At 37.8% G+C, this 144179-nt stretch overlaps 1 protein-coding gene across 1 annotated transcript; it reads right to left on the bottom strand.

Annotated features, from left to right (window-relative positions):
- Positions 1 to 71870: 71870 nt before the first annotated feature.
- PRKX (protein kinase cAMP-dependent X-linked catalytic subunit) lies at positions 71871 to 126228 on the bottom strand. Its single transcript, XM_051640951.1, has 9 exons — positions 125826 to 126228; positions 97029 to 97197; positions 95544 to 95807; positions 89447 to 89566; positions 84886 to 84981; positions 81721 to 81778; positions 79151 to 79228; positions 76047 to 76195; positions 71871 to 75554 (listed from the first exon to the last, which is right to left on the bottom strand). The coding sequence occupies exons 1-8, from the start codon at positions 126010 to 126012 to the stop codon at positions 76070 to 76072; spliced, it is 1098 nt and encodes a 365-aa protein (XP_051496911.1). The 5' UTR covers positions 126013 to 126228; the 3' UTR covers positions 71871 to 75554; positions 76047 to 76069.
- Between the last annotated feature and the right edge of the window lie 17951 nt (positions 126229 to 144179).

Here is a 144179-nt window from a genome sequence, read left to right as displayed (position 1 = left end):
GAATGCAGATGTAAAAAAAAAAAAAATATTTGCCACACTTTAAATTAACTTCATACAAACTGGTCATGAACTGTCAAATTAGACACTAAAAACTTCATTCTTCTATGTATGCAGTCTCATAATACCAGATTTGTTTACAAAATGTATTCATAACTTAGTACAATAGAGATTTTAATAGAAATAATGGGAATGTTTTTATATGCATCTTGAGTTTATTGAGAGACTTGATGGGTGGCAGGATTTTCAGTTTCTGCCTGCAGACATGATAGGCATCAGTTTATGAAGGCATGGAAGCAGAAAAACTGAAATATGCAGCACTTCTCTTCCCCTCATGCATTTAGTTATGCATGCATCATACTCTGAGCATTACTACTACTCCTATAATATGGAGCTATGACAGCAGTGTTGAATCTGAAGGCAAAAAGAAATGGTTACTAGTTGCCAAGAGAACCTTCTTGGCATTCAGTACTTTTAAAAACTGCCTACACACTGACAGTACTGTGAGTTGAGGAGTCAAAGATCACTTGGATCAGACATTTCTTTCTTGCAAAGAAAATGAACACTTCTTAAGAAAGCAGGGGGGAAAAAAAGTGAGGAAGTATTGTTTTGCATATGGGAGAAGCTTTATGGAATATGTGTGTTATCACGAGCTTTCTTCTTGCATCTGTGCTGTGGTAGCAAACTTGTGATGATCTTGCTATTGTGTTTAAAATAAAAACCCTGAGCAGCTTTTGATTGTTGTGTTATGAAAGAAGAGCATAGAAATATGAGCAGCTATAGATTTCTAATGATGCTAATTGTTTTATGCATTGTTAACCAGAGGTTAGAGAGCAGTAGTAAACTCTGGAATTAATTTGTCAGGGCTTTGACTTCAATATGTGAAAAATATCCCCAACACTGCTGAAGGTTTACTTAATGGCTCAAGCCAAGTGTCTGAGTAGCTAGATGGAACCTTTTCCAGAAATGGGGTCAATAGATGGTGATAGGGAATTAGGGGTTGTGAACTAATCTTATTTTACTGTAAGGAATCAGCTTCCCATCCTTATCCACCCCTTACTCACATTCATGTCTGTTATTCACTGAAGATGCAGCTTTTGGGCATGAGTCAGAAGTTCAACAATTACTTTCATAGGTATGTGTAAATCATCACGTAATAAAAGGAAAAAAAGCAAAATTAAAGCATTTCTGGAGCAGTAGCTAAGAACCAAATACTAAAAGTGAAAACAGAAAATGCACACTTTTTAATATAAATAAAGTTAGGTAGAGGAATGAAATCACATTTTAGTGACAAGCTGAGAGAATCGGGGGTTTTCAGCCTAGAGAAGAGAAGGCTCTGGGGAGACCTTCTAGCAAATTTCCAGTATCTGAAAGAGCCTACAGGGAAGTTGGGGAGGGGCTTTTTATGAGGGCTTGTAGTGATGAGATGAGGGGGGATGATTTCAAACTGAAAGAGAGTGGATTTTGATCAGACATTAGGAAGAAATTCTTTGTTGGGAGGATGGTGAGCCACTGGAATAAGCTGTCCAGGCGAGTTGTGGATGTCCCATCCCTGCAAGTGTTTAAGGCCAGGTTGGATGGGCCTTGAAGAAAACTGGTGTAGTGAGAGGTGTCCTTGCTGCGGCAGGGGGGTTGAGACTAGATGATCTTTAAGACCCCTTGCAACCCAAACCATTCTATGGTTCTGTGATCTGATGAGAGCTGTGGATGGAGGCAATTTGTCACAAGAAGACATACTGGGAAAGTCACATACTTCTTGACAAGTAGATAGTAAGAAAAAATTATTTAGTTATTTGACATCTGTGCTGGCCAAAGAAAATCTGCTAGTTTAATAAGGAACTGTCAATTTGGTGCAGTCCCATTCTGGAATGACATAAAGGAGTTCAAAGACATTCAAGGTCACTTATTTGGTCTGGAATTTCAACAGAATCAACAAAAAAACTTCTCTTATAAAACTGTTCTTATCAGACAGCACCACAATTACTTTTTAAAATTCTTTAAACTATTGCAGGAGTAGTGCAAAGTGTGGTTTTAATTAAGTTGTTCTATCCAGATGCACTGCAGTGATCACAACCGAACTTCTCCAATAGTAAATTGCAGCTAGTGTAGACAAAATGAAACCAGCTCATGATGTTTTTAGTACTGTGGTTATGCTGGCACATAACGGTGCACCAAAACCACAAGGTGACTGCTGGAGCAAAAGCTGGTGAAATCTCCCAGACGGCCAACAGAGCTCACACCAGCCAGCTGAAATACGTGTTACTTGACTAGCCTGAGTGCTATAGCAACTATGAGACAGACCATCTATAATTTATTTGCAGTATAAATTTGAAGATAACCCACAGAGCTTTACACAGTATTGCCATGCTTCCCATTTCTCTCCTGTTTGTGTGCTAGTGTTCATTACATGCTGCCTAAATATTAATCTAAGCTCACATCACATACGCTTCCACAGAGAAAGGCTGGTAATGCTAGAAAGCAATTTTTGCACCCTAAAATAACTAGGATGAGTGGCAATGTCAATGAGACTAAGTGCCCTCTACAGAATTCACTTGAGAATGTCATCTCACTTGGTGAGATGACACCAAAGAGTGAGCTCAAGCTCTCGGATGTCCATCAGCTCTGTCCATCTGCCTTGCCACATGCAATTTTTCTTGGCTTAGGCACGAGAGCTTCATGAGTTTGCAGAAGCCCAGGCTCAGGTTGGCTGAGATGATGATTTGGGAGTAACAGTCTAAGAAACAGCATCTTTGCAAGGAGCAGATGGGACACGCAAGTGTGACTGTGATGCAGTTAAACACACTTTGTGTTCCCACCTGCTGTCAGCATGAACCTCAGTTATTCCTCTTTGCAGGACCCATGACCAAAACCTTGAGTTCACACAAGGAAAAGTGGACTCAAACAACGGTTCAGAGTTAAGCAGAATGAATGTTACCTAAACAACATTCAGGTAGGATTCATCTCATCTGGCATTGAAGGTCTACACAGTAGGTACTGGATTAGGTGTGTACCTGGAATGACAGGATGAGGTTAGTTTCTCTCTAGGCTTCAGGGGGATATTGACCATCATGTTAGTCTACATCTCTAGAATCTATTCTTTTTGGAGATTCAGCTATTTTATAATTGTGGGAACTACTTATAACCTAGTTTTGCAACTTTCAGACAATAACAACAACAAAGCTTCTAGACACCCAATATACAAGTAAAAATTTCTTTGTTTGCATGCTTAAATAATTTAATTTGACAGGCAAAAGGTACAAATATCCCACCTATTATCTATCTTGGTTTCTCTTAGGTCTGGCTAATGCCCAGCAGAATAAAAATTCATCATAAAATTCTTATAATAGCATTGAAAATCCTCAGAAAAATACAAGTGTGCAACATGAGTGACTGCCACAAAGGCTGAGCTTCTGTGTGCTCATAAGGATCCATATAATCATAATAAGATTGATCTGAGATATATGTCTACAACTGCAGAAATCAGAGCAGTATTTCAGCTGTGCTGCCCAAGATTTGTCTGTAAGTCAAATGTTATTAACAAGGAAATACACCAATTTGCAGAAATGTAGTTATAATCTTTCTGAATTCTATGAATTACACATTAAGATTTACATGAAGAATGAAACCAGTGTACAAAATCAGCTGAGCGAAGTTTGCTCCAAACTTTCCTAACTTTCATCTCCCTAAATCAGATGTGCCCCGTTTGAACATCTGGAAAACAGTTTATGTCTTTATGCTCCAATATTTTGTGGGATTATTTTCCAAAATGCATATTTGTAGGTTTTCAGAAAAGCAACCTTCTTTTACATGATTATTTACCTGAGGCAATGATTTGCAAAGTGACAGAAAATTCAGCCTTTATTAGAAAATTAGTTTCTTGCCTACTAAATCTTTTCAAATGTTATTTCTTGGTAACCAAAGTGGGGGGAAAAGGGACCAAAAAAAAAGGCAAAAAAAGTGCATTTTAAAATGAACACATTCTGAAGCAAAATGCTTAGAAGAAAACTCTATAGGACAATCATTTTTATTTTGTGAATTCAATACAGCATTTTCAAGTACTTAATCAAAACAAAATTCTCATAAATTGCATCTTAGCTACATTATTTTGCTCTCCTTTCAGGCCTAATGTTTCTAATGTGAAATACACACAGATAAAGTGGAAGGCTGCAGCTGAGGCCTACCATGAATCTCTGAGAAGATTTTGCCTAGAACCTCCTGTTTTATTTGCCCAATAGGTGTATAGTAACCTCTCATTCTGTTCTTTTCAAATATACACTGTTTCAAACTAATTCCCCATAAAAATGACATTACCTTATATAATTGTTGGCTTAGTCTCTACTGCATTAAAAATAAAATACTCTATATTTTCTTGGCAGAATTAATTATATTCTAGGCACAAGCCCAGTGCTGCACTTTGCTTAGGTTGTTTTTTCCTGTTTTATTTTTAAACAGTATTAATTAATAAGCTGTAATTATTGACATTATTTACAGATGAGCACAAAAGTAATTCATGACAAACAATTACAACAAAAAAACCCCAAAAATAATATTATGTTAGAAAAGTCGGAGTGGCATCAGGATTTCTATTACAGAAAGACAAAAGTTATGGAAAATCTGCAGGGCTGGGCACAAAAGCATTAACACATTTCAGTATTTGACTAACCAGCTCCAGAGAAGTGCACAGAAACAGAAAGATACCAATTTAAATATTAATGAGTGACCAGATCTATAGGCAAAGATGTCATTAGGCCACTATTAGTTTTGGGCCACTTTTAGAGATTCACATCAAGTGATTAGAGAGATCATTTAATATATTGGTATTACTTCCTTTGAGGGCTTCGCTACCTACTTTCTCTTCTTTTGAGGACAGCCACATGTGTCTAACTACAGTTGATCTTCCAGGAAGTCAGCAAACTGTGATCTCAGGTCTTAGAGAATCCACCAAATCAGTTAGAATAAGCTAGATGATATCCTACCAAAGGATATAGTATGATAAACTAGGTTTCTGAAGTGGCCCTCATTCCATCTGGGACTCATTCTCATATGAATGACCTCCCAGGGTATTATAGTCCTATTTTTGTTCCAATTAGAGATTCTCACCTGCTGTCTTATTTTGAACGAGAGCTCTTTTAAGGGGCTTTTTTACTGAGAAAGTGAGATTTCAATAGGAAAACAACAGAACAAGTGCTAGAGAAAGGAGCTTCTAAGGGATGAAAAGGGATCTAATACAGTCACCTTTTTAACAGTGATTACTCTGCACCAGAATACTTCAGAGAGCAAACTGAAAATAAAGCTTTAAAGCCCTGCAGGTTAGTGGTCTGAAAGGCAACCTCAGACACAACATTATAGAATCATCATAGAATCACAGAATGGTTTGGGTTGGAAGGGACCTTAAAGATCATCTAGATCCAACCCCCTTGAAACGGCAGTGACACCTCCCACTAGACCATGTTGCTCAAATCCCCATCCAACCTGGACTTGAACAGTTCCAGGGACTGGGCATCCACAACTGCCCTGGGCAACCTGTTCCAGTGTCTCACCACCCTCACAGTAAATAATTTCTTTCTTATGTCTAATCTAAAACTACTCTCTAATAAGGAAGCCTTGGCATCCTTGACAAGATGTAAAGAATGTAGCCCACATCTTCCAGCTGAACTTTTGCCATCTGTACATAGTGCAATCACTAAGCACACCAGTTCTAGCCAATAGCCAATGTTTTCTGCAGAAATCCTTTTGCTTATATAAAAAACTACAAAACTAACATGAAAGCATGACCTGGACAAGCTCAAGTATTGGGCCATTATGAGTGCCATGAGGTTCAACAAGGCCAAGTGAAAGATCCTGTATATGGGTCAGGGCAATCCCCAGTGCCAGTACAGGCTAGGGTTGAAGGGATTGAGAGCAGTCAGCAGAAAAGGACTGGGGGTACTGGTAGATGAAATCTCGTCATGAGCCAGCAATGTGTGTTCACAGCCCAAAAAGCCAACCATATCCTGGGATTCCTCAAAAACAGCCTAGCCAACAGGTCAAGGGAAGTGATTCTGCTCTTCTACTCTGCTTTTGTGAGACCTCACTTGCAGTACTGTATCCAGATCCAAAGTCCTCAGGACAAGAAAGACATGGACCTGCTGGAGCAGGTCCAGAAGAGGGCCACAAAAGCTATCAGAGGGCTGGAATACCTTTATTCTGGTGAAAGGCTGAGGTTACATACATTGGGTGAGAAACTGGCTGATGGGTCGAGCTCCAAGGGTAATAGGAAGCAGGGTCACCTCAGGCTGGTCACTAGCAGGGTTCCACAAGGATCCATCTTAGGGCCAGTACTGTTTAATATATTCAGGAATTACTTAGATGCAGGACTTGAAGGCCTACTTACTAAGTTTGCAGATTACACCAAACTGGGAGGAACAGTTGACACTTTTGAGGGCAGAAAGGACCTACAGAGGGATCTAGACAAATTAGAGAACTGGGCAATCACCAATACTATTAAATTTAACAAGAAGTGCCAGATTTTTCCCCTGGGACACAGTAACCCAGGATATACATGCAGTCTCGGGAGCCTGAGGCTGGAGGGCAGCCCTGCAGAGGCAGATCTGGGGGTTCTGGTTGACAGCAAGTTGAACATGGGCCAACAGTGTGCCCTGGCAGCCAGGAGGGCCATGAGGCTGGTGAAGGGTTTTTAGAGGAGATGCTGTATGAGGAGCAGCTGAAGGTACTTGATCTGTTCAGCCTGGAGAAGAGGAGACTGAGGGGAGATGTCATCACAGCTTCTGCTTCCTCATTAGAGAAGGAGAAGGAGTAGGTGCTGACCTCTTCTCTCTGGTGACCAATGATAGGACCCAAGGGAATGGTAGGAAGATGTGCAGAGGGAGGTTTAGGTTGAATATTAGGAAGAGATCCTTCACCCAGGGGGTTGTGGAGCACTGGAATAGGCTCCCCAGGGAAGCAGTACTGGCGCTGAGACTGACAGTATTCAAGAAACATTTGGACAATGCCCTCAAGGACATGGTGTGAACTTTGGGGTTGTCCTGTTCTGGGGCAGGAGTTGACTGGATGATCCAGGCTGTCTAAGGAGGAAGTTGAGCCATCATCCCTGGAGACATCTAAGAAGACAGATATGGTGACAGGGGACAGGGTTTAGTGGTGGACACTGCAGAGTTAGGGTAGTGTTTGGACTCAACAATCTTGTGAAGCTCTTCTCCAACCAGAATGATACCATGATACTGTGATACTGTTAGTCATACAGGAGAAGAGATTACTCCAGGGAGAACTTATTGCTGCCTAATATCCTTTAAAAAACCCTTCCAACCCAAACTATTTGATGATTTTGTTGTTCTAAGTCTAAAAAACCAACTAACTGGTAAATCTTATTATTTAATTAAAAAAGAATGTTAAACATATATCGCCCATTTCATATCTTGTATATTAAAAAAAACCACAAAGAAACAACATACAAAATTCCAGATATTCAGAGCAAACTGTCATCAAATAAACTTTTTAACTAATGAATACTCTTAACATTACAGAAGATAGAATTATCAGATGATATTTGGTGAAAAAATGACAAATAATGAATAGTTAATCTGAAAATGCAGCAAACTGTACCCATAAATTTCATCAACAGAAATAACTATATATATCTAACACATTTGTAATGTATTCCTTACCCTATAATTACCATCAGATCTATGTGAAGAGCTGAGTAGAAACATCTACATATGGTATGCAAATGAGAATCATAAGCTGTTAACTTCAGTACTATTTGCAGCAGTCATAAATCTAGTGCTTAATGTGTAGAACCAAGCAGAAAGAGAGTTCATGTGCTTACAGAAAAATGAATGAATAATTCAAATATTCATTAAGAAAAAAAAAATTATAAAGAAAATACTTAGAAGAACAACAAAGTAATAAATCAGATGGAACAGATCAAGTCTGAGGGAAGTTCTTGCACACTGAAAACGTACTTGATGTCAAGGCAGAAATCAGAAAATTCGGTAAGTTTTTAAACTGTGTCTGAATTTGAAATAATAAACAAATCACTGCTGTACATGCCATCCTTCTGTTAAACCAGTGCTGTTAGTCTCTTCACACACACCTGGAGGATTCTATTGATGAAGGTGTTCTGTACGTGATGACATACGAAGTTTCAAACTATACTTTTTCCTGAAAATTTTATTTAAATTACATATAATACATAAAATATTAAAATAACATAATTATGTATTTTTTCTGTAGACAGGACTACCACTTTCCTGTATCACAAAGTGACAGCAGTGGAAAACATTAGCTTCTCAAAAGTTCATACCACATTGGGTCTTTTTTTGAGGAGACCACCATGGTTCTACTCCACAAACTCAGTTTTTGGTTTTGCTGAAAAGAGCTGCCAAGTGAGAAAGATGCAGTCAGCACTCAATAAACTTTGCACTTCAAGTCTGATGCAAATCCAGAGAAGCTGACTTTAAGGGACTGGGATTATACTAAACTACAGATTTGGCTGACTCTCACTGAAAACCTTGGTGCTGTTGTGATACAGGGATCCTACCACAGCTCTAGCCAGATAACCTGACTGTTGCTGCTGGTGATTTGGAGTGCCCCAATATTCATCACCAGTCTATCCTCTCAAGTTGGTAAGTCTATGTTTGATCACTCTCTAACCTGCTTCTGAAGTGCAGTGGGGCTGTGTATCAGGTGGGAGGTTCAGGTAGCCTACACCCTAAAAGCATCAACCAATGGGATCTGAGGAAAACAACAAAAGACTCTGTCTTTTTTCTCTCATTTCTCCCCTCTCCATTTTCTCCCCTCTGAATCAGAAGATGTAAGGGGAAGAAGGATGGAGGCTGTCAGCATACCATGATTCAATACAAATCCCTTGGTCATACCAGATTCAAGGTCTGCAAAACATTCACATGGTCATGGGAAACTGAACTCACCTGGATAGATTCACAGGAAGCTGCATTTTCCACTGAATAAAAACCTTGGTGGCTTTTACTGATATTTCCATTGCAGACTGAGACTATTAGGAAAGCATATGCACACCTGAAAAAGAAAAATCATTCTGAAACTTCCAGCTGTGAGTTGCATTAAGGTTTTTACAGTTACTCATTTTCTAGTTGCCAATTTAAAATCATCTGGTTATTACATTCATCTCAAAATAAGGATCAAGTTATTTGAGGATTGAGAAAATGTGTTGATGGAGAGACCACCCTGTTGGGGCTGTATCTATTGCATAGTGCTCTGTGCACTAAGGCTTTAATTTGTTTTCATCCATACCAGACATTTCTAGTGAGATTCTTTACTTGATAACTATTGAACCTTCACAGGAAGTCCATGAGCCTCCATGGAGGTACATGTGAAGAGCTAAGCTTATTTTGGGAGACTGAAACAGTTGGAGAGAAAAAGTTCAAGCAGAGAGAGCTGGGACAGGAGGGTAGAAGAGTGCCAGGTTGTCTCTACTTGAAGAGAATAAACCTGGAAGTAGGAGTCAGAAATTGAAAGGTCTAAAGATGAATATGCTGAACAGAGAAGGAACTAGTTTTAAAACAACATATGTTTTTCTCTCTGATCACCAGTTATGATTACAACCTCCAATTAACAACCTAAACTAAGCATAAGTCACGATAAGTCACCTTGTTTCACTCTGTCCTTTAATGTTGGAATATGAATATGGATATTTATTTTCTTCGAGTCTTGTGAAAAAAAAGAAGATTAAAAACAGGGGCTAAAATAACAGTCCTTGTATTTTCCTACCTTACATGAAGATAAAATATATCTTAAAAAAAAAGTATGAAATGCTGTCCAGTGTCTGCAAGCTTTCTGCAGCATGGCTTTATTCTCTTACTGGCTCAGTGTTTGACTATAAACACTGCTAGAATGCTGAAAACCCGTGTAAGACTTCTGTTTAATAACACTGAAGATAAACTATAACATTGGTCTTATTAATATATATTTGCTAATTATATCAAAAGCAAGTTCTCTAGATGAATATAAAGTAAGTCTTTTTAAAAAAGGAAATTATATAACATATTGCATCTATATACTGTATCTGTAATAACATCCACCATTAACTTTCCTTCCTTCTACCCTTCCTACTTCTACATACTTGTCTACCTCTTTTTCTGTCTACCTGTTTGCACTCTCATATCCAAGAAGTCAGGCTGGATGATTCAGTTCCACCTTTTGCTTTGTAGATTATGAAAGAGTTTGGTCACCTCCCTGTAATAAAAGGCTAGCTATAGTAAATTGAAGGAGATAACAACAAACAGGTCTGAAACATCAACTGGAAATGAAACTGAAAATACAATGGAGTTTATTTGGATTTATTAATATGTAAATAACTGATAAAGGCAAACCTATGAGAAGAAGATATACCAGATCTGAGTAAGTTTTCTGGAGAAGGATGGGAATATATATTTCAAAAGTGTGATCTGGAAAATTCATTTAGCCTCACTTCAGCTCCACTTTCTGAAATGTAAACTGATGAAGCTTGTGGAAAAAAGTTTTCAGAACCCTCACTTGCTCAGGCACAAGGTAGTTACAACTGACTGACAATTGTTATGTGCTTGTGACAAGGGGATAATGAAGTTATGCAGTCCTGCAATCTACTGCGTGGGATCTCTCTGCGTGTTTGCAAGGTCATTTATCATGTACAAGTTTCCCTCCAACACACTGGATTTACTAACCTCATTGCCACTGCTGTTCTATGATGTCTTGGATAGGATTTCATATATTAAAGAGGAGCATATGGAAGAGTCTGTGTCAGAGATGATGTAATTTCAATGGGTAAATTAACTCTGTTGCTGCTTGCTGCTCTCTCAGCATGTTTTGAGATGCTTGTGTCAATAGGACCAAAGATCATGGGCGAAAATGTGTCTAACATCTTGTGAAGAAAAGAGAATAGAAAGATCTGAGGCAGCTTTCCTCTAGGACCCAAACACACATCCATACAAAGACAGAAGAAAACATTGAGGCATCCATAAAATCATCTATTCTGCAATCCAAACATCTGGAAGAGATGCTTTTTGCAATTCTTGAGGCTGACATAGTTTTTTGCTAAAAACTGTACTCAAAACTCCTGTGCCTGTCTTGCAATACTTGAAATCATTAGGCACTGTAGACTTTTGACCTTCATAAACTGTGACTAGGCAAGTATTTATAACTTATTTGATTAATGGATTTTGTTTTCTTCTTATGTTTTATGTTTTACAAATTTTCTTACTGCAGCACGTCCATTTTATATTTAATCGTCATAATTCCGCATTCTGATGGGATGAATTAATTTTGACTCTCGTTAAGATCTTGTGCTAAATGATTGATTTGACTAGGAACTCTGGAGCCTAAAACAAGACTTCAGGCGCTTTAGTTAGAGTCTTTATTTTGATCAAAGTACAAATAGCCCTAAGCATTTTAGCACGCACATTCAACTTAAAACTTACCAGAATCCAGAAAATAAATTACTACAATGTAAATCTTGAGGCCTGAGTCTTTATCTATGCTTTGCTTAGGGGGAGTTTTCTTGGAAATGGAAAATTGAGGTAGGAATGTCTGAAGAAAAATGGGAAATGGAGGTGAATACCTAAACTTCCAGAAGATTTATTTAGCACATCCTTTTTCTGCTACAACAGTTTTATTTAAAAAGGATGTCAACCTTATTTAATAAATCAAGTATAACAGATGGAAACATCCAATCCTGTGTGTAGTTCCAACCTACCCCACATCAGAGGAGGTGGCTGCAGTAACAGAAGTTCAGTAGCTTTCAGTGTTCAACAGCCACTCTTGATTAGCCTTCAGCAGAAATGGAGCTCTTCAAATTGCACTAATCACATCTCAAGTGCTGTTCTTGGAAACTAAACACCTAATTATCTGGCACAATCTGAGGACCAAGCAGTTAAAATGTTAGTCATGAAATTGTACAGCTTCTAGGATTTATATGTGTAGTTGGGATTAGCCCTTTTCTGCTGCAAGACCGGAAAATTAGGTTTTCTTCATTATTAAGCCTTGAGAAGATGCCTACTATACTGAAAAAGCTGGAAGTAATGGCATTTGCACTGATATTATAGTGTACACAAGGAGGGCGAGATATATGTCTTCTGCATCATTAATTCATTGATGGGGAACCTCTTTGACAATATTAATCACTTTTACTTAGGAACAAGTAGAGCCTCCAAGTTCTGTGTAGTCTGAAAAGCTTTACTTCAGAGAAAATGAAAAGAAGGTTTTATTATCGCTTTCAGGTAGCCCTTACCTAGAGCACATAGCCATATGCAAAAGAGTGGCAGGAACTACAGAGCAGCCACACAAAGTTTGTATTAAAATATAGATAAGGATCACATAGATGCTTATGACAGAAGCACTTTGTGTCCCACTTGAATAATGCTTCATTTTTATACACCTATGCTACCTATTTAAGTTTGGCCTTAATAAAAAAAGCTCTTTTTGTAAGTTACTGTAACAAAAAGACCATGCATGAACGAACTTCAAATAAAAGGCAAGGAAACAGCAGAAGTTAGCAAACAGCTGCTAAATTAAAACAAACAAACAAATAAACAAAACCAAAACTAAAAAAAATATCAAACAAAAACCTGTGACCAATCCCCCCGCAAAAAAACCCAACAAACAAAAACCAAAAAACCCACACAACCTCCCCCTCAAAACCCCCCAAAAATTTACCAAATCAGTGTTGCATCTGATTAATTAAGAAGTTTTAGCACATGACAAAAGTGGAAAGCTCTGATGAAATAATTATATCATAATTCTGTCACTTCCTGGATATAAACCCAAAGTAGATTATGTTTTGTAATTACAGATCCTGATGAGAACTTGACTCCTTCAATGTAAATACATTACTTCATTTTCACTGTAAATCAGTGTCTTTTTGTTCTCCTTTCTATTTATTCTGTCAGAGTTCAGAAGCATCAAATCATCTATCTGAGCAGTTTCCAACAGGAATCCCAGAGCTGAGGAATGATTTATACCAGAACCTCATGTATCAGCAGTGCTGTATTTTCCTCCAGAATTTTGTCATATCCTGTTTTGCATATCTTGAGTATAAACGTATTTTCCACAGGGTCAGGATATGGTTTGTTTTGATCCCCATCTGAAAAACACTCACAAGACAAATGAAGAAAAACAGACTCAAGCTTCTTTCTCTACAGAGTTTGATAAATCATTCTAATATGCAGAAATCTTACGACAGAGGTAGGGACAGTTCCAAACTGGAGCACTACCACCTCTCTTTATTTGGGAAAACCTGGATTTGAGCTTTGTATTGCACTCCTATTTCTGCTTAAAAGTATGATCTGAAAATTCCTGTTTGCATATCATAGCTAGATTGAGAGATTCCTCTTGCTGCTTTGGAAGGAATTGTTCATAACATGTCTGTCTTTCACACAAAAAAATGTTTTTCACTTATTATTGTTTTCCAGTATCTCCCCTCACCCATAGGATGGACTAGGTCCCTGATACAATTTTAAATTTAATTTCCTTATCTCAGTCACTTAGACACATGTGGCAAATTGCAGACTGTGCAGAGCCAGGTTGCCCATTCCTATATCCACAAGGAGTTTGCCTGCACAGCCCCTATGTTCTGGCTTCCTAGGCCCCTGGAGCAGGGCTCTCAGGGAATAGATTTTTTTCCTGCAGAATTAGATGTCTGTACCAAGGAGCCAGGGGAACACAGAGAGACAGTGCACACTAGGATCACCTCCTGACACACAGCTCTCAACACAAGGTCAGAATCGGGACTCAGCAGTTGCAGCTGCCAGGGACCAGTGGAGCACAGGCCCTCACCCTGCAAGCATTGGTTGGGTCTCTGCTTGCTGTTGTCTGCTCTTCCTAAACTGAGAAGAAGTGGAACACTATGAATAATACCACTGCTCTAGACTGGAGCTAGGTACACCAGAACTAAGCTCAGGTCTTTCTGTGCTGTACCCACACTACAAGTTAAGTCTGGTTTAACATGGGCTGGCAGAGGCTCGGCAAAGTTCAGTAGATTTCTTTCAGTGCTGTACTGTTTTGCCCATATGGTTATGCCTGATATAATCAATCTGGATAGACTTCGGCTAGTCATCATAGACATAGGGATAGATTATCTGAATCAAAAATATATTGTCCAAAGACAATGAAAAGCGGGTATGTTCAGGCTACATGATCTTTCATTGACTTCAGTGGGTGTCTAACTTCCAGTTAGACTTCAAAACACTTCAGTGAATCAGATCAAAAATACTTTTATCTCCCTCTCCTTCTATTCTGTTCACTTCTCCAGGAGTTCATTTCAGGTACAGACATAGAAGATGAGGATTCAGTTTTGAGCTCTCCCCTGGTGTAAAGGTACCAAAAAAGCTCAAATACTCTGTTCATAATCTGCATAAAAAATAAGGTCAAAAAATGAAACAATTTTAGTTTTTAAATTTTAACTACCTATTGATCAGAAGCCTTTAGAGATGCCTGAAAAGGGAGAAAAATAGAATTTGACACATTTGTGAATGTTTTTTCTCATCTGCGTAAACCGTCCACAACCAAACTGCTACTAGCACAATGACCTCTTGTGAATATCTCTTCTGCATACTTTCATAACACACTATGCAAGTTACGTGTCAGTTCTTAATCTCCCACTTTGAGATCCTCCTCTTACACAGTTCAGCTGCCAGGATTAAATGAGCTCTGTCAGTCCTGGCCTGGGACTAAAGCTTTTTCTCTGTGAAGTGTAGCTGGTTTATAGCATATTCTCCTGGATTATCCATTGTAGTTTCAACAAAGATATTTTTTTCTTTCTTTCAGTGAAAAGCTGCACCTTTCCACTATTGATTTTCAGCACCTAGTGGGAGATGATGAGCAAAGAATTAAGCAAGAATTAATTGTTTTTCATTTCTCCAGGTCTTCAGCAAAGTATGGCAACATTTATTTTTTAATAGTTCACAGGCAGTATTTGACCATATAAGGTTTTGAGGAATTGAGCCACAAGTCAACTCAGTAACCAAGTCAACACTGAAACACAGTGCCTGCAAGTTGCCAAATAGTGGTTGCTTTGACACAGATCTAAGTCATAACATTGCATGTACTGGTCCACAGCTCAGCTGACTGTGCAGATTTCTGGGTGGAGAGTTCTGGGAAATAGTTTTAAAAAAATCTGAGAAACTAAATACCTAGATTATCTAACAACTTGATGTGAAGCCCAAAGAAGCCAAAGGCAAAATTATTCCACTGGATCTCAGTTACCTATGAATAAGTATGTAAATAAGGTGAAATATGAATGTATGTAAACAATAACATTTTTTTCTTGTTTTACTACCAAAAAACATTTTAATCAAAACTAAATATTTTAATCCCTGATTTTTTTCAGTGAAATATTCAATATTTCCTTCATGAAACTGAAATTTTATCTGCAATATTCATTAATCCCAAAAGTCTTAGTTTCAGTAATGCAGAAGTATTCAGTGACCACAAACAGTGCTGTTTGACCTTGAATGCTATCATTCTAATAAATCCCCAGAAGTTACCATGTGTTTTTGCTCTTTAACTGCTGAACATTTGACAGGATAAAAATTTTGCAATAGGATCTACTCCAACATGTCTTGCCATTAATGGAGAAGTTTTCCTTGAAAGTATTTTCTCCTTTTTTGACATTTCTTCTAACGTCATGAAGCTTAAAGGATAAAAACAGAACACAAATGCAGATTAATGTTATAATTCAATATTATCTTTTACTATATTGCAGTGTAAAACTTGATTGTAGAATTGTTTAAGTACAAAGTCAATCTTCTTGAAGCAACTGTTGATTTTAACAGCATTTTATCTACAAGTGATTTAGAATTCTAAAATATTATCTAAATAATTTAATATTGCAGATCAGTAAAGACAGCATCAATTAACTTGTCTAAAAAATAAATCAAATTTCGATATTTCTCATGAAGTGAAAGAGGTAATTTCTTCACCACTTACACAAGCTGAAATTATATTTAAAAAGTAAGTAGAAAGTAACAGGAAAAAAAAAAACCCTGAAAAACAGCCCAGGTCTTTGGCTATACTTGTCAGCAATGCTAATTAAGATTAAGTCCCAAACAATACCATGTGACAACCATGATGTCCTCACTAGAGTGGAAAATAGAATACCTGTGTGGCTAATCGAGGTGTGGTGGAGTAATTAAGAGGCCAACTTGCTGTTTGACAGTGAGCTGCTAGAAAAGCATTAGCCACATGAATAGTTAATAAAAAACAAACTCACAGTATTCATTTTATGAACAAAATTACTAGACACAGAGAAGTTCAGTGCCTTTTGATGACAGTTGAAAGCTTATTTTGCTTGCTGTGATTAACAACTGGCATTTTTCCTTCATTTTTATGTATAAAATATTTATCAAACTTTTGTTTTCTTTCTTTTTGTGGCTGCTGCGCATATCCCATTTCCAATATATTATGCAGAAAATCATCTGGTAGCCCTGTAACTGATATTTGCAGTCACTTTGCAGCTGCAGATGAGCTGATGAAGCTCCTCAGGCTCCTATACCAGTGGGTTAAGTATGCCAAAAAGAAAAAACAAATTCCTACACACAAACACTTGCAGGCTGGTGACAAGCCACACCGGACATATCCGATTTGCCAATTTTGTGATAGGCTTTGGACTACATTTCCATTTGAGGAAAAGCAATAGTATGTATAAATCAGCATCTGGAAGGGAGAGATGAGTGGAAATGACCTCAAAGTCAGCTTTGAAGAAACTGCAGATGGAGAAGTCATCTCTCATTTCTACAAAGGCAAGCGAGTAAAACGTGTGCAGTCCTTACATGATCTCATTCTCCCCCATGTTAAAGCTTTCACACTGGTATTGTAGACTGGAACATTATGAGATGGAACATGATTGCACAGACATTTGTCCAGGAGGTAGTGACTACTTCTCAGCAGATTGCATGACACTGCTAAGCTCAGCCTGTGGCTTAATGGTCTGAGGATCCTCAATTAAAAATGGTTCAGAAGTATGAATCTGGATTCCCCAGATAGCTTCTATGTGGCATAACTAGAATATACACCTGTGCCAGGCTTTATTCCACTGTCCTGATGCACCACTGGCTTCTTTAGTCGTATGGATGTCAAACACTAAATATTAAGGATAAGTACTAGTGAAGAAAATCAGTCTTAATTCATACACATAATTAGTATTATTGCCACCAACCTAAATAATGATAATTTGATGAAGCATTTGAGTTTGATTCAAGTACTACTAATCACATTTAACAAGAAAGACCAGATGTTTTCAGCGATAAATTACAGCAAAGAGTTTTCTATTCATTATGCAATCTTTTCCATGCAAGTTCTATGAAATTTCAGTTGCTTTATCCCAGTTTCCAAGGAAACAAGGTCACTTCCATTCAGTCAGTTTTGAAGATTTTTTTTTCTCTAGTCAGTTTTTTCCTTATTCAGTCAAAATAAAGGTGGTCACTTTAAAGTTAGCTATATTTTCTGACAGAAGAGCTACTGTGATAAAGTATAATCAACTTTTGTAATGCTACAACTCTTCTACAAATGCTTGCATGTGCTTTCAAGTCCTGTAGGTCCAATGGAATATATAATTATTATTTTTTTTAATTCTAGGGCACATTCAGTGACCAGGTTAAAAACTCTTTTCCCAGGCATCCTCTGAAAAAGACTCTTTGCAGTTTGTATACTACTGTGGATAAGAAACACAGCAGTTACAGAACAGCTTAATTACTTAAGCATTTCAAGGTCTTTTCTATCACAATATTATAATCATAAAGCTGCAGAAGCAAACAAAATCACCCAAGTGGATTAATATTTTACATTTCAGGCTCTAGGGTAATATCAAAAATACACAACATATTTTACAAGTCCTACCCTTCCAAGAAAAAACAAACACTTTTCCATCAGAGCTGAATGAAAACTATAATAAGATTATTGAATTATATGATACTCATTAACATAGTGCCAAGCTAAGGTCAATAAACAGCACATTTTACTCCTTTATACAATTTGCAATTTAGCTTGTGATTGTTTTCTAAGATGTTAAGCTCATCTAGATATGTACGAACAATTAAAAAAAAAAAAAAAAAGAAGAAAGGAAAGAAAGGAAAGAAAGGAAAGAAAGAAAGGAAGGAAGGAAGGAAGGAAGGAAGGAAGGAAGGAAGGAAGGAAGGAAGGAAGGAAGGAAGGAAGGAAGGAAGGAAGGAAGGAAGGAAGGAAGGAAGGAAGGAAGGAAGGAAGGAAGGAAGGAAGGAAGGAAGGAAGGAAGAAAGAAAGAAAGAAAGAAAGAAAGAAAGAAAGAAAGAAAGAAAGAAAGAAAGAAAGAAAGAAAGAAAGAAAGAAAGAAAGAAAGAAAGAAAGAAAGAAAGAAAGAAAGAAAGAAAGAAAGAAAGAAAGAAAGAAAGAAAGAAAGAAAGAAAGAAAGAAAGAAAGAAAGAAAGAAAGAAAGAGAAAGAAAAGAAAGAAAGAAAGAGAAAGAAAGAAAGAAAGAAAGAAAGAAAGAAAGAAAGAAAGAAAGAAAGAAAGAAAGAAAGAAAGAAAGAAAGAAAGAAAGAAAGAAAGAAAGAAAGAAAGAAAGAAAGAAAGAAAGAAAGGAAAGAAAGAAAGAAAGAAAGAAAGAAAGAAAGAAAGAAAGAAAGAAAGAAAGAAAGAAAGAAAGAAAGAAAGAAAGAAAGAAAGAAAGAAAGAAAGAAAGAAAGAAAGAAAGAAAGAAAGAAAGAAAGAAAGAAAGAAAGAAAGAAAGAAAGAGAGAGTGTTCTACTTATTGCCCAGAGGCAAATATGATCCATGATGCAACAGTAAAACAGATTTTGGCTACATGACCTGCAGCATTGCACAAAGACTGGTTATGCCATTGATTCTCCTGTATGCTTATGCTGGAATTCATATGAGAGCTGTGAAGCCCTTGGGCAAACTGTATTTTCTCATCATCATAGGGCATTTTAGAGCAAAATTAATTTATATCCTAATTTCACTCTTCATTCACAGATCCTGCTAAATTTTGTACAACTTACTTTAACATCTTTTCCCTAAGCCTGTCCAACAGTCCACACTACATCTTATTAAACTGTTTATTCAAATGCACATAAAGCTAAATTGCCTTTCATTTTCCAATAGTAGAAGATATAACACACTTTTCAACTACTAAAGGTATATGAGGTAGATGGCACTCAGGGTTTCTATGTAGTTTTTCTTCATTGTCTTCTGAACCATCACACTCCACTCACCTCTTCACTCTGTGTTTCCCTGCTTCTGCTTCTCTTTCTCTGGCTTGTGGATTTTTCTTAAGTGATTACATTTTTCAGTGGTCTTACAGCTTTTTCCAAATTTCAGAGGTCATTTGAGTCTTCATGCTTCCATCTCTTGTGCACTTTGTTTTCCAGCTGCCTGTCCCATCACCCAATCTGCCTGGTGTACCAATATCTTGCTTTCCTTCTTGTACTTCCAGCCTCTCTTAAGTGATTTCCGCGGATTAATGCAGACTGACATAAACTTCACACATGCTTAAGCCTGCATCTTCCAGAAGTCCTACCTGTAGTTTTGGATCTTTAAATTCAGTTACTATCTCAGCTGTGATAATTAAATCTGGCAAAGTGCCACCATTAAAGTTGTTCTCATTAATTTAGGGTTGGACAGAAATTCCTCAGAGTACTCCCCCCTGCCTCTGCAATTTCAAATTTCAAGTCATAATTTCAATTTCATGACTTCAAGTCCAGCAAAACAGAAGGATATATAGTAGATAACAGTTTGTTTCTGGTTCTAGTTCTCTTTAGTATTTTTTGGGGAAGACAGGATTAGGAATTGATTTTGACTGACTGGAGAAACAGTCTGAAAAAGTGGGGCACAGTAAAAACAAGTACAAGATTTTTACATGAAGGAATAATCAACAGCAAAAACACAGCTGTAAAACAAGCTGTTAGCAGATTTTTTGTGAAAGAATCTTGACATTCCTGTGGAGCTAACATGAGTCAACCATATCATGCTGCTATAGGAGAGACACACAGCATATCGAACACAAATAAGTAAGTTAAGTAATTCTTCAGTCAATTCAGCATTGCTACAGCCTTAGGTAGAACAATGTGTAGAGTTTTAGACACAACACTTGAGGAGGACAAAAGAGACTGATCTGGGAGTTATTAAATCTGATTTAGGGAAAAAAAAAATTGAATATGGGCTTGTTTTGACTAGAGAGCAGAAAACTGAGGGAGGACATCATAATAGTACCCAAGAAAGTTAAAATGTTTCACATTACTCTGTGAAGAGGCAAGGAAAAATCTGTTTTCCGGTTCCTGGACAAGAGCAAGATGACATGAATTTCAGCTACAAAGAGATTCAGATTAGCCACTAGGAAGAAATTCCTAGAAACAAGGAGAGATAAAAAGAATAAAATGTGTGAGGAAGTTATATTGTTTCAATTACTCACTGTCTGTACAGGCAGATTAGACAAGCATATGTACAGATTCTTCTGAGGGATAAGAGGGAAAAATTATAATTACCATTCAACCTCTGCAAACCTTGTCCAACCCTATTTTTTTGTAAAGCTGGGATAACAGTCAAGATCAAACAGTCAATTTTTGTGGCTCTTTTTCATGTAATTAAATCTAACTGTTCATGTGCATGTTTTAGTTCTTGCCAAGATCTTCTTCCAAGGCTCTGCAGCAATGCTGAAGGGCCTCAGCTCCCTGTGCCCCTTCTTGCCTGAGAGTCACTCTCTCCCTCTGCCTAGCCAGGTCAGGCTGCTCACCTTTTTCCTAGACGCTTTAGTCTTAACAACTTATCCATTGCTTCCAGTCTGACCCTGGGTTTTGGGTGGCTTGTCACTGTTCGAAACTGACAACCCAAAATTAAACCCTGAGGATTCATAAGGGATAAGATTCACAACAGCAGCTCCTAAAAATCAAAGTGGTCAGAGCACTAACTACACCTCTTGAGGAACGCTGTGCAGAAGATAAGACTGAAATCCTTTTCCAATGTTTGACTATGTGTCTCAGGGACTGGGAGAGGCTTTTCAGCCTGATCAGGATTTAGATTATTCAAAAGTGCTGGTGTTCTCTTTTCTAAGATACTGATGCTAAAGTAATGCACAGTGGTATACCCTGCTTTTCAAAACAGCCCCTTGGTGAGAACACTTATTTAGGAAGTGGTGGGCCACGATTCAATTCCCTTCTCAGACAAAGTGACAAATTCACATTTTCCTTCTTCTAGGAAAGAATTCATAACCACTGGGATCTAAGTCTGGGGGTCAGAAAACAGAAAAATTTACTTGTTTTTTCAATGTCTATTCAATGTAAAAATATGTGAATGATTCTTGGACCAGAGACAGAATCCAGGCATGAGTTGGAAACAGAAAAGATGACAACAGAAATAGTACTGGGGTTAGGGATGAAGAACCAAGGTTTCCTTTTGTTTTATGTGTGCTTGAACAGTCAGGTCCTGCACAGAAGGTCATGGACAGCTTTGCCAGCCTCCCTTATCCCTGTAGGGAGCAGAGGGAAAACAAGCATCTGGGTGTTCAAGCCCAGGCACCTGAGTAACTGCAACAGCAGAAATATAGCTACAAGGGAATTTTTAGGCCAAAGAGGAAGACATTTTATTATTTCAGGTTATTTTTGTGCTAGGTGGCTGTAGATCCTTATTTTCTTGCATTACCATCCCAGCCTTTATTGCCTAAGATTTGATTAGCTGGGACCTAAAACGAAGTCCTGTTAAGAATTTGAATCCCCAGATAAAGGCACAATCACATGAGATCTTGATTTACAATTTTCACCTGTTTTCATCAAATCAGTAGTGATGCTACAATTGAAATGAAAACAAAATTTTTCTTAGTTATGCTACTGACCTGGCATTTAGACTTCAGTTTGTCCCTCCATATGTAAAATTGGAATAATGATATTTTTCCTAAAGAACAATTGTAGATCTGAGGAATTTGCATTATTACTGTTATGACACTAGTTACAAAAGCCAAATAATAAATTATTAGAAAGGAAGTTGCATTGATTTTGAACGTTTCATCCTGTTGTGATTTAGGCTCCGTGGGCAACTAAACACCACATGGCTGCTCACCATGGGACCACAGGAGAAAATATAATTAAAAGCTCATGGGTTGAGATAAGGACTGGGAGGGTTCACTCACCAGTTATGGTCATGGGCAAAACAGACTCAACTTTGGGAAAAAAACAATTAAATTTATCACCAATCAAATCAGAGCAGGACAAAGAGAGACTAAACCAGATCTTCAAAACAACTTCCTACACCCTTCTCTTCTTCCTGGGCATGACTTACTTCACTCCTGATTTCTCTACCTCTTCTCCCTCAGTGGTGTAGGAGCACAGGGAATGGGGTTTATGGTCAGTTTGTCACACATTGTCTCTGCTGCTCATTCCTCCTCAGGGGAATGACTCCTCACACTCTACCCTGGCTCCAGTGTGGGGTCCTCCTATGGAAGAGAGTCCTTCATGAACGCCTCCAACATCAGTCCCTCCCAAGAGCTGCAGTCCTTCAGGAACAGGCTGCTCCAACACCAGCTTCCCAAGGATTCATGGCCTTACCCTCCCCGCAACCACATCAGCTGATGTGGGGTCGCCCATGGCTAAAGGTCCAGATTTGTTCCACTGTGGTCCTTCATGGGCTGCAGGGCACAGTCTGCTGTCTCATCACAGGCTGCAGGGGAATATCTGCTCTGGCACCTCCTCCCCCTCTTTCCTTACTGACCTTGTTATCTACACAGGTGGTTGTCTCACAGTCCACTCCTCTCCCTGCTGCAGGTCTCCTTGCAGTTTCTTTTTCCCTTTCTTGAATATGTTATTCACAGAGGAGCATCCACTGTCACTGATGGGCTCAGCCTTGGCCAGAGACAGGTCCAGCTTGGAGCCACGGAAGCTTCTGGCAGCTTCTCACAGAAGCCACCCCTGCCCCTCGCCCCCCTTCCAAAGTCCTGTCACGCAGCCCCAACACACACCTACACAGATGTTTCCATATCAAATGGCATAGGAGTGGTAGCTTGAGCCTCCAAAGTGTAGCCTGAAAATGGCAGGTCATGCAGTGTTCCTTTTCTCTATATATCACTTTATTTCCTCAGTGCTCTTTTTGCATGGTCATTTGCAGTATTCCAGAACTTTTGAAAGATGCAGTCAGTAAAGTTATATCATCAACTGGAAACAGCAACAACCTTTGAAATTTAAAATGTGGAGCAAAGGCTTATGACATCTATTGAAGTGTTTCTCCTGTTATAAGTAGGTTTGTATATGTTACGCATAAGAAAGGGATGTTGTCCTGTATGTCCCACAAATCTGCTACATGTAAAAAAAGAATAGCTAATTCTGGATATGCAGTGTTCTGTGAAATACTTTTTGACTTCCCAGGCACATTTACTCTCAGCTTTCAATCCTATTAGTGGAACTGTTAACAGTTACAGGCTTTTTATTCTCTCCATGTTTATCCCACACCCACAGTTGGATGTTTTCCTATTGTGGAAAGTCCTCAAATGTACTGGAAATAGCTCAGGTTCTGGCAAACACAAAGTAATCCTTAGAGACTGAATTTTCATGCACAATGTGCATAGTCCAATAAAGCTGTTCATTGTCTGTGCAAAGAAGCTTAACAATGGAAGAATTGTTTTATGAAGCACATACCACATGTTAAGTTCATAACCGTGGAGGTGTCAGAACCAGGGCAACAAGTCTGGGATTACTGCAGCCCTTGCCAATCACACACATGTACCATGTTTTCTATACATGGATCAAACGGAGAATCTCAGGGTCCAACCCTTTCCCTCTTGCACTATCTGCGTTTTCCTGTTTCAGTATTGATTAAGGCAAAACTTGGTCCCGTTTGAGTAATTTTCATTCTTGTATGCATATTATTTAAGTCATATGCAGACTCGTGTGTGTGATGATGGTGGCTCGTGTTGTCAAATACATTCATAGAAAAATGTTCCTGTAACACAGGGAAAATAAATATTGATTAGGTACAACCTACAACATGAATTTTAGTAGCATAAAATCATCTCCAGACCTAAAATAACATTAGAAACACCTTTTTATTTAATCCATAACCACACACTAAAATTACTTAACTGAAGAGGAAACCTTATTGTCACTCTGTTGTATTAAAATGAATCTGGAATAAACAGTCTGGTATAAATGTATGTAATCCTTCAAAGCACTGATGCATGCACATAGCTTGACATGTTTGCCAGCTAAAATAAACAGGAATCACAGTTCTCTTCCCAGGTGATAACAAGATCATGCCATTTCAACACTTTGTTATGTGAACATGGTGTTCAACAGCAGAATTTCATTAGCTCAGTACTCTTCAAAGCAGCAATCTTCATTTTTATTTCGGGGTGCCAAGAACTAAGACATGGGTGAATGTGATTGTTATTTGTCTGTGTCCTTTGTATTTTTATGTATTCAGTGTTATCTAAATATACAATATCTCAGTGCTGATTTTAAATTATTCTTTGTCACATGAGTTTCCATATCAGCATAAAGCAGATGCTGTAAGGAATAATAATTCATAGCTACAATGGCTATAACCTCTGTTGATCAGACATACTTGCAGGTTGCTTTTTCTAGAGAAGAGTACAGAATCAGGAAAAATAAGCATTAGGCATAATAGGAAAAAAAGAGGAATAAAAAAATCATAACTTTGTTACTTTGTCTCGCTGTCTTACCTTCATGCTTTTTCCATTAGGATATTTAATCTTTTCTGTGCTTATCTGATAGCTTCCTTCTCAGGAACCTGCAGACATTTGAAAGAGCCCTGCAATTTATTTCTTCTTTAATGCAGAAGCAGCCAAAGCAATTTTGGCCTCTTGAATCAAGTAACACTACAGTACCTGTTTCTCCTGGGAGAGGTCAAGTTACTGGCTGCTTGGACGTGACAGCAGAACCTGATGGGTCCCAGCTGCCCATCCTCTGCCAGGAGGCTCTCTGACAGGGGGCACACCATTCACAGGGCAGGAGGTGTCAGTAACAGTGTCCTGCTCTGACAGCTATTGAATAAACCTGGCTCCAAGGCAGTAATGATACAATGCTATGAAGACAGGCTGAGGGAGTTTGGGCTGTTCAACCTGGGGAAAAAAAGTCTTCAGGGGGACCTTGTAGTGGCCTTCCAGTACCTGAAGGGGCTACAGGAAAGCTGGGGAGGGGCTTTTTACCAGAGAGGGCAGTGATAGGACAAGGGGTAATGATTTAAAACTGAAAGAGAGGAGATTTAGGTTAGACATCAGGAAGAAATTATTCACCATGAGGGTAGTAAGGCACTGGAATAGGTTGCCCAGGGAGGTTGTGGAAGCCCCCTCCCTGGAGGTGTTTAAGGCCAGGTCGGATGACACTTTGTGCAGCCTGGTCTAGTGTGAGGTGTCCCTGCTCATGAAGGTTGGAACCTGATGATCTTTAAGGTCCCTTTCAACCTTAACCATTCTATGATTCTGTGATTCTATGATATGTAACTGATAAATGGATTTTGATCTACTCAGGGAGGAATGGAAAAAGGGAGATAAAATGCTTAATTTTTCACTCTACAAAATGAGAGGATACAGCTGATCTAGACCTCAGATTCATCTGCTCCATAAAATATTAAGCCAAACAGGTACCTCTCAGGGCCTCATCCATATCTAAAACTGGGAATCGAGGTTCATACATGTTAATGCACCAGAGAAACTCCAAGTCTAATTGTTACAGCAAGACATTTAATTAGCACTTACCTGTGGCACACACAAGATCACTGTGTCTGCTACCCAGCTTTCTTTTGCTATGAGTGCTACAAATGTTCACAACAGGGGCACAGAATGCATTACTAGCTTGTTCACAGTCCTCTGAGCTCATTAATGGCAAAACAGGTCTCTTAGGGGTTGAGCAGCACAGATATCTGCAAAAGATTGTCATGCCCTGTAGCCCTTCCAGGGCAGGTGGCCCCAGCCTGGTTGTTGGGATTGGAGCCGGGGTCATGATGGGTGCTGGCAGGGTAAAGTGCTCAGTGTTGTTCAGTTCTCTGCCTCTGCTGGGGAAAAGGCATCTCAGCAAATTGTGAAGGAGGAGAAGAAATGGCAACAAGCCCACTGCACTGCAGAGACCCTGCATATGTGTTTGAGATGTGGTCACAAGCAAAGCAGGTAACTGAACCTCAGAAAGGTCAGCATGCATTTTATTCCAGTCCAAAGTAGAACCTTAAACCTCTAAATAAAGGCAGATTTTGTTAATCAGTTTCTGAGCCCAGAGGACCAATTAGAAAGATAGTCTCCCATATCTGTATACAGGGAAATTAAAAAAAAAAAAAAAAAATCACTTACCCTCCTCCCCAGAATACTAGTTTCCTTTTTTTTAATAATATAGTAACCAACCACCTTGCAGCCAAAATATCCAGGGGTGGGAACAACTGTCAGCTTTTTATCCCTTCCCTATCCCTATCCCTATCCCTCCCTCCATTATTATAACTCGTTCACTTCCTCTGGGAATTGCAAAAGAGGAATGTTTTGCTAGAATTGCCAAAAAGAGAGTTCCAGCTTGCTGTACACGGGTCAGGGAGTCATCTCGCCCATGAGAAACAGTCCTGACAGTGTGGGAGGAAAGAAGGGGGCAGAGAGGCGAACTGGGGAGCTGGTGCACGGTGGAACACTGTGCCAAAGAGTGAGTTACTGGTGGGTGCAGATGCAAAATGATGCTTTGATCCTCACACCAAATCTGTGTACCCCATTGGAATAAGAAAAAACAAATCTAATTGAATCATGTAATGGCAGTCCAGAGGAATGGAAGGAGGAAAAACTAGACAGGTAAGTTATAGGGTCAGTATAGGAGAAGGGAGTGTAGCAGGAAAGTAAATGAGCTGAGCAAAGGAGAGAGAAGGAAAAAACTCCTACTGACTTTAACAGAAATTATACATTAATGTGAAGGAGAAATAAAAGATTACCTGAAAAATGATATCCTGAGGAAACGTTTCCTCAAAAAGCATTCTTCAAGTAGCTGAATCATAAAACAAGAAATGGACAGTTCCACTGGAAAAGTTAAAAATAAAACTATGGCAGTGAGTAAACTTCCAGTTATTTGCTTAACTTGGGGGTTGGGAGAAACCCCTACTTTAACATCATATAAAATCCATGTGTTTTTGTCCCTTTGAATAATAAAAAACAATCAACAGATATGTCAGCTTAACTTAGCTTAATTTCAAATTCAGATTTGACTTTTAAATTATCTTCAGAATTGTTTAAAATTATAGTTAATTTATTTTTAAACTCAAATACTATCAATAAAGTATGGAAACACTGCAAGAGGTATAAAAATTACAGATATGCTGTAAGGTCAGGAATTAAATCTTTCAATTTTCTGACTCATCCCCAGAAGAAAACCTGCCGCTGAAATGCCACTAAAGTCTGTAACAATGTAGGCCCCAGAAAAAGATGTCTTTGTGTAAGTAAGCAGTTGTCTAAAGCAAAAATTAAAAATACATTTTCCATAGATATACCATGAGAAGACAAAGCATTTTTCATCCTTACTACTTAGAAAGTGAGCTCTGACACACATCATATAATCCACCAAAAAAAAAAAAAAAAATAGTGATTCACCAGTTCTTAATTGTCCTGGGGTATGGACACTTGGCAACAATTTAATACTTCTTACACTGAGGTTCTGACTTTTCAGAAAATAAAGAACACGCAAAACCAACATTTAATCTCTGTCCATCTCACAAATCACCCACTCTTTTTAGGGACAGTCTGTTACCATTATATTTGACCATTGAATTTTATCTGTGAGGGCACAGATCATGAACAGGAAGATGCTGCATTACAGAGATCATCAGTGACTTAAAGCCCCAGCGGCTAAGAACTTCAATATGAATTTACATTTCTCAGTAAATTCATGCTTTAAATTGTTCTCAAAAGAGGACAAATACAATAAACATTAAACTACATTTAACATCCTCTTTGACCAACTCACGCTCTTGAAGGAGCAGCCCACAGTCTGGACCTGATATGTACTGCAAGAATGAATCATAGCATAACACACGTATTAGCCTCCTCAATAAGCTCTGCTTTGTGTCCAGTCAGCTCCAGAAAGGCAATAGCAGCTGCAGGCCATTCGTTCTACAGAGCAGCAGAGGTTAAATGCAGAATTCAAAGAATAACCAGGAAAAAAGAAAGGCCGCCCTCAACTAAAAACTACTTTTCAAAGGGAATAAAAGTAAAAGCGCAAGATTCAACCTGAGTTTAACAGGAGTCTCATTACAACTCCAGTGAATGCCACATGACCTTAATTGAGAAACATTAACTGGTATAAACTGTTATTTTCAATCCTTCCACTGTGGCTAAGAACTTGCCATAAATGTAAGCACTTGAGAATGGAAAAGCCAGTGTTCTGTTCAGAATATCCCAAATGCAAACAGGAAAAAGAAAATGAGATTTTAGTGGGAATCTGAATTCTAGTAGCTTGTATTAGAGATGTGTTAATACAGCTTTAAATTTTTACATGAACACCATAAAAATGTGAAGGTAACCATGAACCTTACTGTCTAGGTTGTGGGACTCTATACAGACAGGTTTGCTGGGTCCAATGGAATCATATCATCAATACACATATGGACTGAACATGTGCCCAAGTATCCAACTAGCTATGTATGTGTGTATATATATATAAAATAAATCCAAATGGTCTACTGGTTAAAGCAAACTATTTCCACTCAGCATTTCAGGGTTCTCCTGTTTCTAGCACTAACAAAGTACTCAGTCTTACAGGATGCTCTGCATTGTCAATTACTATTCAACTGGGATTAATGTGTGGATAAAGAGAAGGGGTGTAGGTGGAAAATTATGCATATACAGCCTCTGCCAAAGAAACAAGATAACTTTCTAAATATTATTTTTACTGTGATTCCTGTAGAAATTGCATGTATTTTATGTAGTTAGCTGAGTGACAGAACTGAACACTCTCAATTAAAACACTTAAGATCACAAATGAAGAGCTAACTCCAATGAAAGCAATCACAATGATTTATAACTTCGACTATAGCTTTGGCATAAATTATTCCTTGTTACAAATTTTCACAGAATTTCACAGATTTTTTGAGTTGGAAGGGACCTTAAAGATCATCGAGTTCCAACTCCCCTGCATGGACAGGGACACCTCCCACTAGAACAGGCTGCTCAGAGCCCCATCCAGCCTGCCCTTGAACACCTTCAGGGATGGAGCCGCCACAACATCTCTGTGCAGCCTGTTCCAGTGTCTCACCACCCTTACACTGAAGAATTTATTATACCTGATCTCTAATCTAAATCTCTCTTCTTTCAGCTTAAAACCATTACTCCTTGTCCTCTCACCGCAAGCCCCTGTAAAATGTCCCTCTCCAGCTTTCCTGTAGGCCCCCTTCAGGTACTGGAAGGCCACTATGAGGTCCCCTCAGAGCCTTCTCTTTTTCAGACTGAACAACCCCAACTCCCTCAGCCTGTCCTCATAAGAGAGGTGCTCCAGCCCTTGGACTATTTTCATGGCCCTTCTCTGGACACGTTCCAACAGGTCCACATCTCTCTTGTCCTGGGGGCACCAGAGCTGGACGCAGTATTCTAGGTGGGGTCTCACCAGGGCAGAGTAGAGGGGCAGAATCACCTCTCTCCATCTGCTAGCCACACTTCTTTTGATACAGCCCAGGATGGAGTTGGCCTTCTGGGCTGCATCTGCACACTGGTGGCTCATGTCCAGCTTTTGATCCACTAGTACCCCCAGGTCCTTTTCCACAGGGCTGCTCTCCAGTGTGACCTCCCCCAGCCTGTATGCATATCCTGGGTTACCTCAGACCAGGTCCAGGACCCTGCACTTGGCCTTGTGGAACCTCATGAGGTTCACATGGACCCACTTTTCCAGCTTGTCCAGGTCCCTCTGGATGGCATCCTGTCCCTCTGGCATATCAACCACACCACCCAGCTTGGTGCCATCAGCAAACTTGCTGAAGGTGCTCTCAGTGCCACTGTCAATATCATTAATGAAGATGCTAAACAACACTGGGCCCAGCACTGACCCCTGAGGGACACCACTTGTCACTGTTTTCTATGTGGACCTAGAGCCGTTGACCACCACCCTCTGGACACAACTATCTAGCCAGTTCCTTATCCACTGAACAGTCCACCCATCAAACCCATATCTCTCCAGTTTAGGAGAAGGATGTTGTGGGGGACTGTGTCAAAGGCCTTGCAGAAGTCCAGATAGATGACATCCCCTGCTTTTCCTTGGTTAACTGATGTAGTCAAGTCATTGTAGAAAGCCACTAGGTTGGTCAGGCAGGATTTGCCCCTGGTAAAGCCGTGCTCACTGTCCTGGATCACCTCTTTGTCCTCCAGGTGCCTTAGCATGTCTTCTAGGAGGATCTGTTCCATGATCTTCCCAGGCACAGAAGTGAGGCTCATAGGTTGGTAATTCCCAGGGTCCTCCTTTCTACCCTTTTTAAATATGGGGTTAACATGTCCTTTCTTTCAGTCACCAGGGACTTCACCTGACTGCCATGACAACATCATTTCAAACAGTGGTTTGACAACTACAACCCCTAATTCCTTCAGGACTCTGGGATGTATCTCATCAGCTCCCATGGACTTGCATATCTTCAGGTTCCTCAGATGGTCATGAACCTTAACTTCACTTGCAGTGAGGGGGACTTTGTCCCTCTGGTCTGCATCTTGTGGGCCATCAACATGAGAATTATGAGGAGAGGGGTTACCAGTGAAGATTGAGGCAGAAAAGGTGTTGAGAACCTCAGCCTTCTCCTCATCTTTTGTTATCATTTCACCATTGTGGTTCATCAGCAGGAGTTACGCTTTCTTTAACCTTCCTTTTCTGGCTTATGTACCTGTAGAAGCCCTTCCTGTTTTTCTTAATATCTCTTGCCAAGTTCAGTTCTAGCTGTGCCTTGGCTTTCCTGACCTCATCCCTGCATAAATGGGCAGCGTCCCTATACTCTACCCAGGATACCTGTCCGCTCTTCCACTGCCTGTGTAGGTCCATCTTGCCTTTCAGTTTGACCAGCAGTTCTTGACTCAGCCATGCTGGTCTTTTACCTTCCTTGCCCTATTTCCTATACCAGGGCATTGAGACCTCTTGCACCCTGTGGAAAGCACCTTTAAAGATCAGCCAGCTCTCTTCTGCTTCCTTGTCCCTGAGAGCCGTTTCCCACGGGGTCCTATCTACTATCTCCTTGAAGAGCTGGAAGTTTGCTTTCCTAAAATTCAGAGACCTGACTAAGCTTTTAATCTGCCTCTTACCACTTAGGACAGTGAACTGCACTACTGCATGATCACTGCAGCCCAGGCTGCCTTCAGCTTTGGTACCCTAATGAGTTGACTTGCATTTGTGACAATTAAGTCCAATAACACAACCCCCCGGGTAGGACTATCAATTTCCTGACTTAAGAAGTTGACATCAAGGCATTCCAGGAGTCTCCTGGATTGCCTACAACTTGTCATGCTACTTTTCCAACATTGTATGGTCCTCTTTCAAAAGAAACATTTGAAAACACAATGCAGACTACTTTGCTGTGTTGATAATTTTAAAGCAAATGTTGAACACAGTTCATTTTATCAAGGAGTAATTCACAGGAAAAGCACCCTTCCTGAAGCGAAGTTATCAGTTAGTGTTCCCAGCCTTCAGTCTGTAGTCATGAACATGTGTACAACAGTGCCACTGGAAATGAACGAGACAAAAAGGAAAACCTAATTACAAGAACACCTTTTCTCTGCAAATTTTGCAAATACATTTCATGAGAAAGAAGAAGTCAGTAATGTACAAATGGAATTATTTTCCCCTGGGAAGGAAACCTTATTTTTCTGAGGTGTATGGTGGCCCCTAGTGGCTTCTGTCTTTAGACAGAAATATGACAGCTGCCATATTTTAAAAAATAACTTCTTAGGATGGTTTATTTCAAAAGTAGTATGTTGGGCTAAATGACATATTTATGAGCTCTGTACAGTTTGTAACTGCACATTTACCAGACATTGCTAATTCTCTGGAAGGGAGGATACCAATAACAGAAATATATATCTACATACATAGATCAGAGATAGGCTTGAAACTAATCCCTTAATTTAAACATCCTTATAAAAAGATAAGGAGATTGGGTTCAGCTCTGAAGTTTTTCAGTCCAGAACATCTGCACTGTGAATAGCCATGTGATATTCCTTCATCTTAGCTCATTGCAATGAGCAGAATAGTTGTATAGAAAAAAATTGCTAGTGATGTACCTCCATGTCCAAAATATAAAGCCTCAAAATCTTTGTTTCTGTATAATCTGCTGCAAGGTGCATCAAGTTTGTGGGAGCCTTAAATCATTTAATATTACTTATCTTAAGGATCTTTACAGTTCTGATTTGGGGCAGCCCCACAATCACCTGAGTCCTGTGATGCTGAGCAGTAGAAGAGTATCACATACCAAGCCAGGATACATAAACTAGGTATCATTTTGCTTTGCTTACCTGGAGGGAGAGAAGTTTTCTTCACTGAGCCCCACTTGTCAAGATAGTCTTGATACAATGTACAGTGGGAGCTACCTCTTCACTTGTAATTTCCTCCTTTTGCTTCTTCTTGCAATTGGACAGTCTTACCAAAGGTAAACCCTCTGGTAATTCTGGTAAGTTAAATAAGCACGTAGGATACTGTGGGTCACCTTCACCTCTGCCTGAAAGGATTCAGACTGATTTATCTCAGCTCCCACGAGAGACCAAAAGCCCAGACTGCCTTCTGTGGTAGTGTGGGAGTATTCCCCATCCTTTCTGATGAATCTGATATTTACTGAAATTCCACCTGAATGCCAGAGCTGGTGTCAGAAAGGCAGCCAAAGCAATGTTGACTCTCATAGCCCCTACACTGCTCTGTGGAGTTAGGACGCAGCAATGGTCATGCATTTCTAAAGCCCTATCAGCACCCTAACACAACTAGATCGAAGTGCCAGAATCACAGCACCACTAACATTTTTTGTGTTGTTGGAATATAAATGTTCCCTTAAAACTGGGTTAAAATCTTACTATGCTAAAGTGACATTTACCTTGGCCCATTTAGGACAGTTACAGCAGTCTTTTATAGTGGAGTGTCATGGTTTTAACCATTTAAACCAATGACAACGATGCTTGTGATCCCCTCCCCCTCCCACCCAGGTAGGGAAATGAGAGAATAAGGGGAGAGAGGCTTCCAGATTGAAAACTAAACTAGACAGCTTTAATGAAATACTAATGATAAAAGAAAATAGTAAAAATATATGCAAGGATGTGCAGGAATGTGCAAAACCCCTAACACCTCCCCCCACCCCCAGCAACTCCCATGGCATCCCTGAGCTGGGAGCAGCTCCCAAATGTCCCGGAGCTGCCGGAGAGAGCGGCAGAGCAGACAGGAGCTGAGGGAGAGTGAGGAGGGTCAGGAATGCACAGGCCTGGGGATCAATGTGGATGGATGTACAGAGTCCTCCTGGATGCTGGCCATGGATGGGAGAAAAGGAAGAGGAAGAAGGGAATTGACTTCCATGATCCTTGAATTTATACCAAGTCTTACATAGATATATGGAATGGAATACTTTGGTTCACCGATTTTGCCGTCTGTCTACTCTGCTCCTCCCCACAGGAGGATGAAACTCTTTTGCTCCTTTAATGCTGGACAGGAAAGGAGTGAAACAAATGGAGCTGGCTGAACTATGGGAGCATTTTTGTCCAAAATGGATCCTTTTGTTGAACATCACTATTGAAAATAACAATCTGAAAATGTTTCCTAGGCTTTAAAAGAGATTTTATTTTTTTTTGCTTCCTGAAGCTTGGTGAAAACCAATTAATGATTACAAAACAATGTGATATGTCCTGAACTGACAGAGTTACAGTGCTTTACAAGTAATTAGACATTCAATATGTTCAGAAAAACCTATAATTTATTTAAAATACTCACTTTTTTAAATTGAATAAATCTAAAACGGGTTGGTATATGATGTGGTAGTTCAGAAGAGCTCTTACTGAATATATAGCAGGTAAAATCATCTTTGGTTATCTTGCTAGTTACAATAACTATTACCACAACTTCAGAGAGGAAGCGTTGAAACAACTTAAAATTTAATTTCATGGTAGAATGGTTTCAATGGCATTTAACATATTACATATAATTGTGAAACAACAAACAAGGAAATGAGGTGGTCAGAAACTCTCATCTACAGAGAGGCTGACAGAATGCTACTCTCAGTGCACTTGGCAAATCTTTTTACTGTCATTTTACTGAACTCTGATCTACTGGAAATGGGAAATCCCATATATTTCTAAAAGCTGGTGTTATCAGGAGATAGCTCCTGGTAAAACACACCATGTTTCTGAGGCGTGATTTGCCACTTCTTTTTGTGCTACATACTTGCACTTAATTATGATTACGTCACTAAAAATGTCCCATTCTTTTCAGGCTCTGATATATGTAATTATTTTTTTTTCCTAGGGGTTTTTTGATTTTATTTGGTTTCGTTTTTCTCTCAGAAAAAGAGGTTAAGAAGGAGTGGATTTTTTTAATCTACAAAGAAAATAGAAGAGAATGAACTAGAAAACAAAAGATAGAACAAATGGCAGCTTGTGCTCCTTGGAACTTCAACAGACCTTGCCAAGGCAACAAAAGTTAGCCCATAATAAGTGTGTGAGGGCTGAGTATTTCAAAGTGGCTGCATTTCTGTTGGAGCTCTTTACTTCAAGAAACAAGTGCCCTAATTTGGCCTGTGGAAGTCTGCTGGTGGCCATGGTAATGCCCAGCTAGACAGACATTTTGCTTGCTCCTAGTCTGAGAGAAGAAGAGAGGTCCCAGCCATGATGTGGGCTTGGCTTCCCAAGGAGTCCCATGTGGAGGAGATCTGATGCTGCATCTCTCCTGCCATTCCCTGCTTTCCTTCCTGCCACTGTTTCACCCAAGTGGGCAAATAGGTCTTGAATTTGTTGAGAAAAGAAACTTGGGAACACTGTTGATATCTGCTCAGTTACACCACTTTCAAGATGAAATCTCTTCCTTTCTGAGATTTGCTTGGTATATATCATTGCTTATCAATTATCCTTGTAGATAAATAATCTTCTGGAATCAGTCTCAATGTCTGACCATATTCTGTATCAATTTCTCCACAAAAACATCTTCCAAAGAAATTCAGTCAAAATCCCAAGCCCTGAACACTCTGCAGTGATCATCAATAGGCTGTTAGAACAGAGAAATTCTCCAGTTATTCTGAAATATATCACTTGTCTGAATATAAACACCTTTCAGATTTATATATACCCTATGTCACCCTGTATTATATCATGAGGAAAGTCAGTAAATGGTGTAACAATTTTTAAAACATAGTGGTATCACCACATTCCCTGGTGTAGCTACCTAGAATTATTTGCAGACAGTTCCAGGGATGGCATCCAAACTTTTTTAAGCAACGCATGAAGACAGGTTTTGGACATACCTTGGATGAAATTGACACCACTTATTGCATTACAACTTCATATCTTCCAAATGAAAGATTGAAATTGATATGGGAAAAGCTCAATTTGAGAAACTCACTGGCAAAACATATTTGTACTGCATACGGAGGCAGACAACTCAAAACTGGTCTCTTACAGTATTTAGGAAAAATGGAAAGTGTTTCTGGCATTCTTGAATGGAAATTCAATTATTTCTAGTGAACTTGCTCAGAAAAATGGCTTGCTGCAAAGTGTCTGGGTGCGCCCGCTCATATATGAATTCTGTGCTTGCAAGTGTCCAGATGAAGGTGTCCAATAATACAGACCTATAAATCTTGAAACACTGAAAACTTCCCTGCACATGAAACTACCACGGTTGTTACATGTTTTAAAATTTAAACTTTGAAATCTACTTCTCAAAGAACCCCTTTGTTTTTTGACCAATTTACCCAGTTACTGTGGGCAAATCCATGACCAGGCTCTAACTTCCACAACCTGCCCTCTGTAACTAAATACAAAAACAAGGGTTAAAAAAGAAGAGGGGTGGGTGTAGAATATAATTTAAACAAATATGTATAAATATATATGTTGAGGTTGTGAAGGTTTATATGTATCGTAGTGGACACATTTTATTTTGGGTCGGGTTTTTTTTTTTCTTTAAAATACTCTTAAGTCTTCTTAACACTATTAGTAAATGAAAATATGAAGCTTATTTCTTCCCCGCTTTCCACCCTATGGAAACATGACATAAAAGAAACAAGCACAAGGTGTCAGACACCACTTAATCATTATTGGAGCACAGTGTGCTTCCTGCTGAGTGGAGAAATTACTGTTCCAGGTGTGCATTAATGGACAATCAAATGGACATCAGTCCAACATGCTTATTTGAAATACTTCTGGAGGGATTTTCACTTAGCTATTTCTTTGTCATTTTTTCCAAGAATCATTAACACCTATGCTCTATTAGAATACAGTTAATGCATATAAATCTTTATTGGATACTTAAGAGAATTGGTGCAAGGTACATTTCCAAGATAGTGGCATTTCCACTGCTTTTAACAGAAGTGCATTGTCTCAGGTAGCTGTAGACCAGTGTTGAAGAATGGCTTGAGCAGCAGGGCCATGGGCCCTTGCTATCTCCTCGAGAGGCTTTGAGAGTGTAACACAAATAGCAGCTGTACAAGCAATCTCTTTTTTAGCCTAACACAAGTATAAACAATCTCTCTGCTAGCTTAAACTAACTCAAGGACAAGGTAGAGAAGCAGAATAATAGAAAACAAGGAAGAACCCTGGAACTCAGATGTGTGTTACTATCCAGTAAAATCACTGCAAGTAGTTACCATCCAGTGAAATCACTACAAGTAGTTACTATCCAATGAAATCACTATATGTAGGTTCAGAAAAGGGTATAAAAGTAACACTGTGTATTCAATAAATCGAAGCTTGCTTTATCAATCACATTGATTCTGGACTGCTTGCTTCCCTCGCCGCCGGCTAGTGGCATCCAAACATAATGCTGAGAAGAAAACTATAATCATTACCGTAGAATCACAGAATGGTTTGTTTTGGAAGGGATCTTAAAGGTCACCTAGTTCCAACCCCCTGCTGTGGGCAAGGACACCTCCCATTTTGCTCCAAGCCCCATCCAACCTGTCCTTGAATGCTTCCAGGGAAGGGGCAGCCACAATTTCCCTGGGCAACCTGTTCCAGTGTCTCACTGCCCTTCCAGTGTCTCACCACCCAAGCTCACCTCAAGTTGGAGTGCAAGAAAAATCCCATGGAGCCCATTAATTTCTATGCTGGATATGGTCAGCTTCATTGGTTCCAAAAAAATATGTGCTGGCCAAGATCACAGAAGCTGCTGCCATAGGCAAGAAACACCTATGGCAAACAATTCTTGTGCGTTGCCTTACTTTTCAGCTAAAGATCTCACTTCATAAAGAGAGACACTCCAAAATATGATATTTCAGGGGAAACGTTTTTGTGGAGTTGCCAGTGTGGGCTTAGGAGGATTGTGCTAATGATAATTCAAATTCAGCATCATTAGAACGCAGCTTGAATTTCAGAATTTAACTTCAGGAGAAACTCTGATTTGGCATTATTTAAGTTCAGCAGAATCCAATTTGGGAAGAAAGCACTTAGGTTACATTTTTGGTCAAGCATATACATATGCCTGTGTATGTGATATATATCGGGTTTATGTATATATGAAATTACAGTAATCCAACATCTACCTCTGCTCTAACAAATGCACACCGTTGGGGTTTCAAATATGCTGATAGATAAAACACACCTGTTTTACAATACAGCTTGACTTTTCAAAACATATGTTTTCATCCCATGTTCATTATTATGCAACCTAAGCAACAGTATGTTTGATTTATGTATAGCACTTTTAAGTGTTAATATTGAGAAAAACAGAAAAACATGTTAATGTTTTCTCAAAAAATGTTATGAGCTTTAGGGGATATAGGTGCTCCCTCAGCTCTTTGCAGTGTACAGTTTCCCAAAAACCAATACTGAAAACAACCTCCCCCCTGAGATATCACAATCTGAATACTGCAAATGATTTTATGAGCCTTGTGCATTGTTATGCCATATTTGGTGCTACAGAAGAATGCTAACAACCTCTTTCTATCATTCTCTGTGAGGATGAAGAAAAGCAATTAAAATCACTCTCTTCTCAAAAAAACACTGCCAAATATTTTGGAAATATTTTCTTTTAAAAATATTTATGTTCAACATCTACTCATCTACTCTTTTTAAAGGTAAAATAATTATTCCTGCTTAGTTAATTTTTTATTACACAGCCTGCAAGGTATAAAGTGCCAAATATGTCTGAGGGTCCTGTAACAACACAGAAGACATACAGGCTGCCCAGAGAAGTTGTGGAGTCTCCTTCACTGGAGACATTCAAGACCCACCTGGACGCCTTCCTGTGTGATGTACTCTAGGTGACCCTGCTCTGGCAGGGGGGTTGGACTAGATGATCTTTCGAGGTCCCTTCCAACCCCTAGGATTCTGTGATTTTGTGATTCTGTGAAAATAGCAGCCACTTCTCAAGAAGTGACACCATCTTTCTTCTAGGTTAAATCTCACCCAAGTGCTGCCTAGACCTAATCTAGCCTAAATCATGAGTTTGTACAATGTGCAACTATGGCTTTTCCTGACAAATACCCTTATCTGTAGGGAACCACAATTCTTAAGGTCTGCTTACAGGCTTTTTTGTTAAATTTAGTCCAGGTTCATCAAGACCACCACTTTGTGAACTGACAGACTACCCTAAAAATGTGCTTTGTCCTCTCGCTGAAGGCAGTCTCCAATATGTTTTGCATGCCAACATATAACCAGACATATTGTGAAAGAATAACAGGTAGTGCTGGAGAGGGCTTCAGGTGATCCTGAGCTCCATCCGCTTCCTCAAGCTGCTCCTACTCCACTTTTCTCATATCTAAAAGTTCTTAAAAACTACAAATTCCTTAGCCTCCCTCAGTGACCTACTCCAGTGCTTCAAAAGCTCACTATATTATTCATGTGGCCTGTAGAGGCAAGGGAGTGATCTGAAATAACCACTGGCAGATACAAAAACTAACAGGGAAGCTGAGATGCAGGTACAGCCAAGTGCTCACCAGTAGTACGGTCAAGGCTTGGAAATCACACGGCTGTTCTCAGACCCTCTCCTTTGCCTTTCCATATAGACACAGCCAAAAAAGGCAGCTGGAACAGCTTGAGATTTTATGCAACAGATCGTCTTACAAAATACTGGTCTGTCAGACCTTTGCCAGCAAGGCAGACCTCTGCTAGGTCCTCTTGTTCCAAGCCATCATCACATAACAGACTTCAGATAAATCTGCAGTTCGTAAAAAGTAAATTCATTTTTCTTTCAGAAAAGACTATTTTTCTTTCCAGCAAGATGCTTAATAAAAAAGAATGATATTATTAATTATAATTAACTGCCAAAGTCTGAGGCAAAATTAACTTGAGGCTTCTGGAGTAGTAAGCTAAAAAAAAACATAAGAAATTTCATAAATAAAGCAAGACTTATTAAAAAAAAAAAAAAAGTTTGTCAAGTAACCTGTTTGTCCCTTTGAAACACTTAACCTTACAGCTGCAATAGGCAGAGGAAGAGACAAGGAATGATCACAAATAAAAACATATACAACAGGTTTTGCTGCTGCGGTTTTCCCCAGCCCAGGCACTGAATTCAATCCTGAATCCAGATTGGAAAAGAAATCAGTAAGCCAACAGGTCATTAAAAGAGAAGGAAGATACTTTGAATTCATGCGGCTCACTAGGGGTTTACTTTAACTGCTTCACACTCATGCTAGATGCAGTCTGAGCTGAAAAAGTAACCCTGCTGTTTATGGATGAATGCTTCAAAGAATGCTTACTGAAAAATTTCTTTAATGAAATTGGACTTGGTCCTGAGACTAAAGGAGAAGAGTTTTGGGAAAGACAGTGTGACTGTTGGCTTCTGTCATTGTTTTTTGGTTGTTTCTGCTTTTGTTTTTTTAGGTTTGGTCTGGTTTTGGGTTTTTTTTGTTGTTTTGTTTTTGAGTTTGTGTTGTTTTGTTTGTTTGTTTTGTTGTTGTTGTTGTTGGGGTTTTTTGTTTCTTTGTTTTACCTTTGCTTCTATTGTTTTCTTTTGCAAGGTATTGGATAGTTTCTGAGTTTCCATATTTCTCCTGCTTATGTGTATGGAGTTTCTCTTCAGAAATTTAGTAACAGGACAGCATTTTCTGAAAAGCCCATTCTCTGGTCTGAGTTTGTTTTTTGTGGGGTTTTTTTGTAGGTTTGGTTTGGTTTGGGTTTTTTTTGGGTTGGTTGAGTTTGGGTTTTTTTTTAAATAAATAAAAAGGTTTTCTCTCCAGTTTATCCCAGGAAAAAAAACAAAGAAGTAAAAAATCAGGCTTCTGTAATATTTTTTTTCCCCAAAGTAAAACATTAAAAGCTCAATGTCCTAAAAACAAATAGCCCTTTTTTTTCACAAGTGAAGTTCATTACATCACCTTGTCATAGAAATGTGCCTGAGTTGCAAACTAAGTATTGACCCCTAATTTCTAGAAGTGTATTTTTGGTGATTTTTGGTTCGTTTGTTGTTGTGTTTTTTCATTGGTTTTTGTTTGTTTGTTTGTTTTTGCTGTGGCTTGGTTTGTTTTGTTGTTGTTTTTTTCATATTTGTTTTTCATAAAGATGCCAAACACATATGGAAATCTTTCCAGAGGCTCCCTCTCTAAATGCAAAGCTTGTTTTGGGTATTGGTTGTATCTTCATTTACTACAGGAGAACCCAAGAATCTTAAGCTCAAATCTTAGCCAAGTAAAAAGACAAGAATATCACTCTTATATAATGTCTTCCACTCGTAGATCATCTTTTTACATCTGTAGATACAAGTCATGTGACTTTGGGCTTTATAAACCTGTCCTGTTTTTATCTTCTGCTTTTCAGTAAAAAAATAAAAATAAAAATTAAAAAAAAATCCTACTACTTTTATTTATTTGGGAGGAGAAGTAGCATTTAATAGGAAAAAGAAGAGTGAAAAAATAGATTATAAAACTATAAAATAAATATGAGCACAAGTGACAGAGAATTACTATCTTGATAATTTAGAATTTGTCAAGGAACATTTGCTAGAAAGATTGGTGCATCTAATAAGATATTTTCCTTGGCACTGGTGGTATAAAAACACAACCAGTTTGTATCTTAGTAGATTTCTCTTATTCTCAGACAAATTTCAGACTCACACAAAGCACTTTTGAAATAGGCTAGCTTCACTAAGAAAAATTATATGTGAAATTTCTCCATATTTTATTATTTTCATACATCAGCTGTGTATTTGGACAGGGGTTCCCATAATTTTAATGCTCAACACACTTGGCAAAGCCTGTAGTCACTAGCCGAGTGGGTGTTGTCCCATTTCTCCATGTTTGACAAACCATTTCATGTGAAAATATTAAAAATTGTGAAAAGAGAGACTGCTTAATTTTTATAAGAATCAGTGGTGATATCTTTTCCAGACACATAATTCATCAGCAGGCCCATGTCTTGCACAAAAAATTATGCTGTCCAGTTTAAGATCAAACCAAATGCCTTCAGGTGTTCCAAAAGTTTCTGGGTGTTTTCAAACACCTTTTCTAGAGACAACACATATACCTTCACTGCACCCACTGTGTTTCTCAAGAAACAATTCACAGTAGTCATGCACAGTCATCCAGGATAAAGGAAAAGAGACAAAAAACAGTCCATGTATCAGTCAGCAGAAGACAATGTCATATTAAAAGAGGTGAAATCTATTATTTGGCAATGAAAGATTTATTTGTTTAAATACAAAACCCAAACAGAACAAACAAGTTGTATGGAAACCTGAAAGATTAAGAGATATGTATCTGTAGGAAGTTTGCTTCTGCATCCTTAATGATATATAGTATTCAAAGATCTTATTAATAAAACACCTCATATAAGTTTAAATTTTATCTTAAAGATTTTAACTGATATGTATGTAATACTTCACATAGCTCTACCCAGAACAGATGAAAACAGATTACTTTTAGATTGCTAAAATAAAGTTCTAGGATGGGAAAAGGCTTTTTGTTTTTACAACCTCAATTCTCAGGAAATTAAGACTACTGAAAACCAATTATATATAGCTGTGACCCTGGGATGAATGCCAACCAGTGGATCTGACTCTTATCTTCTCCTTTGACTTTTAGGGCTTTGGAATTTCGTCTGTGAAGAATTAGTAAGAAAACTAACGATAGCAGTTGCATGCTTTAATCTAGTCTTCTATTTATTTTCCCTTCAAAGTGCTACCTCTTTTCATACTTTTTTTTTTCCATACCTGTTCTCTCACACTCTCATGGGGGTCCTGGGCAGGTGGGTAAAAAAAAATAAATAAAAGCTCTGTACTAATTTTACTTTGGCCTACATCCCTATTCTCAACAACAACTGAAGCAAAAATTCCAACATCTATACCCTTTATCCTTTCTCCCATATGCTTTCTGAGATATTGATCCTTTTAAAAACAAAGAGAAAAGAAAAACCTGTTTAGAGTTTTTAGGGAAAAAAGTAAAAATTTCTGTCTTCTGTAATAAATCATTTGAATACAGAAAATCTTCTTCAGGGTATCATAGCAGTGATGCTGAAAAATATCAGTATGTAAGTATCCTGAGAAAGTCTGTAAAACAAAGTATGATGTTCATTGAGCACCACTGTCAGTAAAAGTAATTTTAAATTAAGTCAGTACCAAATGGCAAAACTGGCATGAAGTCTTTCTAGACACACACTTTTTAAATCTAGAATACAAAACTCCAGTTTTCCCCAAAGAGTAAAACATCAGTATAGTTTTATTTAATGTGTTACCAGTAGAAGTCCTGTTAGTCCTTACCACACACATTTCAAGGCCAACTGAAACTGCAGTACAGCTTTGCAAAGAAAAATTCCAGTGTTTCTGTGCTCCTAGGAACACCTCTCCTAAGTTCTGTCAAATGTAGGCCTACAGAGCTGGCAGAAGCCTGTATTTTTAGGCTTCATCAAAAGAATTATGGCCAGCAGGTTGAGGGAGGTAACTCTACCCCTCTATTCTGCTCTTGTGAGACCCTACCTGGAGTTCTGTGTCTAGTTCTTGAGCCCCCAACCCAGAAAGGAGACAGAGATGTTGGAGAGAGTCCAGAGGAGAGCTATGAAGATGATCCGAGGGCTGAAGCACCTCTCCTCTGAAGACAGGCTGAGAGAGTTGGGGTTGTTCAGCCTGGAGAAGAGAAGGCTCTGGGGAGTCTTTATAGCAGCCTTCCAGTGCCTGAGGGGGGCCTACAGGAAAGCTGGGGAAGGACATTTTAAAGGGCTTGTAGTGAAAGGCCAAGAGGTAATGGATTAAAACTGGAAGAAGGGAGATTTAGATTAGACATTAGGAAGAAACTATTTACTGTGAGTATGATGAAACACTGAAACAGGTTTCCCAGAGTGGTGGTAGATGCCCCATCCCTGGAAACATATGAGGTCAGATTGGCTGGGACTCTGAGCAACCTGATCTAATTGAGGATGTCCTTGCTCATTGCAGGTGGGGTTGGACTAGAAAATGAAGACTCCTTTTCCAGAAAGACAGTCATAAATAAAAGAGAATTACTATAGTGTGGCAGTTCAGGCACCCCGAGTAGAAGCTCTTAGAGCAACTCCTCATAGAATCCTCTCAGAAAATCAACAAAACCACTAATCCTCAGCAGCAGTTGTATGAAAATCACTGGCTTTCAAAGACTGTAAAGATTCTCACTCCATTTGCTATTCTTTTGAAGGCCTTGTTTCCTTTCCCATTTCCCCAGTTTCAAGGAAGGAACATCAGAAGGTAAAGTAGTACATTGCATTCTTGTGTTGATTTGCTTTGGCACAGTTTCGGTAGCAGGGGAGGGACCACAGGGGTGGCTCTTGTAAGAAGCTGCTGAAAAACTCCTCCGGCTCCAAAAAATGTAGCCACATCTCTGATCAAGGTTGAGCCATCAGGGACAAAAGACATGCCTCTGTGTTTAACTTATGAAAGAAGGGGATACAAACTGACATAAGATCTGAAATCAGAAGAGAGGAGGAAGTGGAGAGCAGTGGCAAGAACAAAGAGAGCAGTGGTGAGAGCAATGCCAGAGCAGAGATACCAAGGTTGGTGAGGAAGGAGGGGGAGGAGGTGCCCAAGCAGAGGTTCCCCTGAAGTCCATGGTGAGACAGGAGGCTGTCTCCCTGTAGTTCATGGAGGAGCACAGTGGAGCAGCCCATGAAGGACCACAGTGGAGCACATGTGGACTTGCTGCCATGGAGGACCCTGGGCCAGGGGAGGTGACTGTTCCTGAAGCAGCTTATGACTCTGTGGGAAGCCCAGGCTGGAGTAGTCTGTTCCTGAAGGTCTGCATCTTGTGTGAGGGACTCATGTTAGAAGGGTTCATGAAGGATCCTCTTCCATGGGAGGGACATGACAGTGAAGCAGTGAGGAATCCTTCTCCCTGAGAAGGAAGGAGCTTCAGAAAACCACATGTGATGAACTGACTCTAAATCCCATTCCCTGTCTTCCTGTGCTGCTGAGGGGAAGAAGAAATTGGGCCCAGGGAGAAGGGAGAGGTGGGGTGAGGTATTTAAGTACTGCTCTTAGTTTTGTTTTTGTCCTGTTCGCATCTGATTAGTGATAAATTAAATTGATATTTTTTGTCCTAGTTGAGTCTGTTTTGCCTGTGACCACAATTGGTGAGTGAACCCTCTTTGTCCTTGTCTCAACCCACAAGCTTCTAGTTGGATTTTCTCCTTCCCATTCCACACTCACAGGGGTGAGTGAGCAGCTGTGTGGTTCTTCGTTTGTTGGTTAGGCCTAAACCACAACAATTCTACTAAAATACTGTTTTCTGGAAAGCTTAATACAAAACAAGCAACAACATATTGTCAGCTACAATATCCTAACAATGGACACTGTTACACGTTCATTCCCCTGGCTTTCCCCTTTATGTAGCCATGTTCATCTCCCAAATGGCTGTTGAAAAGGGAAAACTCATTAGAATACACTTTGTAATGCATCCACTGAGATCCCCTTCATTACTATTACTGGTAACTATTCCAGCAATATAAAGCAGACGTCATGCTGACTTACCCTTCTCCATTATGCCTGGAGGTTTGTTGTAATGTTAAAGCAGTAGAAAGTAGTAAAACCACACCTATTTTAATGTTCATACAAAATATTGATCTCTGTTGGATATAGGTTTCCATTTTTAATGCATTACGTAACATTCCTGACTTTAGTGGCAGAGGTTACCATTTAGGTTGTCTGAATTTATTTATATTTTTCATATGAAAAGAGATTTTCTCTTTGGTCTCTGTAAAAACAAGCAAAACTGTTGAGACATCTGCACATTCTGGGCTCAATAAAGAGCCAAAATGTTCGTTTAGTAACAAACGCAGTTTTAATTTCTTAACTGGTATATCGGTAAGTACCGTTCTCAGTTCCCAGATGTTACAGAGGTTAGGCCATTCTGGAAAAAAGATATGGGTATGCACTATTTCACAGGAGTCTGATTTCTGTAGGAAAGTACATCAACATGTCCAAGACATCCACGGGATCAGGCAACCAAGCCTATGAAGTCTGCCAGTGAGGTCATAGCCTCACTCAAGTATAATTCTCATAAAAAGTATATTCTGGGATTAGGAGGCTTCAGCCTTTAGGAGGCTTCAGCCCTTCTTTCTGACTCTTTCTCCTCCTCTAATTTTTCTGGCTTTTTTCCCTTTCATATTTTGATCTTTTGATTTAGAGCTGGTACTTCGTACATGTTAAGGACAGAACTGTTTAGAAAAAGGCAAAGGCAAGAAAAGGCAAGAAAAGGCAAAGCAGGACAAAATGGTTAGGGGAAGTGCTGTGCCCTGCTGCAGTTCTTACAGGCACACAAGGTTTCAAAGGCTAATAGTTAATTTTTTTTAAAATAATTGCACTGTAATTCAGAAGGGAATAGAAAAAAAAGGTAAGTTTACTAGTGATTTATCTTAAAATACTGTCAGCAGTCCTTGAATCAAGGCACAATAAATCAGGTAATTTGCTTATCAATAACAAATAACTCTATTCCTATATTCCGAAAATTTCTTTTTTTTCTCTTATGTTGCCTAAAGCAAACACCAGCAGGAGAACTATTTAATAAATTACGTGAAATGTCTGTAGATGTGGACTACCTGAAACAGTGTGGAACAAATTATCAGAGATACCGATGTACAGAAGAAATACAAACTAGATCAAAAGGGAACTCAGCACAACTTTTGTAGAAAAGCTGTATAAAAAGCTGCAGTTAATATTTGTTCTGGACTGGGTGGGTTATGAGGTGCAGATGACTGTGTGTACTCTGAAACTTAAGTTGTCAGAAAGCCTATGCAAGGTTTTCTCCAATTCAGAAATGTTTTAAAAAGACGGACATCGGTAAGACAGTATTGCACCTTTGCACAAATGCCGGGCAACTCTGTGTCAAGAAACCTGGTGAAGTCCTATGAGTGACAGGTAATATGTGTAGTAATGTCATGTGTTCAACTAAAATGGAAATGCAGCACTCAGCCAGGGCCAGAGCCCAGCCTTTCTGAGCACCGTGCATGTAGCTGGGCAAGAAGCCCTTGCCTCAATTGGCTTGCAGCCAAGGACGCTGATATTGCTTGCTTCTCTCACATAGTTTAAGGATGGAATGAGTTAAATAATCCCCTTTGGTAACTGGAGCACAGATGCAGAGACTCTAGTGAAGGCAAAGATAAAAATCCTCATACTGCATAGTATGTGCCCCTCATAGCTTGTTCCTGATATACTGATCAAGCTTTAGGAGCCTTTTATGGGTTACAGGCTCCCATTCAGCCAACATCAGAGAAATGTCAGGAATCAAATTATAAAACTGTCAAAGCAAATTACTGGTCTGTAACCAGTCATTGAGTCCATCGGTAATAGATAATGAAAAGCAAGGACTTAAAACTAATGCTATGAAGAACTGGCCTCCTCTGTGCATTTGATTTATTTTTTTCCATTAGTTTTTTCCATCCAAATCCCCTTATGTGGCTTGCTCATCTGTGCATTACGAGTGTAGGCTGTGAGCTCTCCAGGGCAAAGCTACCTTTATATGAAACATAGTGAAGTAGCATCTAACAGGATTTGTAGCTGCACTGCAAGGAGAATAAACATGATTCTAAAAGATTTAGTTTTACTGAACTTTTTCATCTTAAGAACCAAGAAAATTATTCAAGAGGCTATTCTGTTCACCAAATGTAGTATAAGCACAGATATTTTTTTTTCTCCTCTGACAAATATATTCCTGCATATGCCAGGATTCAAGAAATACTACAATAAAGGACAGGTATTTGGGATTTCTTCATGTTATTTAATATATCCAACCCAATGGGATAAAAGGAATTTTTAAATCCTGCAATATATGTCTGGTTCTTTACAGTAAACTCAACATCATCTAACTGCATCTAAGGAATTTACAACATAAGTGGGAATTACAGAAACTTTTTCTAAGATAAAGCTGTCAAGCTAGGTCAGAAAGACAGCTCAGTGTACTCATATGTGGTGGAAATGGGATGATACAGCTGGAACATGTCCTCATGTTTATTACAATCTGAAATACCACTTCTGTGCTGACTGTAGGAAAACCCCTGTAACAACAAAGTATGTTTTGGAAAAAGATCATCACTTGAAAGAAATAGCTTACTGAATATGGAGATTGAGTCCCAGAAAAAAAAAATGGCAAGATGAGAAAGGAAATTTACAATACCTTCTAACATACTTAGACCATCTAAAAATCCCTTCTGTTCAGAAATAACCCCTTTGGAATAGGCTTGATTTGCTTATGCTGACTACCTTTACTCCCTTTCATTGTATATTCATCGTAGTGGTCATTTCTACTTTTTAAAAATCAGACATGGAAGACTCTGGTAATTAAATGCTTAATTTGTATGCCATATTTTTCACAGTGCCCTCTTGTAGAACATGATTTTAGAAAAGAGACTGCTGGAGAGAAGGTCACAAATGGTCTGGGACAAGCCTGAGCAACTCCAGCACAACGGGGTCTCCTTGGGGGCGATGGGAATATAAATAATAATGAAATGCTAACAATTCTGCCTGCCAGGTTTCCTTCTTCTGGATGTTACTGCAGTGCATCTGAATGTGCTTTGACCTGGCCAAGGCTTTTAGCTCCCTTATTCTGGGAACTACACATTTGTGACTTTCCATTAAGAGGGATGTTAAATGATTGCACAGATTTAACCTTATTTTTAGTCAGCAAAAGTCCATGAATTGCTGAAGATCTCTTTTTAATTCTTGGTTTCACAGAAGCATCAAATCTGGCAAGAGAAAATATTACATGAAACTTTCCTTCTGAAATCATGGGAAAGCCATACCTTTAGTCATGTACTTGAGTGTTAAGAAACCATCCAGACGCAGTTGCCAGAAAATTTATAAGCAAAACCTACCTTTAATTAAAACCTTACTGCAACAACAGAGAAACAGTGTGCTTTTCCATCCAGCCAAGTGGAATCCGCACACTCTGGTTTATAATTCAATTTTTATAGTGCCCTTTTCAGAGGAGACTCTCTTTCCTGTCTGTCTTCGATTATTGCTGGGCTGGTGCCACTATCACAGTCTATGCGCCGCAAGACCAAATCTGAGTTTATGCAACACAAAAGAGCTGGTCCAGCTCTTCAGTCACTCCAGACTTGCATCTGACAGCACTCATGAAGCACAGACCTTGCACAAACTGCCAATAAAAGCCAACCTTCCCAACTGCATTCCTTTAAAAGCCACTATTGTTCTCATTCATGACTGAACAACTCAGCCTTAGTTTGAAATGAAAAAAAAAGCCCAGGCTGTATTGAACAACTTCCAGACGTTTCCTCCACCCTCAGAGCATTTTAATCCTAGCATAAGGCTTTTGTGTGTAGTACCCCTGAAATGGGTATGGTTGTTATTATTCTCTCCAATAGGATGAAATCTCTACAATTAATGCCAGGTCAACATTTCTTTAATCTTTTAAAATAAGATTTCTGTATGTATTAACATGCAGAATTGGAAGCAAAATACACGTGAGGCATAATTCTACTGGCAGACAAGTAGGTGATGGATTAAATCTGCTGATACTTCAGCTTCTTTGGTAAGAAGCCATTTCCATTGTGATCCCACAGTGTTTTTCTAAGTCACATTCTGGGCTTTGAAACAATGCAAGTAGTTGTAACTTATTTTCATTCTACTCAGTGTTATGCTAGAAAAACAATGAGCTTCAGGAGGATGTGATGGAGTGTTTTTAACACAAAGAAATCTAGATAGCCCTTCTCAGCTATTTCTTGATTATATTTCTTAATTCATCCCTTTACTACAATTGCTACCTAAAAATATGCTTTGAACTTCCAGTGTGCTAGAAACCAAAGAAATGGCATGGTCCTTACCCAGCAGACATAGTGATTTAAATTACAGGGCAACTGGACAGTTAAATTGGTGAGCTATAAAACAAATATCTGCCAAAATATGTATTAAAAAAAAAAAAACAAAGATGCATTTTACTGCAGATGCTTTCATTTTTTGACACATTTATATTAGGAAAAGAATAATAAAGATATACATTATTTATATTCCCTGATATATATTTATATTGAATGCATATAAAATGAAATAAACCTGGGTTCTCTGCAGTGAACCAGCAGAGATGAAAATGCCTAACATCCAAGGGAAGTTCAGACAGATTTTAGTACTTTCCATTGGAACAGGGAGTAAGGTATTGAAGCCTCCCTCCATAGTACGAGGACAAAATTAGGTAGATTCAAATACAATTATTAAAACAAAATCCAATTGATGGGGAAAAGCTAAGCAGAAGGGTGTCTTCAATCCTGCTTTCTGGTTCTTAAGTGACTTTTACTATGAGGAAAACCTCCTTTAAAACCAGAAGCCTCTGCTAGAGGTGAGCCCAGGCACAGTTTTTCATTAAGTGGAGGATATATAGAAATAAAGCTTCTGCTCAGCACAGCTCTTGGCAGAATTAATCCCTCATGTGGGAAGGTTGAAAGTCTCCTTTCACCTGGAGGGATTCAGACCCAAAGGCTGGGATCAGGGTCCCCAGTGAAGCTGTGCATAAAACTCACTCTTAGAGGAAGCACGGAGAGATACAGTTAAAGTGTGTGAATCTATAGTATGCTGATTAGGACATTCAACTGGGAGGCAGGAGAATAGTTATTGATTTATTATTTGTATCATGCTGCAAAGTCAAAACCATATCCTCAGCAAAGAGCACTCCTATCAAATACCAAAACACCTAAACAGGAGATCCATGCAGCCCCGGATGGTAGCTGCTTGAGCTACCGAGTAGTAAATGCCAGCACAAAGGGACTCGTCCAGTCACTGGGATATGATGTTGTCCCAAATCACCAACCTGATGAATAGGGTAACTATACTAGCTATCTCTGGGATCCGTTTGGGTTTTTTTAGTTAGCTGTTTGAAATAACCATTTTTACACAAAATGAAGCAACTAGCATCTCTGATGCCTAATGGAATAGTCATTCAGCATTTACATTGGAAGTCATAAAGGAAATCCTGTGGGCAAACTTTCTTCCATAAAAGCAGGTAAACTGGGTTCCATTCATCATTTCCCTGACTATTAAAGAATTTTATACAAGGTATATTCAGTGGTACATACACTGGAGATGAGGTGATGTTGGCTCAAATCTTCACAAGTAAAGGAGACTGAACTGAATCCTGCACAAGTTGGATTAATTTTCTCTCCACTGAAATACTGGGAAAGCCAGGAGCCACTACCTTGGGCACAGTCTTATTTTACTCTACATACTAAGAACATCTCTGTAAAACCAGACATTAGCAAAAACATACTGATTCGTGTCTCCTGCTAGGACAGTGATGGACTACATGTACCTACACTGCTTTGGTAGTGGAAGTTACATGCCTATGAAATAAGGTGGCAGCTAAGGAGAGTTTTGTGCATCTCATGAGTACATGTGGCTGATGCAAGTACCTGCATGGTAAGGAGATGCAAGTTGGCTGGGAGATTATGTACATAATGGGTTGAATAATATCTGCTATCTCTCCAGAAGAATAATATTGTAAAAGCATTGTCTGTCTCCATCTAAATTTAACATGAGGAATTGTTATTGTTTTTATTCAGTGGATTAATACTTACCTTAGCCAAACATCCTCTTCCCTCTCATTGTTTCCTTCCCTATTGCCTGTTTCTCCTCTATAGCTGGGAGGAAGCACTACTTAGCCCCCCAGGAATGTCCACCAGGTCACACTGCACTCAGCCAGTGCCCCTCACCCCAATCCAAGCTGAAAACACTTTCTTAGAGATGCCAGATGCCTAAAATATATTTGCAATGGTAAATACAGATGAGACATCAGGAAGAGAGGGGAGAGGGAGGAAGTCTGTAATGAAATAGTGAGCTTAAAATTTTTTCCCTTCTGTCTCCCTGCCCTCACAAAGAAGGAGAGATGCTCAGGAAAGTTTCTCATTCAATAAAAGGCTCTCAGTTCTTGCATGTTGACAACAGGTACATGATAAACTCAGAGCTTGCTTTCCCTTCCCTCCTCTAGGTGCTTTAGAAAGGAGCAAAGTCCCTCTTTCTTCCAACTTCCTTTCCTCCATGGACAGATGCCCCTGGCCACTCTCCTGTTGCAGCATCCTTCAGCAGCTCTGACTGATACTGCCCAGTCAGTGGCATGTGTGAAGCACTGGCCTCTTTCAGAAAGAACTGATGAGATGGTGCCGGCCACCCTGCACACAAAACCCTAGAAAGTCCTAATGTGTTCAGCATGTGCAAACTGATTAAGTTCTGACTGCAGGGAAACATACAATCATCTGCATATATTTGGAGGTAGTAATAAGAGAAGTTATTAAACATGTCATGAGGGAGTTTGTTAGGAGTAATAGGATGGAATTGAGAAAGCAAACACTTGAACATATGGAAAAGCTGCCTGACAATGAGATCAGCTCAAAGTACAAAAGAGTAGCATAAGGAAGTGGTAGAAACCACATTTAAAATTAGACTTAACACTAGAAAATGTGCTCCAAGGAACACGCCTGCCCTGGCAGAGAGGTCTGCCAACTGATCAAGTAAATCTTTTCTCTCTGCACCTGGCATTTCCAGATCTGAAAACAGGCCCAACCACAACAGACCACTACTTGAGGCTTCATGCCATCTCTGCTACGATGAGCAGAAAAATACTATCTTTATAATATATGCTATGAGCTACTGGAAATTGTAACTGAGCTGAAATAGGGAAAACAATCAAGGGAGATCTTTATTTTGCACTGATAATGGCCAAATAACACTTTAACAGGACTGTAACAGTAATTTATTTCCAGACTTGCCATCACCTGTGGCTTTGTCTAATCATTTTATTAAGCATCTCGTATTTTCTGGGTGGAAAGTGGGGTGAAAGGAAAGTAAGATTATATTAAAAAAGAAAGTCCTGTAAATTATGTCCAGGGTGTAGGAAGTGCAGTCAAGTGTTTTGCCTTTCTTGCTTTCAGCATAAGGGGAAGGGAGCTGTCGGGAAAGTCTGGCTTGGTTATTTTTACAGCTACACAACTATTGCTAAAAGCAGCACGTAGACACTGCTGACTGGAAATACCCACTGGTGTGTCCCCCCACCCCTTCACTATGTATTATTGTGAAACCAAGGCAATAGCAGGAGGAACTAGCACTGCTGTTATCGAGCCAACTGGGAATACCAGAAATCTTCATCTCCTCTCAGCAGCCCGGCGATTCTGCGCCTCCGACTAGGCAGCAAAATCTCAGTTCTCAGCTGATATAACAGTACACGTAAGGATCTAAGGAGGCTTGAATTAGCTGTCAGACATTTCCTCAGGACACAAAGATGCATAGATTTTTCCATTCTCTTTTTTTTTTGCAATCTCTCTGCTTAATCCCAAACAGCAGTTGAAGTGAAACCCGATAGGTCACTGGTGGGTTGCTTCCTACAACTCCTGTTTTCTTCCTGTGCAGACAGTCTCAAATGGAGAGGCTAAATCAGGCTTAAGTGTCTGGCATAAAAATACCAGAAAAGAGCAGAGGTTAGTGTGGATATATTAATTGGCATATTGATTTTAATGATTGAGTAATGCTTTCTAGGAGGTAAGTATGGAAATGGCTGAAGCTATTGTTGTAATTTGGTATTTTTGATGGTGTTCTAGTCTTAGGACTAGAGTTTTATACTTCTGAAAGAATATCTCTTTTTCATTTTTATGATACATTGAAGTTTTACACCTTCACATATGGACTCTGGGTATGTCTTTGTCCTCTTGTACACTTTTCATGTACAAATCAAGAGTCTTTCACTGTGTAAACACACACCCAAATGAGGCAAATTGAACCATTTCTGTACTCAACCACCTGCTCTATCTCAGAGTCCCTACAAAGCAACTGCACAGCTGAGTATAATGTCTGTGGAATTTGATGCTTTTTCATTACAAAATCTTGGCTAAAAAATTCTGAGTTTATATTTATCATCATTACTTTTACAGACTTTGGCAGCATTACACAAGTAAGTAAAGTAAGGTCAGTTTCATTACTTCATCTAAATTACACACTTTTTCATAATGTGGTTTATATGAAAATTCTGTAAGTAAAATGCCATGCCGTGTTGATGGGTACTTACTAATCAACAAATCAAAAAAACAATGGCAATTGGATGCTAAAAAAAAATATGCTCTTAAGACTTCTGAATTTGTGTAGCTTCACTGTTGTTAAACCCCCCCAATAATATTTGCATTTAACTCAAACATTGATGTACTTTATAATACTTCTACTCAAATATATACATAGTCAAAAGAAAATCAGGAAATATTACAAGCTTGTATTTGCTCTTCTGTAAGTGAGAGAAAAGACCAGTGAGTGTTTACCTCATTCTTCTGAGTTATGTTTTCATAACCTGTAAATGCAATGAATTTGTCTTCATCACCACACAATCTGAAATACTTTTCTTCATTTATGTTCCAGATCTGGCCTTTGATGAAGTTGACATGATGTGAAATGGCTTCCTCTTAACCTCTGTGAAATACACGATAAGAAGGTTGTCAAGTGTTATCTCAGCTATCCTACAGTCTTTGGTTACTCAGCCCCATCATATTTCTTGCCTTTCTTTTTAGCATGGGTGTATGTGAATGGGAGGTACACTGTGCTTTTTTTTCTCCTGTGCTCCTGAGTCATGTGGTATTACCAGGGGATCACTTAGAGAAGAAAAAGGCTCCGGAGGTCAGGAGTTTTGGATGGCAGGCTTAAACTAAGCATTTAATTGACTGACTCTCAGAAAGTAATTTCATTCTGTACATCAGTTTTCCCTCATGACTGTCATTTGTAATATCCAGGACACTGAGATTTCTGGGTGGGTGGCACTGTTATTAATTATTTGTATGACTCACATCCAAAAGCCCTGGTCACAGAGTCAACCCATCTGCACTGAACACAGTACAAAACTGACAAACACACACATGCATTTGTTAAATTTTGTGTTAGGGACAAAGTAAACATAATCCATAATGCAAACAACATTAACGTTGGCTGTCTTTTTGACTCTTGCACTAGAAAATCCTGAAGGAAGCAGAGCTTTGGAAACAAGACAAATAGAAGAAACATCCATAAAAAAAGACTTAGTCACAACAAGTTAGCTGCTCACCAGTGACTGTTTTAAGAAGCTGCTATCTGGAATATTTGAGGCAAAGCAGCTGTTTCCAGCTACGCCACTCCAGAGTGAGTTCTGCACAGAAGGCATACGGCGAGGACACGTGAAGGCAGCTAGCGCCTGCATGATGTCACCCTGAAGCAATCAAACATCTGAGTTTTGTTTTATTTCATAAGGCTTTTTTTAATTAGCAAAGCCAAATGTCATGTTCTGTTATCCTAGTCCTTCCCACAAAAGGATTATAGCTGTCTAGTTTATCTAGTTTCATTGTTTTGCTAACAATGCCCACACTTCCTTCTCTTTACAGTACGATAAGACATTAATCTTGAATTTCTACTAATCAGTTCAAAGGTTTTAACACTTAATACTTTTATGCATGGAAAGCAAAAGAACTATCAGCTTGACATAATTAAATTCTTTCTCATTGACTTTTAGTATCTTTAACAGCACCTCTTGCAGTCACATAGTTACAGTAAATTGCAAGGAAAGTGTCCAGATTCAGTCAGACCTCCTGAATAATGACTGCCTTCTGCATTCCTGAACCCATAGCTGTTAGCATTGCTGTCGAGATGTATTTAAAGAAGCTTGAAATAGTAACAACTACATTACCATAACAATACTAGGTAGAACATCCTACTTACATCATTGGTGATTTGTTAGATACTGGAGACCTCACTGCAAAGCATTCTGATTTTCCATTCAGGACACAGTATCTAGGATTTAATCAAAATAAATTACTAGATATTGTCTCTTCGATCTACTTTCTTAGTAGCCCAATCTACATAAATACATATCAATTACTAATGTTTCTGATTAGAGATATTCAGGGAAGTATCAATGTTCTGAACCATAAGCTTCAGAAAAATGGCCTGTTGTAAGCCATCTAGAAGTAAAGTTTGGGAGCAGAGATATAAAAAATTAAATAGCAAAGCAAGTTTTAAGACTGTAATTCTCTCACACACACAGAAAGGACATCAGGGTACTGATTGTTTGAGTCCTAAGACAGTCCACCGATTATATCTGACATAGTGCAAGCTGATTTTACAGTCACAGACATGCTAAATTAAGACTTATTTTTTAATTTTATTTGTTTAAGATAACTAATTCTTAGTTTTAATCCATATATATATATATATATATATGATCCTACAGACAAATTTGTACTGAAAAAAACAAGGTGTTTGTATACTCAAATGTTCCTTTCCACAATGCAGAACTTCCATGCAGTGACTGCCAGGACCACCATACACACCAACACCCCCTGCTTCGCCCATTCCCCCAAATATTGTTATTTAAAGTGACTCCAATAAGACAATGATTTGCCACCTGCATCCCCTGCAGGTAGATCTCCTGGCTATTGATTCACCAGAAATTCCTTCTCTCTTTGGGTCCTCCATGCAGGACTGATCATGTAAAAATGAGCAAGTGAAGGGGAGAAGCTGCATTTCAAGGCACCTCACTGCTGAGCAAGAGCAGAGAGCAGCCACCCTTCTGATTCACACCAGCAAAGCTCTGTTCTCCATAAATCTGACTTTCCTAGGCTTTTCCTGCTGATCGAAGTATCACCCAGTGATAATGTGGAGCAGAAACGGAGGTTTCTTGGCTGCTGGATGCAGACATGACAGCACTCAAGGTTAACAGATGTTTTTGCTTTATCAGAAGATGATCTCAGCTTCCACCCTCTAAATTTCTGATGTTAGTTGAGAATCAGAGCAAACCAATTGTGGGAAACACAAACCCCTCCACATTGAGAGGGGGAGTCGCGAAAGTATCCTGACAGCCGGTAGCCCCCGGTACCGGCTTGCGACACCAATGCAACAGGTATTTGAGGAGTGGAAGGAGAGCTGTTTCCTTTAACCTAGGCACCATTAGGAGCTCTAGCAAGCTCTGGCATGTCCATCTCTCCTTACTGCTGTGAGCACTTAGGACAGGCAAAAGCCATTTTCTTCTGTCTTACTCCATGGCATGTTCAGGGCAGTTTTCAAGGCTGTTACATGCCTCCCCAGCCAGACATAGCAGCTGGGCCCAGGGCCAGGAGTCCAGCTTACTGTCCAAAAATGTGATTCTGATTTGGACGTTGTGATGGGTGAGGGAGCTGCGCTGAGCTTCCTTGGGGAAGGAAGGAGTTTGGCCAAAGCCTTTGTAACACAATGCAACAGTAAACCCCAGAGCTGGAGAACGCATAGCAATAGAAGGAGCTTTGGCCAGCCTCATTTATATGACTTGCAGAACTGCTATGACTTGCAGCTGTACTACAACTGTATTTTCTGTAAATGCTAATAGATCATTCCTGTGTTCACAACTGTGGAAGGGCACAGGAACCCTTTGACACATGATCGAGAATAAATAGTTTGCGCTGACCTCACAGCTGTTTGCTGCTATTTTGGAACAGGATTAAAAATACATGGAGAGCAAGCAAAGGGGCTCTGTGCTGGTATCTTGCTTGTGTGGAGCCTTTCCCCTTGATAACAAGCTGCAGAAGAGCAGAGAGGCAGGCAAGCTCCCGTTCCATGAACACTGGCTCTTTGCAGACTCAGTATGACCTTAGGTGGATGGGGACAGTGAAACTCACTAAGATAGGTTGCTAAGGCTTGGCTACACAGCTTTAATTATTCAACCCGTTTACATTTTGTTTATTGTCTTGATTGTTACATTATTATATAAGCAATCTGGTTTTAATAATGTATTCCTTATCCTTTCAGTTTCCTCAGGAAAGAAAGGAAAAATGTAATAAGCAAAGACAGGAACCTGAAGTCTTTCCAAGGTCTTCTGTCCTACAGGCTCAGGACTAGAAAGACAGTAATTTATCAAGTGTACAATTAAAAAGCACAACTACTACAAAAGTAGTTAGGATGCTGAGAAAGCAGGGATATGTGTTTCCTAGTTAGATGGGTCTCTGGTCAAGGGATGGAGCCCAAGACTCCATAACAGGCTCCAAAGCCCTGAGATTTTGCTGTCTTTCTCATCCATTCATACTAGATCCTTGCCCCTTTAATATTACATTGCTTTGAGCAAAAAGTGTGGTCAGGTGCTCTGTGAAATGAGAGCTTGGAAAAAACCCGTGGTCTCTGAACTTCTGTTTTCATTATTTAATGTAACTAATCGTTGTATTTAACAGAAGAAAACAGTAGTACCATTTCTTTGGGATACTGTTTTCATGGTTACCTGTGCCAACCTGTAAAAGAAGATTTGACGTTTTCACTCTCAATCAGACTGATACATGTGTGTCCATGTGTGTCTCTCTAGGCTCAAGAAAGGACAGGAAATCCATCCCCATGACAGCAGTATGTCTATTAATTCCAGCAGGAGTGCTTATTTGCTCTTTGAGATACACACCTAATTTTTGTCAGTTTGCCAGTCTTGCAGTAATTCTTACTATGTGAGTAATTGTGTGGCCCATTTTGGCAATTCTGCTGAGGCCAAGAAGAGATGGCTTAACTGTGCTGGCTCTGCGAAAGGGTAGAGCAGCATTTCAGAGAACCAGGACTCTTTCCTCAGTCACACAAATCTCTAGGAAATTCACAGCTTCACAGACTTCAAATTCAGCCTGCAGGCTGAGTCTTTTATCAGAGGTATCCTCTGAGGAATCACGGTTATGTCTTCTCAAGCCACTGGGATACACTTTGACTTTGCAAAGTCTTAAAAAAAAAAAAAAAAATCTTTCCTTTTAATATGAGCTTTTATACTTGGAAAAAATATTAAGAATCTATATCACTCTCTTTCTAAGCTTATTCCATTGGATTTTCAAATCTTATTTTTGTTCTCGTTTCATTTGGTGGGATTTTTGGTAGCCGGGAAAGGACCTCAGAAGTAGCTCCTTAAGAAGCTGAGGAGCTCCCCCTGCTACAAACCCAGCCAAGGAGCCATTAGCAGGACAACAGATGCGCCTCTGCAATTAACATACGAAAGAACTGATGTAACACCTAAGCAAAGGGGCATTTGGGGGAGAGTAGTTGTGATGGAGGAAGAGAATGGTGCTGGTGGTTGGTAAGGAAGAAGGGGAAGAAGGTGCCCAAGCAGAAGTTTCCCTGCAGCCCATGGCGACATGGCAGCTGTCGTGGGGAAGCAGGGCAGGACTGTGAGGAATCTTTCTTCCTGAGGAGGAAGGAGCAGCAGGAACCACCAGCCTGTGAACTCACTCTAAACCCCATTCCCTGTCCCCCTGTGCTGCTGGGGGAAAGGAGGGTGAGAAACCGGGAACAAAGGGATTTGGGCCCGGGAAGAAGGGAGGGGTGGGGTAACATATGCAAGCCCTGCTCTATGTGTTGCCTGTGTCCTGGGTGTGTGTGATTAGTGTGAAATTACATTATTATTTTCCCCAGGTTGAGTCTGTTTTACCCAGGACCTTAATCGGTGAAGAACCCTCCTTGTCCTTTGTCTCGACCCATGAGTTTCTAGTTGGGCTTTGTCCTCCTCATCCCAAAGTGTGTGTGTGGGGGGGAGGAGTTGAGTGAGCGGCCATGGGGGTGGGTTCTTTGTTGTCATGTTGGGCCCAAACCACGACTATTTTAAAATCTTTAAAAAAATATCCTTTATTTTTTACTAATCTCTGCTTAACTCCTCCTGACCTATGCTGCTGCCACTAGACTATCATTCTGCAAAAAAAGGCAGGTAAGAAACAGAACAGAAACTTAGGGCTCCCAGAGTGGATTTCTTCAGGTAACAGCAACATTTTTTTCTTAGTAATTAGCTGACAAACCCAGTTCCTTCCTCACCCTCTACAATAGTTTTTCTGATGTCTTCTCTTTCCCTGGCTGGAGGAAAAGATTTGGTATCTCTGGCTCTAAATCATTTTCTCTTCCCTCCTGCTACAGGATTTCTACATAATTTTATCCCAAGAGTGCTGAAAAACATAAATGCTCACATGGCAATCAAAGATTTTGAATACATAAATGTACTGCTATGTGAAAGTAGCAGGCACATTTACCCACAGGGGATTTAGCACAGGTAACAATAATACACGGACTCACCATAAAAAAATTACTATAGCTAATGTGATCGAGCTATCAATTTATACTAGAAAACAAATTTGAAGTTACAGCTCAGGAGCTGCACAATGGATAACCGATACTTAATTACTAGGGTCCGTTTTTACAGGAAAATCTGTGGGAGTGAAGGAGAGAAGGCTATTTTATTATATATTAAACCAGAGTAATATATATATTTACTTAATTTATCCATAATATAATAGAATACTATTCGTTAACATTGATGGAAAGAGAGAGGACTGCAAGGAGAACAAACAACTCTGCATTTACAGCCTTCAGAGTCAAAGATACCTTGGGTTCCCAGCAGGGCCATTAGCTTTGCTAAACTGATAGCTGCAGCCACCACAGGCAGGAGCCCTGCCTGCTGTATTGAATGGGATTACCCTGCTGTGAAGTGTGATGGGGTGAGACAGGTACCCAGTCCTTGATCCCCTTGGGAGAAGAGAATTTCTTTGCAGAATGACCTACACTGCAAGAACAGGCCTACTCCTAGGCAGCAATATGCTAAAAACATTAAAAATAATTTTCCTTTCTAAGAAGATTGCTTCTTCATCCAAGAAGACGCAAATAAAATCTCTCCTTTTGAGTCCCTTCAGCCTTGTTCCTTTTTATTTCATTTTGGCTTTGTGACAGCTTCCCTTTCCTACTCCGTTGCTCTTTCGGATCTCACCTCTTCCTCCAGCGAGCTGTCAGAGCTCTGCTTTCTCTCTCTGGCTGCTATTTAACATCTTTGTGCAAACCCCAGACCACAGGCTCTACCCCACAAGTTGTTGTTTTTTCTTATTTTTTTTCCTTTGGACTGTGCTTACAGACTCTCATCTTACTAAAATACAATGGAAGAAGACCACTCCTTATTTTGGCTCCCATATTTATGCTACTGTTACAGAAACAGTCTGCTGAAGGACAGCAGAGACGTGTGGGGGTTTGGGTTTGCATGTTGCACAGTAGGATGCTTCAGCACCTCCACCATAAACACAACTACTAAAACTGTCCTTTAGGACTACACGCCTGCGGTGAGCAGGTACTGAGAGGTGGAGGCAGGTCGTTGTTCCTCTGGTCACATCTCTCCATGCCGTGCCACCACTGGCAAGGTTTTATACTTCCCAGAACTAGCTCATTAGCCTCCTGCCAGCAGTGTAGAGCATGGCACTGCTTTGTTGATGCCAGCAGACGCTTGCTGTGACAAAATTATCAAAGAAATTTAAGTACTAACTTGACTGCTCATGACAGATCCTGGATAACTGTCTGGAAGGTACTAAGGCCTTGACTCAGGCTGAAATATGTGACTCAAAGTCAGTCCAGTGTCTGACAGCATGCAAAAATCCAGCATACCAGAGACCTTCAAGATAATTTCTACCCACTAGTGGGACATATCTAGGATATTGCAGAAAGTGGAGATTAAAAAAGGTCTGCAGAAGCTCTTTTCTGGATCATGGTACTGTCATTGTATGTGAGGATGATGCAATTCCAGCAGTTGAATCACACTTTTTATAATGATTGTGTATGCGACCTGGATATGAAAATATTTTGCTGTATTCATAAAGGTTTTTCTTGCCTGTGAAACCATGTGTTGAAGCATTCTTACGAAGTGAATCACTTTGTCCTTAATTTATCTCCCTGTTACTTCCCCAAGAGACTATTTAAAGAAAAAAAAATAGAAATTTTGATTCAGGTTTGGATATTTTTTTCTTCACAGTACTCTGGTGCTATCCCAAGTACCATACGTCCATAGATTTTGCACTTCAAAATGCCTGATTTATACATTCAAAGATAATAATTGTTGCTTCATTCAGTTAAAACAGAAACATTATTTCATTAGCCCACTAGAAGTGGCTTAAGGGAGATGGACTTGCAGACACAGGAAGAAAGTGCCTTGAAACTCCTAAACTATTACAGAAGAAAAAAATCTCTTCAATCTCATTACCATGTTCAAGAATAAAACAAATATGTAGGTGCCATTAATGTGATGACAAAGCTATTTTTCAACAGGGAAAGGCAACCTGAAAGGATAGCAGAGCATATGAATACCACAGCCCTATTGAATCTCATCAGAGCTACTGTATGACCTTGACTTACCTGAATAAAGAGACTTCAGTGATTACCCAGTGAAACAGCTGCACAGTTTTCATATGAATAAGCCTACAATTGCCACTCTCGGTTAAAATTTCTTAGAAAATGACAGGAACACAAATGAAAAACAGAATTAATTTGTTTTTAAAAATACTATTAGGTGCCTCACAGTTAAATGGACTATGTTTTTTGAGTGATGCCGCCACTTCTAGAATCACTAGTATTTGCAGACAGAAGTATAACTATATATATATTTCGTTGTAAAACATCAAGTTTGGCAGACTCACAAAGATGCAATGAAAAAATCTTGTGACTGAAGTCTCAAAGCCCTTGAGTCTCCTTATAGTCTCAGCCCACACTTAAGTGTCTCAAAGAAGTCCTTGATCCACCCAAGCAGAGATACAGCCTCTCCAGAGGTCCATGCAATCTCCTTTTTTGTAAGGACATTTTCAAGCTCATTGGCCACTTACTTAAATTCTTAGGGTAGAGTCTCCATCTCCTGATTGATTTATATCACTCCTTTTTGAATCAGGACCACCAGAAGGAATCAGAGCACTTGGTGTATGACAGTTGGTGTTCTTGTTATCTCACTGTGCTTTCTTATGTTTTTATTCCTATGTATTATATTTCTAAGATTATGATCAGCAGCATTAGAAGGCAGAACATACTGTATTTGAAATACAGGAAGCTGAAGATGGAATCATTTCTGCACACAGTAGTGAAAATCCAATAAAGAGCTTTTAATAGTGCTGTGGCTCATTTTTGAAGAGAAAAACTCCCACTTTTTTACAACAGACACTGGATTATAAATTAATATTTTTCATATGAGAAGAGGACATGCTGTGATCTTTGACTGAAAGGACAGTTCATGGGGGAGTAACACTTGCCTAGTTAGCTAAAGAGGGGCCCAAATTCTCATAAATTCAAACAGGAAATGAGACAGGAAAAAGTGTTATGTTTTCCTGCATGTATTTTCAAGATCATTTCTGTAATTCCAAATTTAGAACTCTTTGGAACTAAACCTGGTTGAAACAATTCAATGATTTATTGTTGCTTAACAATAAATATGACAACTCTGGAGTATACTAGACTTCTGTGTTTTTTGTTGGGGTGCTTTTTGTTTGTTTGGTTTGGGTTTTTTTGTTTTGGTTTTGTGGTTTGTTGGTGGGGTTTTTTTTGTAGGAGAGTAATTCTTCCTCTATTTTCCTGTCACAAAAAAGACAAGAACAATTCAGGTTCTGTAATTAACAGTGGTCAGATGTTTCTTGACTTTGTTTGGAGTGTTCTCTTTTTCATCATGTGGTTTTTCAAGAGGAGGATTAAAACAATACATGGTGTTATTACTGTATGTACATAAACTGATTGCTAAGTAAACGAGGAGTATATACAAGAAAGGCATTATTTGGAAATGGCATCAGTTTTCCTCTGTTTTCCATTAAACATATTCCAGGCCAATTCCCATGACGTGATTTTCAGTGGAGGAGGAGGAAGATGTACTTGCCGCATTAGTAAAAGCCAAAATATTAAAGGGAATTATTTTGTTGACATAAGGCACCCTGCACAAGCAATATGGTAGCACACATTTGGGGTGCCGGGTGGGTGCAGATAGGTCTATGTCTTTAGACCAACTGCACAATGCTCTGTCACCCAGCCCAAGGAACAGACGTGAAGCTGCTCCAGCCTTTGCCTTGAACATCTTTCCTGCCTGAGAAAATGTCGTCTTTTCCGAGAGGTCTTGCTGTGCTCCATTCCTGTCTGCCTGTGATGAAAAAGTTGGCTGGCAAGCTGAATGCAATCATGCCTGGGTTCATGGCTCCTGGAAGGGCTTTTTTTGTGGTGACACATTCTCTTTCCACACTCCAGCTAGCTGTACAGGAGTTCCGCAGTGTTTGTGAATCATCCAGACAGCCACGTCTGGTGGAAATGCAAGCACGGTGTTACATGACTTCATCATTTTCCAGCTTGTTTGATGACTATAGAAAGAATTGGACAGGAAAAAAAAAAAAGTTTCTGATGAAATTTTTTTATCTGAGGCACATTTTGAGCACTATCCAGTACTCCTTGGATCCATCCAGCAGTATGTGAACCCACCAGTTTTCTGTCCCTCAGTTTGCAAGTAGCTGGGTCCTTCACTGATCTGAATGCCCCTTCCAAAAGCCAGGGAAAGGCCACGCTAGCTTTGTATACTTAAGAGAAATGATGCTGCATGGCATGGCCATTTAAAACACCTCTGAGGTTAAAAAGTTTATGAACTGCTGGAAATGTGGTTCTACACATGGAAGTCAACAAGGTAACATTCTACCATGAACTGGGTGACATTAAAAAATCCATTTTCTTCCAAGTGAAAATGCAAAGCTGTCTCTAGAGATAGCAAATCAGCATCACCTTCAAACAGAAGAGTCTGTTTGTCATGAGTAACCAGTGTGCAGCAGTTGACATCAACTGATAGTCCATTTCACAACTTCAGACCTCCATTAAGTGTAGAAAGGTCAAACAGTCCTTCTGAAGCATTAGAGAAGACAAGAAACTGAATAAATTCCTTAGCTTTGTATTTCAACTCTGCTGAAGTTATAGTTGTAAGAACAATGAATTTATTAGTTTGGTGACTGTTTGGAAAACAAAAATGGAAAAAATAGTATTGCATATTTTATTTTATTTACTTTTTCTTTCTTGACAGTTCAAGAAAAATGTCATTTGGGATGAATGAAAAATCCTGTTTTCTTGTTTTGGCTCCAGATAGCCCTCTGTGAGCAAGGGGTTGGACCAGATGACCTCCAGAGAATCCTTCTAACCTTAACCATCTTGTGATTCTGTGACATGGTCAAGCAGGAGTCAAAACTTTTCCTAAGTATTTCCTCCCACCCCAAATTAGTTCACCCAATTTGATCTTTGAAGTTCCTCTGGTGTAACATAAGGCACCAAGTATAATATTCAGATAGAAAACTTTAAAAACCAAGGAAATAACACTTCCTCTCCCACTCCTGAGATACTGCTATTCTCTAGTTTCAAGTACTCTCTCCACTCTGAGAAGCTGCATCTGCCTTGAATCAACTACTTCATGGGTGGCAGAGTTTTTTAGTTGTTTGTTTTTTTTTTTAATTATTATTATTTTTATTTTTTATTTTATTCTTATAGGAGGACACAGTATCAAAGGAAACAGGCATTGGTTTTTATTTCATATAGTCCCTTTTCCAATTTGAAAAAATTAAAATCCCAACCAAAGAAAGGAACACTGCCTAAATGTGTTATGGAGATACCAGGAAACAAATGCAAGGCAAATACATTCTTCCCCCTTCTCACCACAGCTAAATGTTTATTATGCAATGTTACATTTCTATTAGACTAGTTTGTATAATTTTTCTTTTTCACTTATTCCCTCATCCAGAGACTCTCTTTTTCCAGGCTATTACATACACCTTTCATTTACTGACTTCTATTCAAAATGTGCAAAATGAGGTAGATTGAGTAGATGAACAAGTGACACTAATAGGAGAAATTGTCTTTGATCCTTCAACTTTTTATTTTAAGAACTTGATTTAAAGGGTTTTACTTAATCATATTACTGGACATTCTTCTAAAGACTAGCTTGATAGCGGTTTTTCTCCCTTTTTTGTATGTCTACCTCTCATTCATACTCTTCATATGACTAAAAATGATGCATTGTTTCAATCTGTATTGCTGCTATCTCCCACAACACCTTGAGAAGAAACAGGAGCAGAGATTTTTTTGATCAACAGAAATAAACTCCACTGAACATTACCCTCAGGGCAACTGGGAAACAAGCCTGAACATGAAGCAAGCACTTCAAAAAAAATACAGGAAAATACAGCTGTGAATGTCTTTAATGGGAACTAGCTAAAAGAAGCCAGTAAATGAAACAATTTTTTTTGGCAATATAGGAAACTGTAACTCAGACATGACTTTCAAGGTGGCTTGTAGTTTTTCTTACAATACATCATACGCTATGGTTCTATGCAGAGAAAAAAAACCAAACTCACACTTTTGGACAACAAATGTTCTAAAATTCATTGACTGTTTCTATAATCTCGTGGCTTTTCTCTTTTTAGCTGCTTAAATCTTTGCCCATCTGAGATCAACTGAAAAGATTTAAAGAGAAAAAAACTTACAGGCTGAAGTATTTCAAGTACAATGAAATCTCCACTCAGTGTACAGAATACACTAGAAGCTTAAAGACATTACAAGGTAAAAGTCTCCTCATTTGCATTTTTATTTTATTTATCACTATTATTGATGAAGGTTTGAAAACAGAAAAACAAAGAATACACAGACTCATAAATTAAATAAGGAAGATATGTTTCAGAGCAGTGTATGATTCTGGTACTGGCACAGTAAGCATCTATTTGTTTTTATGTTTTAATGACAATGACAAAAATCATCACTCCCCTGTTTGATCACTGAATCTTATTCTATACTTGGAAATTCAAAAAATGTTTTAAAATTCTTGTCTGTCCCCAGTGGAATTTGTTGTCTTGGCTGACAGATTATCTTTAATGTAAGGCTATTTCACCCTATGAATCCCATCCTCTGGTAAACTTAATACCTACAAAAGGCATCTACTCCACAGAAAAATGAGAACCTGAAAACTTGCTTGCAATTACTTCACTTTGACATCCATGTGTATTACTTAATATACCTACAGGCAAGAAAAACGTTAAAAAGCCCCTCACTTTAAAGATGCAACACAACCTTTGCTTAAAAAATGTGACATGTCACATGTTGAACTTCAAGTCATTTAATGTTGCATGTGATTTTGAATGAAAATAAATAAAAACACAGTTAACACTCTTAAGGTCAGCTGCTCCTTTTCCATCCAGGTAAACACTGCTTTTGGGGCTAGCAAGCCAGATTTTATACTTCTATCCAAGACTTACACTTTAAAAGTCATACAAAAGGCATTTAGAGTATCAGTGAATAAAACCAATTTGTTTTCAGGAGGTATATGACTCCCAGCACTTTTCATCTCATCTATTTTTTAATGGAAGCACCCTAGCAAAATATGTCTCACACAAAACAGAGGACAAGCTGTGGAGCATTCACCACGACCTGCAGTTTTGATAAATGCCCTGCAGATATCTTAGCTTTACTCTTAGACATTAGCTAGTACTATAGCTACTTTTTTTTTTTTTTTCTGCTACATAGTTTTTGACACATGGCTGGAAGACATCAATGGGTACTAGCTTCCTCTTTTCATTCCTCCTTCAATAGCTTCTCATTTTAATCCCCAGCTGAAGAATTGAAATTAGTCCACCTGATACCTGTTTACTTAGACAATATTACTCTATTTCCAATCTTAAAATATTTTACATCAAAATCTATGATATTTTCAAAACTTGGTTCTTAAATTGAATGCACAGTTTTTCTTTATTTGACTGCCAAGTCTGAGTATCAAAGTATTAACATTTTAAACAAATTAACATTAATTTCAATCCTGTCGTATTTTGCATGTAAATAATCACCAGCTGTGTAAGTAAAATTTAAAATAGTTAATTGCTGGCAGAATATAGAGTCTACAAATAGATTTCACAAGCATTTTCACAATACAAATATTAATTATCTCCAAACCAAGAGTCAAGAAGAAAACCTGACTGAAGAGTAACGGTCACTCATGTACTGATGGTTTGCCTTGAAAAAAATAATAAAAAAAATTCTCCCTTTCCTTAAAGGTCAGACAGTGAAAAAAAAAAAAACAGAATCAGTCCCTAAAAATGCTTATGTAAGTGATCCAGCATCACTTTCTTTCTTGCATCACTAAGATTTTGCTGTGGATTACAAGAGTCACAGGAGCTTTCTGTAAATCTTTCAAAATGCATTAAAAATGTGCTGTTTGAATTTTGTGTTACTTTATATGGTACTTCAATAGTGTTGCTCAATATTGGCAAGTACCTGCAGAGAGGACCGAAGGACCTCAGCTACACTCAGTTATTGAAAATTCCTTTTCAGATCAACTAAGTAGAAGTATTGCTTTTGATCCAAAGTTCACTTCACAGCAGGGAAACATTTCTCATAGATCAGTTGAATTAATGGGCTCATTTATTGCTGCTATGGGGATGATGGCAGACTGGCAGTAGCAAGCGTGTGTCATGGCACAGCCCTGCAGTGCTGCTTTGAGAGAGAAGCCAGAAGAAAAATTCTAAATCTGAATATGCTCAAACCATGTGTGTATTAATCTGGAACAAACTGCTGTTTCTCGATAATGCATTTACACATGTACTTCCAGCTTACTTCTATTAACAAAAAGATAAAATTATTTACCTACTCCTATTTACTTAACCTGTGCTGAATTTCTTTTTCAAATGTGTTACTAGAATGGGTTAAAACCTTGACCAAAATCTAAGAATAGAATTTTGAGTAATTTACTCAGCATACCTCAAAAGATATGGTTTATCAGTAGAAATCAAAGACATGGCAGTTGTGAAGGTTTTACTTTATTAACACAGTCTAGCAGGCCTGCTTCAGTTAAATATTTTTACAAGCACCTTGATTAGAAGAGGGTACTAAATTGACTTCAAATTTATTTTTAAGTAAGAAATTAAAATCAGGTCAGAGAAGTACTAGATGTTACACACAATTTGAAAAACTCCACTTTTATGAGATGTGTTCACTGAACTTCAGAAACACCGAACAGCTGAGAATCTTTTCATTTTGCATAATAAATCAAAGATTAAGTTGTCTAATGTTTAACTTGTGAAGAAATGTGGAGTGCTGGTTTGGTTTGGTGGGATTTTTGGTAGTGGGGGAAGGGTGCCAAGATCGGCTTTGGTGAGGAGCTGAGAAGCTTCCCCTGCTCCAAACCCAGCCAAGGAGCCTTTAGAGGGACAATAGATGTGCTTCTGCCATTAACATACAGAAGATCTGAGATAAGAGCTGAGCAGAGCTAGCAGTGAAAAAAAGAAGAGCTGGGCTGGAGAAGGGAAAGGCAGTGCTGGGGTGAAGATCCCGATGGTTGGTGAGGAAGAAGGTGCCCAAGCAGAAGTTTCCCTGCAGCCCATGGCGAGATGGCAGCTGTCCCCCTGCACTCATGGAGGAACGTGGTGGAACATTCCCTGAAGGCGCCAGGAGGGGTGAACTTGGCCCCTGGACTTGGATGTTGTGGCCAGAGGACCTGCTGCCAGTGGACTCGGATTGCCCAGCTGTGGAAGACCCCGGCGCCAGGGGAGGTAGCTGTTCCCGAAGCAGCCCCTGACTCTGTGGGAAGCCCAGGCTGGAGCAGCTCCCGACCTTGTGGGAAGGACTCATGAAGGAGAGGTTGGTGGAGGACTCTCTGCCATGGGAGGGACCCCGTGGGGAAGCAGGGCAGGACTGTAAGGAATCCTTCTTCCTGAGGAGGAAGGAGCAGCAGGAACCACCAGCCTGTGAAGTGACTCTAAACCCCATCCCCTGTCCCCCTGTGCTGCTGGGGGGAAGGAGGGAGAGAAACCGGGAACAAAGGGATTTGGGCCCAGGAAGAAGGGAGGGGTGGGTAACATATGCAAGCCCTGCTCTGTGTGTGTCTGTGTCCTGGGTGTGTGTGGTTAGTGTGAGATTAAATTGTTATTTTTCCCCAGGTTGAGTCTGTTTTGCCCGGGACCTTAATCGGTGAAGAACCCTCCTTGTCCTTTGTCTCGACCCAGGAGCTTCTAGTTGGGCTTTGTCCTCCCCATCCCAGAGTGTGTGTGTGTTGGGGGGGGCAGTTGAGTGAGCGGCTACTGGGCCGGTTCTTTGTTGTTGTGTTGGGCCTAAACCAGGACATGTGGATTTAAAGAAAGTTGCTATTGAAAAGCTGTTTTTCTAAGGCTTAGTGTTTGCTAGATGGCTCAGGTACATTCTCACAAAGCTGCTGAAAGCTGCTGGCCTTTCAAGGTAAGACAAATTCAGGCTCTGAAGGAAGCCTGACACGCTGCATGCTCGAGGGAGCTGTTGTTTTCTTTATGCGATTCACAACACATTCAAAGCACAGCCACTTCCTCTGCACTGGTTACGCTTGTGAAAAATAGAAAATTAAGAGGATGATGACTGCAAAGCACTCTTCTCCTTCAACCAAGGGCTTTTAGTTTCAAGGATTCTCTAATCTAGACTAATTACTGACTAAAATTGAAATAAACTCCAATTCCTACAATTTTTTTTTTTACACAATATTAGGAAGGAGGGCAATTTATGGCTTAGCAGCCAGCATAAAACTAGAACAGGCACAATTTTCTCTATAGTACATGCACAAGTACGTACTGCTCAGGCACACCAAATTATTTCTTGGGTTTAAGTCCAATTCAGGCTTCTTTGATTTCCCCAGTTTTCTCTCTTCCATTTGCGGTCTTTATCACCTCAGTCCGGAATATGGACACAAAAAGGAACTAATAATAAGTGAATAATTAAATAAAAGAAATCTCAAGTTGGTTAGTTGTTTAAACCAGAACAGTCTACACTTTTCAAGGCATTTATTACATCCTGATAAAAGAAGTAAAAATCAGTGTAATAGAGACAGCACCTGCACAGCACCTTAAGACTTTCACATACTAGAGGCAAGATCGTCCCTTAAGTTTGGTGCTTCAGCTTATGTGCCCATTTTGGGATCTCTCTCTCGAAACTTCAGTGTCTGTGGCTGTGTCCCCTAAATTAGAGATCCTGGCTCTCAGCTGCCCCAACAACTCATTCTTACTGGCACTGAAACAAAGGTAGCATATCAGATAAAACAGTACCATCAGTCAAAGCTGGTGTAACAGCCCTACTAACTGCTTAAATTTTCTGTTGTCACAGTTGGGAGTATTGCTGCACAAGAGCTGAAACACATTTGGATGGACTGAGAAGTTCTTACAATTCATCTTGGTAAAATTTAGAATATTCCTGGTTTCAAGGATAAATATGAAGCTTGACATACATTCATGCATCCCCCTTTTTTTTTTAGAGGGTGGATGGAAAGGTGGAGTGGGAGAAAGGATAGATACTCTTCTGCTGAGGACAGTAGAACAGCTTTTTGCTTTCCCCATGAAAGCTGCCTAAATACTGAAGCTGAGATTGTAGCAGCTAGCAAAAGTTTGCACAAGAGATCAATACATGATTTATATATCAGTTCACAAAGTACTCAGAAAGATCCAGAGTTGCTGCAGTGCCATTTCCTTTCAACCATTTCTTATAATATCTTACTGTTACTGGTTAACAGTAGGTCACAGAAGGGTGGGCTCTTGTCAAACACTGTTTTAACAGTGTTTTGCAGTAAAAGTTGCTAATGAACCATGGAAGTGAGACAGATTTGGGATTAGTGAGTAATGGTATGTGAGCATGGTCCAGACAAAGTTATATAAAAAAAAACAACAACCCAAAACGTACCTGCCCTGCACGAATGAAAAAACATATTTAACTAGTCTTTGTTGGGCAAGATGTGGAGTTACACAAGGAGTCAAAAAAGACATAGTACTTGGGTTAGAACAAATGAACAAAAACTCTATGACATGGGAAAAGACTGGGGTAAGAACAAGATGCCAAACCAAATTCTTCACAAACACCATGGACGCTTGCTAACATTCAAAAACTTATGCTTTTAACTGAGCAGTTGGTTTGATTCATGTCAAAGACATGACTAAAAGCTTGCCAGGGCTTATTGGAGGTCTTCCTTCACTTTCCATTAGCTGTTTCATGAAGCACATGACATAGTGGTTTGCAAGAGAGAGATGTCTATGAACACAATTTATTATTAAGCCAGGCAGAAAGAAAGCACAAAATTCTGTGTTAAAAAAACAACCCTTAACTAGTCCAAACTGTATCCAGCTGGGTTCTATGCCTATGTAATTATCTTTGCAAGATTAAGCTATCTAGTGGGTAAGAAAATACAATTGACAATGTTTTTAAAAAAATGGACTTTTCAAGTTCCTGATGGAAGATGAAATAAAGGTTTAGTTAGGTGTGCCTGACATAATAGGAATATTTTTGATGTGTAAAGAAACAGAATGAAATGAGTGTTTCGGACAGTGTTCAGGTCATTAAGTTGTGAAAATGTCGAAGCAATTAGGGTCATTTAATCAAAGTTTAATGAGAAGTCTGACTTAAAGCTTTTCATAGATGGTGCACTACCTGAAATGAATTTAAAATAGATACTTCTTGGTGCTTCCACAACAACTGAAATATGTTCCACCATTTGTGTCTTGCTCTGGAAAGACAACTTCTAAAAGGAAGGAACAGCTGTTCTTCTATTTCTCTCCTTTGTCCTTCATAATTTTTTGGATGAAGAGTCTCTACTTCCTCCCAACATAAACGGAAGCAAACTAGGTTTAAACATTTAAAAAGATATAAAGGTTTATTAAATGAATCCAGATTTGACAGATATTACATAAATTAAAATGCAATAAAATTTTACTAGGGTTTATGTACAGATCACAGTGATTTTCATTGTGCAATGAGGGCTGACTTTGTAACTTTGAACAGTACTTACACATGTGAGCTACAACAAGCAACCAGCAACACACAACGTTAGTCCAAGTTAACCTTTTAAGTCTAGCAATTCAAACTGATTATGCAGTACACAAATGCCTGCTACCACTATCACTACTTACTACACAACAGAGTATTTATAAAGCAAAGTTTGCCATAGAAAAGTGCAAAACATGGAAAGTCTGTACACAGTACAGTACAAAAAGGAATAATGCTACAGTCATTGAAAGCTGAAGAATAATTCTATAGCATAGGAAGCACTGCATCAAAACTCTTCTGAATGGCAAGCAGATAGGCTGAGGAACAGCCACATCTTTGTTGCTTTCAAAACTGCAAAATCCCTGTTCATCCATTTAAACATAGTTTAGTACCTATATTTGATCCATTAACAATGACTTTCTACAGTGGAAGACCACATTAGTTAAAGCTCAGTAGCACACAATTTATCAAGCTAATTTACAGAAAAATCTACAGCACGTTCTCCATTGAAATAATGAAGTATTTATATAATTTGGTTACAAGGCAATTGAGTTTACAATGCATGTTTATCACTTAAAACCTCAAATTGGACAATTAAAAAATATAGATAGAAGACTCAAAAATAAAGGTTGTTTTTTTAATGTTTTAACATTCTTGTTCACCAAAGCAAAACACCAAAGGCCTACGGGCTCTTGCAAGAAAACAGTCCTTATGCAACACTCAATGTGCAAAAACATGTTAACAGAAGCAACCACAATAAAATGAACTTCAGATAATATCATACTTGAATAGAATATAAAAGTGTTCTAGTCTGTTTAAAAAAACCCCACAGGTAAATGCAGAGTCCTTAGTGCAGGGTATATCAGGGACTTCTGCATGAGCACTCAAAAAGAACTACATTAGTGGGCCATGAAGTCCCAGCAAAGACTTAAAACAAAACAGACTCACTTGTGCAAATAAACAAAATGAGCAGGCAATAAAAACTTACGAAGTTCAAGACTGTAGAGAAAATAACCAGTCGTTTAAAATGATGCTTCAAAAATGTTTGTGTTGTTTGATAGGTTTTTTTAGGTAAGGATTTTAGTTTAAAAAAAATAATGAAGGGAGTTTTGTACTAGAAAGCATGTTGAGGAGGTCAGTAGTTAGGCATATTATGTACACATGGCTCTGGAAACAATGTAAAGTCAACGGATTAGCATTATTAATAAGACTGTATTTGTTTATTTAGTCTCTATCATAATGAGTGTCAGTGCATCCACTGCCAGCAATGGAGAAGATTTATAAAAAGAAAATCCACTATCTCCTGTTGTTCAAGCATTCAAAACTTCTAGCCACCAATGTGGCACGTTAGTCAAATGCAGCTTCATTTCCTCAGCTTTGAAGATTTCCAACACAGTACAGAAAAAAAATATATTTAGCACACTACCCTTGTTGCAATATGTACATTTTTTTAGAAATTTGTTTTGTAGTACTCAGATTCCACACAATACTGTTAAGCTTACAAATAAGAAAAAAATAATATTGAACTGTGCTTGCTCCTCTTGGACAAAATAAGCTGTGTTTTATGTGCTTGAGTTTTTCTGATTTATTTGGAATAAGTAATGACACAGATAAAAAAAGTGGACCAGATTCCTTTTTTCAAGAGAGCAAGGTACTTTTGTCAGGTTAAAATTACAATTTCCTATGGCTTTGCCTGTATTCATTATACATTCCTACACAGTATTTACTGTGGCACTTGTGTAACATCAAAAATAGTTTGTGATATTCCAGAACTACCACTTTGAGGTATCCTGCAATCTCTTAAATTAGACTTGTTTTATGAAGAAAAATATCTAATACCCTACAAATTGCAAGTTCTCAACAGCACTTCTGTACCATTTAGAACTAAATAAAAGAAAATGGAGGTCATTTTTCCACAAGGAGACTCCAGCTGCAGCTTTGTCATAAAATTATAATAATGATAATTTCATGAGTGACTACTAGAATGTCTACTCCATAAGCATTCAGGGTTTAGTTCAGAAAAATTAAATTTTTGGCTTACATTTTGTATGTAATTTCAGATCAAAAATGTGGATAACAGTTTGTGGGAGAAACTCTGTGTGACCTACCTAAACAGTTTTATGTAGACACAATAGTCATAGCAGTGGGACTCCAGTGAGCTGATGAGCTTTCAAAAATTTTCTTTTTGCGTCTAAATGTAATAATTTCACTAAAAGTTATCTAAAACCACAACATCTGAAAGAATGTATTTATTTTTTGAGATCAAAACACTTTGAAATCAATTCCTCTGTATTAACACAAGTATCACAATATGTAACATGAAAAAACCCTAAAAAAGGTCCTGACTTTTGTATACAATCTACCTTCACATTTATGTGTATTCATATACATAGATACATACATATGCACATAAAGACATTTGGTGCTACTTAAAATAAGCTGTTTTTGCAAATAATTCCTAAATACAGTGTACTCATGCTGCTAGAAAGATGTCAGTACATAATGAAAAAGAGACTCCTTACGTCTAAGGTTTGAACTCTGTACATATGGAACTCCTGGCAGCAGAGGCTTTAGGACATTTCCAAAAGCAGGAGCAGAAAAATCAGGCTTTAACATATATTCAGTCTTCCCTCCAATATTCTGACTTGCCAAGGATTCAATAACAACTATTTCAGTAATGAAAAAGTCTGTTATGGATCATGGAGAAGAAGGCAAGCTCAAGAGGGAACAACTTCTGTAAGAGCCCTTTATCAGTATGCACTGAATTGCATGTTTACAGAGAGTCTTCATGTGAGGGATCTCATTTCAGACAGTGTATACTCACTCAACATTCCTGGTTTGTAAAGAAACATCACTGTAATAGAACTTCATAAATTAGCCATTAAGATGTATCTTAACAGACAACAGAACATGCCCTTGTCTTTCTGCTTTCAAGTACTATGGTTGCAAGTGTGAGGCATTGGAAATTTTAGATACAAATATATTTTAAAACTTAATTACTTTTATTTTTTACAAAGAATTATAAAATGCATTTAAGATGATGAAAAACTCATTTATCCTTTCAAGATTTTTATTCCTAGAGAGCTTCTTGAAAAACATTATTTGAAAAATAAAAATCATAGACTCTGCAAAATACAAAAATTTACATCTTTAGTTGTATTGTATTCATTATATACATATATACTAATTTGTGCTTTCAATTACACAAGTTTAGTATAAACTTAGAAAATTAATTCTATGATTTAACTATGCAAAAAGGATCTGGGAATAGCAGGAAACTTAACTAAACCATAAGTTAAAAAAAATCCTAATATATCATTTTAATGAGTCCACTTCAGAGGAGACTATCAATATTACAACTTACTAAACTAATGTCAAATGTTTACAGCAAAGAATTATTCTTGCCTGCCTCCAACTCTTTAGATAATTACTATATACTAATACACATATCTGAATGCAGTATCATTCTTATGCACAAAGAAAGTCTTCATTTTTGTAGTAATTCCATTTTCCTTCAGACTTGCTCTTAGCACTTCAGTTTCCTTCCAGTTTCTAAGACAAAAAATAATGAAAAAGGAACACAAAACACAATGTGAAGCATCTGTATTGAATGACCAGTATCAACCTATCACAGTTACAAAACAGAATCCAGGGTAGAGTTAATCTGACAATCTTATTCCTCTAATTAAAGTCTTTGTTCTTTAATGTAAACATCTTGCAATCAACAACAATCACATTTCCTTATCTGTCAAATCAATCTAGGTATTTGCTTTTAACACATGATTTAAAGTTTTAAGGACAGAAGGACTTAAATATCTGTACATGAATAACTCTTCTCCACTGTAGAACACCAAATTACCTTTGTCATTCCATAAGCCTGCTTTACAATATTTTAAACAGTTTATATTATCTATTACTGTGAATCATGTTGGTTTTACAAGCTGTAAGAAAGTATTAATCACAGTTTTGAATCAGAAGATGTAATTTCTGTATATTTCTCTCACTCACAGACTTGCAATGTTTTGAAGAGGACTCCTGACATACCTGGTCCAGTGTAGATGCTGCATTCAAAAGTTCTTGAAAATTTCTAGATCTTTAGGGGGTACTGGAGGTGTCTTGTTCCAATCATCTTCAGGATAAGCTTCAAAATTGGAAGTATCTCCGTCATTGGATACTTTTGGTACTATGGGAGGCTAGTCAGAACAAGCACAACAGAAATGTTAGCGCAGTTTCCTCAATGAGCTTCCCTCCATCATATTAAATAAGAAATTCTGTAAAAGAATGATTAAACAATAGGGGTACCTATTTTTCTCTTTTTTAACTAATAATGAGAGGCTTGCAGCAACACAGACATGTTGCAATGCTTTACCTATACTGCAGTTAAATACTGAAGTTAAGACACTTAGTAATACAGATACTTATTTAGCACTCAAGTCCTAGCTGCTTTGCAGACTGAAGGTAACTACGGCTAAAGATTACAACTAAGCTTCCAGTCACCTGTGTAATCTGCTACTCTGCTTCCTTACTTCTCCCCCTCTTCTGCAGCCTGAGCAAAAAGGAGTATAATCACATTAGGTTCCTTTCAACTAAGAAAGATTCTTAATAGCAGCATGGGTAACTGCTTTCTAACTGAAGGAAAAGGGTGTCTTGTCTTCATTGCTTTATAATAGATCGATTCCTTTTAAGGAGGTTGAAATTACTTATTTGTGTATGCCTTGCACTACCTGCTAGGTTTTTTCCTAGCCTAGCAATAAATTCAAGCTGGTAAAGAAATTGCTGCACTGTAAAAACTCATTTCACAAGGATGTCTTAATTCAAATGGATCTTTCTAAGGAAACTTGGAGGTGCCAAAATAAGTATCTGCTTTCTATTTCTCTCCTCAGAGAAGAAAATCCTTTGGATTTCTAGTATTGTCTATGAGTTTCACAGTACCTGCAGTTTTTCCTTCTCTTATATCTAGCATCCAGATTACTCTGCCCTTCAGACCACAGGCTGTGAGAGAAAGCTCCTTTCTGGAACATTTAATTAATCACAGGGGTTAATGTGGGGCAAACCCCTTTTCTTCTCTCAAGGGACATTAATCTCTCTATCCTCTTCACCATAACAGAGAGCTTTAGTATCATAACGGAGTCCATGAAAACACTTTAGGATGAGAAAATCTTACAGGAAATCACCAAACTAGCTTATAAAAGTCATACCACAGGAAGAATTATATAGTACAGCAAAATGTTACTCTGCATCTCCTCATAAAGATAAAAGTCTGGCTTCTGCTAGCTCTAAGACCTTATCTCATCTTTGGGCTTCTCAGTTTGAAGCAATGCTATCAGCAGGTTTTCAATGGGAAAGAAAGGGTCCTTGAGGGATGGCATTTTTAAGCTTCAGCCAAAAGCAAAGAACTACTTTTGCATGTGGTGGTCACAGGATACTATCTAAGAAAACGTGCAGAATCTGCTCTGCTCCAAAGGACTGTGTGCTCCTCTGTGGGAAATGCTTGATGCCCCCACCCACCTCACCTTTCCTTTTGGCAGGAAAACCAGTTTTGTGAAGCAACAAAGAAAAAGAGGGGAAAAAAAAAATATCTAAAATAGGGGTATTAACGTTAACAAAACTATTTTCTCTCTTTCAGCCATTACTATTTTTATATAATACTGATATTTATGATCTTATCAGGACTGTGAATCTATGTTTCATTTGTACAATAGCCCAAGTCACACTTTTTAGGGGGAAAATGGAGTACAGTATACAGTAGTCCTGTATACATTATTTCACTATCTTAATTAGTATGAAATAATGTGAAAATCTTAAAAATAATTCTGAATAATACAGCTGCCTCTAGAAATAAGGAAGTATCACATCCTTGCTCTGGAGTATAATTAAGCTGTATCTCATCTTCTAAGAGCTAATGTAACCATTACAAATGTTAAGAAACAAGTTTTGGATTCAGAAATATCTGAATGTCATAGTGACTTTTTTTTTTTAATAAAAATGCAAAACAAGGGATGTTTTACCTCCAACATTCAATTTTTAGTCCTATTTGTTATTTATTTGCTAATACAGTAGGTTGTGATAAATTTCATAATTAAAGTACTTATAATATGCATTATCACCCAGTTTGTGTTTTTTGCAGATGTGACCAGAATTTACAATAAATAATCTGAAGAATGTGACTTCTCTACAAAAGATCTACATAAAATATTTACTGGATGTAGTAATCACTAAAAAAACCTTAAACCCCACTCATTTAAAACAATGCAAACTTTTTTTTTTAGAAAAAAACAAGTTACCCACAGCTTTGTATTAGGATGTTATTTAGAAAAATACATTAAAAAAGACATTTTAATCACTTATCTATTTTGCAAGAACTCAATTTAAGCTACCTACCCAGAAATTCATTGTAAGAAACTAAAGCAAAAAAATGGAAAACCAAACATTTAATTGTCACTTGACTGACTGCATGACAACCTGTTACTGAAAATCATTGCTGCAAGAAATCTTTACCAGTTAGAATTTTTAAAAATAAGGCAGTTTTACTTCCAAAGGACTTTAACAAGCATTTTGCAGTGTTGATAGCTTTTGCAAACATCTGCCCTGATACAATACTAGAATTCAGTGCTGTTAAAAAGTATGTTAAAACTACATTCATAAATCCTTCTCTCTCACCTTCCCTAATCCTCCTACTCCCATATGGTTTCCATTTTTTTGAAGCATTTACCTGAATTGAACTTGGCACAAAAATGTAAAGCACAGAGTAAAACACTTCCACAGATACAAGGGCAATAATAAAAAATAAATACAGTAAAAAGTCAATCCAACGAACTACCAGTCCCTCCTCATCCCCCCAGACAATAATTACTTGCAAAACCCTAAAACTGAAAATTACATGTTGTATTAACTAATCAACTCCAGCAAAACAGGGATTTTTATTTTTTTTTTAGACATTTCATATATAGATAAAAATGCAAGTAGACATTCATATAATTAATTCTGGAGTGTAAAAGAGCAAACTTGCAATTACTGATGTGCATATATACACAAGCTCATACACACATATGAACACACAGAGGCAACAGGCAACAAAACCTCAACAGAGCAGCTTAAATGAACAATTTCTTGTTGTGATGTCCTATACAGTATTTTGCAGAAAATACCTTTAGTCGCCTTTGAGGTACAGCATCCCAATCTACAGACCTGAACCATCGATGCCTCTTCACATCATCTGCTCCATTCTTTAAAGAAAAAAACAAATATTTACTAAGTTATATGCATGCCAAACTATGTGTTATATTGTAAGAACTGTAGCAAGGCACACTAATGGTACATTTATCCTTTCTTCTTTTCTCACGTGATAATCAGTAAAATATTCTACAGGATAAATTAATATTGTTCTTTCTGTAGCAGATTCCAAGTACCAGCAATAACATCAAACATTTCCTTTTTTTCTTTTTTTTTAAATGGCATTCTTCTGACACAAGGGAGATCAAGAATGGGCTTTACACTTTCTAATTCTTACACCAATAAAAAAACCAATAACTGAAGTTAATGGTGTCCTATATAAAAATAATGTCTGGGAAGCACGAAGTTCTATCAGATACTAGAGACGTTTAGAGCCGACAACAAGAGGTTTTCAGTACTGTTACAAAAGCATATATATAAAACCATTTGTTTTCATTTTAGATTTACAGTTAAGAGCGTATTTGTCTCACAAGGATGGTTGTCTCTGGGCTGTTTTGATTATCTACACAAAATAAACTTTTTTTTTTTTCTCACCCCAGGATGAAACTGGTTCAAGAAGAGGCTCATTCTCAAGGCATTAAGCACTGGGGAAAAAACAGCTGGTTCTGTCTCAGGCCTGATCACAGCACAGTTTTTTAATGTAAAGCACTCGAGCTCATACCACCTGCAGCTCCATGGAACAAAGCATACCACACACTTTTTTTCAGATTTCTATGGAGGACCATAAGATGCTTGTATCCACAGAGGCAACAAGGAGAGTAATGTGTTACCTAGTTCTCTGAAAAGCAGATCTGATTGCATGCTTCACTAGAAAATACCCAATGTGATTGAAATATTTTTAAACCAACTACGATTCAGGAAAAGGATCAGACTTAAGACTGAGCTACCACCTCCACCTCAAATCCTGCTTCTAATTAGAACTGGTTTTGATACTGACATTTCAGCCAACTGTCAGGAAAAACTCCAAAGCAAATCAAAACAACCATAGACTAAAAAAAAAACAAAACACAAAACCCAAAAGCAACTTTTCCCAAAACTGATGTTTAAATAAAATAAGATTTGCTTTTGTTTTATTTTCCTTCTAAACCATCAAAAGATAGACAAATTTCCACTAGTCAGCAACTTCCTAAATTTTCAGCTTATGAAAGTGTGGTTTTAATCTTCCTGATGCCTCCCCCACACCCCTGAAAAATACTGCAAAGAATTCTGAAGGATAGGAAAAATATCTCTTTCCTAGCTTTTCTTACCAGTCTAAGTTTGTCTGAAAAAGAACTTTGGACAGCAGGCTCTAGCATCTATACGCATGTCATATGTTGAAGGAACCTGGATGACTATGCATCTTTTACCTTCTTCACTTAGGTCCACCATAAACTGTGCTTTTTGCAAAAAAAAACCAAAACAACAAAACACCAAACCAAAACAAAAAACAACAACAAACCTCTAATCTCCCCTGCCGAGGGAAACGGAAATCTTAGCTGTCTCCAATAAACTAAAGATCACACAAGCTAAAGTAGGTGTCTGCAACCTCTAAGAACAATAACAAGTCAACCAATACAGGATTAATTTACCTCTGCCAGAAGGGGAAATTAACCTACACTGAGTTGTGTATGGTGCTTTGGCTAGCCTGTTGAAGTACCTGATTTAGCTCACATACTGCTGACTTCTCACTGTACTACCAACCATAGCTATTGTACAGCTGAAGAATCAAGTAAGCTTGTAACAAAGCTGTCTTCTTGGCCTTACAAGCAGTACTACATCAGGACATCTCAACAGAATTCACTGGATTGCTTTGTGTTTCTCCTTTACATGTCACAGATGTAGATGTATTTCTGAGGTAGACTGGAATCCTACCTAAGACACCTGAGCATATTTTTCACTACTAAGCTATTGCCTTTAGAAGTCTGTTCAGAATAGGATGAATAATTATTCTTGGTGGATGACTATTTGACTGTGTTTAACCAGCCCCACCACCAAACTATTAGGCAATGATGAAACATCACGGTACTACAACCACCTTTATATCCTTTAAAGTATTTTTAAGTTTCAAATTCGATTTGTGCTACTGAGATTAAACAACTCCAATGAAAGAATCAAAGCAGCTGGTGCCCTCTTCTGCAGGATTTTGCACCACATTTCTGGTCTAATGTTAGTCTTCAAATTAATCAGTAAACAGGTAGGGTTTCTTTTGGGTTTTTTTTTGGGGGGGTGGGGTGGACAGAAGGTGGGCAGGTTACCGTGGGGTGGGGTGAGTAGGGAAACTATCATGAAGGATAGCATTAATCCAGAAAAATAGGAGTATGATTTCCAGAAATAGACAGTTAAACTTTAAGATTAGGATTGCACAACCCAAATAGCATATGGAAAAATACATCTCCATTTCGTGCTTATAAAAACAAAAGCTATAAAAGAGCTGTTCCACATCTTTCCTACATAATTTTTTAACCTTGTGCTATGAATTGCATGACACCTAACATGTTACACTGACCTTCATGTTTCCTAATCGTCTTGTCCTGTCAACCACAAGCAGCTTCTTAATTAGGTCTCTGCAATAAAGAAAACATGATCTGTGTTAAACAAAAGTAATTTCTATTTGACTGTCATACAGATCTTACAGAATATTAGCATACTTCTCTTTGACTAGCTAATACTTTGCATAATTTACCCATTTCTTTCTCATTTTAGGACACTTAAGAGTGAATAATAAAAATAACTTCTAAAAGGAACTTGCAGGATTCCTGCAAGTTCCTTTTAGACTTTTTCAAGAAACAAAGGGAAAAAAAAACCTTCCTCTCTCTCTCCTCCCCTGCCCCAAATCCCTCTTCCACACTCCCAAGTAGTAACATATCTTCCTTTTTATTTTTGTATTTTGCTGAGCATTCCAAATCTCAAAATGGATCTGAAATGTATTTGGCAGAACACAACTCTAATATATACCAAAAATACAGATAAAGCCACACCCTCAACTTCATACATTGACATTTAAATTCTGTGGCAGCTAAATATTCAGAGAAACCATGGAAGAACTAGTTACCTGCTTAAAACTAGAAACAGCTATGAGCTTTAATTTAATTTAAAATGAAAAGCCTCCCATAGATTCTAGTTCATTAAACAGTTCTCCAAAAAGCTAAACGAACATTTTAGAAGATGAAGTTTAGGGACAGAAAGGACTTCGATTTTAATAGCAAAGTATTTTAAATAGTAAATACCAAAAAAACTCCAAGATAAATCAAAGTGAGTATCACAATGTATTGAGTTAGTTTGTATAGTTATGAGTTGAGAGAAAAATGTGGCTTTACATTTCTATAAGCAGATATTTTTTATCTCAAAGATTATTTTGCTTTTTATTTTTAGAATAATAGCATTCTGGTTTCATTGCATAAAGTACTAATGACAGGAAAGAACAGAAGTTTAGCTATAATTCTTCTTTCTACAGCCTCAAATAGACCTAAGATATATTATTGCATGAAATGCTGGGTATCTACAGAGTATGGCCAATTCCAATTTTTAGTTTTGCAAAAGGTTTTTTATAAACTCAACAGCTTTATTTACAGAAAATAATGTAAACATACTGATGGCTACTATCAATACTACTATCTCAAATTAAAACCAGTACTTGTCTCCTAGCACAAAAGCAATTCTGTTCCCCCAATCACAAAAGCATATATGAGCTGTAAGTGAATGTGCTAGACTGCTTGAAAAGCTATTGTATTTGGGAAGAATATAGTTCTAAAATTAACCTGGAAAAAAACCAAACAAACATGCAATTACCAGATAAAAGGAGACTAAAAAAGTAAAGGTAGAAAGCAATTTTTAAAACTCTCATGATCATTGCAGCCAATCAGTGTTTGGATTAGATTAAATCATGTGGCTGACTCCTTTTACAGTCACCTTCACAGAAATATATCCTTCTCGCCCTTCACAGAGAAGGCTATTACTTACTGAGAAAGCTACAAAAATGGCTATAAACATACTTTTAAAACAGAATTAGAATTGAAATTCAGAAGCCTAAAACTAGATTCAGAGGCACTACAATTTCAGACACAGCCTGGACATGACAGGACCCAAGATGGTCTTCACCCTTCTCAAGATATCAACTGATAGGAAGAAGACAGAGAAATCAAATGGGATACAAGTATGGTAAGAAGCGGGCTGTCTTCTTAGAACAAAACAGTCTTGGCTTTATACCCATGGTGCAGAGATGCTAAACACTATCCAGTTCTGCATACTGTGGTTTAAAAAAAGGAAGAGGGGTCAACAGAACAAATGAGACAGAATATGCTAACAACTCCCCACAGAAAGCAGGTGAAACCATGCGAATGAAAGACATCACAGAAAACAAGATGTCAAAGGAGGAAACTCCAAGCTAGAAGAATCCCATGAGACCCCTTAAAGGCGAGAGTGTCGTGGGAATGAGATGCCACATTCACACCAAAATAACATCTGGATAAGAGAAGCTGAAAAAGATTTGTATCAACAACTATGTTGATTAATGTATCCTACAATACATTGCCAGCCATGTCTAGACTGAAAAGCAAAACCTGTGTATGGGCACTTGCTACCATAAAACTTCACAGCATCTGGTATCTTCTGGATAGTAGAAATCATTGTTGGTCTGTGAACATGAAGCACAAACAGAAGCTAACAGCATCTGTACTTTTAGAGGCTTTCACTGTGTTAGACAGGTTGCTAACAATAATCTGAGCTGCTCATCTTCTGATCAAACTCTTGTACGTTAATGCACACAATACTATGCAAGATAGATTTCTTCCTAAGACAGAATGGGTTAGGAAGACCAGACAATGATACCAGGCAAACTGGAAACAGCATCATTAGATTTGCTGTACAACATTTTATCTATTTACCTAGTGGTGACAGTAAGCAAGTACCATCTCTAAGGTCACTTCTTCATACTGCCTTGAATGACTGATCTGGGAATTTTAGAATAACTTCCTGTCCTCGCTCACTCACCCACCACTGCTCCTGAGAAGAAACTTCATGTTCAAAACTGCACTTACTCTGTTGTAATATTTACTAACAATTATTTCAATTATGGCATTTTTGGAAAAGGAAAAAAGCATTTAATCTGTAACATATCTGTAACAACTGCAAAATACTATGAATAAAACCCACCCATGTATATATAAGATTACATATTGAACCTAGGCCCTGCTATGGGAAGTGGAAGTTGATTCTACACTGGAATTTCTGAAGTATCAGAGTTCACTCATGTAGTTACACAGAGTGATTTAATTAATAGAGATGCATACAAAGGAACAGTTTAGGGCTCAAGTCCCGCTCTCCTAGTTTTCAGTCATATTGAATTATATCCTCATATTTTTTCCTCTTTTCTTTCTTCCAGGCAAGAACCTGGTACCAATGAGCTTTGTAAAAGGTGGAAAAGCATTTAATATTCTTAAATATGCAGAAAAGTAAGAGACAGACATTATCTTGCAACCATATCTCCAGCTTGAAGTCTACTAAACAAAAATGTTACTTGGACTGCTAGTGTAAAAGTAAATCTGAAATATTTTCCAACATTGTGTTTTAGAAAATCAGAACCTGGTATTTGGTCTTCTATGAAGATCCTTTAGAAACAGTGCTCGGGAGGTGCTAAAATAAAAAAAGACAGGTTTGGGAGTCACGGACTTACTTTACATATAAATCCAAATGTCTCGGGAAATCTATTTTGCCAGCAAGAATCTTCTGATATATACCAAATGGATTGTCATCAAAAAATGGAGGAAACCTATTTTAATACAGCAATTTTTTAAAGGTTAGAAAAATAATTTCTAGAAATCTTATAAACAGTATTATGTCATAGTAATTACCTTCAGAAATCGGAAATGATACAGTTCTATTTTGCAGGGCATCAATCAAATACTAACTTGAAGAGTAACTTAAGGCTGCTATTGCAAAACAGAAAACATTTTTCTATGCAACACATTGAATACAGAATGAAAATTGAGGTATTTTAAGAGATTTTTGTCACATTAATACAGTAAAAATATAAACTATCAAACAAGTTTTCAGTGTTAAAGTAAAAAATGCTTTGCCTTTATCTATAAACCCCAATGGTATACTTTCCAAAACACTGCTCCCATTTTTTATCTTGTCCTGTAACTGCAGGAATACCCTTATTCACTAGTTTCTATCTAAAGTGTCAAAGAATCCTCATATGAATAGATTGTCCAGGTCAGTTATTTATTGTACATCTTGAATTCAAGTATTTTTTGTTAGCAAAGTCTTGAAAGAGAGACTGTTCAGAACCTGAAATTCTCCAGCAGTGCAGCTGGCTTTCTGTGCTGGACAGATAAATACTTCATAACCTTCTCAAGATGACCAGTAAATCAGGATGCAATTAAAATTCTGTATTTACTATTTCCTAGAAAGTTCATAATGAAGTTAGAAGCTAACAGACAGACTGCTTCTTGTCTTATAGCTTCCTTTTGTATTATAATACATACCCTGATTATTGCAAGACATGTGAATCAAGAAGAGTAAGAAATGTGTTTTTATGTATTTACGTTATGTTTAAATTGCTTTTTGCCTTCTCACTTTGAAAGAAATTACTATGTCTAGAGTTCTTCAGATAAATTTAAATCAAACTTAACTATAATAATTTAAAGGCAATACTGATCAAAGTGCATTTGAACTGTATGCAAAGTGAGAGTAGCTTTGAAAGATTACCTAGCTTTCTTATGGACAAACTAAAATCAAGAACACAGATTTTAGACAAAACAATGCAATTATTGTGCTGGAAGCTACCTAATAAATCAACAAAAAACCCCTTGAGCTTCAGACTGTCTTCACACAATAACACAAACAGCTGCCTTTTTTCCACTAACTGAAAAGAAGCTGAAAAAAAGTTCTCTCTGTATATGGGACAACAGCTGTAAACCATTTCTTTTGCTAACTGATGCATAACAATGATGCACTGATATTGGTCTCAAGAATAACAGACTTTAGCACTGGAGAAGCTGTAAAAACCTCAAGGGAAAAACACACAGGTCTGAGAGTATGAAACTGTAGACAGAAACAATTAGCTACCTAAAAGGACAGATGAGTACATCACATATGAACACCAAAGCAAAAACAAAAAAACACAAAGCCTTCATTAAATGAGAAAATTTAGTTAGCTCTATGCCTGATGACAGTACAATTATGACCTAACATATCTAGTGTTAAATAACAAGAATATTATCCTCTATGGTAGATTGTATTAGAACACATTTACTCAAAATAAATATATCTTTTGACTCTTTAACTGATAGTTTGTTTAGCCTGTTTAGATTAACTCCATGAACTTGATATTAATAATCTGTTCTGTAAAGATTTCTTCCCACCCCTGGTTCTACTTGTTTTTTCCCCTTCCTGTACTTTACTATCTTAAAACTAAATGGGACCTTGCCTTAAATCTTGTATGTGCAGAACTTGAATTCTATGGGCCTCTAGAGATTACGTTCGAGAAATAAGACACTGCAGAACAGGAAAGTGGTTTTGCTTGTTTGTTTTTAGAAAAAACATTTCCGTATACTCATATCTAGCAATAATTTTCAATTGCTTCTGGGGTTCAGAGAGAGTAACTTCAGGAAATAACTACCAAACGTCTCAAATAATTCACTTGCAGGCAATAACTTAGTCTTGAAGTCAGGATTTGTTCACCTTCAAATAATTTTCATATTCCTTCAATATTCTTTGAATTCCAAGGGATAGAGTTACCTAGGACGGGTTTTGCATTAAAAGCATTGATAGCAAGTATCAAGCCACATCTTTAGTGCCAACAACAGTGAAAAGCTAATAAAATGCTAAATGACAACCTGTCCTCCTAAGGAAAACAATTACTAGCCACAATCCCTGCCCCACTCAAACTCCAAAATCTTAAAAATCCTAGGCAAGTAGTATCAATCTACACTCCACCCCCTCAAAACAAAACAATGAAAACCCCCAAAACCCCACCACAACCAACAAAAAAATCCAACCCAAATCCCAAACAAAACACTAAATAAAACAAAATTTCCAAAATAAATAAATAAATCACTGAGGCAAACTTGGGTGAAGTCACTATACCATCTTTAGACAGGGACACCATCTGAACACTAAACAATAAATAAAAAAAAGGATCCCATTGTTATGAAAAGCATGTCTACAGAAATACTGTAGTAAAAACATTCACAAAATCACTTGCCACAGACAGCTGCTCTATCACCCTATGTAAGATCTCAATTGCATTTTAGAAATGTGTGACTTATCTCTAGTGGTTAAGAGTCTCTATAGCTAAAATGTTTCTATATTGAGCTTGGGGGAATCCAGATCTGATCACCTGAGCCAGACAACGGCAGGACAGAGAAGATCCTACACAGATCATTACATCTGCTCCCTTTTTGAATGAAGAATATATAACAGTCATAGGTCAGTAGAATTTATAGCAGTCATACTTCAGCACTCTGCAGTCTTGAGGTCTCACTGACTCCAGAGATGAGGTCTTGATGGACTATTGACTGTATTCAGTATGTTAAATTTGGAAACCATGTTTCTACTCCTGCTGTAGTAGAGAGAATCCTGTCAACATCTCTGGAAGGCACAGGAAGGAAAAATACCCAATATCCACTTACAGTGAGACCACACAGAACAATCAAAGAATGGTCCCAGTGTAATTCATGGCAGAAGGGTAAATCACTGAGGCTACAGCTGGGAGACTGCAGCACCTGCACTCGTGTTACAGCACCAAATACTTCTACCGACAGTCTTCATGCTGTCTCGGACAAAGATTAGTGGCAACAAGGCCATTGGGAATCTCTTGCTCCTTTCATCCCTCCGAGAAGGATTTCCTTGACTGATGTGGGCCGCTCATCCTTATAGGGAGCACTGAAAGGAAGGCGAGGCCTGGCCTCCACACAGATGAGCCTACATTACTAGCAATAATTTTTAACACCAGTCAGCCTGGGTCAGCAGGGAACTATTAGTATTTTTAAGCTTCTTCTGTCCAGAAATTGCCTTTGAGATTAAAAGTAAATGCATTTGCAAGATTTCAGGAAAACAAGCAGTGGGCAGGAATGCTGTCCTGGGATAAAGTTTTGATCCTATTGGGTGGACTTCTTCACAGCAGAGAGATGTGATGCATTGGAGCTCTGAAGTGATCAGCCACCAGGGGAACTGTCTGCTCAGGGAAGCTCATGAGCTTGCCCAAACACCAGAGCAGTCACCAGTTACCCTGAACTGACAGTACTGTAATAAAGCTAAGGAAGAATAAATCCATGCAAGGATGTTTTTGTTCTGACCACATTATGGACCTGCAGATCCAGAAGGAAAGTCCAGAGAGGCAAGCAATCCAGTGCTCACACAGGGAGCATGCACAGAGCACACTGTGCCCGGTGCCGAAAAGAAGTTCTAATGACCATGAAACTGAAACTAATGAAATATATTACATTTCTTCTAAAGCTATGAAAATCCTGCTTCCACCTGCATTTGTTTGACTGTGCCAACCATGACAAAACCAATTTCTTTCAAAATTCTCTCAGCCAAGATAAAAAACAAGGAAAAAACATGCAGATGCCTTGCTTTCTACACAGTTATTCACTTTACTCAGAATCATATTCCTTTTTTGAAACCAGAGCAAATTAAGACAAGTACTTTTACCTACTTAATACTTAAAATCAGAAACAGTTAATTACATTAATGCCAGAAAGTCTCTCTTCAGTTTGCACCTGTATATTTTGGAAACACTGCTCATGAAGCAAATTTTAAATATATTAAAAGCAGCATCTAAGCAAACTAATTTCCAAATAGACTATTTAAGATTTTCCCTGTTCTTTTTTCCTTCGGTTTAAAAGAAAACATGCGGTCAATAGTAATATAAGCTGTATGAATGAAAGTCTTCCTACTTGTCTCTATGCATTTTATAAAGTTCCTACTGCAAATACTATTTCACTATACTAGAAATTAATTAGAGAAAATATGAATTTCCAAAATAGATAAGAAAAATGAGAATCTCTTAAAAAATTCTCAAGTGAAAACCAAAGCTGACAAACTCAGTAACCTGAAAAAATCCCCCTAACAGTGATCTATGTTGTTTTGTACAGCTTCTCAATTCCTTTCTTCAGAGGTAGAAATGAGACTGGTATGTCAATACTATATGTAAACAGAACTAGTACAGAATCCCAAATTACTGTAGTACATAATATTGCTGTGATATAGTAATCTTTTTCACTTACCCTGACAACATCTCAAATATAAGAATTCCTAGGGCCCACCAATCCACAGCTCTTCCATGGCCTTTGCTTTGTATAACTTCTGGTGCAAGGTACTCAGGAGTGCCACAGAGTGTCCACGTCCTGGGAGGAAAAGAAGAAAAAAAAGCCACAAAACAAAACCAGACTGAAGTGAAAATGAAACAACAGTAACAGTAGACACACACAGGAAGCACTCAACTTATACATGTGTATTTATTGTATATAATGACAAGAGAAAAAAGAAAGGCCCCTAAAAAGATCTAAAAAGACTGCTTTGATCATGCCCTCCAATTCTCCTGTAACAGATACCTGGAAATTAAAAAACTTCTTGGTTTCAGGAAACATCTGCACACTGACTCTCCAACTGCTGGTACAGTATTATATTCATTAGGCTATACATTGCTTTGAAATGACTAACAGTGGCTTTCAACCTGCAAGTTCGCTGACTAATTATGACGGGCCCAGCAAAAGGCAAGCTTATTTTCCTTTACCAGCAAAAGGAAAAATTTTTCTTTAGAAAAAACATAGGCAATAGGGGGAGATAAGAAAGTAGCAGTTTAAATCAGCAAATAGCTACAGACATGAGTAAGATTCCTTTTACAATCAAACATTCCCAAATAATATTGAAATATAACCTGTCATCACCTCCACAATATACACTAGAAGAAAAATAAACACCATGTATTTTTAATAATTTAAAATATGCACAAGGTGCATTTAAAATATGTACAACTTAAGCGAGTGTGAGATATGTAAATAATACTATTTTTTATGTATTTTAATGACATTTTTAGTCAGCTTTTTTAATATAAGCTCAGGATATAAAAATGTTATATTGCTACCTGAAATGTATGTTTTAAGTTATTTAAATTCATGAAATAAAATGAAGCTAGACAGTTAATATTTAGAAAGACCAAACTACAGTTTGAAACAAAGAATATTCTGAAACTGTTTACTTCACAAATGTTAACTTTTCTTCACAAAAATATCCATGCAGAATTTACCTGGCTTCACTACCTGGATCTATGTTTAAATATGGGTAGAGAAAAAAAAAGTGCTTTCGTTCTGATTAAATTACACAACCCTGTTAGCAAGTCAGAGGATGAAACTGAAAAAGTGGTCACCAATTCAAGAGAGGATTAAATAACAGAATAGAATAAGAAATAAAAAAGTGCATTGCATTTTCAAAAACTTCTAGTGAAGACATGACAAAGAATATAGTTACAAAACTAATGGTCACTGCCCACAGCAAAAGAAATTTTAATTGTTTTATTTTTGAGTGCAAGAAGATTCTTCTCAAATCAAACCAGTAACATGGTCCTGATTAAATGCATTAAGATGAACAGCATTCACCTTTAAATACATGCTCCTTTCAACTTCCAGTTTTACCTACCACTGTTCTACCAATCTTAACAAAACTTTATTTTTCCTAACCATAAACAATATTCAAGATGCACCTTATGACTGTCAACATTTTTTTACAATATTTAATCTTTTATTTCTCTGAGATTTCAGAATTACTGCAAACAGAACGTCTGGGTGTTTTTTTTCTTGTTTTTGTTTTGTTTGGTTGGGCTTTTTTTTTAAGTCTTAGCTCTGATTTTTAAAAATTGTTAAGATCAAGGGAAAGGAGCTGTACAGCCAGTCAAGATTTTAAGTTAAGAGTTATGATATACAGAGTTGAAATTCTTTAAGCTTGATTTTAATACGGCAAAAGCTAAATTACTCCAGTTAAACTGTCAAAATGTGTTAATACACACTATGAACCCATGTGCTCCATGGTTCTTGCAACTACATTCATTAGTGCAACGAATACATCTTTAATTTTTATCCTAAAAAGGGTTGCATAATTTTTATTGCTAGAAAATATAAACTCTAATTTTCCAAATCTAGCACATGCAAGAGAATTCTTAACTACAGCACTGCTTTACACAATACTGCCATCTAGCAGTTGTCTAGGTCAGGACTAGGTAACTACGAGAAACAGCAAAGCTTTTGTTTTTGTTTTAAAAAGCTGTACAACAGTCCATCATATGAATTTTTATTCATACTGATTGTGCCAGCTCTGCAAATGAAGCAGCTTCCAGTTTTACTCTATCTGGGAAAAAGGGCTGTACAAATAAGCAGAGAGAACAGGCACATTTGTTTTAATGGACGAGGTTTGCAGGACAACGCCCCACAGGGGTTCTCCTCCCCAAACATTGCCAGCACTATGAATGTACAAATTCAGCGAAGGTGCACTCCGTCATGAAGGTTTTCATCCCCTATGAAGGTAAGTTACGTACAAAAAATCTCAGTCTGACCACAGAATTTGCTGGTGAAAATGTAACTAAAAAAGACCCTCAATTCCCATACAGGTAAACCATACAGGTTAATATTTTTTTATTCAAGTAAAAGGAAAACTACAAAGTACGGTCAGAACAGCATAACTTGCATTCCTCTAACTGCACTAGGAAATCAAATTTATTACCACCAGTAGGTCATACACATTTCAATCAAGAAATTTATGTTCCCCAATACCCAAAATATTGGAGGAGGTTAAAATTCTTTGTCAAGCTGTAATAAGATCATAAACTTGCATTGCCTCTTCTGTTGGTCATGAAGCAAGCTATTTAATAGTTTGCAAAATTTATCAAGTAAATTCTAGAAAAAGATCAAATAATCTTAAGTCTTTAAAATAATTATTTCATAACTGTTGCATATTCATCTGAAAATCCAAATCATCTTTTTGAAGATTAATTATAAAGCAGAAAATTAAGAATAGACTGTTTCCTCCAAACTGCTACAGAAAGTCCATTGTTCTGTGTTTTCAAGATAAATGCTGACACACAGTAGTAGATAAGGTTGAGTACATAACTTTAAAATATGAAAATAAATAAATAAAAAAAAGAATCTACTCTGGTTACAAAGATAAGCTATAAAATAATACTGTTAATAAGTCCCACAAATATTATTTGAAGAAGTCTTGATAGTTAACGTATTTTATCGTTCTACACCATTCAGCATCCACCTCAGTAGTTCCTAACAGGCTTCCTGCATACAAGCCAGAGATTAACAGCAATGTCCTTTTCAGTATCCTCTTCTGGAAGTTTCTCTATAGTTACATTCAATGGAGATTGCTTTGTTTCCAGCCCACAGAAGTTTGTTTTGCAATATATTCTTGCTTCTACAGTGCCAAACAACATAGGCTGCAAACAAGACTTGCTGTGTCTTGTTTTTTCTCTTCAATCCACTCTGCAGAACAATCATGCATATCCAGCATAAGGAACAGTGCAAAAGTAACTCCAATTATCTTTAATTAATCACTTCTCAATTTTCCAGGAAGACTTTCATAGTTTAAAATCATCCATTCTTTCTTATGAATATAAACCGAAAAAAATAGAATTAACATTTAATACAAAACCTAAAAATATTAATAAAAAATTATTAATGTCCTACTTTACCTAAAACTTTTGTAACACTGTGAGTGAAATCTGTGCATAAAAAATAGAAAAGAATAGGAACTTTAGTTTTGTGCTTCTCTGAAAAAACACAGGAATAAAAACAAAACACCCCTCACCCCCCCCCAAAAAAAAAAAAATAAACACAACAAAAAAACAAACAACAAAACACCAAAAAAACACTTGAGAAAGTTCAGAAATGTGTTTAATGTATATGCTATACCCAAAAAGTGGTCTTTGCTTTCCAGAAACAGAAAAGCCTAAAAATTGCTATAAAGTTCAAAGCAAATCCTTTCTTCATCCTTCAGGTAACAATCATTTATAAACACCTCCTATGTGTCTTTTTTCATGACATATCCATTTTTTTAAAACTAGTGGCACATCTATTTTATATCTGTGAATGCCATTCCAAGAAACTGAAAAGGTTATTAAGTTTTCAGCTAAGCAGCAACAAGGTGGAAAAGAGAAGCTCAGACCACAGCAGTTGAGACCAAGACACACTGTTGGAGAGAAAAAAATTAAATTTTTAAAAGTACATTATGACCAAAAAAGAAAGAGACAAGGACAAAGAGAGAACATATCAATAAGAAACAAAAGGAGACAAGAAAACCTCCTCTCATTCCTCTTTTTCTAGGAAAAAAAAAAAATAAAAAAAAAAAAATTGGAGCCTAGCCCTTCAGAAAATGTCCTAATAAGAAAGAAAATGTCCTAATAAGAAAGAAAATTTGCAGGCTGCCTCCCATACAGAAAAGCATCTTAATTGTTGCTGGAAATGGTGAATGCTCTTTCACACATGGTAACAAGAAGACAGGAAAACGTATACAGAAACATCTCAGTTAAGCAACTGGACAATAATTCATGGGAAATATTTCGTATCACGAATGTGTAATTGTGCTGAAGGTCTTCTGCAGTCAGTTTTATTTTACGTTATCATGTCTTCTCTAGGAATACATTTGTTGGTACTAACTGGCAAATATCTTGACAGCTGTTTACAAAATATATTGTATTTCTGAAATTCTTACACACTATACGTATATATAAACGCATATATCCAAACGCATAAGGTTCATGTGTACAGACATCTGCCATGCATAGAAATGACAAAACATCTATACTTTTGATCAAGTCGTCTATGAAACAAAATAACCTGATGTAGTGCATTAGTAAGTAAATTGCTGACACTGTATTTTTACAGTGAAAAACAGCTGTGTGAAAATTACTACAGCTACTGGTGAGAATATAGTTCAAAAGAACTTCAAAACAAACACAAAAACTGAAACCCGACTTGCACAGGTCAATTCAAAGTCCTTGCCCTTTTCAAGTTTATGTTTCTAGGTAAATCTACTATTAATATAAAACTACTGTAGTGCTTGCTCTATGATTCAATTAAACACAAACTGATCAACTCCACTGCCCCCCAGATACGGAACGCAAAAAACCCCAACAATTAAAAACAGTAGTGGTAACTTGTTTTGATGTTGAAAAATGTATTTAAAAAAATTTACTCTTGTAGATTAATCTTCCAGATGGAAAAATTTACTCTGATGCGAACTACTATCTTACTTAATGGAGGGTTACTCCTGTTGTGCCTTAAATTCACAGAAATCCAAATTAAGAATAACCACTAAGTGGCAGTATCTACATGTAAAGCAAAAGTACTAAGAAATTTGTATGAAAATGTCTTTTAAAGAGATCATCCTACTTTCTTGCCTGCAAGTAACCTTACTTCCTCCTGCAGAAAGTTAGTTTGGTTCAGAAACAAAATATATACAAATAAAAAGCCAACACTGTACACACTGAACTGTTGCAAAAGCAGCAAACAGGTAAAGAGATGAGTGAAGAGGATGAGCACCTTTGTAACACCTAACTCGCTTACTAGGCTGCCTCAAATAGAACAACTAGATATGGTCAGAAGGTGGCCCAAGCACATAATACTAAACCTTGTAACACCACTTTCCTAGGTTTTTTTCCTTTTTTGTAATTTTTAATTCCAATGACAGCTCTTGCTTCCTTTTAAGAACATGTATTTTAATCTTTGAAGAGTAATTCAAAAGGAGAGAATCAAGAAATAACTGGGCAAAAAAACCACTGCATAATCAAAACTTTACATATGCTAGTGAAACAGACATGAGGCTGACACTACTGATGGTGCAGTTAGTTACAGAAATCACTTTTGTTTAAGTTGGCCCTACTGGTTTTGTCTAGATTTTGCAGATTCCTTTAGCAACAGGCTAGTGAAAACACAGTGTACAGCTTTAAAATATTATTCTCATGCTTAAAAAAATCTTTCTAAAAGAAAGATAGTATCTCAATAAACAAATATCTCGGTATTTTGCTCATATTGCTTCACTTAACTCCCTTTTTACAAGATGACTGCTGAAAACCTAAATATACAAAACTACTAATATAAAAATTTTGTTCTATAGTAGCTTATCTGTGATATTTTTCCTAGTTAGACCTAAGGTGCAATACTGGCTTCCATGCAGCCATTTTAAGATGTCAATTTCCTTCATATTAAGGGATTTTATATGTGTGAACCACATAGGAGTATTAGGGTGAAATGCTGAGCTGTGAAATAAACATTTTTTCTTCCAACTGTTTAACATGCAAAATATAATTACCATAATAAAACTACTTACCTATCCACCAGCTTTTTAGCAAATCCAAAATCAGTAAGCTTGATATGTCCTTCTTTGTCTAGTAATATATTTTCAGGTTTCAAGTCTCTGTAAACTATTTCTTTGGAGTGCAGGTACTCTATTGCACAAATAATTTCTGTAGAGTAAAACAGTCCTGTGCTGTTGTTGAAACGTCCCATGTTGCGCAGGTAACTGAACAGTTCTCCTCCTGGCACATATTCCATTAACATATATAAAAAACGTTCATCATGGTTGGTCCAAAATCTGGAATAAAAATATATCAAATTATAAGTCTGATTTGCTTTAGAAGAAAATGTCTGTAAAATTATCTTTGTTGCACCAACTGTACATGACTAATTTACGGTTCCTATTCTGCAAATACTAAGACCCCAAGAATCTAGCATTCATGATGAGCACAACACAGGCTAAGAAAGAAAATCCAACTGATAGACTCCACTGCATTGTACAAAATAGGTGTCTGCCAAGCACCTAATAACTAACTTAGTATATTCCTAATCTGTTAAGACCAAACAATTCTTACACACCTTCATGGTATTTAATGAGTGATATGGGATAAGCTGAATCTGCTTTTTTAAAGATATTAATGATAATATCTTTTTAAAAACAGGACACCAGAGAGTTCTCCTTCCCCTCTCCTGTTTCTCCTGGAAATATACAGTCCTAACTAAAGCAGCAGATCACAATGCTTGTTCTTTTGCAATATCTTTAACAAAACCAATAGAAAATAAAAAATGACAGCAGAACAAGATTTATTTCTGCACCTCAGAATTAACCTAATGATAAGTATCTTGAATTCCTTAGACTGTTGCCTTTAATCTAATAAATACTATTGTGGTACATTAATTACTAGATGCAGTAAGGAGCAGCTAAGGAAGAAAGAAAATAATTCCATGTGGTTTTCAAATTATTCATTACAAAATGCAGGATTCTTCTCTTGCACATTACCCAAAATTAAGCTGTTTTTCTTTCTGCCCACATTAAACAACTCATAAGCCACATACCCCAATGTAACTTGACAGTTCAGAAGAAAACAGGTATCTAGTAACATCTTGAAGACTATTCTACCTTTTCAAAACAAATATCTATCCCTATTAATATGGTAATAGATAAAGAACCTGTGTCCCTATCTACTTTATTGATACCAGATTAGAAGTTACTGTAGCTTCTAGTAACTGCTTCTGCAGTATCACAAGAATGGAAAGATCAAATCTTTTTCTACAGCACAAAAATAAGAGACAGAGTAAAACTTATAATAAATTATTGCATAAATGCCTAAATTATGCCTTTTGATTTAAAATTATTGATCCTTCTATAATATTTTAATCTGAAGTCTGTTTTAGTCTAGATTACATAATATTAAAAGCTTGGTTGAGGGTTAAGTACATAAGAACTTGCAAAGAGACAAACAATTTAACTGCACTTTAGACACAAAGTAAATACACTTTAAAAAATACAACAACTTACAATCTGATCAAAAAGGGGTGGTTGACTTCTTTCAGGACTGACTTTTCATTGTGTACATGTTGTTCTTGCTTCAGTCGAATGACATCAGGAATGCTCATCACTTTCAGTGCAAAGTAACGTTTGGCCATTTTTTCCTTCACCAGATGAACACGCCCAAAGGTACCCGTGCCTGAAAAGTCAAAGAAGAAACAAACTTATTGTAAAAAAAAGAAAAAAAGCAAAAGTAATAAATAATTAACAAAATTAAACCCTACAGGAGCCTACAGGAACTCAGTTACTGCTTTGGGTTTTATTTTTTTTTTCCCCTCCTCAATATACTAATATTATGTTCTTCACCTGTTTTCATACTTTTTTTTCTTGCGACTTCTTAATTTTTAGTGATAATGATTTAATAAAAATAATGCTATTGTGATGCTGCCACTCTTTGGATAGAGACTGGAAGCATTTATTGCAAAGAAGAGAAGTGATCCTGAGAAAGGGTAAAGGAGATGCATTATTAAAAAAATATGAAGTACATAAAATTCAAATGTAACCAATATAAGTAAAACACAGAACTGTTCTCAAGTGCAGAAGAAAAGCTGGGAAACACTGTCAAATTTCAGAGATCAGCCTTAGATACAGCAAGAAGACGTAAACTCAAAACTAGCATTCAGCTTATTGCATCCACAGTGTGTGGCATAACGGAAAAAAAACCACAAAATCATCACTGACCAAGAATGTCATGTTCAATTGTAATGGATTGAATTATTCCTCAACACAAAAACTACCTTGCTTTCCAGTTAATATTTATTAAAACAAAGTACCTAAAAATCAATCAGTTTAAAATGTAGGAACTCATAACACAGAGTACAGAATACACAAAAATTATTTCAAAAACAAAAAGAATTCAAAATATTTATCTACTAAGTTTTAGTGACTGAGAACAGCTGTCTGCAATTATTCAGGTGAGTAGATTATTCCCTTAAATGTGCAGAGTGAGGTAAAGTGACTCAGTAGGATAAGGGATGGGAAAAAATACTTGGAAGTTGCTAACCCATCTGAAAAGAAATTAAGAAAAATCTGCTTATTGTCCTGCATGACTATATTACATGGAAACTATATTTCAGGCACTGTTTTTTCTGGGTAATGTATTCCTGTTTCAATTCACTCTTTAAAAAAAGAAAAGGAAGTTAAAGACAAAGTCTTGTAAATAATGTATTATGCACTTCTCTATTCAATACAGTAGTCATTAAAGTTCCTTTTAAGTGCACTGCACTCAAGACAATTATACATAACTGAACTATTTCTTTTAGCTTGAAATGAAAGATAAAGCCAGCCCATTTGGCCACCCTGCTATTTATACTGCAGCACAGTGTTATACATTTGAAGATGAACACACATTTCAGCTCGTTGGGTGGTTGCTCATTGTTTTTTTTTCTCTCATTAAACAAAGCCATGTAGGTTTCAGCAGAACAGTACTGCAGATAATTTTAATCCTATTCCCTGACTGAAATATGTGCCACTATAAAGGACAGTTGGCATTCAAAATAATTATCTAATTTGTAAAAAAGTCACTCTGTTTTTCAGGAACACTCTCCAAGTAAGTAAAAAAATCTTCTACTTAAGCTCATAGTTTTCCCTTTCTTTGCACATACCCTAGAAAGGCAGCCTATAGACCTGTTTCAGGATTATTAACTGTTATGTCAATAGATTTCAGATTGTGCTGACTGGTTATTATCAGTCTATGTATGACAAGATAATTTTCTAAGACATGTAGTAGGTGCCAGAAATGAGTATTATGGGAAAGGAAATAGACTTTTGAGAGAGAAGTGAGAGAGACTAAAAAATGAATTTCCAAAACTGTATTACTTAGGGAAGAAAAAACAGGAATTTTTTTGCTTCTGGCAGGTTCAAGAAACTTGAGAATGTATATAAATAAATATAATTTATTTTCTGTATGTGTATTATCACTTAAAACATTTGCATTTTATTGAACAGTTAATTATTTCCAGTCACTTAACATACTGTTTAAGAGTCTAGCATTTACTAAAAATCAAAACAAAATACAAACTAGAAACTAACAGCTTCAATCAGTTTTAGGGAACTTTGAGCTCCATTACCAATACAGCTTTCAAGATAAAAATTCTCACGACACAAAACCACTAAGTATTACAGGTGTCCAAGCACAAAAGATTCTAACAAAGTAGTTTTACTTTCCCACCTGTCCTGAGTTACAGTTTTTTACCATGAAAATTGTAAATGGGTCTCAGATAAAGCCTGCTGTTATAGTGAAGTAGGGCACCAGGTTACCCGGGAAAATTTATCATGCAATCAAATCCTTTAACAATGTAGTCACATTACATGACTATACCTGTAAACAACTTTATTTTCACAGGGTGGGCTTCTGCATTAAAAAAACAAAACAAAACAAAAAAGGAAATGCCAAAAGCTTCCAAGCAGAGCCTTCTGTTCAGCTTATGTAAAATACTGGTTATTTATATCTTTATTAAATGCATAGCGAAAAAAAAAGACTATTAGATTATTACAGAATTAGGAGCTGAAATTTAAGTTCTGAGTAACACCAGTCAAGAATATCTATAGTTTCATTAAACTCTACAACTAAAAATAATTTTCAATTTTTGGGACTTTCAAAGATGAACTCAGGGAAATTAGCACTACCAACTCTTTTTATTAGGGTTAATATGATGTTCATATGCATATGATTTTAACTGGTTTTGTATGTATTTTGATACTTGTATGTACAAAGTGCTTCCATAGACATTCAACAGGAAAGTCAGAAGTGAACACATACCTAATTGTTCCTCGGTCTCTAGTTTCTCACGTTTCATGTCTTGTTTTATTTGTCCTAGAAATTTTTGGTTTAGGATGCTTTAATTTTTTGTTATGCTATTGATCTAACTTTACAAATGGTGCTCCTCAGAAACAATAGCAGTAATAATGGTAGCATCCCAAGTAACATTTGTTTTCATAGAAGGACCTGTTGGGGACTTACTTAGCGATAGTTCTAACCTGGAAACACGGCCTCTTTAAAAGTGTCTCTACCAGAAGCAGCAAAGCCTGGCAGGCTATTCCAGAATAGCAGCAAGCACCTCATCTAGAGAGTCACTGGGAAAACCAGAAGACCACACAGACAGGCAAGAAAACTCAACCTCCCTAACCAGTTTTATTGTTGAACTGATTGTAATTTTTTTCAAACATCTTTAGCCCAATTTAAAGCAACTATGGAAAATAAGAAGACAATACAGACCAATAAGTCATCTAACATTTGTTTTCAGATGTCTCTTCCCATAATATGAATTTTCTCCTATTCAAGTCTTCTCAGAAAAATTCATTAGGCCTACATCAGTTGGTAGTAACAGTACCCAGACACACAACCACCACCCTTGCAGCACTTCTAACAAACAATATATTCTCTTAAAGCCCTAAAGAAAAATATTAGTGATGTTCTGGAATTTGCTTACACCATTTAAACTGTGCAGTCAAACTCCCTGCACTGCAGAGAAGCAAAGAGAGCATCGCGAGTACTAGTTATTTTTTTCAACCAAGAAAAAAAATACTTCAACCATGTGGGGCTATTAAAAAGGGGGAGCAGGAATAACATGATGAAACTGAAGTTGTATAAAAGTATGCAAATGAGGTTTAATTTATGCCTTTGCACAGCCACATACAAGACTAATTGCTGAGTTCTTTTTTCTTTTATGCAAAATTTTTTTGGTTGTCTGAAGACTGGCTAAGCATATGAAGATCACTACAATTCAAATACCTCACTTCAAACTTCTGGTCAGGATCTCCTGCTCACACTTTCAGCCACTTCTGCAAAGATTTTTTAAATTCTTTTCCTTGCAAATGTGGGGAGGAACAGGAAGGAACATGGTGGTCAAGGTGGGAGGCTGCAACAAGGTGGGGTTGTGGTTGTTCAGCAGTCAAGAAAATCTAGCTGTTTCATTGTTATTGTTTTGACCAGGTGGAAATTCTGCCCCTCACATTTATGGAAATAATACTAAAAAATGGAAGCAGTGAAGTGACAGCATGCAAGATGGAGGCCCAGCTCCACAAATTTGAGGGAAGGTTTTTGGAAGCAGAAATAGGCAGGGTTACTAGTCTTCCATCAAAGCACCACTGCCTCCTGCCCTCCAGGAAGGAGATAGTAAGCTTGTGGAACAGTTTCTGTTAATCCCCAATGCAAGAAGTTTTAAATTTTTTGCCCTGATCACCTCAGAGCTCAGCTGTATCAGCTGGCTAAAATTGACCCCTTGTGAGAGAGAAAGAAATATTCCTTAGGATTACCTTAAAATAGAAATATTCTGTACTTGTTCATCTTGCACATAATAATGAAATAAAATTAAGTGTTTACAGATATACACAATATTCTACTGACATTTAATGTTTATTTCAAATCAAGTGAACTTGAGGGACTGTGTTCAGTTCTCGATGAGTCTTGGGATCTACCAAGTACTATCCTGCTGAAGGAAGAGCAATGGCTACACACACATACATCTCTACCTGTGTCTCTTTATTATAGCATGTAATGCCAAGAGTTTTAGAGTAAAAATGTGCTTACATCAGAAATTATACCTCATGAAAACAGCTGTTATTAGAAGGCAACAGTTTATTAGTGCAGTCCCCTTCTCTCTGCTATGGCATGCAGCCAACAAAGGTTTGAAGATTTCTGGCCACCAGCACCAAAAGCAAGCAAAGAGTGCCTGTGCTATTCGCAAAATGCAACACAAATATTTTCAGGACTAAATAGGCAAACTGAACAAGCATGCAAAATGCTAACCACTAATCAAGTATAATCTGTTTACAACAGAAACAATAAAATTGTTTGATCCCTTTGCAGAACCTTGAGGAATGCCAGAAATCATCTCTGTTAGGTAACCTTCTCATGTTAAATGCACACAAATGGGGGAGGCCAAAAACTGTGGAAGACCAGCTTGGTCTTGGTATCAATAGCAAGAAGCGAATTTGCAGTCTTACAAAACAAGCAGGATTCCCTAAAGCTGTGCCAGAATACTGTAGCCAACTTCCAGGATTCTACTCTCTTTGAAGCCTGGTAGAAAAGAATAAAGAATGTGGGAATATTTCTGATGCAATTTTAGATACTTTTGATGCTAGGAAAACCGATCCTGCAACTCAACTAAAACAAATTGAGTGAGTAGTCATGTAATGACTGTTTTGCTATTGATGTAGGTGACTAATTTAATGCTCAGTTTGCCTCTTTATTTGCTCCCATTAATTCGGCCCAGCTGTTCCAGTTTCCCCATCCTTTTAATCCCCAGCTTTTCTTAAAACCACGTTTGCCTTGCTCAGATAGGTAACATCTGTTTCAATGAAGACTAAACTAGGTCATGTGAGCTCCACGGCCCTGAGAGCTGTTTTCTGAGTCCCAAAGGGGTTGTTCCTGACTTCTGCAGATGTCTACAAAAAGTATCAGATGTACTTGCTTTGTTTACAGTTAGAAGAAACGCGTCCTACTGTGCCACATATTAGTCTTCACTAGTAGCCACAAGCACAACCGACAATTCTGTTGAATATCAGGGATAAACTAAGCGAATTGTCTCAGATTACAAATTCGGTATTGAATGTCAAATTCTTCTGTCATTTAATCTCTATCTCATCTTGGAATAGAACTTGAATAGCCTAGCAATACATTTCTTAAAAGGTAGTGGATGTTGTCAGTAATTCTTGACAAAGAAGGGGAAGAAGCCGCAAAACAAAGGAAACAGCCTGCCCAAATCGACTGGTGATCAGAAGATAAATATTTGAAAGACATGGGGAAACCACATGACACTAGCAACTGTGGGCTTCTACAACAAAAGATGTGTTTTGCACATGAACAGGTCAACACAGACCAAGGAGAATGATTCTGGACCTAACAGTAGCCAAGTTCAATTTTTTTTTCATTTTTCAATTGAAAGACCAGTGTCAACTGAAAACATCTTGCAGACTATTATTCAACCTTCTCAAGTTCAGTGTCTTCACAATGAACTATGAACTAGCTGTGGATTGATCACCATAACTCTTTGCTGCTTCTACACATCTATACTACTCCAGAGGGCCCTGATCTAAAGCTGAAAAACCTGCCAAATAAATAAATAAATTTAGAGGTGGTTTTACAGGCTCCCTACTGTTCTGTTTAGAACTGTGTACCTAATATAATTTTTTTTCAATAATTTTTACATTTATTTAAATAATTTTTACTGCTGTAAAAAACTTCCACCTCTTTGCTGCTTGCAGATTCCAAAGATTTGACATATTTTCAGGTTCCTTCCTACTTGGTACAAAGGGAGCCTCTAACAACATATGACTAAAACTACATTTAACAGTATGGTATTTAGTATAGTCTCTTTTCCATTTCGTACAAGATTTGATATGCCAGAGAATTCCAAGCAATTGTGTATTTTTGTAACTCTTCCTTTGACTTTTGCTACCTGTGATTCAAGACACATTGATATAGAGAATGTGGACAGATGAATAGATGACAAGTTTTTTCCTCCGTATTGAAAACAGGATACTGCAAAGTAATTATTACTCCTACTTCTACCTATTGCACATGAAGTGTTGATAGGCCCCAACTGCTTAACTTCAAAGATGTAAACATTTTATAAAATAGCTCAAATAGAAACCTTTAAAGATGTGCTCCTTTTTCACCTAGAAACTAAGCTCTATACTACTTTTGCTGAACTAAATTTAGGCAGACTGTTGAAACAACATATTTTAATGATACCAAACCCCTGCTAAGGGTAAAGTTTATCAAATCTGTATTGACCCTATTTAAAAACAACACAAAACCAACTTGATCTATCACATTTTAAAAGACCAGTTAAGCTAAGAATTGGGTACCTGTCTGGCTAGCAACACATTCCAAGTTAAAACAGAAGAAAGCATTCAATTATATATTTCATCTGATAAGAATTTCAGGTAATTAAAGCATTGTCAAAAAGTGTCACTTCTTAATAGCTGAAAAAGAATCTGTACATCAGAAACTACACCAGCTAACTTATAAAACATCATCCAAATCCTATTAACAGAATTGTTTCTTTCAGGTAGGGAGTGATTAAAATAAGCATGCTGAGAGCTTCTTAGAATGCTAAGGTTAAAGAGAATGATTTTTTCCAAAAAATCTCTCAAACAACACAAGTCAGACATACAAAACCCAGCATCTAGTTACCTCCTGTCCATCAACTGGTGCTCAAAATTCCCATCAAGTTTAGAGTAATTCAGGATTATTTTAAAATGAATTTGTGCTTAAAATTAATCTTTTATAACTGCTTTAATTATTTTTTTTTAGTGTTTAAAACACTGTGAAACAGCTTCCTTTAAATGAAACTGAAAATAAATGTATGGACATTTAGGCTAAAAGTTACTATTTTTAAATAAAGTGTGTTACAGTTTTGCTTCCTACAAAAAAATAATACAGGGATGCATCACAAACTAATCAGACTCAGGCAAAGAGACTGAAAATAAAAAAGATGAGTCTAGTATTATCCTAAGTTTAATAAAATCCTAGATTTTAGGCTACAAAATGCCTTTTTATTGTTGGGGAGAAAAACCTTAAAATGCTATGAGAGAAATATAGTTTAATGCAAAATGATGAATGCTAATCTCCAGATAATGTTTGATTTTGGGTCTGCTGTAGTTAATATATGGCTCCTACTTCTTGAGTTAGGATTAGTACTACATTAAAAAGAACAACAACATCTTCAAGTGGTTGGTGACTGCCCATCTCTCTAACTTGTTGAGGTCCCTCTGCAGGGCCTGCCTGTCCTCAACGGAGTTGGCAGCTTCTCCCAGTTTTTTATTATCAGCAAACTTGCTTAGAAGCAAGGCCAAGGCTTCAAGCTCATCTTATTTATTCCTCATGCTGCACGCGTTAGTATGGGAACACTTCAGGGACATTGTGGCCAACACCTTGCAAAGCAGAATGAGGGGTCCCATTAGCACTTGTTTCCTCAAGTTTTGTCACACCATGCCATTACTAAGCATTGGCAATCCTGGTTTTGTCCCCTACCCCCTTCCGAGCTAGTTTAAAGCTCTCCCAACAAGCTCCTGTGCTGGAATTCTTTTTTCCCTCTGAGAAAGTCGCATATTGTCCCATTTTAGCATTCCAGGTCTTCAGTTTGACAACCCAAAAATCAAAGATCCCAATTTTTTTCTGCTTACACCACTCTCAGAGCCATGCATCGACCAGATGGATTTGTCTAGTCTTATTAATATCATCCCTTGTTAACAGGAAGATTGAGGAGATCACAACCTGAGCTCCCGATCCTTCAACAAAACGTCCAAGGCCCTAAAATCTCTCTTAACTGCCCTCAGACTTCTCTTTGTTATTTCATCATTGCCTGCTTGAGCAACAAGTAACGGATAGCAATCTGAGGGCCTTACTAGAGTAGGGGGTTTACCAGTAATGTCCCTTACCCAAGCCCCTGGAAGACAACAGACTTGCCTGTGAATTGGGTCCAGTCTGTGTATCAGGCCCTTTGTTCCCTTCAGAAGAGAGTTTCCTATTACGACTACCTTTCTTTTCCTTTTAGCAGAGGAGGTCACAATGCAGACTGCAGTTGGTTTAGTTTTGGGAGGCACTTCTATCTCAGAAGGACCTTCTCCATCCTTACCAGTAGTCTGTCCTTCTAGTTCCAGGATCTCATACCCGTTATAGGAGGTGCCAGACCTGCCTGTCAGATTTTCAGAGGCAGAAGGAACCCTCCTCCTGGTAGGTCCTCCCGCTTCCAGTCCTTGTCATCAGCAGACTCTTGACTTGTTAGCCTGCTTGGTTCTGGGTCCACCTGCTTCTCCATTGGAGTGGAGGTTCAAGACTCCTGAGAGTCTTGAGACTGAAACATGTCTGAAAATAATCTATTGATCTCTTGCCTGTTCGCTCAAATGCTACATAGCCTGTTCTTTTCCTCCTCTAGCTTCTTCACCTGACAGCACAGCTCTTCAACAACTGCACAACTTTTACTGAAGGACTGATTGTAAGCCCAAGCCTCATAGGGAGGCACAAGACACTCCTAGCAACTGGTAACTTGAAGAGCTGTATTTATGGAGATCTCCACCATTGCTGGATCAGTAAACGAAAAGCTACAGGGGATTGAGCTCTTTGGCCTGTCAATACCATACCTCCAGAAGCTTACTCAGGTACGCTGGTAGCGTTTGTTGCCGCTGTTAGCTGTGCCCCAAATGGTCAGGAAGGAGCCCTGCCACTCAAACTGCCTCGAGCAAACTTCCATGCCTTTCTCCTGTTCCAGGTCGCTGGCTCTCCTTAGAGCCCTTTAAATCTCCCACTGTTGCTCCACACCCCCTGCCACGCCTGACTGGCTGGACGAGCTTCTGGGTTTTTGCCGTGGTTCTGGGTGGCTGCACAGGGTGTCTTGATCTCAGGAACTCCCCAATACAGGAGGATCTCACACTAAGTTTAATTCCCACAATCAAATCTTAACCTAACAGGACAGTAAAGCTTCCTCTCTCAGCTTTTGTCATCACTTCAGTCTCCCTTCAGTCTTCACCTTCAGTTTCCCTGTTTACAGGAAGCATTTACAAAACCAATTTGGCTAGTTTTTTACTCAAATTCAGCATGAAGATATTTAGCTTGGTTTTCCATGAAAATAAATCACAATTTACTGTTTTATAAAGTCAAGGACAGACTTAAAACCTTTTCAAGTAACTTCAACTGAAGGAAACAGTCATTAACATTTTGCAAGTTTAATACAGCAGATCTATCACCTATTTCCTGCTATTTCATGTGTTACCAAAAAATGAGGCACAGAAGGCCCTAGTTCAGAAACACAAATGCATGTGGATTTAAAAACAGGTATACCAGCAAAATTAATATTTAGCTGGAGAGGCTAGGTTGAAATCCACATACACTAATATTCAGAAAGGAAATTCTATCAAACCAGCAGTGAAACCGAAGTTCAGTCGTGACCAATACCTACTTTTCCATGCTTTTTTAAGTTTAATCTTTTTTCACTCAGACTTTTACTTCTCATTTTTTAAGTTTCCGTGACCTAGATCTAACTCAGAAGATAACAAAGAAAAAAGCAAAAACAAAATACAAAACACCTCTGGACATTCACACTGAATTCAAAGCCTATTCACTGAGTAGCAGTTGAAGGCCTCAAAGCATCAGAAAGTTTGTTCTTCGCATTGCACCTTAAGATTGGTATTTTTTAAAAATTACAAACTGTAGTTGGTTCTTCTTTCAAAGACAGAAGTTTACCATAGAGGAACACATAGCCCCTGATCATCTCTTTATGGCAGGGCACTAAAAGATACAATGGACATACGTCCTGAAAGGCTGTCATTGTTCTTGACCTGTTGCAATTTATGGTGGGAACTTAGAAAAGTTTTTTTCACAATATAAAAAAAAAACAGAAGTAGTAAATTTGCATTCTAACAGTGTGCAGGTAGTAACTGACCAGCTTGTTTGTACCCCAAACACAAGCTGAGAGACAGTTTCTCCATCTTTTACACAAACAACGAGCAGCATCTACAGACACTTTGGGCTGGAACTTCCTCTTATTACAGAGCTAACTTTTGGACCAGCCAGGTGGAATTCTTTCCAAGTCAACAGAGTGGTGAAAAAAAGTAACTTCTGTATTCAATCAAGCATTTTTATGTATCCCATTTATGAACCCAGAAGTATCTATTTCCCTCTGCTTTCAAGCTACATGGTCTGATAAGTGCATGTGGGTTTTCACTACATGAAAATTATTGACACATAATATGCTAATTTGTATAAGGAAGTATACATTTGTGAGGTTTAAAAAAACAATTGTCAGTAACTCACTAAATTCTTCATACAGATCACCAAACTATGCCAAACGATACTTACGTAACTTTTTAATCCTCAGCACTGTGACCCAAATGAAACTTACTGGCACTGTATCACAAATGTGATATTAACAAAGTCAGTTCATTCATCCAGTATTTTTTTTTTTTTTTAAATACTGATATTGTCATTAAGCAGACATTACACTCAAGAAAGAAGAGAAACTATTTTTACAAATAATCACAGCTCAAACCAGATCCAATTTGCAAGTTGCATTTACACATGCAATCTGTAATTTTACATGTTATTCAAGTTTATACCCCACAAGAGAGTCTTAGAAGGTACTTAAAACAATTGTTTACCTTACACTTGAGTTGTTACGCAGACAAAAAAAGAAAAAGCTTTCTGATACAACTAAGCCCATTTCTGAAAATTTTATTTAGTTTGATCTTTATTTTGAGTGGGTTGTACTGAGTACTAGAGATTTCATTATAAAATGCACAAAGGAGTTAATGTTGCTACTATAGCAAAATTAATACCTTCCTGAAAGATGTGATTAATTTATTTGCATGTATATGCTATGAACAGTGCACCAGGCTACTGAAACCCTGTAATCTCTCTTTCCTAAATTAAGTTTTGCAAAAGAATATCAAACTACAATCCAGTAAGATTCTTCTCCTAAAATGTTATTTCAATCTAGAACAAGCATTGCAAATGGGTTTATTTTTGCTTAAGGGTTAATACACTAAGAATTCCCAAGTGGAAAAATTATTCCACAAAGGGAAGGCTTTGTTTATATTTATCAGGCAGTATCAATTGATATTCCTGAGAATACAGAGTAAAGATGCGTTATGTATCTAGAATTTACTCCACATGTTCATCACCTTTCCAAATTCTCTCATGCTATACCATACAAAAAATTGTGTCACACTGTCCAAGGTAAGGTGACAAAATAATTGTTTGGCACTAGTATGGACAGGATAACATTCTCCACATAAAGAGCTATTATGGAAGAAAGAGGAAATAAGTCTAGAATATCCAAATAAAGTTATATCTGATATGGAACTGAACAAATACACTAACACAAATAGTAAGTTCCAGAATCCAAATCTCCAAACTCTATTCTCAAATTTCAGAAGAAAATCTATATACTGACCAGGAACTACACTGCTGAGAGAAGCAAAGACTCAAAATATTCTATTAATACTGCATGTTACTGAAGACATGACAATGTTTATTTAACAATTATCTTTAACACTTTATTTAACATTTAAACACTGCAGGTGAAAAGGACTGTGGTCTTTACATTTTTCACACTATTCAGGATTGTATGAATCACTACACTGTTTTTTCTCTATAATACAGAAAAATAAGTCTAATCTTAACTACAATTCTGCTGTTTTCTAATTTCAGTTCAGCCTACTATGTGACCGACACACATAATGGGTAGATTAGTTTTTTCTGTTTTTACTATACAGCTTCTTCTTAAGAAAAAAGCCACTCTACTGAGTTTCCACAGTTAGAAGCCAACTGTCCTTGTTAGTTTTAGACACACACTTTCCTTTCCCTTCCATCTCCAAACTGGGATCTAGTCTCTCTCCAGTATTATACCTCTGAATACCATACCCAAGAAACCCATCCAAGCCAGCATATAAGATATTAAATAGAAAGTTGTACATAAATGACAATTATTTAAATGGACAAAGAGGACCCAGGACGAGACCATTTAAGAACTTATAAAAATGAAACAACTTATATTTGAGGAGTTATGAAACAGTACACCCAAACAACCTACAAATAAATTCCTTTCATGAAACAACCTTGATTTTCAAAGTGACTCTCAAGAAAAAAACAGTACAAGACAATGGAAATCAAGAGATGACTGGGTCACTACAGTCAATGACTAAAGTAAGTTTCAGAGGTTATGGTATATCTCATAACAATATTATTCATTTTGCAACAGTAAGGATAGACTTTCTGGCTGGTAACAGATGACATTTTTTGTGCTGGACATTGCTTCTGTATAATTTTTCCCCTTTAAGAAAAAACACAACAAAACAAAAAACAAAACAAACAACACCAAAAAAACAACCCTAAACATAGAATAATTTATAGTAAAATATTTATTTTAACACTATTTGCATTAAATATAGTTTACTAATTTCATAGAACTGAAAATACAGGTGGGAAGATGCAGTATGTCATAAGCAGTCAAAGATATAGGTAAACTCCCTAAACATTAAATTCTTCCCAATTCAAAAGCAAGATTTACATACAAGGTTATGGAGATAAATTTCATTTGCAGTGATTACTAGCTGCTCCTGAACAAAAATATTTAAAGAGTAAATATATATGTATAATAAAGAACAAATTTGAAATCATTCATGAGTCACAGTATGAATTTGAGAATTCCTCATACAGTTACATGAAGAGTAAAGAGGAGGCTAAAGCTCAAAATTAAACACCAATGACACGGAAATAAAAACATCCTACGCTACTTATGGTTCAATCACATACATGCCAGGGCCTTTATGATTCCCAAAGGATGCTTTGCTTGAACAGGTGAGCACAATTTTACTTACCTTCATTTACACTTACCAAGCTGCAGTGTTCACTCTTAAAATTTCCAAGCTAATATAAACACTGGAGAAGAGCTAAGCTCATTACTTCTTGGAATATTTATATCAAAATGCAGGTAATTGACTTCAAAGCCATTTTATACTACTGATAGCTAGTTTTACCCAATATAAAACAGTAAGTGTAGTGTGAGAAAGCTTAAATTTAAGAGTATCAAAACCAGTATTGTAGAACACGATATAATTCCCATTAGTGGCACAGTACATGCTTCTTTAAACTGCGTGTAGTCTTTCACAATATAGAACTGTCTTTTCTGATGGCAATTGTGTTCAAATTTATTATTCCTAAATTGTTTATGAGCAGGCATTTCTTAAATATTATCTCTCAATTCAAGGACTGTCTCCATTAAAATAATCAAAAAGTCATATCATCCTCATGTTATAGGATATGAACAATACCATGGGCAAAAATCCACAAGAAGGAAAACAGTAGGCACATACATGAGCACAAATCTTTCTGTGAGAACTGAGAACTTGCCATAAAATCTAAAAGCACTTCAAACACTCTCAAATAAATTTAATTAAGTTTTTAAATGCATTGAGAAGAAAAGACCACAGAACTCTTCACATGTATTGAGTTTGGGATAATAAAATCTCATGCTTACTAGTGACCTGGTGTCCAAGACCTAAAATGGCAGAATCTCAGCCTAACAATTCATTGGATTCACCCACTAACCAGCTCTCCATCCTAATTGGACTGGCTAGTCTAGAGAATGCTTCAAACAGAAAATAAAGCTTTAAAAAGAAAACAAAGCAAAAATCCAAACCTCCCCTCTCCATTATCTGTGACAGTCAAAAGCATCAGAAGATCAGAATCTTGAGATCTAAAACCTATCAATCCACTTTAATGGGCTACAAACATGCTTAGGTGACTGGAGCATCTCTCTTACAAGGAGAGGCTGAGAAATGCGGTTCTGTTTAACAAGAAGGCTGAGAGGGGATCTTATCAATGCTTATAAATATCTAAAGATCGAGTGTCAAAAGAGTAGGGCCAGACTCTTTTCAGTGGAGCCCAGCTACAGGACAAGGGGAATGGACACAGAATGGAACACAGGAAGTTCCATCTGAACATGAGGAAAAATTTGTTTACTTTGAGGGTGACAAAGCACTGGAAAAGGCTGCCCAGAGAGGTCGTGGAGTCTCCTCTACAGATATTCAAAATATTCCTGTGCAACCTCCTCTAGGTGAACCTGCCTTGGCAGAGACTAGATGATCTCCGGAGCCCCCTTCCAACCCCTACCATTCTGATCCTGTGATTAGTGTTACCTGGTTACATCCTTTCTCACAAATCTCTACTATAGACACAAAAGTATAACTTTTACATATAGCATATTTAGAATACTGCATGGAAACAAATTCTCAGCAATTGAAGATGTATCAACTGTTCTATTCCACAGGCCATGAGCAGTTATTTCCTAGATCTTGACTCACAGTGCTCTGTATGGTCATAAAGAATACTAAGTATATTATATAATAGTAGTAATTGTAAAGACTGCTAGATAGACCTTACTAATAGAAACAGAATTTCCAAACCATTATATCACAGTTACAGTTATGAGCTAGTCAGTCATACTTATATGCCTAGTGTTCTTACCTTTCAGTCACTGAAAGCAATTAGTCATTAATACTCAAATCTTGAAAATAAAACCAAGTTCTCTTTTTTTTTCGTAAGAATCAGTATTTTCTTTTAGATTTTCGGTTATTTAACTCTGCTATCGAATGTATGTCTTCATCACACATCAAATTTTTTAGAAACATATAACCAAATACATGGATATAGGAGTATATAATATGTATATATGCATATACCCACACACATTTACCCAACCACAGGTTGTCTTGTTATTTACTGCCACAGTTGCTTCTCACTTCTAATCTCTCCCATACTGTCATCCCACAAAATCTCAAATTGTCTTAATCTAGCCAGATATATTTAAAAGCAGGATTGCAGTCTACAGTAAAGAGAGAAATTAATACCAAATGCACCATCACATTGATAGGCGAGATTAAATTAAAGCCAACTGAGTTCTTAGCTGTAGAAGTTCACATGCTAAGAGTACTTGGCATGCCCTGGTGGCCTGTTTCTCCAGAACTGTAGCATCATTGCTTACTAAGAGGTTCACTTCCTATTACAGTTAACATAGCACACCTTTAAACACAAGTGTATTTAAAATTATTTATTTTTAAGAATAAGCATTTCAATATTATTTATAATTCAGGACTTTCACAAGCACAGATGTGCTAAAATTAGAAGAGCCATATACAAGGATCAGAAATGGACACAAAAACAATCTGGGCTGGGTCATTGGTTCATATATAGCCCAAATCAGTTGTAATTGAAAGTTACTGTTACCTAATGGTTAACAGTTAATTATCCATGAACACTTTTTACAGAAGTTGAAGAATGTTTAGTTTTCAGCAGCGAAGATAAAAGGCATACTTCTGCCATGAAGAGATTAAATATGCCAAGAACAATTATTAGACATATTAGATATTTGCTGTCCTACGAAGTCAACTGCAGTTTGTTTCAGATACTTGTACGTTTCCTAGAAACAAGTAACAGTCTCAGAAGACTGGACAGGGATTGATTAAATTATTATTTCATATTTAAAATGTCCTCCTACATTACTGATGGAAGAGGAAACTAACATTGCAATATCCAAAAATACATGTCTTCAGGAGGTACCAAAAGAAAGTTGTGCCTGTGACTACTAATACAAATATCCTACTTCTTGATGTAAAAATTAAACATCCTTAATACGATTTACTTATACACAACTACCATCAATTTTTAAGAAGTCTGCAAACACCTGTTTTCACTGAACTGCCCTTTTTAGTTAAGGTAAATTTTACTGAGTTCCTTGGTCTTTAAAATTAGGTCTGTGTACAACATGCAGAACTCTTTAGAGATTACTATACTTCATGGTAAATTATTCAATAGCTTGCACCCCCAAATAAAAGATTTTTCTTGGATATAAAACTAAACCAACAACGGAAGGATTTGCAAAACAAAGTGATCAAACAGCACAGCTTTTTTTCCTTCTCTCTGCTCTCCCCCGCCCCCAAGTGCCACAACATTTTTCCTCCCCATAGTACTGTAATCATTGTTTAATTTTACTTCAGAAATCATATTTCAGAGGACCACAGGAGGCCAAGTAACCAAGCTGTGTTTATTCTAAAACCATGCAGCTCGTAACATCTTTATAAAAAATGAAAGCCAATTAGGCTAGAAATCACAACTCAGGTGGTAGTATGTGGAGTTACATCCAATTGCCAGCAAGAGAATTTTTTCCTCTTAGAAATATTTTAAATGCCAAAACATGTGAAGATTAGAAAGAGGTTTATCAACGTATCTTATTACAGGAGATAAACTGGCAATATTTCATGCAAAGATGCCCACCTTCAGGATATCAGTGAACCCATAGCTGACATTTCTCCAGATGAAGCAGTAACAAAGCTGCTGACATTAGACACTCTGTATTAACTAGCAACAACTACAAATTCAGATACACCTACCAAATCATGCATTAGTAACATTTGTTTCTTCACATACAGTAATTTAAAATACTCAACTGTGCTTCTAGCCATAGTTTAACTCTGTTCTACTCATTTTGCTCTGAAAAGAAACAGTATCAAGGAAACACAAACATACCGAAACAAAATGGAAGGGTCTCTGAATAGTGTTAAGTTCCCTTGTTCTATTCTCTTTTTCCAATGTAATTTTCAAGTAGGAATTGCAACATTCTGAACCAAAGGTATAGTCTCACCTATGCATTCATCTCTATTACTGCCTGCCAGCGTTCTGACAATTCATCCACTTAGTCCTCATTTTACTAATAAAGAATCATTTTTATTAAAATACAGATAGCAAACCTGAAAAAAGTCAGTAAAATTCAAAAAGAATAATTAAAATTAACACAGAGGTATGAAGCCTTGTCTCTAAATACATAGTGTCAAAGCATTCAAATTAATATCAAGATTCAAATACAAAACTATGTATATTGGCAGGCTTTTATCACCAAGGTACCCTGCTAAGAAACTCTTAAAAGCCATGTAAAACAGGCATGCTCTAAGCTATGAAATCAATAACTATATAAACTCCTGCTTTAGTTTTAAGTTAGACAGGTTTACCTGCAGACCTGTCAGAAAAAAAATAAAGATTGCTGAGGGACTTGCTAATTGGCCACAAAGGCAGTCATCTTCCACCTTTCACATGTCATAATGTTGCTTCAGTATTTACTATTAACATGCACTGCAAGCTCTTCTTAACAGATAAAGAATTCACTGATAAGTAACATCACCTGCAGTACAGTATAATTCACAGGTATTTCATATTAAAAGAGTATTAAAAATCCTTGCTAATCAGGATTTTGAGATTCTATTTCTCCATCTGCCTCTGACATCTGTCTGGTTGAATATTTATGGAATTACACCTAAGCCACATCTTATGCTGCACTTCTGCTCACAAAATTAATTTTTTTAATTATTATTATTTGTTTTTATCAGAAAGGAGGAGGCACAGAGGGCTGAAGGGGAAGTATAATCCCAAAATAATCTTTAGGTTTCAGATGTCAAGCACTGTTATTGACCAAAATGCACATGACCCACTCAAATCATCCTAGGTATTCCTAACAACAAATGCAGCAAAAAGTTCTCTGCCACCAAAATAAATCTTTTAAATTACAGTAAGTCAAGTGTTGCAAATAACAAGAGTTGTGATAATTCTAGAAGCTCTCTTCAGTTAGATATTTAGAGGAAAGGTTATTGTTTAGTTTACTACACATTAAAAGGAATAGCTTCCATAGGATTTACAATATAAGGAATATTGTAATTTCAAGTGATGAAAGATGAAATGTATACAGCTGAAACCCAAAAAATTACTTAAAAAATAGCGCTTCCTAACACCCTCCCCCCCCGCCGAAAAAGTATATTTCTGCATCTTTTAAAATATTTTCTATTAACTTTGGTGATGGAACTTTTTTTTCAGTTTCCTTCCAAACCTCTTCTCAGTTTTCCTTGTAATGGTTCTGTCTCACAGGGGACACTGTCCTCTCAAAATATCTTGCCAGCTGACTTTTCTAGCAGAAAAAAAAAAAGTAACAAAACCAACTTTAATGAAGTAAAATTTTCCACTGAAAATCCAAGGAATAACTGCTACTCCCTGTGAAATTCCTAGAAGAGATGCAGAAAGCTTTTTAACAGAATAATTCAAATTAAGTTGCAATACTGAGAAACTTCAGGAAATATTTTTAAATTTGCTCTATCCCAAATTATATTACTGCCAAAGATTTTTATGAGTGAGTAATTTCTACATATATGGTTGCTGACATGAATTTATTTAAAGTTTATTGAACTATGTCAGTCACTAAAAAAGGAGTACAATGTTATTGATATAGTATAATTTCTATATCCATCACTTCTGAATGTGACAACTGGGTGGGTTAAATAAAGACATACTGCATAATTCTTCATAGGCCTTTGAAAGTCACAGAATTCAGGGAGAGTTTACTGGCCTCAGAACATGAACTCAGCATACTGACATGGAACCTTAAATATTTTGATGAAAGAGAGGAAAAGAATCTGAAGTTAGAAACAGACTGACCAGTAGCTGTCCTCACTGTTCATTTTCCAGGGACACATAAGGAGTTACCCACTAGTTTCCCTGAAAACAAATTAAAATTTTACAACGTATACTTTGAAGTTATTTTTGGCAGGCCACGCAAATTAAAATCGTACAAGCTGTCATCTCCTGCACGCAAGAAGATGTAGGAAGCCAATACCAAGCTGGGGGAAAGGGGTATGAGGCTAGAAGTCTGTCATCAGTTTTGGGGCAGGTGGCCAGAGAAGTCTGCAACTGGAGCACTAGTCAGCTTCCAGCCTCTTGGTTTGTTTTTTGTTTTACATATTTGCCATCCATATAGCTATTACAGTGCATCCTCATTAGGAGATCAACAAAGTAAAAATCTGCAACCCAGTTTAGCTTGCTTTTGAAGAGTGTGAATGGATAGCTAGCTCTCTTAACATCTACCTAATCAACTCTAGAACATTTAATTTACTGACTGGAGCACTACAAGAGAGGCATAAAAAGCAATACTAAATAGACTTTGCTTTAATCTAGAGAGCTCCCTGCACCTTAAAAAATCATGGCAGTGTCCTTAACTGTTAATATTTCAAATTGCTCCAAGTCCCATATTCCCCAACACAAAGCAAAAAACACTTCAGGAAACTTCATGAATGCTGTTTAAGAAGCTACATTTTCCTGCAGAACCATACCAAAAATCAAATACTGCATAGTGGGTACCCTAATTTATCACTTTATATGATTTTGGTAACACACCATTCCCTGCTATTAAAGGATCATGTAAAAAAATTAAAACAAAAAAACCCTAAATCTTGACAACTCCACGATTTCCTCTTGTATTAGACAATGTAAGAGACTATATAATCATTTTTTTTCCAGACAAAAATAATGTATTGCATTGGTAACTTTAGTCCTTTTTAAAAGTATGCATAAGACAACGTCAAACATACACCAAAAAAAAAAAAAAAAAACAAACATGTTTAATTCACAGGTTACAACTGTTAATAATATTTTATATTATATAACTCTTCTGCCTTGAGATGTCTTTCCCAAGAACTTGGATAAATGCAAAATATAAATCACCTGAGGTTACCTCAGAAGCAATGTCTTAAGGAAGTAAAAAATACCCTAGTTGAAAAAAAAAAATTAAAAAAAAGAATTGCCACATGCTGTTAATACTGTATGAATAGTTTGCAGAAATAACTGCAATAGACAGCCAATTAATAAGTCTACACATGCTGAAAGGGAATGAGCAGAAGACTCTTCCATATTCTTTCTACATCAACTTGTAGAATTGTAGACCTTATGTTTTATGAGTTTATATAAATTCAAATACACACACATATATATAAAATTTGTAATCCAATAGAAAAAGCTGTAGGAGATATTCCAACTGAATTTCCTGAAACTGAAAAGAAACAAGAGCAAATAAGATTTTATGGAAAGATTAGTCTGTTTTAGACACTATAACCTGTTGGCCGAAGGGCTATGAAACACATTGAAAACCAAATAAAGCCACATAACAAATCTATTTTACTTGTGTATTAAATAAACACTCCCAAACAAACAGTCATAAGACTAGACATTAAGATCCTTCACCAAGCATTCAAATTGCCTGAGGGGTGCAGATCAGATTTATTTAAATATAAAGTAGGTCAAATTGAGCTAGACTTCCCTGCTCCCTCAACAGAAAATTGAGGGTCAAAGCAAGACTTCAGGCGTGGTTCCACTGACCAGATCAACCCAACAGACAAGTCTAACATTCCATCACCATTAGTATTACACAGAAATATGTTCTACCATGCCATTTAGTCACATGGAACCAATGCTTCCTTCATTAATTTGAATGTGTTTCAGTTATAAATAAATAAACAAAATGCATGCCAGCAATATACCTGAGGTGAAGTGTATCGAAGCAGATCAATCAGTTCCCTGGAGAAAAATGACAACACATTTACACAACAGTTACTGTCAAGCAGCTCTCAACTGCTCCAACCTGGGACAGGAGTGAAGAAAGAGGGCAGCCATGTCAAACGTCACAGATCACCACAGTTTAATGGATAGGACAGCTGTCAGAATTCACCAAAAGAAAATTTGAGCAACCACACACCTAAAGAGCAACTCTGCAATGCAAATATCCTTAAGCTACCTTAATTAGGTACAGATTTTATTACAAACCCTTCAGGATGAACATTACACAGCAGCTCATGCTCATTTATTTTACTAACTCAGAAACACAAGCACTTAAGTGTGTATTTTCAATACAACCAGCAGTTGCACTAGAACAAACTGAAAACAGTTCAAATGAATTTTACATATGTCTAAAAAGGAGAACTGCAATTGTATATTCTACAATGTAGGTATGTCCAGAAGAGCACATTCTCACAACTCCTAGTATGCGAGGACTTACAGTTTCAACACAATTTCCTCTGCTCCAGTCATGTTTTGGCCTATCAGCAAAAGAACGTAGGTATTTACATAGACCAGTTAAGTAGCTTAAATTTAATGGTAAGAACACAAAATTACTTTAAACTGTGGGACTTAAGCTGTGTAAAACAAAGGTTTAAATCAATCCTCATAATGAGATTGTTATTTTAATATTCTTAGAATGCTCTTCAGAGTAGAACAAAGATGTTTTCTTCAAAGAAGCTTTCAAAATTATTAATCTGTATTATACTCCGAATATTTTTTTCCTTTTTAAGTGATCAGTGGGTTCAGGGAAAATCTGCTCTCAGAAACACTGTATCTATTTTACACCCTGTCCCTCCAAACCTTTAGCAGGAAACAAAAAACACTCGCTATTTCAAAGGTAGCATCATCTCAATCATCCCCTGAAGCCCCTCGAGAAAGAAGTCTTTAATTTGCCAACTTACAGTATTACTATCACAACTGAAATTATTTCAATACCCTTGAAATCCATCATTTACCCAAAATAAAATGGTAAATTTAATAAAGGGCAAAAATTTGAATATTTACCAAAATTAACAAAGCAAGACTACATTTATCCACAGGAACATAATAATGAGACTGACATAATTATTTTTTAAATATCTTCTCATTCACAACTTCACACTTCACTCACTTTCCACATATAATGCATTTTGTTAACTACTTTCACAATTTACTTACCTGTTTCCCAGGTGAATTTCCTTAGCACGCTAAATTTACAGTCTCTATAGTAAAGAATGGGCTGTGCTAAGGGAAAATCTTTGATCCACCTTCAGTAATAAAAAAGATTATAACAAAGCAACATGAGCTACTGCTCTAATGTGAAGTGGTTAAAATAATGTTATATCATGTATCTTCCCTGTCTGCTTTTTTTCTTAAAAAAGGACACATTTGTTTATTCCTTTGAAAGAGAATCTTCCTGAGGGAAAACAAAAATAACTTTGAGAACTGCTCTTCCCTATCACCTGAATATTCCAGGTGCACACTAACACACAGTACTCAGCAAAATTTTACTTACCAACATCTTTGAACCTCCTAAAAAACCTCTAAAATTGTATATAAATGGGAGGATGCTTTTCCAAGTAAAAGACATTGTGTTAAACTACTCCAAGCAGTATAAGCTAATGCTGAAAAAATTTTACAATGATAAGTATCAACAGTAAGGGAATTATATTGTTTAACCTAAACTCATTTGGTTAAGAACTACTTATGCCCAGACAAGCCCTTGCGAGGTAAACATGAAGTTCCCATGTTTCACTTCACAAAAATTCACTCTTCCTTGCTATATACATGTCTATGCCTCTCATAACCAATGAAAGTGGTACATAAATACCACCACTCTTTTCTTTCTTCTATTATTTGTATATTGCATATCATCCTTAAAGTGGACCAAACCAGCATTAAATGCACATTAGCTAAGCATTTGTTTCCCTAAGTTTTCATGATGTAAAAGCCAAATTATCAAGACATTCATCTCCCAAGACTGCTCTCCCTGTGCACTACAATCAGTCCAGACATGCAAACTCAGGAACCTAATCATAGAAAAGGTGAGACAAGCCCCAAGAGTCAACATGCTGTCAACCACCAGTACTTTGGTTTGTATTTCCTCCCTTTGAAGAAGTGAAAAGAAAAAAAATAATTCAAATGTTTATTTCCCTTCAGGTTTTCTATCTTTTTCAGCTGACACACAACACTTGATGGAAGAATTTTGCAATAGTATCTTCACCTGCAACATTATTTTGGGGGAAGGTGTGGCATCAGACACGTTTGATGTTGTGGGAGAGTTTTGCATGCTTCTTATTTCTCAAATATTAGCACGAGTTGGGTTCCAAATCATTTGCATTGCCCTTTTAGACATCTCTGGGCTATTTATAGGACTTAACAAGTTATTTACCTTCAAGGAGTTTATTTGAGTGTCAAAGCCCATTCTATAAAAAAACAATCAAATTCACAACATCAGAGGAAGAGTACCAAATTTATTTCTGCAATTAGTTAGACAGCTAAAGAAGATTAAGGCAAGAGAACAGGTGACAGGCACACATTAGCCATTTACCTTAACACTGATTTTAACCACTGGAGATAGAAAATGGAAGATGTGATCTTTCAGTTTTCACATGTTAACACTTCTTTCCTTTACTCTTACTTTTTTGTACCTTTTGGAAAATTTAAAAGTAATATATTTTTTCTATTGATTTTTTCCAGCCAAACAAGAACTACCACCTTACGGGAAAGGACCTGTTGCTGCCTACTCCACAATAAACATCACACTTCTGAAAATCACCTCAGCACTTGGGTAACAGGAAAAGCAAGAGAAGAAAGCTGAGTCACACCTGGTCACTTCCTTTCTAGAGCATCAGCTATAACAATACAAAGGATTTATTTTGGGACAAGTATGATCTTGTGGAAGGGTAAAATGAAGCAAGAAAGACATTCCACAGACAGAGAGTGAAAACAAAATCCAAGTCGTTTAGCCTTGTGACTAAAGTCTCAAATATGTACAAATGTAATGGTGAATTCAGGTCACCATTACAGTCACAACATTCAGACCATGTTTTCTTTCAAAACTTGTGGTTTTTGAGGACACTGCCAAATAAAATAATGCATTATTATTTATCATTTCAGTATCAAGGTAACAAAACAGGAAGAAAATGCTCAAACATCCCTTAGAATACAGTATTTTAAATAGGTGAGGACCTCGGTAGTGAAACAAAAAATAGCACTTGGTGAGAAACAGAACTAATTTGAGCCACTTAAAAAAACCAAAAAGCCACCAGTGTTATTTGCTAACAAAGAAGAACTGAGGTATTCTGGTACACATTTTTTTATTTAGACTATAACAAGGAACATAGTACTATAATGTTATACACAGAAACAGGTTCTCTTACAGCCTTAGACTATAGTTCTGTACCTAGTGTTTTGCTGATATAATTCCATTTGAAATAGGTTTAACTAGCATATTTTGTGTTAAGATAGTGAAATTAAGTATTTAAAACTACCTCATTTTCCCCAAGTACTTCCAAAAATTTTCCCACGCTCATAAAAATTTAAATACTGGTTTGCCCGATTTTTTTATTCTGAATTTGTTTAGTGTAAAACACTTCATGAGAACAGTAGTTTAAAGAATCTTTTCACATGAAAATATTATTATTAAAATATTTCAATCAACTGAATAGATTTACAAAGCCAAATTTACCTTTATAAAGCCTTCTATGGAATTAAATTTTTTAAATGGGCAGAAAGCATCTCACAGGACAGAAGGCAAGAATAAGTTTGTCATTTTTCTCCTCCCAGAGTGCTGTTCCTTCTCCCTTTCCCTTTACCATACTTTTCATTTAGGAAAAGAACATTTGTTCTTCCAGTTTCACCGACCCAAAAGTGAAGAAATATCTTTGCGTTTTCTTGTATTTGTTATTCTAGTTTACCTGAATTACTTCTTAATCATGACATAATTAAAATATTAGTATTTCAATTTCAGAATTTATGTCTGTGTCCAACTGCAGCCTCTCTGGCTACTGTAACAGGTAGGCTGCTCTTGTTAAATGCTCATCAAAAACAAGGACGAATTCAGAAATTATGCCACTAGTCTTCACAGTCGCACTCTTCCACTGACCAGACCTACAAAAAGTTTGAAATTAATTCAGATAAGTTTGGGTAGGCCATGAACTTTCAGTAGTTAAGTTTCAATGAACACAGTGGCCATGGCATATAAATTTTTGCTTCTGTAAAACACAGAACTACCTCAGTCTTGGCACAGATGAGTATGCAAATTCAACCGAGATCCATAGAGTGTTTCAGCCTGGTCCAAGCATTAGTTTCTGAGCACACCGAGACAATATTTACATTTCAACCTCGTTTGAAAGGAAAACTAATTAAAAAACAGAAGTGGACAACCAGACACCTTCAATAGCTCCAGAGCAAGAACACAAAAAAGCTTACACCTCAAAGGTTTAAAGCCCTATCTTCAGCCTCTCTGGAAGTACCATCAAAGAAATATTCTTCCTGTTCCTCTAAGTGCCAGAAACTAGTATGCACCTCACTCCTGTGCCATCCCCAAAACTGTAACTTTACTTTATAAACTAAATACTTGGGTGCTTCCCTCAAAAGCATCCCTGTAATTTAGTCTCTGCTCCCAATGCCCACATATCAAAGGGCCCACAAACACCAAAACAAAGGTTGAGTCCTGGGGTGTTCAGGACAGATACATGTCCTCCCAATCATAATAAACTATCCTCCCCTTTCACTCTTTCTTCCCTCACAGTGAACTCTTTACTAAACCAGGCACAGGGTCCAACAGAAACAACAGAGAACACATCTAATCCAGCATTGCATTATTGTGGTCAGGTTAACAGAGAGGTTTTAATCCTCTTAAGACTATGAAGGATATTTAAAAGAGTAGCTATTTTATTCAAAGCAGGTACTGCTTCCAATTTTTTTTGTTTTGTTTTTACATGAACTTTATTAGGCATCTTCTCTTGCAGGATGGAAAGGGACAACCACAATCTCAGACACCAACACCATTTTGTTACCTTAAATATTACTCATAAACAGCTGTAGGAGCATGGAGGTCACCTCCCTATTTTGTCACTTTCTCAAGCTGGTTTTTTTTTCCCAAGGCCACACTGTTTCTAAGCCTGAATAGGTCTGTAAGAGGCAACAATGATTCTAGCAGAAAAGACAGCAGAACTTCCTGTTCTGGGTATCCCCCTCCCTCCACAAACATCTCCAAATATCTCAGATGGAGCACAGAGCTTTCAAGAACATCAACAGAAAGAAAATTACTATTATCACAGCAATTAAACTGCAGGCAATTCTGAACTTCTGTAGTGAAACTGGTGACAATACATTAATCTCATCTGTTTGTGCAAAGAGATCAAAAGGGAGGATAAGGTAATACTGACTTAAACCACTGCTATACAAAAAATTGTAGATGCACACTTTCAGTACATGTGATATAAACCTCAACTGCACTTAATTTTAAAAAGGCTTAAGCCAAGCAAAAACAACTTTTTCAAGCTAAATTACACATCTGCATAGTATTCTGCTCTGATTTAACTTGCAGTCCATTTAACTCAGGAATACAATGTAGCATGTTTATAGGTGCATACTGAGTAGCCCAACCTCACACAGAGTTACTAGCTCAGATCTCAGATGCATTACAGACACAGTAGCAGAGCACTGCATCTTTTATAAACGCTGCCACTCAGAGGCAGGTATAAATGTGTTGACTTTCAGTATCACTTTGAGTCTGCTATATTGTTTCCCGTTCACAAGCTAGATCCCTTCACAGCCTTCTACTGAGGCACACAGGCGTGTCATGAATTCATTCCAATGACAACTTGAAATATGCCATCTCAGCTTCTTTGATGATGTAAGGCCTTACATATTTATCTGTACTCATTTTTACACCCTTCAAGTTCTGCATTTTGTGTTCCTTCTCCCTATAAAACAAGCAATGCCATGGTTCAAAAGAGATGCAAAGAACAGTCATCTTCTCAAAAAAAAGAAGACAGAGAAGGAAGACTGTTTCTTAAGTGTTCTCTCAGAGACCTGATAGGCACGTATCTGCTTTTTTTGCGTTTTATTCCCTTTTGTGTCTTCTTATCAAGCAATTACACTTTTTTTAAGTCTTTCTCTATACCTTGTGGAATCACAACCTTCCTCTTTAACTTCTAAGAAGCACTTTAAAGAACATTCCAAAAAGATATGCTGTTTAAAATTAACACCAGGATTATTTCCACATTTCTTCATTGGACTCAGGAATATTTCAATTACTATTATGCCATGTTAAATTACTATTTTTCTGCAGCTTATGCTTCACTTAAATCATAATCCTCTGTGATGACAGTTGTATCTACAGCCACTAGTCATGATGAAACGAACAAGATCAACCACTTCTGCGAGAAGAAGAAGAAAAAAAAAAGCATTGCAAACCTTCAAGCAGTCTCTTAATAATCTCAATTCATTTCTCAATAAAATGCCTGTTCACATTTCAAATTAGAAAATCTCTCTCAAAAAAACAATATGCTTCAAGAGAAGATAAATTGGTCTACACCGTTCACAACATTGACAGGCCTTTCCAGCTCCATTTTTAAGAACCCACTAAAAACACCAACTTCACTAAAAAAAAAGGGTTTAATTTACACCTTATTGGCTACTGAGGACTTAGGAGAAATTAAGATTTACAGCACTTACTGGACTAATTATCCCAAACCATTTAATAGTCCTATAAAGAAAAAAATTAAAATCCCATATAGTTAAATCATACAAACCTTCAAACCAGGTGCAAAAACATCTAACTATATGTACATACATTCAGACAATGCACAGACAGATACAGTGGATATTAACACAATGACCATCATCACTGGCATCTGAAAAGTCAGTTTATTAAATACTTGCATTTATGCAGCAATACCCCTGGTTACAGGCAGGCTTGTTTCATTAAGTGTGGTAGATGTGAGGTGCGACCTTGCCTTTTACCAAAATTCTACACATGCAAAGCATCTTCACATCACTATTCAGGCCAGCAGCATGCTGGGGTTTTAAAATACGCTCAGCTGTACCCAGTTAACATGCTCGAGCTCTTCACTGGCCCGACAACTACATTTAAACGATGCATTCTTTATCATGATGCGGGTAAATGACGACAAACCAGACAAATCAGGTTTCACACCTAAAGGTCTTCGGGCTTCAGCAGTGTCTGTCCCCACCTCACAGCCAGGCCAAACCCAGTTCCAGGCTCGTTCAGCTGCAGACCAAAACCACCCATCTCTGAGCCAGCCCAGATGACACCGGTAGCACAGGGGTTCCTCAGCGCTCCCGCACGGCTGCGCCAGGGACAGACAGACAACGCCGACAGCCTGCTACCACGGCCTCAAAGCACAGCACCCGACCCACACGAAGGCTGAGGCACGTCTTCCTCAGCTCTGTGCAGCCACCACAGACAGCCCTGCGGCGCCGAGCAGCCTAACGCCAGCCGGCGGCCCCTGGCCCCAGATGTCTGCGGGCCTGTCGGGCGGGGGCGGGGGGGTGAGGGGGATCGCCCCCAACGGCACCTGCCGACCGTTAAACGGCTGACGGTCCGAGCCCGCTGCCTCAGCACAGGCCCACGACGCCCGGCCGGCCGCGGATCCGGGGCGCGGCTGGGAAAAGAAAGGAGCGGAGGAGGAGGGACGCACAAAAGAAAAAAGGCGCTCGGGAAGGGAACGAGCAGCCGCTGGGGTCCCTCCGGGGCTGCGCCCCGCGGGAGAAGGGCGGGCAGAGCGCCCAGCCTCCTCCCGCCGGGCACAGCCGCAGGCAGGCACCTGGGCAGCTCCTTTGTTCCTCCCCGGTCCCGCCGCCTCACCCCTTCCCGCACTCACCCACGGTGGCCAGGGTCTCCAGGTCCTCCAGCTTGTAGGCGGCGGGCTCGGGAGCCGCAGGCGAGCCGGGACCGGCGGGGCTGGGGGCCAGCGCGGCGGGCTGAGGCGCGGCCAGCCCCGCTGCTGCCGCCACCTCGCCACCGCTCTTCGCCCCCATTTTGGCCTTGGCGGCGCTGAAGGCGTCCATGGGGCCGCTCAGCGCATGGAGATGGGCGAGCCGGGCCGGCGAGGGGAAGCAAGAGGAGAGGGCGCGGCAGAGACGCAAAGTTTCAATCTTCAGCAGGCGGGGTGGCTGCTCCCCGGGGCTGGAGCTCGTTCCTGCAGCCGCCTCTGAGGGGGCGCGGAGCCCTTCAGCATCGCGGCCAGCTGCCGCGCAGACAGACAATGGCGAGGGTGAGCCCGGGCGGGCCGTGCCGTGCCGCGCCGGTCCGTGCCGAGCCAAGCCGCGCCACACGCGGGGCGGAGGGGCGGAGTTTGCCTCCCCGCTGCGGCGGCACGGTCCCGCAGAGGGCTGACGGGGCGGGGAGAGGGTGGGGCTGGGCAGAAGCGCGGCCCCGCCGCACGGCGGGAGCGCGGAGCTCGCCCTGTCGGCCCCGGTGGAGCTCGGGGGTGTGTGGTGTTCGTCCCGCCCCCGCGTCCCGCCGGGGCGGCAGCGCGGCTTTGCTGCGGGGCGGGTGTCGGAAGGGGACAGAGGGGTTTCCCGCGCCTGCCCCTGCGCTGCCTCAGTGCTGCGGCTGCCGGGGGATGGTGGAAAGGTCCTGTGCGCTCCCCAAGGAAAGTTAAAAATTATTTCTGAGGCCCTTGCAAGGCGGCTTCCTGGCCCACCTGGTTTCACAGTGACACCTCTGGGAAATCACTCGTTCCTTACGCGTGGGAGCGCGAGTTGGAGGAACTCGAGCGTTTCAGGGTCAGTGAGCGTCCCTCTGCCGCACATTTCACTCGTTTTACTCCCCGTTTTCAAGGAGGTGTAGAGATTGCTGCGGCCACAACCTGCAGAAATACTCCACCTGGCAGTGCGCTGAGCTGAACTGAGAAGACACCTAATGTAGCAGCAGTCGAGCACCCAATATAGCTCCTTCCACAGCGGCCAAGGAGCAGATGACGATTATGCTGGAAGACAGGGAAAACTGGTGTGTAAGCCAAGTCACTGAGAAGTGTTCATGTCAAATTTGGGAAAGAAATCCTAATTTTTTCCATGCCTTATTCTGGCCCATTTTTATACTGTTCACAGCTCCTCCCCTGTGCTCCAGTAGCAGGATGCCTATAAAGCTGATATGTAAATCAAGTCACAGGTGGCATTTTGCATCTCCTTTTTATTTAATGTCAAAACACGGGAGTATAAAGCCTAATAATTTCTGTGTGGAGTAGGCTCAATAATAATGAGAACTAATTATGTGTGTGTATATAAAAAAAAATCAGTATATATGCAATATATGAATTATATTTAAGAACTGCAAACTTATGTACATCCTTCCGGAATTTTAAGAGATCCTTGCAGTCTTATTTATAGTCACGATACTCAGAGGATATAGCATGTATTTTTGTCTTATAGCTTGTTGACATGAAGGGTTATGACTAATTTGGAAAAATGCTGGCATCTCTGCTTCCTGTCAGCCTGTAAGAAGAATCACCAGTCAAGGGTGACAGACCTCTCTTAACGGTAACAGTAAATTTTGTTTACAATAACTGAAAAATCGACATTCATATATTGAAGAAATCTCAGTCTATATAAAAATGTAACTGTTTTTTAGACAAATAATCACAAGTTAAGATGAGTTTTAGAAAAAGGTGATCATAGTTTTCAAGAGTGCCTGAACTTCAGTCTGTTCAAGAAGATCAACATGTGATCTTCCTGGAAACTTTCTATATTTTGTAATAAAAACTAAGAAATCATTCACTGCTCAGCTGTTAAAGAGGACATAAAAATACTTTACAGAAGGTATTTATTACTTTCAACTGGTATTTCTATTTATGCTACAAACTTTTTTGAGAGATTAAATTACTTGCATTCAGGAACTTAAAACTTTCTTTAAAGAGCCTCCATACTGTCATGCTTCAGTAGTCGGTGGCCTGTATGACAGCACACATTCAACAAGACTATGATTCAGCAAAGTTTGTAAGCACAGGATTAGCTCCTTTCCATGCCAGGGTCTCTTTTCTTACAGTCAAAGTTAGCTTCCTTCTTTGCTAGACAGGCATCCAAAGCATTCACTAGCTGTAGCTGTAGCAATATAATTGCAATGTTTATATTTAGAATGTCAGCATATTATTAGCGTGCTTTACCACCTCTCTGTAACCTACTTAGAATTTATCTTGCAGAGAACTGGTAATTATTCACAATATTTCAGGGAAAGAGAATGCTGTTCTTTCTAAGTACACTGAGAATGAGAATCAAAACTCATAACTTTGTCAACTGCATGTGGAAACAGAGCTGGCTACTGGATTGCAATAGTTGATATGAAACTTACTTTCGTGCTCAATTTGGCCACACTTTGTAAGAAAGTCTGCAGTCCAGTTCTCCTTTTGTCTTTCCTTTTTTCTCACTGTTTTAACTTCTATGTGAACGTGTGGTCACAGGTACTCTTTCAATAATCTTAGCCTTTCCCTTGCCCTTGATAATTCATAGTTCTCATCTTTTTCACTTTCCTCACACATTCAACAGATGCCTACAGTTAGGTTCCTTTAGCTTAAGGCAGAGTTCAATGCCTTGCATTTCCATTCCTCTATCTTGCACGTGCTTACACGTTTTTTATTTCCCTTAAAAGTACCAGATGTTACAGAACATTCTTTCCAAAGACAGTGAATTCCTTACTAAAAGAGATTATTTTAAAAATATAGGGAACAATAGCTTAAGTAATCTTCTCAATACATGTGGTTTTAGGCAAGGAGTTTTTTCTTCCTTTTCGGCTGCAAAAAGTCTTCAGAAGTTAGTTTGCTGGGCCAAAAGGGTCCCAGATGTTAGTTTGGTTCCTCCATGATGCCTCTGATGTTATGTGCATTTGCCAGACTTCAGCTTACCACACCTACAACCACACCAGTAGTTCAATGATTCTTTGGGTGCTCAGTTAGCGACCTACGTCCCCTGGCTTCCTTCTTGTTTGTAGGTTTTTTTATTCTTCCCCACCCTCCCGCCAGAAACCATTGGTTAGCAATTTTATACTAATGGAAAGGATTACGGACTTTCTACCTGACTATCTATCAATCCATCTGAGAGGTCATTTGTCTGCCATTTCAAGGGGATGTTGTGATACATGCAAATGGAATATGATTTAAGCACCTAACTCTTGGTCTTTTGGTTCTCTGAGAAAGGAATGTCATTTAAATGTCTCCATGACTGCAGACGAAAGAGTCTCTCCTGTGATCTGAGCAGGTTTGTGTTTGCCTACCTGAAAGCATGTTTTTTTCTTCCCTGCAAATATATAATTTTCCTTACAAATCTTGTTAAAGCATATCTTTACCATCACTGTCATAGTAAAACTACTTCAACACATTTGCTAGGGAACCTGTTCAAACCTGTAGGGAGGAAATAGAGAAGTCCTTCAGTGGAGTTATTACTAATAAATAGTTCCATATCTTCTCCTTTTGTCACATTATGTACAGTCCCTAAAAACGTGGGGCTGCTCTGAGGAGGAAGAATAATGAGTAAAAATAATTAGTACTGGGATATGTTTTTCATTTGTTTTGTTTTGCTAAAGAAGCTCATGATCAGGCAAGTTCTATGAAGTAAATAAGCACCTTTTCGTGCATGAAATCCCTGCCTGTGACAAAGGAAGGGGTAAATTGTCCCACCCATCTGAAGTAGTTCCTTCATAGAATGGAAATAAGGCCATTTGTATAATGAACAATCACACATCATGTGAATATATCTACACATTCATAAAGCATCCATCACACTTGTATGTTAATATTATTCTGCTTAATGTTTTGGGTTTTCTTTTAAACATTGAAATTATTATAAGTATAGTGGCTGAATCCAAATGAAAATTTAAGGTCTAAGAATGTAAAATAGATGCCTGAATCCAAAACCATGATTCTGTCAGGTCTTGCCAAATTGATGCCTTGCTTCCGAAGTGCATCAGCTTATCCAGTTCAACCACGGAAATGCAGTTACTAGGGTGTCTAGACTTCTGCCCAGTCTGAGCAGGTTTGTGCCTGGCTTCTGCCAAAACTAGATTGAGATCTGGAAACAAGACATTGCTTTGCCTACATTTGCTGAGGAACTTGTTCTGTTAAACATTCTGAAAGTCTAACTCACATAGATGCAAAATTGCTCCCCTCACAAAATTAAGTTATGGCCACCTCTGTAGAAAAAATATGTTGGAGGAACACTGTTATCTAACAACAGACACTGACATACCAGCATGCTGGACAAACTCTCCAAAGGCAGATGGTGATGTTTTCTTCAGATGGAAGGCAAAGTACAGTAGCAATGTACTAGGCCATCCTTTTGTTAATTCTTTTCCCCAAGGAACTAGTTATGAATATTCCTACTAGCACATCTCATTTTGAATGCTCAGGGTAGCATGCTGGTTATAGCAGTCACTCAGCAAACAGAAGATGCAGCATTTGTTATCTTAATTGTATGAAAGGAGTTCTCATTTCAGCCTCCTTCCTTTAAATTACTGAAGGCAACTGCAGGACCTGTTCTCTCATATCCCTAATTCAAAAACACTTCTACTGTGCCCATGAGACGCAGTGTTTGGTTGACTGCTCTGGGGAATGCTGCAAAACTCATAGAAATTAAATGTACTACAAGTCACATTTATTTATACAAGTTATGGTACCTAACTGTGATGTGTTTTTATAAATATTGTCAAGGTTCTGTGAAGATCATTATGAAATAATACATTTCACAAATTATTTAATTGGTATGAGCTTTATCAATTTGTTGTTTGTTTTGTAGAAGGACATGCATTATGTGAAGCTTATAACATTCAGGGTAGTCAAACAGAATAATAAAACCTATCTGTTTCTACCAACCTCAGGGAAGTAAACTCTCTTGTCAGAAGCCCTCAGTTATATAAATGTAAAATTTCTGTCACAAATTATTTCCCCCTATATTTAGAATAGTTAAAGGACTTTTAAATTGATATTGCATAGTGTCTTTTCTGAGGCACACATATCTAATGCATGAACAGAATAAAGATTTTAATGTAATATTTTTTAAAATTCTATTTGGTTTCATGTTGGTGTCTTCATATCCAACGCTAAGGACTTGTGCAAGGAAAAGCAGCTAAAGTCTTCCTTTGGTCACAGGCATCAAAGTGAGAGAGATGCTAGGCTTAAGAGTCCATCGTATCTTCATTGATTTAGTGTCAGGTTTTCACTGTGTCACAATTTATCTGAGCTTCAGGTTTAGGAAGGTGTGATTCATTTTAAGCTGATCCAAATGCAGGCCGCCACACATCTGTCATCCTCCTTCCTCAGTCCCACCCACACCCTTGCTTTTGCTTTTGACGTTTAGGTAGTTCCCTGGCGAGCCAGTTCAGGAATTCGTTCAGGGATTTATTTATAAATAATTAGGCTTTTTAGCCAGATAATTTCCCTAAACCATTGCCACACACAAGGTTCTAGAGCATTCAGTGCCCCAATCACTCAGCTGTGGGGAATTCTGGGCCAGGCTGCATTTCTATCAAGCTGGTTCAGCTTTGTCTTCCACTTTCTTGTTTCTGTTTTGGGTGTCCCTCCTCTTGTCTTGAAAGAAAAACCCAGCACTTTGAATACTCTGTGAATGTACATGGCTACAGCTGAGGTTAGTGCTCCCTGTGAATAGTTTTTAAAGAGATCTTCATTCACTGTTCTGGTCAAATAAATTGCTTCACAGTGGCGTTGAGGCTGGCCATAAAACCGGAGGAAAGAGATGGGCACCTCATTTAGATTATCAGGATTTATTGTATTCTGGAGGTATCTGCCTAGCTCTGTGAGGAAATACGTAGTTAGATTTAAGACAATTTAGCTCCAGGCAAGAGGTTGGCATTCTCTTTTTTACTTCTGTAGCACTTAAAATCAACGAAGCAAATTCTGACCCTTATTTACTCCAGGTTTAGGCAAATCTCAACAAATCTTTGCAGTTTAGCTCTAAAATGAAGATGACACCACAGTCCTCAAAGTTTTACATATACTATGCAAAGATGTTTTGTAAATACTTACATTAATGGCTAAATGTAAGCAAGTCTTGTTATTTATTTTCTGAAAGCAAAATGCTTGCTTCCTTGATAGCTACATCTTTTAAAATGGAATGGAATTCTGAAAAGAAAGGACATTATCAGTTGCTTCCAGAAACATTAATTATGCCTTTATTATCCATAACTGGTATCTTCTGTTGAGAAGTAATATATTATTTTTTTATTCTCTTCTCTGAAGTTCTGTAATTTGTTAATTTAATTTAATTAAAATACCATAAGTTCTGTGAATTCATTCTGTAATGGCACATTTACCACTTTAACACTCCAATCTGGCCTGATTTATACTTCTTTTTTTTATTATTTTTTTCACTACCACTTAATATCCTTATAGAAACATGAATGAAAACAGATAGAAAAGCCTTCAAAATATTTCTGCTGATACTCTTATAATTTGATTGTTACTGAAGGTGAAGAAATAGATTTTAGATTTCTTAGAATTAATTTTGTACTCTTCCATATGAAATGAAATGTATGTATATCTTTGAACACTTTATGGCTAATCAAATATATATTTTGTTGAACAAATATAAAGTGATATGATGGTGATTCATTCTTTTGTTTACAGTTCAGTTCATGAACTGTTCAGTTCCTCAGAGTCACTGCGGACTCATTAAGCAAAGTACTTAAGCACCTACTTAATTCTTATTAGTTTTAAGCAAGTGCCTAGATTCTGTTACAGCCAATGGAATTAGTCACAAGGTGCAATGTTTCAGTGACTAGGGTTGAGTTTACATGCGTCCTTAAAGTCATACGTGCACTTATGTTCTTTTAGGAACAGGAACATAAACCAAAAAGCATTAAACTGTTCAAGCAATGAAACGGAGAATTAATCTATTTTCAGATATAAAATGGAAATACATTTACTCAGACATCTTGCCCATTTAACTATGAACTTCAGAAACAAAAATATAAATAAATCATTATGGCATTTTGGAAAAGTCAAGTTAATTATCAATATAGATCTGTGCAAACCCTATGTTATTTCCAAGTATATATGCTATAGAGCTGGTCACATTCACTCCTGTAGATGAACAATTTACTATCAAGAGCTTTACATGCAAATTCATTTAGTGCTCTCACAGTTTGTGTCAATCTCTGGTGCATTTTATTTTTATTTGTATATTGCTTTTGTGTAGTATAAAAAGTCAGGAAATACGCAGTGCAGTGAATGCTGGGCAATGCTGAATATGAATGTGGATGTGTTCAGCAACATATAAGCAGACCAGTAGTTTGTTGATCTTGCAAAATACCTGACATAACTACCCTACTATACTTAGCATCTTATCTCTGGCCTTTGAGCTGATCTTATTTCCAGTCTTTGTGTTTGTTGGAAGGCAATGAATCATTCCTCTGGACAGCTGGAATGAATCACTGGTTCGTAGTTCTGCTAAGGATGAGAACTTTTAGAGAGCCAAGATCTCTATGTTATACATTATTCATTAACATATCATTAACAAATGCACTTCATCAAGGCTTATACTCAGTGTTTTGGAACGTTTCTCAACATGTTTATCTCTTTTTGCCATGATTATTTTTCTTCATCCACCCATCATGCTCCTCGTAGTCACAGGGATATTTCTGTGATGACAGAGGCTTTGTATAATCTACATACACTTGAGGTTGGTTGGTTGATTGGTTTCCTGTGATTAGTTAATAATGACACACTTCAAGTGTTAAAAGATGGCTTTTAAGATACTGATTCCAGCCTAGTAGAAATTGTGAGTCTTATACTTACCAATGTCCAAGATTAATAGATAACATTATTTTGTAAAAGAGGAAGTTATTTTGGGACTTAGCTTACAAGAAAAGGATCTTTAGTTCTAATGTTTCTCATTCTACATTTTAGTAAATTTCTCAAAGTATATTATGTGCTTATTCACATTTCCTATTATGTCTATATGTATCTATATCTATAAAAAACAACAACTTGAATTTGTATTAAAAATTACTTTGAATATTTTAACTTGTAACCCAGTTTTAAACATTACTATTTAAATGTTTAAACCAAGTGTTTCCCTTGCCATTTATATAGGCAATTCTCGTAATACTTTCAGTTTGTCTGAAATTCTGTGGATGCCTTTTTGCAGGCATGTGAACATTCCTTTCATGCAGATGGCTCCCACTAGCTGGCTTTGATTGGAGCTTTTTACCTGTTTTGGTGTATTTGCAGATAAAGGAAACTTCAGGTAGAAGAGATGTTTAGCAGATTCCGTCTTTAGCAGATGGAACTGCATATTGCCCTTTGTAGCTGCTGCTATTCTTTATAAATGTGATGGACAATCCCACTCACATTGACAACAGGAGTTTTGCCATTGATTTCATTGGGTTCACAATTTGAGGCATGGAGCTGACCGCTAATCAGCACATTGCAGAGCAATGGGAACCTCCGTTTTCTCCTGGAATGAATTGTGAGGTTTTGTTTTCAGCCATGGCTTGTCTCTTCACAGTCCCCAGCTGCTCCAGACAAGCTTTGCAAGGCAAACAGTTGCATCCACAGCCTATGTTGTGGATCTTTATCTTGCTTCTCCGATTCCAGCCATGACTGAGAAGAGGACATGCGATCCCTTAGAGCCCCTGTTCCTTTTGGTCTGATGTTGTGATGCATAAACGGATACAGAAGAATAAGGTGATGACCTTTCTTTCAGGTGTAGTATAGGGTATGACATTTATTTGTGCACTCTTTATACTATGTCTTAATATTTTTAATGTATTTTACATAATGGATCTGTAATCTGTTTTATCTGATATATCTTGGCTCACTTTTTTTTCCACATATAAGTTTAGTTCTCCACTCAGATGTGCCTGTGTATGTCTGCAACCTATTAACTAGAAAAAGTAGGATTTGGAATGGAGGACAAAAACCATAATAATGCTGTTTCTGCACTTATTTAATAAATACATATTTTTTGCATCTAATAAAATTATTTAATTTTTGAACAGTTCTATTTTCTTTCTTTCTCTTTCCTGTACATTATATGTGTCATGAAAACCACACAAATGTATATAATCTATTTTATTCCTAATTATGTGTTTTGTTGTGTTTTTTTGTTTTGTTTTGTTTGTTTGTTTGTTTTTTCTTCTTAACTCTGTTTTTTTACTTGGGTTTTATTTAACTACTTGGTAAGTCCTGTAGCATGCAGATAAGGTTTTGATCTTGGTTTGGTTAGTGCTTTTCTGTGACTCTTATTTTTCAAATACTTTACTGCCTTAACCACTTTATCAGTGGTGCTGCTTTCATGTTCTAAGCAGCTGTTTTCCTCATGTTTATATACTGTGGGTTTCTTATCCCCTTCTGTTTTTAAATACCCTTTAATCAGACAGCCAAGCAGTCTTCCTTGCTTAGAACAAAGTTCGTATCTCCTAATGACATGTCTACAGCTGAGAAGGTTATTACTCAAAAATTATTAGAAAACCTTACCAGATGGATTAGTCTTTTGCACATTCTCCATTAAAAAGGATACCCAGCTTCACTGTAGAAAAGCATAGTATGTGAAAAATGGCAAATGCGAGTAACAAATAATAGTGGATATGTAGAGAAAGAGTGTTCTTGTTTGAAAACTGAGTGACGTGCAGGGAGTTCAGGGTAGCAGGAACTGGCAGCACTTCCAGATGGCACTGCCAAGGAGGAGGGCTGCCAAGGATTTCTGAGCCCCAGACACAGCCTCTAGGAGAGCATTGGCAGGGATTCCCAATTTTCAGCTTCCTTCTGAACTTCTGGTGGGGAACAGCAGAACTAGTTTCACTGAGAACCAAGAGCCCCGTCTGTCGAAACTGCAGAGGAGATAAATATGATTTGAACATACCATGGCTCATGACATGACTCTCCTGGCCACCTATGTCCATTTTAAATCCCATAGGTGGAATGGGCAACAAATGCACATATGGTAGCATATGAAATTTGTGTGTGTGTGTGGCAAGGCATCTGTGCTGCCTGTAGTTGATGTAAACTTTGGTTGATTTAGATTCCAGATATGAATCTGATTAAAGATTAAGTTCTTTAGCAATGACTTAACTGTGTTCATCAGTTGTTTTTATTATCTGAATTTGAACAGCTAGAACTTGGGAAATATTGAAAAGAAGTGCATTACTGTAATTCAGAAAGAAACATAGGTAAGGGAATACAGGAATTTCACAAACACACCCTGAAAAAACCCCCAACAAATGAACCAAACAACCAAAAACAAACAAACAAACTCAACAAAAACAAACCCAACAGTGGTGAAGAGATAGAGGTTCTTCCCTAAAAATGCAGCAGTACAAGTTCTAGGGTTCAGGTGATTAGAGGAACATCTGGTGAGCTGTTCCTGAATGATGGCTGAACAGCTGAGCACCTCATTTTCCTGTCAGTGGTAGTACCTGACTGTGGCAGCCTATTCCCTCAGCAGATGTCATGTAAGATGAGGGAGGATGTTAACCAAGAGACATGGTAGGCAAGTTGCCCAAAGTTACTAAAACAAGAGCTGTAACACTATATTGTGATATGTAGAGTAACAAGGCTAAATTGGAAGATGGAGACATCAGTTTCTTGAGGTTTATTCAGTACTATTCTACTCTGTTATGTGGGATGGTGTAACTTTTCCCTGACCATTGATAAATACTCAAGATCTTCAAGTGTTTAGTCTGCCTTTTTACCAAAATTATTTAATTTATAATATTTGATGGAGGGGAGGAGGGGAGAGAGAGAGCATGAAGATACACATTTGAGAAGAGATGTGAGAATAATTGGTGATATTCTATCTGAGGTTCAGTGAGAAGTGGTTATCAATAGCTTATTTGAAACGCACTATTAGCATTTATTTGGCAATATTAAAAGTACTGAATATTTTAATCTTGTTACATAGAATATTTTTATTTCTTAAAAATCAGTAGTTATTTCCTGAACATGGTATGACAACCTTGATAGTTATTCAAAGATTTTTGACAGAAACTTTTTAACTTCAGATAGGGTTTCAAAGATTGACAGTTTAATGTCCCCAGCTATACTCAGGGATTTTGAGCAGGATAAAATCTTTAATGAATTTTAATGGAATCAGTTGACAGCTTGAAGCTTTTCTTGGATAAGTCTGTTTAAAATTTATTTCTCAGTTTGGCCTTGTTTCATGAAAGCAAATATGTGTGTGTTTTGGTTTAAGCTTGTATATGATTAGGAACAAAAGAATTGTTTAAGTATTTGGTTGACTAACAAAAACGTAAGCACATACTTAACAGAAAGTGCTTTACTATATTGAAACTCTTTTAATTTAAACATTTTCTTCTGTTGTGGTGAGAGTGAAAGAAGAGAAAAATAACCTTTTATCTCACTGAACCTTTTAAATTATAGGCATGGCTCTGTAGGAGCCATTTGTACAAAATCATGCCAATTGAGCAGAATGAAGCTTTAACTACATACTGATGTTATATGTAACACTAATTTCACTGGGTGTGAAATTGTTTTCTGCTAATCCAAAGCATGAGATAAACACAGAACAAAGAATACCTCATAAAAATAAAGTACCACACTGATGATTTCTGACAGTGGGTGAAGGTTTGACAGAGGGAAAAGATGCGCTCATGACAAGGGTTTGCTGGAAACTCAGAAATTTACTTTCAAGTATTTCTTTAGTACCCCAATTTATTCTTTTCCAAAGATGTACTAAATTTTAGTTTCACAAAGCAGTAAAAGTATCAAATGTAGAACTACTGATGCAAAGGAAATATTATAGTAAAAACATACATTTTTGTGGGTTTATACATTTGCTGAAAATAAGAAATAATTTCTTGCCAAATGAACACTGTACTGCAGTGCAGAAATAAAAGACTGGAAAATGGTACCTCATTGACACATGATAATCTTTGTGCTAAGACCTTCCAAAGAATTAAAATACTTCTTATTAGTCCACATGTGTTAATATATTCTAAAGAACTGAGTTCTTCCATATTACAGAAACACCATAAGTTGTCATTAGAAGTGATTATGCATTAGACATGTCAAAATAAAACTGTAATGAGATATATATATCCTAAAAGGATTGTTTTTTGCATGAGAAGAAGTCTGCTTAAGTTCTGAGATGTGTTCCTGCTGTAGCTGTGACAATCGTTCATGGCCATGAGAATACCTCCTTCACAGTCAAGCCTGATAGGGTCTAAGCAGTAAGGTGTTTTAAGATGCAGAAAATGGTATGACCTCTGGAGCCCTTCATTACATCTTGCTATATCACAGAAAGATTTTTGGTGGTATCTATTTTCCCCTACTTAGAAAAGTTTCATATCATTACAATAATGAAGTACTCATATCAAAACTAAGAAAATTTTACATGTTGTCTCCAAAAAAACCCTCCAGTTATTGACTCATTATTTTGTTCTTTAGTTTTTGCTTTTGTAACATGTAAATATGAACATAAAGTAGTCTACCACTTATTTCAGTCCAGTTAGTATTTCTGTTTTTATCTAGGTTTACACTAAAGAAAAGAAAACATTTTCTGAGTAGTTTACCTGATGGAGGGAATCTTAAAACTAGCTTAAAATCAGAATTTATATTGCCATATTTTAGTTTGAAACAAAATTTTCAAATTTAAGGCAAACTTTTCTTAAGGGTCTTTTTCTTCTAGAGACGCAATAATTACTTGAGTGCCTCTAGGACAGTTGTGCTTTGCACTTTCTCAGAAGCCTGTAATTACAATATCAAATGCCATGCTGTATCTTTGGCTCTCTTTCAGAAATCTCATGTAGTGTCGAGGTTTTTTCACTATTTAAATTTTGAAAACAGGCACACATACTCAAGATGGAGTATGGAGCCAAACTCTCTTCTGTAGTGCTTGGTGACAGGACAAAGGGCAATGGGCACAAGCTGGAACACAGAAGTTCCATCTAAGCATGAGGAGAAACTTCTTTACTGTGAGGGTGACAAAGCACTAGAACAGGCTGCCCAGGGTGGTTGTGGAGTCTCCTTCTCTGGAGATATTCAGAACCCACCTGGATGCAGCCCTGAGTAATGTGCTCTAGGCCATCCTACTTTAGCAAGGCGATTGGCCTAGATGATCTCTAGATGTTCCTTCCAACTCTGACAATTCTGTGATAGCAGACAGCTTTCCAAACAAAATTCCATTTCTGGGAGTGCATGGTAATTACTTGCTTTGTTGTATTTTTTTTTTATTTCCACTCTGCAAAATTATCTTTGTTTCTCCCTCAAGGACAGGGTTATTTCTGTGGCATAAAAAGAAGAAAGAATAAGCACTAAACTACTGTAATATATAAATTATAATGTCATGTAATATGTAAAGCACACTAATGTGATGGTGAAAGCAGAGTTACAGAGCCCAGTGCACTGAGTGAGGAACTAGTAGTCATCAGGGAAGGAGTGGAAGTGAGAGGAGGCAAGAGAAAGTGTGGAGTAGGCAAAGCTAAGACTTTACCTTTGGTATGCAGATTAGTAATACACAAAACCAAGATGGAAATGCAGGTGCCTTATCACTTCAGCCATTGGGGCAAAATGGGATTCAGGCCAAGTGAAATAGTTCTCAGTTCATTGTTTATTTTTCCCCCAGCACCTTCTACTTGTCCCTCAGTTGCACAATCACTCACAGAACTGTCCTGGCAAAGTTATTAGGCTGAAAACCAATGTAATAGAAAGAGAGGCTTTTTTCAGTCTCACCAGTTCCTTGATTTGCACCACACAGCTGAAAAAACAGCTTTCCCTCTCCTTGAAAAATGGAAGTATAGTCAGGAATAGAGGATGTATGTGAGCCATATGTGATGGTTCTACAGCTGAAGAAACCCACATAAGATGATGTCAAATCAGAAAGATAATAGCACCTTGATAATAACTGTAGAGAAATTCATATGGAGACCTGTCCAGCATTTGTGGCAGTATGTTTCAATAGAATAGAGCAAAGAACTAAGAATGATAAAAAGAAGTCAAGATTTGCAAGATCTCCAGTTGAGTTTGTCTCAGATGAGAGACTGAAGTAATAAGATTACAACAAAACAGATATTAGAATGTGAGATTTCTTTGTTAACTGCATGAAGATCAATTCTTCTCAAACAGTTGTGAGAATAAGGCCAAAATAAGAAAAAAATATAATGATGACAACAAAAGACATGTCTGTGTTATAAAAGGTAGATAATACACTATAGGAATACAAAAGAAATCACTTCACTTGGAATCAGTTTATGGGGTATATTGACAAGGAGTACAGCTTAAGATTCAACTATGCATGCAGTCCAAAGAATGCTATAAATTACTAAGAACAGTTTTCACCACCTTTGTGTCTTTTCAGATTACTATAATTAATTTTCCTGAACTAGATTATTTATTAGGTACAGCAACCAATTTCATAATTGATATGAAATGTCATATCAGTTATGATATATATGGATTTTTTTTTTTTAATTTTTTTTTAATTTTTTTAGGAACAGCAGTCTTACAAACAACCTGCTCTTTCCTGCTCTGGTTGTTGGACTAAATTATCTTTCGAGGTCCCTTCCAACCCCTAAGATTCTTTGATTCTGTGACATTTTTTCATTCCTTCTCCCATTATTTCACATCTCTGTTTTCCAGTCTTTAACAGTCTCTTTTCTTTCTTCTGTAATTGCATCTTACTGTTTATAATATAAAATATATGAAATTTGTCATGGCTGGTGGTTTGAAAACTAGACCCTGTGCTACTGTAAAATTGGTTAGGTTTTGTTTATTCTTCATGACATATTTAACACTTTTATTTCTCTGGATATATCCCTATCTTTCATCTGTTTCATCATTCTGGAAGGCAGTCTGTTTAGTAGCCTAAAATCTTATGTTGCCTCTGTTCTACAAAATTTTTCTTTCTGTAAAAATGTGACATTTTCTGGCATATTCCACTTATTCTCACTTACAACTTTATTGCTTTCTGCTGTTCTAGATTTATTTCGCCTTCTGTAGTGTTATTTCTATCTATGTCTTGCATAGGTTTCAAGAATGTATTGATCCCTAACAATTACATTTTTTACTTATTTTGCAGGAATATAAATATTTAGCAAATTTCATAAACCATCATCCTTCTCTGTCCTTCTCATCCATTTCATCTATTTTTTTATTAGCTGAACCCCCTAATTCCAAATCTGTTCAGCAAAAATTCCCTTTGAGTGATTATTAAGTTGATTAATTGTTGCTATGATTGGTGATAAATGAATGCAAAGTAAATCCAGCAGCTAGATTTCCTAAAAAAAGTACAGCAAATCAGGAGAAAGTTAGAATTTGTTTTCATTGTGGAGTGAAGGGTGGAACAGGATCCATAGTTATCTTCACTTGGGATTTTGGAAGCAGTTAAGTCATGCAAGTACCCAGCTGACAGGGCCTTTTAACTTGGGAGCAATGATGGCTAATCCAGCAATGTTGCTTCTGTGTTGTACCAGGTGATAATATTAATGTCACTAGGCTCTGAGGTTGTCATCTCAGCATGGGAACATTTAAAAAAAACAAACAAACATCAGTGAGGACCATATGGAAATAAAAATTCAGATGAAGAGAGGAAGGATGCTGACAGAGGAAGATATAAGCTGTATTAATAATTATAAAGTCTCCTGCTTTAACTGCATCTGGTAGCCCAAGGCATCTGTTTCCCCCTTTGGCCCTCACTGTGCTCTTCACAGCAATACAGAGTCATGGAATCACAGAATCATAGAATTGTTCTAGTTGGAAAAGACCTTAAAGATCATCAAGTCCAACCATAACCTAACTCTACCAAGTCCAATGCTTAAACCATGTTTAGCACCTCAACTATACATCTCCTAAACACCTCCAGGGATGGAGATTCAACCACCTCCCTGGGCAGCCTATTCCAGTGTTTAATTACCCCTTCAGTGAAGAAATTCTTCCTAATATCTAATCAAATGCCCCCTTGTGCAACTTGAGCCCATTTCCTCTTGTCCTGCCACTTGTTACTTGGGAGAAGAGACCAACCCCCACCTCTCTAAAGCCTCTTTTCAGGTAGCTGTAGGGAGTGATTACGTCTCCTCTCAGCCTCCTTTTCTCCAGGATTTGCCCAACTTAGTATTGTTTGCAAACTTCATGAGGGTGCACTCAATCTCCTCATCCAGATAATTGGTAAATATATTAAAGAGAACTGGCCCCAACACTGAGCCCTGGGGGACAGCACTTGTGACCGGCTGCCAGCTGGATTTAACTCCACTCACCACAACTCTTTGGGTCTGGCCATCCAGCCACTTTTTTACCCAGCAAAGTGTACACCCGTCTAAGCCATATTTAACCTGTTTCTCCAGGAGAATGCTGTGGGAAATGGTGTCAAAGGCCTTACTAAGGTCCAGGTAAATTACATCCACAGCCCTTCCCTAATCCACTAAACGGGTCGCCTTGTTGTAGAAGGAGATTAGGTTCATCAAGCAGACTCTGTCTTTTATGAACCCATGCTGACTGGGCCTGATCACCTGGTTGTGCTGCACATACTGCATAATGGCACTCAATATGATCTACTCCATAACCTTCCCCAGCACTGGAGTCAGACTGACAGGTCTGTAGTTCCATGGATCCTCCTTTTGGCCCTTCTTGTAGATGGGCCAATCTATTTACCAGTCTCCAGTCTACTGGGGTCTCCCCAGTTAGCCAGGACTGCTGGTAAATGATGGAAAGTGGCTTGGTGAGCACTTCTGCCAGCTCCCTCAATACCCTTGGGTGTATCCTGTCTGGCCTTATAGACTTCCATATGTCCAAGTGGTATAGCAGGTTGCTGACCATCTCCTCTTGGATTATGGGCACTTCAAAATGCCCCTTTCTTCTAGTTCGGGGGACTGGGTACCCAGCAAACAATTGGACCTACTACTAAAGACTGAGACAAAAAAGGCATTAAGTACCTCAGCCTTCTTCTCTTCATCCCTGATAACTATGTTTCCCACTGCATCCAATAAAGAATAGAGGTTCTCCTTAGTCCTGGTTTTGTTGTTAATATATTTATAGAAGCATTTCTTGTAATCTTGGACAGCTTCAGCCAGGTTGATTTCCAACTGGGCTTCGGCCCTTCTGATTCTCTCCATGCATAACCTCACGACTCCCTTGTAGTCATCCTGAGTGTCCTGTCCCTTTTTCCAAAGGCCATATAGTCTCCTTTTTCCCCTGAAGAGCAGCCAGATCTCTTTACTCAGCCAGGCTGGTGTTCTTCCGCTTTGGCACAGGGGGATGACCTGCTCATGTGCCTTTAAGACTTCCTTGTTAAATAATGTCCAGCCTTCCTGGACTCCTTTGCCCTTCAAGACTGCCTTCAAAGGGACTTTGTCAACCAGTTTCCAAAGCAGGTTGAAGTCTACCCTCCAGAAGTCCAAGGTGGCAGTTATGCTGGCCCTCTTCCTTACTTCTCCAGAACAGGAACTTTATAATTTCATGGTCATTATGCCCAAGACATCCTCTGACCATCACATCCTCCACAAGCCCATTTCAGTTGACAAGCAACGGGTCTAGCTGGGGGCCTTACCTAGTAGATTCCCACACCAGCTGCATCAGGGAATTATCCTCTATACACTCTAGAAACCTTTGGGACTGTTCCCTCTTTGCTATATTATGTTTCCAGCTGACATCTTGCCATTTGAATTCCCCAACAAGGACAAAGGTCAGCAATCGAGAGAATTCCCTCTGATGTCTATTCAATATTTTGTCTGTCTCTTCATCCTGGTTGGGTAATCTATAACAAGACTCCCACCAAGATGTCTGCTTTGTTGGCCTTCCCCCTGGTTCTTACACATAGACATTAAATACTATTGTCAGCATCATTAATTTCCAGGCATTGGTAGCACTCCCTAACATATAGGGTGATTTCACCACCTCTCCTTCCTTGCGTCTCCCTTTTGAAGAGCTTGTAGCAATTAATTACAGCACTCTAGTCATGTGAGTTGTCCTTCCCTGTTTCTTTTATGGCAATGATATTGTAGTTTTCCTGCTGCACAATTGCTTCCAGCTCCTCTTGTTTGTTGCCCATGCTGCGTGCATTCGTGTAGATGTACTTCAGTTGGTCTGATGGTCCCACCATTTTACTGCAAGGAGAAGTCCTTGTTCATAGTTGGCTGTTCTCAGGCACTTCTCCGGTAACTAATCGACCAGTGACCCATGCATCTTTTTTGCCACATGAATCTGCATCCCCTCCCCTCTTCAACTTTAAAGCCCTTGAAATCACTTCACTGCTAAGCTTTGTCTGGCTAAAGGCCCTGA

This window comes from Apus apus, chromosome 1 (assembly GCF_020740795.1).
Source record: "Apus apus isolate bApuApu2 chromosome 1, bApuApu2.pri.cur, whole genome shotgun sequence".
NCBI classification, from domain to species: Eukaryota; Metazoa; Chordata; class Aves; order Apodiformes; family Apodidae; genus Apus; species Apus apus.
This window is presented reverse-complemented; position numbering and strand designations above follow the sequence as displayed.

Coding starts and splice junctions, on each gene's coding strand:
- PRKX (XM_051640951.1), bottom strand. CDS start 126,012: ATGGACGCCTTCAGCGCCGCCAAGGCCAAAATGGGGGCGAAGAGCGGT. Junction 95,808..97,028: donor CACCCCTTTTTGATCAGATT/GTAAGTTGTTGT, acceptor TTTTTATTCCAG/ATTTTGGACCAACCATGATG. Junction 76,196..79,150: donor TACCTCAAAGGCGACTAAAG/GTATTTTCTGCA, acceptor TGTTCTGACTAG/CCTCCCATAGTACCAAAAGT.